Here is a 144,179-nt window from a genome sequence, read left to right on the forward strand (position 1 = left end):
CAAACATTGCGCATCTTTTGATCAAAAAAATTTGACCGGGTCATGTCAGGTCACGGAGTTATGACGTCACAAAGGGAACAGCCTCCGGCCGGATTTTCACAAACTGAGTGCCAACGCCCGAGGTTTCCTGCCGGTGGTACGGACATCGGTTGATGGATCGTGATGAAACTTCCCATGCATGTTGGGGCAAGTATTGGCTATCATATGATATAAGAAACTTGACCGGGTCAGGTCAGGTCACGGAGCTATGACGTCACAAGAGGAACAGCGTCCGGTACTATTTTTGAAAAGCGCCCGAACCACTATTTTGCTAATTTTTGTCACCTCAATGGGAATATGCAGCAATATTAGCTTCTATAGGGAGCAAATGGACCTTCCAAATCCAAAAATACAATCAGATTTCAAAAATTTAAATTTTGATTTTTCGAATTTCTGCCGCCGACTGTGACCTTGCCGACTTCCGGCGCTCCCAACGCGCCATTTTTAGAGCTAGGGAAACGAAATACATACCAAACGATAGAGAATTGATCAAGGAACACGATAGTGAAGGTTTCAAGTCGATATCTCCCACCGTTTTGCCGCAATCGCCGCGGAAAGTTGAAAAAAGTCTATTTTTCCGAAAATTTGACCTTTGACCGGTCAAAAGTAGGTCAAATGTTGACCTAGGACCAAAAAATATACCACCAATCGCGAGATCTCGTTGAGAGCAATCCGTTGGTTTTTTCCGCTAAGCTCTACAACGCTCCGTTTTCAAACGCCAAGGGGGGGTCGCACCAACCCCCCCCCCCCCTGCATGGGCGAAGGTGGCAGATCGCCGTTTACGGGCGAGGGTTAATAACGAAATTAAAATCACCACCAAGCAAGACGTGATCAAACCAGGGTTGTATACCAATCAAGTCGATTGAATTGATTGATTTGAATTAACGCGTATTTTGAGTTGATTGGATTGAGTCGATTGACTTTTCGAGATGACTGGTTGACTGACTCGTTTGACTTTAGCAACTGGTTGACTGATTTGATTCCCAAAAATTAGAATGACTCGTATGATTGAGTCGATTGGATGGAAAGTTGAAATAAGTTTTAGTTGACGAAAAATAATGACACCAATTGATGACATCAAAGATCACAAAACTACACTGAAAACTGCTTGTCATCACAACTGCAATATGGGGTAGATGGCCAAATAAAGAACAGGGCCTAAACATGAACAGCCAACTTTGACTTTCAACTGCAATAACTGCTCCATTTCTGTGATAGAACCTGGCGATGCACGCCACCTACCTACGTTTCTGCACTCAGCAGGAAACTTTTTTTTTAATCCAGATGATAAAGTGCAAGGCCCTATATACTAATAAAGTGTGATTAATTACTAATTCACATCTCCACATCTCCTCAGAAACAACCCACTGAACTCTATAAATAACCCCTACAAAAATAACTGAAACAAAAGCGCCGTTTTCGTCTCGCTAATTACGTTTACATTAATAGCTAATTTGCTGCATTGTTTCAAATATGTCAAGGTCAAATATGGTCAGGTCAAATATGTCAAGAGCTCGATGAGAACGGTTCCCTACAGGTCAAGTGGCCTCTAAATTCCGATCAGGTAAGGTAAGGTAAGGTAAGGTTTAATTTGCAGCAGAACGTTTGTTGATCATTTTCTCCTGAGAGCCTAGGCATAACATATTTAATATATTTCATTTTCCTTAAAATATTTTACCGAATATTATTAAGTGGTTTTATTTCAAATGAAATAATAATTAAAACGAAATTGGTGTTGTACAACCGATTTATTTTATGATGATCTACCATACTACAGTACATGATAACCAATGACGTCATCTTACCAAAAAATCAAAAGACGTAGAATAAGGATTTATAAAAGCTTAGCATACTTCTTGGCAAAACGTTTTCTTTGTTTTTTCGCAGTCGCACCAACGGCATTTAATTTTCCTTGTTCTTCTTCCTTTGTCCTTAACTTATCCTGTGGTTCCAGAGTCCCTGTTCTTTCCATTTCCTTTTAATATTTTTAATGCTCATCCCTATCCCCCAGTCCTAACAGTTTCAAATTGTATTGCAATAAAATGTTTTGAATTCTTCACATATAACTAACCTATCTACCTTCGTTGGTACTGTTGGTAGCCAGTGACACATCTAGGCAGGTAAGTAGGTACCTACCTTGACCTGCTTTCCTGCTGTCTTCATAAAGCATACCTGATGAAGTTGTCAAATTTGTAGCACATTTTCAACGCTTTCATATCAATATGGTGTCATTGTGGCATGTAACCTAGCTAGTTTCATTATGTTCAGGGTTCAATTCAGAAGAGCTCCGCATAACTCACATAAGAGACAGACGGGGGCTTTACATGGGGTAGATGGCCTGATGACTTAGCTGGAATATGACCAAAATTAAATTGACAACTTTTAGGTGAAAGGTTGTGATTTGGGTTAAGGGGCGTTTGTTGAAGTCAACTACTGGGTTATTTTGCACCCATTAAATGAAACTTCTGCTCCAATTCTACCCATTGAACCTCAATATCATGATCCACCTGTCCATCACTAGGTATCCTTCCTTATTACATAGAAACTTTGAATGGCATGGCAATTTATAATTTTAAATGACAATATTTTTGTTTCTTCTGTAGGTAGGTAGGTAGGTAGGTACACCAGACTGCTATGGACACTTTTCCAAGTTGGTGGGGCAAAAAAACCTAATGTATGTCTTGGTTTGAGTCGTTTGATTGAGTTGATTGATTCCTTTCATTGTCGCGTTTGAGTCGATTGAATCAATTCCCGAAAACTGCTCTGACTTGATTGATTTGATTGGTTTCCCAAATTTGTCGTGATTGAATTGATTGCTATTGATTGAGTCGTATACAACCCCGGATCAAACTCCGAGTTGTCTAGAATTTCCTCAAGTTGTTGATAGAACTGAGGTTCGTCCTTGTTGGGGCCGTATATGCTACCCAGCAAGTATGTTTCGGTCGCGATTCTGCTGCTACATCCTGGTGGTGATGGACTATTTCACCAAGTGGCCTGAGGCTTTCGCGATCCCTAACCAGGAAGCAACGACAGTGGCACGGGTACTGGTCGACGAATTCTTCTCCCGTTTCGGTGTTCCCAACTTCCCTTTGAGCTCCACTCCGACCAAGGTCGTAACTTCGAGAGCAGCGTCTTCAAGGAGTGCTGTAAGATGCTCGGGATACACAAAACAAGAACCACACCAATGCATCCCGAGTCGGATGGAGTGGTGGAAAGATTCAGCCGGACTCTGGGACAGGAGCTAGCTAAGCGATGCAAACATGACCAGGAAGACTGGGACAAGCATCTGCCGATGCTCCTCATGGCGTATCGTTCAGCGGAGCACGAAACCACCGGATACAGCCCAGCGCAGCTCATGATGGGAAGAGATATCCGTCTTCCAATTGATCTTATGATGGAAACCCCGCCTGATGCTGACGTTTGTCCAACTGTCACCGATTTCGCCCGCGATATCCGCCAAAGGCTAGTGTCGACACACGCGCACGTCCGTGAAAATCTCAAGGTGTCGTCAGAAGCGATGAAACTCCGGGCAGACGCACGAGCATCCAATGTACTTCTTGAACATGGTGAACAAGTGTGGCTCTACAACCCCAGGCGAAGGAAAGGTCTCAGTCCAAAGCTGATGTCGCCCTGGGAAGGCCCATACACCATCATGGATCGTTTGTCTGATGTAACTTATCGTATCCAGCGTGCCGGTGGTGGCCCAATGAAAGTCGTTCACTTCAACAGGTTGTGGAAGCATTAAGGGGGTCCTCACTTCTCCTGGAACGACGTTTCCAGTGTTCCGACAGTAGAGCCCAGTGAAGGAGACGTGTCGTCGACTTGCACAGTGTTTGAGGGCGCTAGTGACACGTCCCCTGGGGAGGGCGGGGTCGGTCCAGACCTGGAAAGAGAGGTAGATGCCCCTCGATCTAGGCGTCATGAACTGAGAAGTGACACGTCCCCTGGGGAGGGCGGGGTCGGTCCAGACCTGGAAGGAGAGGTAGATGCCCCTCGATCTAGGCGTCATGAACTGCAAAGAGACCGTCGACCGCCATCCCGATTCGCTGACTTTATCACTTTCATTTGCCATGCGTGAACATGCGGCGGGGCCCGCCCTCCCTCTTGTATGTGTGTATTGCTGTGTGTACTCCTTGCCTGTACGTGAACATCAACATACGTATAGCATTTATCAACATAGCATAAAAGGACAGGGGGGCGATGTGGGGTCTGTAAGGACCCACATTAGCCTCTAAGGGCCCCCGCACTGGATTCTGAAGACCCAATGCCGGCCGCTCAGGGCCCGCATCGGCGTCTGAGGGCCCATCTTGGCCTTTGAGGGCCCTCCGCTGGCCTCTGGGGTCCAACGCCGGCCCATACCGGTCTTTTAGGGCCCCACATTGACCCGAGGGCCCCATGCTCGCCTGTAAGGACACACATTAGCCTCTATGGGCCCCGCACTGGATTCTGAAGACCCGATGCCGGCCTCTAAGGGTTCGCATCGGACTCTGAGGGCCCATCTTGGCCTTTGAGGGCCCTCTGCTGGCCTCTGGGGTCCAACGCCGGCCAATGCCAGTCTTTTAGGGTCCCATTCTGACCTTTGAGGGCCCCATGCTGGCCTGTAAAGGCCCACATTAGCCTCTGAGGGCCCCCACACTGGAATCTGAAGACCCGATGCCGGCCTCTAAGGGTCAGCATCGGCTGCTGAGGGCCCATATTGGCCTTTGAGGGCCTTCTGTTGGCCTCTGGAGTCCAACGCCGGCCCATGCCGATCTTTTATGGTCCCACGCTAAGCTCTGAGGGCTCCATGCTGGCCTGTATAGACCCACATTAGATTAGCCTCTGAGTGCCCAATTCGGTCTCTGATGGTCTCAAACTGCCCTTTGGAGGCCCTGTACTGGTCTTTGAGGGCCCTAAACTGGCCCCTAATGGCCCAAACCAGCCTCTAAAGGTCCCACGCCGGCCTCTGATGGTCCCATTTCTGTCTCTGGGACCCAAACTGACCCTTATGTGCCTCTGAGGGCCCCGTACTGGCTTCTGAAGGATCGATGCCGGTTTCTGAGGACCAATACATGGTGTGTCAAAAGTGGAAATAGCCGCCCGGCTTTAGTTCGCCAGCCTTGTCAATAGATGGCAGTACCACAATATGGGCAGCGGATCGTGCAATTGACGTCAAATTTTCGTTATCTGCTAAGAATTGAATGGCGGATCTTTTCATGCAAGAATCAAGTAAATCGGTCCACAACTTTTCTAGCAACAGAGATATGAAGTCAAACACCCTGTCAGAGCGGCGCGGCGGCGCGGCGGCCGGCGGCGGCCGTTACGCGCCGCCTGGGAGACTGGCGGCGCTGAACGGTTCCGACTTGGCACTGCACTAAAACCTGTTAACCCATTAGAGCCGAAAACTTTTTTTGTCGACTTTCACTGCGATTTTAACATATATTTGTCAGGCACCCTTTAGGAGAATACATGTGCATTTTTAGCCAGATCACGAAACCGGAAGTGTAAGTTTCCGGTCTGGCAGCTTTTGCTGCCAAGCGTATCTTACATAGTCAAAAATGGAGTGGTTTGTCACATTTCAAAGCACAAACATATCAAAACCGCGAGGAAATGATCTTTCGATACCAACAACCTTTGCCACAGAATGTCTCCTGTTGGTGCATGTGCAATTTTCACGAACTATTTTACTTACGTACCAGATATGATCTTGAATATGTGTAATTGTTCGGATTTCCATTCGATCGTAGCCTGCAAATAACGACCGTAGCCAATAATTCTCAAGAATAATGAACTCAAAATCCAGACCTCAGCTAACAGTTCAGCTCGTTCTGAGAGATCATGTTCTTTCTCTCATTATTTCAGCTCACACGCGCTTCCCCTCCCCACAAAATCTTATATAGGATGCGACGAAGGTTTTGATGACATCCGTCGACCGTTTATTTAAAGCAACTTGGCGTGTTTCCAATGTCCTCCTAAATATCGTGTTCCTTTCAACGAATTGTGTCCCTGAGTCTTTCTCTGAAGCGGAGATTATCTGAAAAGCTGACCTTTACCAATGGGGGTCACTGGCATGGGTAATTTTTTAACCATTGAACGGCGCATTTACTACTTTACAGTTGAGAGGTTCGTAGTTGCGCTGTTGGCATGCTCCAAGCTGGCAAGTGGCAACACATGGAAAATAATGATCACTCGGATAATGTTTTCCATTGATAAGGGAGGAACGCCCTTGGACTGAAGGCGCTAGACTATTGGTGCGGCCAAAATAACGAAAATCAGCAAGCCCAGAGCTCTCAGATTTGCACGAAACGGAGAATCTGGCCGATAGAAGAGTGGAAACGGAGTAGGTATGTAGAAGCGGGTCTAGTTCGGCGACGAGTCTCCGTTTCAATGGTTTCACCACACGGACCCCCAAAACGAGCATGGGCTGAAAATGCGGCCCAAGTTCCGACAGACTTCTGCGAAAAATTCTCGCCGCAATGGTATGTCGAACGATCACGATGTCCTAGCAGGGCCTGAGCTGAACCAGCTGGACGTGAGCTAGCAAAAGATGAAGTCGATCCCGACTACTACCTAGAAAACATACTGAAAAAGCGTGCATTTGGCATTAAAAGACCACTACCCCGTGCTCCAACGGCGCATGGTGTCCCGCAGGTCGGACAGCATTTTCATGCTGGACGGTACTCCATCTCGTCGGTCTTCCGGAACTAGGTGGTGCCAGGACCATCTGTCCGATATCTAGGGGAAGGACACTTGGCTAGGGAACAGTCCTGGCCTAAATCCAATCGAATTATTTTGGAGGAGCAGCAGGAGCTGGACATATACAAACTTTCCGGCGACCTCGGACAGCTCGGAAGGGCGCTCAAGTCCCAGGCGCCCCTTTTTCACATGGAGGACGTCCCTTTAAGCTTTATAGGCACCCCTCTTTCCCATGTAAGCGCACATTTGGTCATCAAAGGCACCCCTATAGGTCTCAGAGGCGCCCCTCCTTCTTGTGCAATGCGCCTCTTTTTCATATGCAATGCGCCCCTCTTTCGCATAAAGGTGCCCTATGGACATTACATGCAAACCCTATAGACCTTACAGGTGCCCTCTTTCTCGTAGAGGCGCCCCATTGGGCATCATAGGCGCCCCTCTTCGGCATGCAGGCGCCCCTCTTCGGCATGCAGGCGCCCCTCTTTCGTGCAGATGCGCCATTATGGCCATGACCTTCGTAGGCGCCCCTCTTTTGCATGGGGGGCGGGAGCGGGGCGGGGGCGGGGGCGACCCCATAGTTAGGCCTCAAAGGCACCCCAACAGGCCTAGCACGCGCCCCTCTTCCCGTTCATCTATAGAGCCACGGCACCACCTTCCCTTAGGCGTCGGCGCGCCCCTTGAGGGATGGCGCCTCTGATGACAGTTTGTCCGCACCACTCCGTTCAACGTCCCTTCTTCAGCAATGGCGGAATACATTACACGCCTGGTAGTGTGTTGGTATGCAATGCTCTGCAGACAAGAATAAATAGCAGAAACCCCGGTAATGACCATTTTTGGAAAGGCAAAGAACTGGGGCATTACACTATGAGCCATAAAGCCAGACATTGTTGCTCACTTACGAATGGCATAGCAAAAAGGACGTAACGGCTCCATTTTTGACTACGTAAGATACGGTTGGCAGCTTTTGCTGCCACTTAAATATAACGCATGATTGGCGATACTTAGAGAAATTCTTGTCGCACCTAAGCTCTTTCCATTGATAATCATACATTTCCTTACAATAATCAATAATAAAAAGGTAACATTTATTCACACCACCTTCGCAACTGACTTCTTTGGTGTCCGCCGCACGGCCGCCATCGCGCGCCCCTTGCACCCCCGCGATAAATTGTTTATTTCTCAGCACATTCGCTTTCTCGATCAATAATTCGGAGCGCACATGACGTGCATTGTTTTGGTCTTCCGTTCGGGTGAGAACTTTGAAAGTTCACCGCAACGTTTAGGAATGCGGCGCTATTTTGTCCTGTGGCAGCAAAAGCTGCCAAGCGTAGCTAATGGGTTAACTGCTTGGAATAGTTATTATAGCAAAATTTTCATTCAAGTGAGGAATAACCAAGGGCAGGAAGTATGCATGCTTGTGTGCGTACTGTGTAAGCCAAGAAACTGCATTAGCAGATACTCGCCAATATTAGATCCAGCCAAGTCCAAACGCATTCCAGGAGATGTGTTTCTGATGGGTCAACAATATCTAACGTTCGAGGGCGGATACAGTGTTAACAATACAAAAAATATTTTTGCACAGCTCTATTCCTTGAATAATTCTCTTCAACGCCTCATTCCTAGTTAAGCGAATTAGCCCACCATGTTTGAATAAATAAGGCGATTTCGCCACAAGGTCGCGGAAAACCGACCGAAAACGGCCGCGCTCAACGTTAATTTGGGCATGCAGACTCTTAAAAACTCGCATTGGGCGGGTAGGGTTTCCCAGGTATTGGCCCCAAAACACCGTATTCGGCTCCCGAATACATCCAAGTGACCCGCCTCGTTCCTAGTTAAGCTCTAATTAGATCAAGTGACTCATAAGGAGCGAAAAAGCGACAAAAAGCATGAATTTCCCTATGGCGGCGGGCTGCCGGGTTGCCAGACGGCGCACCGGCTATTTCAACTTTTGACACACCATGAACGGTCTTTAACCCTCGCCCATGTAGGGGGGGGGGTTGGTGCAAACCCCCCCCCCTGAGGCTTTTCGGAAATAGTGCAAAAACGGCGGCGCGCAGCGCCGCCAAATTTTGGGTACCTTATGGGGCAAACCTTGCGCATCTTTTGATAAAAAAAATTGACCGGGTCATGTCAGGTCACGGAGTTATGACGTCACAAAGGGAACAGCCTCCGGCCGGATTTTCACAAACTGAGTGCCAACGCCCGAGGTTTCCTGCCGGTGGTACGGACATCGGTTGATGGATCGTGATGAAACTTCCCATGCATGTTGGGGCAAGTATTGGCTATCATATGGTATAAGAAACTTGACCGGGTCAGGTCAGGTCACGGAGCTATGACGTCACAAGAGGAACAGCGTCCGGTACTATTTTTGAAAAGCGCCCGAACCACTATTTTGCTAATTCTTGTCACCTCAATGGGAATATGCAGCAATATTAGCTTCTATAGGGAGCAAATGGACCTCCCAAATCAAAAAATACAATCAGATTTCAAAAATTTAAATTTTGATTTTTCGAATTTCTGCCGCCGACTGTGACCTTGCCGACTTCCAGCGCTCCCAACGCGCCATTTTTAGAGCTAGGGAAACGAAATACATACCAAACAATAGAGAATTGATCAAGGAACACGATAGTGAAGGTTTCAATTCGATATCTCCCACCGTTTTGCCGCAATCGCCGCGGAAAGTTGAAAAAGTCTATTTTTTTCCGAAAATTTGACCTTTGACCGGTCAAAAGTAGGTCAAATGTTGACCTAGGACCAAAAAATATACCACCAATCGCGAGATCTCGGCGAGAGCAATCCGTTGGTCTTTTCCGCTAAGCTCTACGACGCTCCGTTTTCAAACGCCAAGGGGGGGGTCGCACCAACCCCCCCCCCTGCATGGGCGAAGGTGGCAGATCGCCGTTTACGGGCGAGGGTTAAGTGCCTCATACTGACACCTGATGCCCCACACTAGCCTCTGAGGGGGCCCAAAACTGGCCTATTGGGTCTCTGCACCGGCCACTGATGGCCCTATTATGTTCTCTGGGGGCTCAAGCCTTACCTTTGGACGTCACGCACTTGCCTCTGAAGGCCCACATCAGCCTCTGGGGCCCTACCTGGGGCCTTTGAGGCCCTTCGCTGACCCTTGGATCCAACGCCGGCCTCTGGGGGTCTGACACCGTACTATAAGGGCCCCATTGCAGCCTCTAGGCGATAGGTATCGCTGAAGCGCTATCGATGGGCCGATAAGTGTAGGAACCATGGGTGCAGTGGGCGCAGTTGCACCAACAATAATTCTGCATAGGGTGCAGACAATGTATTCTGCATCCACAATAATCTGGAACAAACCCCCTTTTCTCAGCAACACTACTTTCCATGCAGCACGACAAATTTAGGATATTTTGCCCACTATCCATCTTTCGAAGCATTTGCTACTGTAATGGTCTTCAAAACTTACATTTGTGCTCAAGTACCTAAAAAACAAAAATGAAAGGGAACACGTGTGATTGAACAGTGAACAGATACCGATGACCCACTGTCAAAAGTTTTAGCACGATGATCTCAGAAAATGGCAAAGTTAGCCGTCTTTACTTTTGCGGTAGTCCATTCACACATTTGCGTGAGTTATTGGCATTATCAATGCTTTAAAATGCACTTATCGGTACCTTTTCGACATGGAACATCCTCAAAGCTCGAAATGAGCCTCCGCTCGGGTGCCGCTCCCTACCCCCCCCCCCCGCTTCAACGGCCATGGCCTGGATTTCTGCACCCGTGCACTACGCCCGTGGGCCCCTTTAACCCGCGCCCTGCTGGGGGGGGGGTGTTTGAACACCCCCCCCTGTGGTTTTTCGCGGATATCTCAAAAACGGCGGCGCGGAGCGCCGCCGTTTTTAGTACACCTTATCATACATCAATTCTACACATGTTGTGAAAATTTCAGACCTAGGTCATTCAAGGTCAGGTCACCAGGTCACTTGAAGTGACCTCACCTCATAAAACGTTTCAATGTCTGCCATAGCTACACCGAGTGACCGATCGCTTTGAAACTTTCAGCGATTAATAAGAGCAATAGCATGTACAAAATGTATATCTCAGAATTTTGATATCGATGACCTAAGGTCAGGTCAATTTTGCGACCTCCCCATTATAAGTCAATGGGAGAAAATTGAAATGCGCCTCTTTTGGACGAAAAGCATTATAAACACTCCCAAACACTGAATTACAAGTGGTTTAGACACACTGAACATGAAAATGGTGTCCGTGACCCCTGGTTATGCCCCTGAGGTCATCTTAGGTCACGAATGGTATCTAACAGTTTTTCGCAAATAACTTTTGATAGAGGCATGCTAGAGCGATGGAAACGCCTTAGATGTGTTCAGCTCGACGATACGGATCGACTGATATGCAACATGACCATTTCCGGTCAGGTCATGACCTTGACCTGAGGTCAAATTTTGAAGTTGACCTTTAAAGGTCAAGTTATAGTTCATTCGATGCGTCTTGACGAGAGGAACACGATGCTGGTAAAAGTAAGCTCGCACAAGGTTTGGGTCAAAAGTTATTGCTGAAAAACTGTTTCCGAAAAAAATCGGCTATTTTTGCAGTTTTTACCCCCTGCAGGCAAAACCGTTGACGCTAGGTCAAATCTGAGAGAATCACTCAGAAAGAGCGTTAATAGGGCTATCGAATGCGCTTTTCCGCAGCGCTGTAGCTCTATTGGTTCCCGAGTTATGCGTTGGCTTCTTGGAAATTGTCGACATTCGACCTGGAAATCGGCGAAATTTTGCCTTCAATGACCTCTGGTGACCTGACCTTTGACCTGACCAAAAAATTGACCGAAGTGATTTCGTCATTATTTTTGACGCTCTTTCGGACGCCGCCTTCCGCGTATCGCTACGTGGCCCAGGAGCCGAGTTAGAAGGGGGGGTGTTTGAACACCCCCCCCCCCCAGCAGGGCGTGGAAATCCAGGACCCCCAGCAGGGCGCGGGTTAAGCTAGCACCGGGCCCCCCGGGTCAGCGCAGGGGCCCTTTTGCCAAGTTGGCCCCCCCAAACTCCAAGTCTGCGACCGCCCCTGAAGGGTTGGTAGTCAGCGGATTGTACCCAGAGAATGGCAATGCCTATCTGTCGTCTGACACCAGACTACGTCCCCATTATTCAGTACATAGTAGATCCAATTTCCAAAGCACCTAGTTATCTCTCAGCTCCGTTAGCACGCCGACCGTTTGATGCAGGTCCTTTTCCTACCATGCGATTTTCAGATGCACGAAAACCCATTGCTTAGCCCGGCCGGGCCCGGGGGTAATCCCAACCACCGCAGCCCGGGGGGGGGGGGGCGTTTTTCGCCCCCCCCCCTGTCTAACTCCGTAAATAAGGGAGCTACGGAAACAAAAGCGATACCAAACGAAAGGTCCTTACGAGACGATTCTAAAGCACCTACAATTTTTGACCTCAGGTCAATTTTCAAGGTCAGAGGTCAAGGTCAAAGGCAAAAACCGGCACATGTGTAGTGATCTCAAAGTAAGCGTTCTAGACGACGGCAGGATGCATAAAACCGGCAAAATTGGGTGTCAAATGAAAGAAGAGTATCTGAGCATTCCGAAAATGTGCTCAAACTCAAAGTTCAAGGTCAAGGTCATGCTTAAAATTGACCTCAAACTTTGCACTTTTTCGTACATTTTGCATTCTAACTTCAAAGATGTTTTGAAATGTTTTGAGGCTTATCAGGTCCCAATTTGTGGTTCATCTTACGATACAAGGCTGCTCAAAGGTCAAGGTCACAGAAGAGTATCCTTGCTAGAGGCTATTTCACTGATTCAAGTTGGTAATAATAAATAAGACAATTTTGCCATCCAGAGGCTCTAAATGAAGGCTTAGAGGAAAATAGATGCCAGATTCGTGATCAGCGGGTACGAATCCATCATAAATGACCTTTCATGTGTCAAGGTCAACCAAAGGTCATTCGAGGTCACATGAGGTCAACATAAAACTTGACCTTTTCCAAACAAAATATATATCATTCGACGCGGCTTGACAAGGCGAATACGATGGTACCACTGCCGTAGCTCTAGGACCATTTTGTCGAAGTTATTTGCGAAAAACTAAAACCACAGCTCGGGGTCGTTGACCTGACCTGTGACCTCAGATCACCGAAACTATTTTTCTATTTTTCTCTAGGTCAAACGCTACACAACCGTGCTCGTAATTTGTCTTTATCTCTAAAACTCTATTTTTGGCAGCTATTTGAAGTTCGCGTCTGTGACGCCGAAGATTGCCATGCAGGGGTCTAGAAAAATCGACCCTGTGACGTCATCAATAGGACTAGGTACAAATTTTTTACTTCAGAAGATGTCAAATTGATGGGAGAAAAGGTACTGAAAGTTTCGCTTTCCGAGAAAAGGTACTGAAAGTTTCGCTTTCCTATCCCTAAGCGTTCGGGAGCTATTGCAAATATTCGCCAGGGGGGCGAAAAACGCCCCCCCCCCCCGGGCCCGCGAGGGTTAGTGAACAGCCCGATAATCTGCGAGAGAAAAAGAAATGAGTGTTTGTAGCCGTTTAAGTGAGTACCTAAATGTGAAACGTTTCGCAACATTCACGTGCAAATGCACCTTGCACTTTACATACCTACACGTCCCTCATGACTACAAAACAGAGAGGAAGAGTTGGGGGAACGAGGAAGAGAGGAAGATGGGGTAAAGAAAGAAACCAAAGCGTATCACGAGTGCAAGTCTATTGTATAACTATTCTATTTGCGTCGGTTTGCGGGTTTTTTGAAGTGCTCAGTTTTTGCAGCGAGCTTTTTCTCTTAGGGCCTGCGAGATACCCCCGCACCAACATATCTCTTAAGCATTGGCTTCAGACACAGGAATGCGGCTGATTCACGCGCGATTGTGAGTGAGGTACCCCCAGTTTTAAGATTCGGCTGTAGAATATGTAGTTTTAAATACGTAGTTTGACGTATATCTCAGAAAAGTGAGATACGGCCAGAAATGAGCGTGGGAACCTCCGTTCTAAAGATTCTGATCGGCGCCGATTGAAATAATTCGCCGTGCATATCTTGGCTTATTGACGACCGATTGTGACACGGGACAAACACCGATCGATACCAAATGGCTGTGGGGGGAGAGGGGGGGTACGGGAGTAGAGTGGCAAGTTTTTCTACCCAACGAACCCGGAATTATCCCAAAGGAGGGGGAAGTTTTTTATACCGAGGGGCGTCGGGAGTAGAGCCGGGTGGGGAACTGGGGGGGGGGGGGTGCTGTGTGTGTGTGTGGGAGGGGGGGCGGGAGAAGAGTGACAAGTTTTCCTACCCGACAAACTTAGAAATATCCCGATGGGGGGGGGGGGCGGGAGTGCAGTCGGGTGTGGAACTGGGTGGGGGGGAGTAGAGTGGCAAGTTTTCCTACCCGACGAACCCGGAATTATGCCGAAGGTGGAGCGGGGGGAGAGTGGCAAGTTTCCCTACACGACAAACCCGGAATTATCCCAAAGGAGGGAATAGAGTGGCAAGTTTTGCAAGTACCGACTACTTTTGCAAGTACCAAGCAAGTACCAAGTACTATTACAAGTACCAAACAAGTACCAAGTACTTTTGCAAATACCAAGCAAGTACCAAGTACTTATGCAAATACCAAGCAAGTACCAAGTACTTTGGCAAGTACCGAGTACTTTTGCAAGTACCAAGCAAGTACCAAGTACTTTTGCAAGTTCAAGAAGTTTTTCGCGAATATCGAAGCTTCTAGACGTCCGATCATCACGGGACGAACACCAATCGGTCCCAATTTTTCTCCTTAATTATTTTATGGCCAACGCGACGCGTAGCGAGCCAAGATATCTTGTTGATATCTCTATTTCCACTGCACTGCCAATGTGCCCCTCGTTGCGTTTTCGCAACACCCCTGTCTTTCCGATGTGTCCTTCGTTGCGTTACCGCAACGGGACCGTAGTCATATTTGAAAATAGTCACAAACCCTTTTAGCAGCATGATTTGTTAACAAAATGCATATTTTAGCTATGGTAGGGACTATGCAGAATATGTTTACACATTAATCATTACAACATAATTAACCCGCGCCCCACTAGGGGGGGGGCTATTTATAGCCCCCCTCTCGTTTTTCTGCAATATCTTCTAAACCGCTCAACGTATCGACACGAAACTTTCAGTACCTTCGCCTGCATTAATTTGACATCTTGTGTCAAAATTAAAACTTTCTAGCTACCATAGATCGGCCGGAAATGACGTAAGAGTGACGTCATGTTCCGCCGATTTTAATGCAAAACATTGAACTACGGCAACCGCTCTCAAGAGCTCAGTTTTTAAGATAGATCCGATTTCTTTGCATGAAAGGACTCAGAATAAACAGGGCTATCAAACTGCTATCTCGGATTTTCAAAATTTTGAAATTATTGAAAATTGTACATATAAACTATCAAAATTTATATATTCAATTTTTTTCAAAAAAGTTTTTGCTTTTTCGAAAAAAAAAAAACGGAATATATGTGATAGAACACATACCGGTCACCTACTCTAGGAAGTTTTGGCCCGATATCTTTAAAACTAGCAAAGTTATACGCTTTATAGTAAAAATATCCGTCATTATCAAATTTTTAAATCAATTTTACGGTACGTTTTTGACATCGTACACCAAAATAAATAACACCATCGTGTTCCTGAGCTCAAACTGCATCTGATAAACACCTTTTTTGTTGAAAAATTTTAACTTCAAAATTTGACCTTTTTTGACCTGAAAATGAACTGACCTCAGCTTTTCTCAGCTGAAAATGGCCTGATATGACACAGAAGACACTGATTTTGAAATATATGGTCTAAATGGACCATAAAACATGTGTCACATGACCGATTAAATATAATATTTCCGTGACCTAAGATGACCTGTCCGTGACCTGAAAAATTCGAAGTACAATTTTGGTACCCTCAGGGTATCTTAGGCATGTATTTATGAGTGTGTAAACCAAAAATGAGCCTGATCCGACTTTTGAGCCGGCGGCCAGAGCTCAAATAGTTAAGAAGCTAAAACGTCGATAATTTTTACTTTGACCTGTCCTGTGACGTCATCAGTGACCTCGAGGTCAACAAAATTAGGTTTCGCTCGACAGTTTTCCAGGGCTATCAGACGCCGTTTGAATTTTGACAATCGGCCCAGTAGTTTCGGAGTTAGGAGGAGGGCTATAAATAGCCCCCCCCCCCCTAGTGGGGCGCGTTATAAAAAGACCCCAGTGTGGCGCGGGTTAATCACTTAGTCTACTTATTTTAGTTTTCGTGACGTCATCACTGACGGGACCTTCCACTTCCCTCTGGGAGCTCTGCACTGAAAACAATTTTACCCGAAGCTGGCGAATTAAGCGTTGCTCTGCGGGTGGTATATGTGTATTAACTCGCCATGTCCAGATTCTAGCTAGAGGGTAAGCAGACTTGCCTGCCTTATTACTCGTAAATATGCACCGTACCCACAGTCTGCAGTAAGGTAGCTACCCAGCACCGGATATTGTCCCCGCGGGTGTCGAGTCATTGGCATAGCCCTCACTGAAAGAGTTGGAACTACTCGAGATATCGTAAACGCGTATCCGTGGATGGCGAACCTTTACATAACCTGCCCTGAAGGAGTTGGATCTACTGTTACAACTAGATGGCGTTGTCTCATACAGTTTTGAATTACAACAATTTTTTAACTTTTTTTTGAACCAATGATATGTTGGCACATTGTTTGGCGGTTTCCAAGTGGGGGCGAAAGTACAATTGCTAGGGTGCATCTTTAAAACCTCTGCAATATTCATCACGGGACGACTGACGACGCTTTTTCTTCCGAAACTACCAAGTGAAACCATTTTGATTGTAATATAGGTCACGAAAGCAGTCGCGAGACATCTTCTTAATCTCGGGCGGTCTGTATGACTGCCGGTGACTGGGTCATGTCGAATTTTCTATGGGAATTCGATTTGACCTTTCCCACCGATGTTTTCTAGGTGTGAGATTGCTATAATATAGATATTTTCCCGCAAATATGGTCAAGCGTGGGAGTTTTTTTTACCCTCGTGACTTGGTCGGCGAAGGGTAGGCGCGGAGGGTAACCCCATCTCCTAGGGGTTTGTGGGGCGCTGCTGCCAGGTAGGCGTCAATGAATACCTTTCGATGGAGGGGTCGCGAGCCACTGGTGCGCGAATAGTCGTGGAGGGTTACTACTCTCCAGAGTGAATTGCTAAAGTGTTTTGTCCTAAATTGACTCTTGGGAGGGTGGTTAAAAAATGGTTGCGGATAGGGGCACCCGCGAGACACCGGTTTATTCGCCAGTTTTGGGTTAAATTGTTTTCAGTGTACCAACAAAATACCAAATAAATTAGCCTTATTATAATAATATTATATTAATAATATTATTATTATAATAATAAATAAATTAACCGGTTTACTCGCCGGCCTTGGCTTAAATTGTTTTCAGTGTGGATGGTAACTTACCGGCCGCACAGACATGTAACGGCGTAGCATCATGCGCACAACCATGCTAAACGCGCTGAAACTTGTTTCATCGGTGAGTCGCCATTACACAATTCTCAAGATTTGATCACGTCGACGCTTGCTTGTGTTGCGGAAACGCAACGAAGTGCGTAAATTATTCGTAAAAAACTGTCTTCACATCCAGAGCAGCTATTTTGACTATTTTTTACCCCTGTGACCCCTGAATCAACCTCCAAAATGCGGCAAATGCGTCGTAGGACACACGTCATTTCTGAACCTGAAGCTGAATCGCCATATATAACAGAAAAGTCCGACCTCAAACTAACACCGGCCAAATTGTCCCACACCCCGGCCAAATGACCCTGCTAGTGGGTCAATTTGGCCGCCTTGCAGACCTTTGAAATACGTCACAGTTTCAATATAAGTAGTTACTCTAACAGTATAACGCCTTTTGGGGCGACTAACGGAGCGAGCGAGTGGGTGGGCCTTGCACGTGCGAAATTGCGAGGGGTACCTCCAATGATTTGTGCACGGCACCCTACTAACCGGTCTCTAGCGATGTGCCAAATTTGAGCGCAATCGGCCTAGCCGTTCTCGAGATCTGGAAGCGTCACCCTGCACGTGCGCGCGTGCGAAATGGGTCCCAACTGACTTGTGCACGGCACCCTTCTAACCGATCCCTAACTATATACCAAATTTCAGCGCAATCGGTTCAGACATTCTCGAGATCTGGAATCAACCCCTGCACGTGCGCACGTTCAGCAGCACCCCAACTGTGGCATATGGATATGCATGGCCTGGTGGGTGCCTACCTACATGCCAACTTTCAGAGCAATCGGTCCAGTAGTTAACGAGATATTGCAACTGTTTCAAAAGTGAGATCTCTTCGTTTTGCACGTGGCACGTGCATAAGGGGTCGACGACATGCATCGGGAATAGTCGAATACTTGGTAAAAGGAATGAAGCTACCTTACAAAAATTACCGCGTGTAAATTGGTCAAGTGGTTGCTGAGATATAAGCCTCGCACAAGCGTCCGCACGGCCGGCCGCTCATACTCAGAAATTCTCGTTTCTAAGGAAAGACTACGCTCGCTTCGCTCGCTCCGTAATCATTTCAGGTTTACTGTCCAGTAAAGTAAAAAGAATGCGACACCTGCCAGCGTTGATAAAATGCAGAAATACGTCGTCAATTTTAAGTTACATCGTTTTCTAAAAAAAAACGGCCAAATTACCCCATTCTCCACTACGTCTGTTATGTGATTTTACAATATTTTTCGAACATATGCTGTTTTTGATCAGAACCTCAGAAATCAAGACATGATTTAAAGTTTAAACCCCTATATCTGAAATATTTTTCAGGTGATTTGCTTTGAAATTTTATCAAAATATACTTCAATCAATTCTCTACAGGTACCCGAAATTTGGCGCGGCTGCGGCACGCCGTTTTTATGCTACAGTGCGGCGACAAAAGTGGGGCGTTAACCTTCGCCCCAGTGGGGGGGGGGTATATGTTACCACCCTGTCGCGTTTTTCGCGTGTGAATAAAAAACCGCGGCGCGTAGCGCCGCGCCACTAGGGGTAGCTTTTGGTACATCAATTTTGGACAATGTGTGAAATTTTTGACCCCAGGTCATGTCAGGTCAGGTCACCAGGTCAAGTTAACTGACCAAGCCTTAAAAAAAGTTTGCAATCATGTCCAGCCTGCAGTGTTTGTCAGAAAGGTTTTAAACTTGGTGGATTGCATGCTGTTATGGGAGCCTACAATTTGTATATCTCGGATTTTTTTTATATCCGTGACCTAAGGTCAGGTCAGTGGCATGACCTTTCCATTACAAGTCAATGGATAAAAATGAAAATGCCTCTAGATCCGTGTGTACGCATAGGAACAGTCCAAATATTTCTGAATCACAATGATTTAGTCCACTCGTGATGACCAAGGTGTCATTTTTGCTGATAGCCTCTAGAAAGGTCATCCGAGGTCATTTGAGGCTACAAACAGTTTTTTTTGTCAATAACTCGCGATTGGAAAGAGATAGAACGCTGGGGATGGTCTCATTGTGTTTGTCTTGTTGAGACGCATCGACTGATATGCAACATGACCTTTTCCGGTCAGGTCATGACCTTGACCTGAGGTCAAATTTTTAAGTTGACCTTTCAAGGTCAAATTATAGTTCATTCGACGCGTCTCGGTGAGGGGAACACGATTCTGGCGATAGAAATTTCGTGTTTTTTGTAGTCGAAAGTTATTGTCGAAAAACACTTTTCGTAAAAACAGCTATTTTTGGAGTTTTTGCCCTCTGGAGGCTAAACCGTTGACCTGAGGACAATATTGATAATGACCTTTTCAAAAGAAGAGTTAAAAAGCTATCGATTGCTATTCCATGCGTTTTTCTAGCTACCATACTTCCTGAGATAGCGGCATGTTTTCTGAAAAATATAATGACAATAGGCAAATTTTGATATTTGATGACCTCTGGTGACCCCAATATTGCTCTAAGGTGAAAAATGACCGAAATACTTTCAAACGTACGTATTAAGAGCTATCGACTGCTTTTTACCGCGTCTTTCTAGCCCTCTTAGTTTTTGAGTTAGAGGTGGGTGGTAACATATGCCCCCCCCCCTCACTAGGGCGAAGTTGGCCGAGACCGCCACTGGGGCGCGGGTTAACCCGCGCCCGGCTGGGGGTCCTGGATTTCCACGCCCTGCTGGGGGGGGGGGTTTTGAACACCCCCTTGTAACTCGGCTCCTGGGCCACGTAGTGATACGCGGAAGGCGGCGTTCGAAAGAGCGCAAAAAATAATGACGAAATCACTTCAGTCAATTTTTTGGTCAGGTCAAAGGTCAGGTCACCAGAGGTCATTGAAGGCAAAATTTCGCCGATTTCCAGGTCGAATGTCGAAAATTTCCAAGAAGCCAACGCATAACTCGGGAACCAATAGAGTTATAGCGCCGCGGAAAAGTGCATTCGATAGCCCTATTAACGCCCTTTCTGAGCAATTCTCTCAGATTTGACCTAACGTCAACAGTTTTGCCTGCAGGGGGCAAAAACTGCAAAAATAGCCGATTTTTTCGGAAACAGTTTTTCTGCAATAACTTTTGACCCAGGCCTTGCACGAGCTTACTTTTACCGGCATCGTGTTCCTCTCGTCAAGACGCATCGAATGGACTATAACTTGACCTTGAAAGGTCAACTTGAAAATTTGACCTCAGGTCAAGGTCATGACCTGACCGGAAAGGGTCATGTTGCATATCAGTCGATCCGTATCGTCGAGCTGAACACATATAAGGCGTTTTCATCGCTCTAGCATGCCTCTATCAAAAGTTATTTACGAAAAACTGTTAGATACCATTCGTGACCTAAGATGACCTCAGGGCACAGCCAAGGGTCACGGACACCATTTTCATGTTCAGTGTGTCTAAGCCACTTGTAATTCGGTGTTTGGGAGTGTTTATAATGTCTTTGGTCCAAAAGAGGCGCATTTCAATTTTCTCCCATTGACTTATAATGGGGAGGTCGCAAAATTGACCTGACCTTAGGTCATCGATATCAAAATTCTGAGATATACATTTTGTACATGCTATTGCTCTTAGCAATCGCTGAAAGTTGTAAAGCGATCGGTCACTCGGTGTAGCTATGACAGACATTGAAACTTTTTATGAGGTGGGGTCACTTTAAGTGACCTGGTGACCTGACCTTGAATGATCTTGGTCTGAAATTTTCACAACATGTGTAGAATTGATGTATGATAAGGTGTACCAAAAACGGCGGCGCTCCGCGCCGCCGTTTTTGAGATATTCGCGAAAAACCACAAGGGGGGGTGTTCAAACACCCCCCCCCCCAGCAGGGCGCGGGTTAAACGCCTCTGCCCATGGCAATTCGCGGCTTAGGCTACTACTTACGGATGTCCCGGTCGTGCAACCATTCAAGTCCAATAGATGAACCTCGGAGAATGGTCATTTCCTCAACATCTGAGAAATGCTTCGTTTTCTTCACGTAGTCTTCCACTGTACCGACTGCCAGCTCCATTGCGATATAGTAGAAATGTGGTGACATTTCCACGTGATAGTACCTTGAAAATGAAAAAGAACATAAGGTTAACAACAGCCACAGAAAACAGCGGCTCCCCGTGCCGCCCGTTTTTTTTTTTCTTTTAGACATCCGCGAAAACCGAAGGGAATGTCAAAACACCCCCCGGCGCGAGTCAAGAATTACGTTCGCCCGAAAGAGGAGAGGCCATGTAATTGTTTCCAAGCGCCACTTTCAGTGTCTAATGCGTCATTTTTTACATTTGTTTGCAGCTCGGCATCTCCGCACTTGCTTAACCCGCGCCAGGCTGGGGGTCCTGGATTTCCACGCCCTGCTGGGGGGGGGGGTGTTTGAACACCCCCCCTCCCACCTAACTCGGCTCCTGGGCCACGTAGCGATACGCGGAAGGCAGCGTTCGAAAGAGCGCCAAAAATAATGACGAAATCACTTCCGTCACGTTTTGGGTCAGGTCAAAGGTCACCAGAGGTCTTTGAAGGCAAAATTTCGCCGATTTCCAGGTCGAATGTCGACAATTTCCAAGAAGCCAACACATAACTCGGGAACCAATAGAGCTACAGCGCCGCGGAAAAGCGCATAGATGACAGGTATGTGTAGTGTGTACTTACCTACAAGGAAATTAGAGCGGTAATTGGAGGCATGGAAGGATCACCGGATTTGAAAATAGGGAACACCGGGGAGTGTTTCCAGGTTTGGGGAAGTCACAAGAGATGAGGCATGTGTTGATAATGTGGATAAAGATGGGGCTTTCGGCGTCGAAACAAAGGAGCACGGTGCGAATGCAGATGCCATCAGACCCACATGCAACGGACAGACACATGAAAACATAACTTCCCGCAAGCCGGCAAGAGTCGTGCCCGCCACCCGAAACCCACACGCACCCAGGCGGAGCAGACGGCACGGGACATGAGGCGGCGGACCGAGCCCAGCCAGGCTAGCGGCTACACGGGGGACCGCACTCACAAAATGAATCGTTCATTTCATCCGTTCATTTCATCCGGCGCGGAGACTGTGCGTATGAGTTCACTCGTATGAACTCATTTATGGCATGTGTTCCCAGTTTATATTTTTATGATTTTTATTTATTCCGGACATTCGATCTTATTACCTGATGACATTCGCGTTATCTTCAAGTTTTTTGAGGCAGTTGATTTCCTTTTCAATTCGCCGTTGTTCCTCTTCTGTGCGGTACTGAACGCGTTTTACCGCCACATCTTTCTTATTCCAACGTCCCCTGTGTGCATCCATAAACATCGTCATTATCTACAAGCAAAGGGGTCACGCTTAATCTCATTACTGATGAAGGGGCAGGGAAAGGCGATAAAGCCCTGAGCATGAGACAATACGGTGATTTTTCTAATAATTCATCGGCAGAAATGTATCTGCTCATTGTACATATGTTTGTTTAATTTATGTTTATGAACCACCGCAGCGTTTGTCAAAATACTCCTATACACACATACTCGTACATGCACAAAAAAGTATTGCACTGAGTCACAGTTAGTACAGGTCGGCTTGACATATACGTGCCACCTCGACTCGCGAAAGTTCGAACTCCAGTCAAGAAGGAGTAGTGAGTAGAGGTGAAAAAGTCAGCAGATGGACAGGATCTGAGAAAGGAGTTGGTATGTGCCGGTACTCGGGAGAGAAGGCTACGAAGGACAGTGTTGACCCTGGCAAAATGTGTGGCCCAGAGAAAAAGATTGCGAGTTGATCGGGATGGCACGGACAGGCCAAACATCGATACAAGATCGGGGCAGTCAATGCGGCTGTGATGCACGTTGTACAAAAACATATTGTCATGCTTGATAAATCTAGCTTTGACCCGCGCCCCGCTGGGGGGGGGGCAGAATCTGCCCCTCCCCTCCCGTTTTTCGCCAATACCTTATCCCTCGCCCTGGCAGGGCATTTTTCATAACACGGCCTGGCAGGGGGGGGGGGGGGGGTCGATGCGACCCCCCCCTCGCGATTGGCTCCTATGGCACCTAGAAACACCAAATTTGGTAGGTAGGTGGGCCTCCTGGAGTTCTCGCCCCTGTGCAAATTTGATTGCTCTAGGTCAATATTTAGGGGGGTTTTGGGGGGAATAAATGTAAAAATTTCGCTAAAAACAGGTCAAAAGTTTTTCGCTTATAACTTTTGATCTAATTAAGATAGAGCAAAAAGAAAAGCACCAGTGAACTCAGCACGTCAAGGCGCGTCGAATGATATACTTTTTAGCTTGCTTAAGTGTACTTAAAGTTTTTCTTAATTTTTAAGTAAACTTTAATTAATCAATTAAGTTCAAGTTAACCAAATTGCATCATGTCCCATATCATTCGATTCGGCTGATCAGCAGGAACACAATGATACCGTTTTTTAAGCTCTAGCGTCATTATGTGCCAAGTTATTGGCAAAAACGTCATTTGACCTCAGTTGACCTCATTTGACCTGACCCATGTATAAGTACACCAAACAAAGAAGCACCAAGTGACCTGCTGTTAAGTACTGTGGTTTCAAAGCACAAAAGTGATAGAACGAAGCGGATATCTCCAGTATTTTCCGAATTTAGTATTTCCCCATAGGCTTAACATTACGACGTAATGACCTCTAACTGACCTCAGGTCAGTGACCTCAAAAAACCCGAACTATATGTTATACAACTCGGTGAACTTAGCACATTCTGAAAGTTTGAAGGAAATCAGTCAAAAACTGTGAGTTGGACAGGTGCAAAAAGAAAATTGAAATTTGACCATGACCTTGTACCGGTTTTTCTGACCTGGTGACCTGACCCAAGGTCACCCGGACCTGAAATTTTCAGGTTATATGTAAAAAGGTTGCCCCATAGGCTGTGCCAAATTTGGCGGCGCTGCGCGCCGGCGTTTTTACGCTATTTTCGAAAAACCTTAGGGGGGGTCGCATCGACCCCCCCCCTGCCAGGGCGAGGGTTATAAACGCGTCACGCCAGCGACGTTTAACTTTTAGGACCTTATCATACATCAATTTCACACGTTCCCTGAAAATTTGAGCGAAATCCGTCAGAAATGTTTTAGAAATGACGTTTTAGTGACGTCATGTTTGCCATTTTCGCCTCAAAAACGGCAAAATTTCAAACGCCGCTAACATCTTTATTTTTAGAGGAATCAAGACGTAACAAAAAGGTTATTCGTGATTCTACTTTTTCTATCAAATGGCCATCTCCGTTTTTTGAAAATTTTGGATTTTGACCCAATTTTTTTCTAAAAAAAAACTGACTTTTTGGGGAAAATAATTATAAAATCCAAAATTTTGGGTGTATAGAAAAACCGGAATATATGTCAGAAGTGGTCTATGTGCACCTACATACAAATTTTCAGAAGAATCGATTCAAAAATGTGGGAGTTATTCAAAGTTTTATGACGTCACGACACACAAAATTAAAAAAAAATTGAAGTTCTAGACCTCGTACGGAAACAAAAATAGCACCATTCGATTCGCCGTAAAAAACTGCATCAGATAGACACCTTTTTTGGCCTTAACAACCAACTTCAAAATTTGACCTCACTTGACCTGACCTTGACCTGACCTCGACCTGAAATTCATCCAGAGGTGGTCCATATCACTTATTGAGTGTGCACTGTGCTTATTGAATTATATGAATAAAGTGACCCATAAGACATGTGTCGCACATGCCCTTTTCTATAGTTTGTTTTTGGTGACCTAACCTGACCTGACCTGACCTGACCTTGACCTTGACCTATGCATGATATTGTATGCAACGAATATTGTCCTGGTAGCCTAAGAACACGTTTTGGGCAATCATTCTCAGTCCATTCTTCGGCAACTTTGGTGCAAGGCCGATAATGTAGAAACTTGCATTTTGTACCCTTGACCTGACCTTGACCTGACCTCTGACCTTCTTAAGCAAAAATATTTGGGCTTTTTAGATCCGCCTTGTTGAGAGCTTTCTATTGCCGTTTTCCCCGTCTTTCTACGACCATCGGTTCGGAAGTTCGACAGGGGGGGGGCAGAATCTGACCCCCCCTCCCCCCCAGCAGGGCGCGTATGGCTGAATAGCCCAACGGGGCGCGGGTTAACTGAGCACATGTTAACCCGGCAGTTGCTGGGGTATTTCGCCACCCACCGTTTGCTGGGGGGGGGGGGCGTTAAAAGCCCCCAGCCGATAACTCGAGAACCAATAGGCGCAGCGAAACGCACGAGGCGGCAAACGAAAGAGCGCGACGAGACGCTTCAGATGAGTACTTTAAAGTTGAATTTTGAGGTCACAGGTCGGGTCAAGGTCAGGTCAAACACCTGAAATCGGGCTTTCAGTAACATGGACTTCAGGACTTCGCAATGGGCGCCTCTCGCCATAAACTCTGTCAAAACGGTGCACAATCCATCTTATAAGGCCTACAAGAGTGTCAGCTTCATATAGGGGTCAGTCAAGCATAGGTCAGGGTCAAGGTCAGGTCAACCGGGTAGGCACATATCCCCGAAAATCAAAACTGATATTCGCAGCCTGTGACACATGTTTTATAGGTAATTTGGGGCGTAGAACACGATGGTGACATTCATTTTATCATATGTGTACGTGTTTGGCTCAAAAAGTTCAATTTAAGAAATTCATGTATCATGGTCGTGAAGTAGTCACGAGAAATTGCCAAGATTCAGTTCAAGAATTTGGAAAATGCGGAACGATAATCAATAAACGAAGATAGCCATTTGATTGATAATGGTATTTGCAGTCTAATGGCGTTTAAGGCATGTATGTATGTCTATTCTGTGATTTTATATGATTTTTTGAACATATGCCGTTTTTGGTCGAAAACTCAGAAATCATGACGTCACTAAAACCTCGATATCTCCAAAATTTTCCGACCGATTTTTTTGAAACTTTGTCACAATAAACTTCAATCAATTTTCTACAGGTATCCAAAATTTGGCGCGCCTGCGGCGCGCCGTTTTTATGCTGTGGCCCGGCGAAAAAAGTGGGGGCGTTTAACGCCCCCCCCCCCCAGCAACTCGCGGGTTAAATTGAGCTAAAAGCGCCCCGTAACTCAGGTCAACGCTGGGCCGGTCCGATCGGAACGCCAGCCACGTGAGGAACCTATGCTGGACTCGCTTGAGACGTTTCAGATGGGTATCAGCAGTGCCTGACCATACTACGCTGCCGTACTCCAGCAGAGACCGAACGTGTGCGCTGTACGCGCAGATAAGGGCCCCGTGGTCTAAGCGTGAGCTACGCCGAAGTCTCGGCAGCTGCATACTGCGGATGAGAAGGCTTAACCCGGCAGTTGCTGGGGTATTTCGCCACCCACCGTTTGCTGGGGGGGGGGGGCGTTAAACGCCCCCAGCCGATAACTCGAGAACCAATAGGCGCAGCGAAACGCACGAGGCGGCAAACGAAAGAACGCGACGAGACGCTTCAGTAAGTACTTCAGGGCCTCGTCTAACATGTTAACTGGGGGGGGGGGGGCAATTGCCTCCCCAGTCGAGCGGATTGCCCCCCCCCCCAGTGGCCAACATTTGCCCCCCCCAGTCAAAACGTGAACTTTTCACAAAATTACCTTCTCTGCAATACGTTTTTGTTAGGAGTCTTACATGGATTTACCGAGAAACATTAAATAATTTGTTCAAAAACTGTTCATGGCTACGGGAAAAGCCAGAGTTTTGTAATTTTCAGAGTTGAAAGAGCCAAGTAGCAAATTGTCAATTGGCAGCTGGCCAGTGACCCAACTCGTGTTTGCCTACCCCACACTCAATCAAACGCCCAACACGGATAAGTATGTTTATCACTGTCTGGTGGGGCAATGTGAGGGGGTAACACACTAATCTTAAGCTATGAACCCATCTCACCACACGAAAGTGGCAGAAATGACGATGATCAGCTGACGCATTTTTCTTGGCCGAAGTCAGAGCCAGGGTTGGACAAATGTGCTGAGTTGGGGTAGCACGGGCGCAGCAAATCCGCCGCCGCCCTAGCGGTGACCTTGACCTCCGCCGTCTGTTACGGCCCTAAAGCCAAGCCGGCGTGGAATTGGGAAAGCTCGTGCTACCCCAACTCGGCACAATTATCCACCCCTGGTCAGAGCGCGTCAGACCACCGCACCACAAAGTATGAGCAGAAGCCACATAGCAGGCGTGTTCAAAACCGTAGGAGATGATGATGAACGGGTTTATCGAAACTTGATTGGATGAGCTTATCGGTAATAGCGATTTTAGTGTGTGCATTTATTGTTCATAGTGGTGTGAAATGTGGTTGGGGTACGACCGACAACCCGTCAGGGCGTATTTCGCACTGGGGTACTCAAAATTTGAAGAATTTAAAACGTTTCCATGAGTTTTAAAGGTATGGATAAGTTCTAAAAATCCGGTTATCCTTATCCTGGTCATTAACCCGCGCACCGACGGGGGGGGCGGATATCCGCCCCCCTGAGGTTTTTCGCGAATAGCGGGAAAACCACGGCGCGTAGCGCCGCGAAATTTGGTATGACTATAACCTCATCAATTTTACACATGGTGTGCAAGTTTGAACCTCCTTCCTTTTAAGGTCAGGTCACCAGGTCACTTTGAATGACCCAACCTCAAGTCACTTTTTTGCAACTTTGTCACCGTGCCAGAGCTACAGTAGATGTCGGAGGCCTTTGAAAGTCGCAGGATATTATTAGATCATTAGTAGCTACAATTTGTATATCTCGGAATTTTGATATCGGTGACCTAAGGTCAGGTCAATTTCGCGACCTCCCCATTATAAGTCAATGGGGGAAAAATCAACTCCCTGTTTTTACCACTAAAACGGGTCGGAATGGCCCCATATACCATACATGACTTCTTATACGATCAACCTTCACTACCTTGAGGTCTGTTTTGCTGTTGGGCAGCTGTGAGGTCATGTGACGTCATCAAAGGTCACCAAAGGTTTTTGGCCAATAACTCCGTACAGGAACAAGATACAGACGCGTGGATGGTCTCATTGTGTTCAGCTCGTCAAGACGCATCGAATGATATACATGATGACCTCGAGGTCACGTGACCTGAGGTCAACCTTTGACCTTGACCTTTCGAGGTCAACATATATATCATTCGATGCGGATTGACGAGAGGATCACGATGATGCCCTTAGTTTGTTCCTATATTGACTAATTCGAAAGTTATTCGAGAAAAACTCTCCATATCCAGCGCCGCCATTTGGACTTTTTCGACCCCTGTGACGTCATCTTTGACCTGACCTGAAAATGACCTTTGTAAAAATTGTAGATCTTGGCCGTGCGTATCCGATGCCGTTTACCGCTTGTCGCTATCTTGCTTCGTTCTCGAGATCTCAGGGGGGGCGGTCATCCGCCCCCCCGTCGGTGCGAAGTTGGTGCAGACCCCCGTCGGTGCGCGGGTTAACTCCATATGGTCCAGGAAAGCTGGCACACTACCTTTAACCCTCGCCGGCACAGGCCATTTTGAGTCCTTCGACGGCACAAGGGGGGGGGGTGGTAGACCCCCCTCGCGTTTGGCCCCTGATCGAGCTAGAGCTTCGCGGAAAAACGAGCGTGCTGCCCGTCACGAGAGGAAGCCGATGATACCCAATTTTAAGGTCCTAGGTCATCGGGTGACCTTCCAGGTCAGGTCAATGACCCGAAAACCGGGAAAATCGGGACCTGTTAGAAAGTCGTAAAATGTGGCTGCTATGTGGTTTTCCGGGGTGCTGATCACGAATATCGCGTTAGTTTTGATCATAGATGTTGTCTTTCAGCATTTAAACCAGGTCGGGTCAGGTCAGGTCAGGTCAACCGGTAGGGGTTGTGACGGGTATTCGTAATGCGTGTCAACTGCCTCGGACAGCTTCGTAACATGTTACGAAGGCACCAAAACTACTTCGTAAATATTCAAATGGTTGCTAAATTCGAATTCAGCTCCAAAAACTAGCCTAGAAACATGTAAAACTCGAAAAAGTGAACCGAGGTCACCCGAGGTCACCAAAGGTCAATGACCTGACCTGACCTTCAGGTGACCTTGACACCCACCCTAATGCATAAGAGCAACATCAACTCACATGTTTGAACGTTTGAAACCACGAAAAGCTTGCAAACGCGCGGCTAATGCGAGCAGACATGCGCCGAACCGCGATTTCGGCCAAACATGGTCACAAAAAAGAGGTCACAGGTCAAAGGTCATTGGGGTCAGGGTCATGAAATTTTCAGGGTAGATGTAGAATTGATCAATGCGAGGGTACTGAAAGTTTCGTCGCGATCTGCCGCTTTTTACGCGAGTTATTCGCGAAAAACCTTAGGGGGGGTGCATCAACCCCCCCCCTGTGCCGGCGAGGGTTAAGTTTTCCCAGTGTGCTTCTCCTCTTCAAAGGAATCGCCAGACTATCACGGAATGCACTGTGCAGTCACACTCACCACGCGAGCACCTCAACCGGAAATGGCGACGTGCACGTCGCCGCGTGATCATGACGTCTCAAGGGAGCCTGGCTCCTTTGCCGGCAACGGCGCAGAGGCGGATCGAGACGTGGTGATCGAGACAAAATATAATAAATTATCACAAAAAGAGGTCTCATGGGCTCTGAAATGCATAGTTTTACAGTGAACCCGACTAAAATAAGTGAGACCGCCAACAAAGTCAAACCTGGAAACGCCTATGCTTCACATACCAATTAGCGGGTCCACTGATACCTTCAAGGGAGTCAGCAACATCCGTCGCATATACGCTTGAAGGGAGCCCGATACCATTACGTCACGAACAGGGAGTTGGTTGCCCTGAAACTAGTGTCCCACTATCTTCAGGACACCCTGAAGGGAGCCAGACTCTCGAAAAAGGGTGCTAGGACTCCCTTGATTAAATGACGTCACAGTGCAGGGGTGTCTGGAAACCCCCGGCCTCCCATCTTCAAAGGAGCCAGGTAGGTACAGATTTCGGTGTCGGGCACCTTTTTTGGTATTTAACCCTCGCCCCATGGGGGCCATTTTGCCCCCCCCCTGTGGTTTTTCCTGAATAGCAAGATAACGGCGGCGCGCAGCGCCGCCAAATTTTCAGTACCTTCCCGGGCATCAATTTGACACCTTCACACAAAATTTCAAGTCTTAGGTCACCTTAGGTCAGGAGTTATTGAGGTCAAACTGAGGTCATGTTCGAGCAAAAATGAGCAAAAAACATGCAATATTGAAACGCTCACCAAATCTACAGTTATCAAGCAATTTCAAAGCTCTTTATATGTTCTAGTAGACAAAAACCAGCGCTACAAAACTGCTATCTCGGATTTTCAAAATTTTGGGTTTTTGACCCAAAAAAAAAATTAAAAAAATGATTTTTTTTTAGAAAAACTAAAAAAATCCAAAAATTTTCTGAAATTAAAAAAACGAAATATATGTGATATTCCCTGCGCCTTTCTATATACATACAAAATTTCAGATCGATATCTCGTTTTTTGGCCAAGTTATAGCGAAAAAACTGTTCAAAAATGATGACGTCAAATTTTTGAACTCAATTTTTAGCAATTCTAGACTACGTACGGAATAACAAAGACCACCATTGAACTCCCCGTGACGAGCTGCATCGATTCGATACCCATTTTATGCAAAAATATCAACTTTGTAATTTGACCTAATTTGACCTGACCTTGACCTGACCTTGACCTGACCTTGACCAAAACGTGACCTAAGCTGGCCCCAAAGGCTGCCTGACCCACATAATCGCATTTGTCATGTAAAATGGACCATAAAACATGTATCACACGACACTTTCATATTGTGACCCCCCAGTGACCTGACCTCTGTGACCTGACCTGGTATCAGTGACCTCAAATAGCAAAATATGTGTTTGAAGAACATTTCCCCATCGATGATTTTCAATGAAATGCATTTTACTCGATTTTACAACGCATTTCTTGAAATGCCTGTAAACGGTGAAAATTGGACCTTTGACCTGACCTGTGACGTCATCGGTTTGACCTAGGTCAATAAAATTGGGTCACAAGGTAGTTCCCTGATAGGGCTATCCAACACCGTTTGCCGCTTGTCGCTAGGTTGCGTGGTTCTCGAGATCTTAGGGGGGGGGCCAAAATGGCCCCCCTTCCCAACGGGGCGCGTTGCTCGGTAGAGCCCAACGGGGCGCGGGTTAAATCGCATTTCAAGGGTCCATGGCACCCCCGTCACGTGACATTTCGAACCTAATATGGGTGCCAGGGACCCAATTATGGGAGCCTTCAAACCCCATTGTGGCAGCGCGACTCCTTAAATTGGTGCCGGTGTGTCAATATTTGACATGGGGTGCTATGGGGGCCTCTGGTCGCAATGGGATCCCTGATCGCCTGGGGCCCCTAGTCGCCAAGGGGGCCCCTGGTAGCGGGGGCCTTGTCGCATGGGGCCCCTGGTTGCCTGGACCCCTGAGGGCCCCTGGACCCCTGAGGGCCCCTGGTTGCCTGGGGGCCCCTGGTTGCCTGGGGGCCCCTGGTCGCCTGGGCGGCCTGGGGGCCCCCGGGTGACCTAAGGGTCCCTTCGGAAGCAGGTGGCCCCCTCTTGGGTGAAATCCTGGGTACGTGCCTGGTCACAAATAACGTGACGTTGCATATCAGTCGATTTGCATCGTTGAGCTAAACGCAGCCATGGTGATTTCAGCGCTCTTGCATGTTTTTATCTTAACTAATTGTCAACAACAACAACAATAATAACAACAACAACAACAACAACAACAACAACAACAACAACAACAACAACAACAACAAAACTGTTTGATACGTTTCATGACCTGAGATGACTCAGACCGATAGTTGGTGTCAAAGCCGCAGAGAAGAAAATGTGGCTCAAATAACCCGCGCCCCAGTGGCGGTCTCAGCCAACATCGCCCTAGTGCACTATGGTTGGAAACGGCCTCACGGATGGCCGGGGGTCAACGCGAAAAAATGTTTTGCCCATAACTTGTTAATGCGTAGACCGACTGCGATGAAACTTTGCATAGGTATACCAGTGTCTTTCGTGCATCATACAGTAACTCAGAAATGACGAGGTCACGTCACGTCACGCATGTGTGACGTCATCATTGCAAGTATGTTATAAGTCGCCTATGTCTTTCGTTATGTTATCGATATCGCGAGGCATTTTGAACATGTTTTGAATACTGCTATTACTGAATGGATATTGTGGTTATGCTTTAGGGCGAGAAATATCAACGTAGTGACGCACAGTGTCTTACTATTGGTCATAAAGGATCAAAAATTTGGAGAAAGAGTATTTATGATTTTTTTTAGATTGGGCAAAAAAGTAAGAAATAAAATGACGATCAAATGACAAAACATGCGTCAGATTAACCCGGCAGTTGCTGGGGTATTTCCCCATCCGCCGTTTGCCGGGGGGGGGGGGGCGTTCAACGCCCCCAGCCGATAACTCGCGAACAAATAGGCGCAGCGAAACGCACGAAGCGCGGCAAACGAAAGAAGAACGCGACGAGACGAAAGCTGAATTTCGAGGTCACAGGTCGGGTCAAAGTCAGGTCAAACACTTGAAATCGGGCTTTCAGTAGCATGGACTTTAGAACCTCGCAATCGGTGCCTCGCGTTTCGCGTTTCGATTATATCGTCATCAGTTGGTCCTAAGTAAATTCAGTCATCAGTTGGTCCTAAACAATCTGTCACAACTGTCACAACTGTCACAACCCTTCATATAAGTGCTAAAAGAGTGTCAGATCAATGAAGGGGTCAGTCAAACATAGGCCACTGGCCAGGGTCAAAGTCAGGTCAATCAGGTAAGAACATAACCCCGAAAATTAAAACTGGTACCTATTCGCAGCCCATGCATGACACATGTTTTATGGGTACTTTTGGGCGTAGAACACGATGGTGACATTCATTTTATCATACGAGTACCTGGCTGGTTGAAAAAAGATCAATTTCAGAAATGCATGCGTCATGGTCGTGAAGTAGTCACGAGACATTGCCAACATTCAGTTCAAGATTTTGGAAAATGTAGAACGATGATCAAAAACCATAGATAGCCATTTGATTTGCCATGGTATTGGCAGTGTAATGGCGTTTACAGCATGTCTGTATGTCTGCTCTGTCGGTGGATATCCATATCCATACTCCAGGATATCCATACACGTTTGCACGATATCCATACTCCAGGTGCAGGGGCGAGCAGTTACTTCTTACGAGGGGTGCGGAGTCGAAGTCAGAGTCGGAGTCAGAGTCGGAGTCGGAGTCAGAGTCGCCCAGAGTCGTGGCAACGAGCCAGGAGTCGGAGTCGGAGTCGGGGTCGGTCAGGAGCCCGCAGTGGAAGTCGGAGTCGGTCCGAATCGGAACAGCTCCATCACGACTCCGAAACACTGGCAGGGGTCCGGAGTCGGAGACAGAGTCGGCCGGAGTCATGGCAACGAGTCAGGAGTCGGAGTCGTAGTCGGAGTCGGATTTGGCGCCACCACGACTCCGCAACCCTGCTTCTTACCATCATTTATAAGGATAAGCGATTGCAAGACTGACGAGCCGACCTGGTGCTAACGAAGCGACGGGTAGGTACGCCTCGGGAGATGAAGCTTCACGGACGATTTTGCGCACAAGTGCGCAGTCTGCTTTTACGTTCCCCTTACGCAGAATTGAACAGAGATTCATTCTGCCAAAAAGCTCAATGGAGGTCGATGGAGAACTTTTTGTATGTCCAATGAAACATAAACGTAATTTTGCAAATATTGCTGTGGTGACACTGCAAACAGAATGCAATGCCGTTCCTGATTTTGAACACGCATGGGAAAAAGAGTCACTCCACTCGATAGCCAACATAACAAGGATTATTTTGATATATAATAATCCAGTTTTACAACGTCATGGAGGTACTCCACATGCTATCAACAGCGCGGTTGTTTAAACCTTTGACGGCGCACCAAAAAAGTCACTATCAGAAACTCCCGATTCCACGTACAATAATGGAGAATAAATGCGCATCTTAATAATTTTTGCTGCTTAATTCAAAACATTTCATCAATTTCCAACAGAATGACACCCCAAATATACATATATTCCGAAATTGCCCACGGCCATCCGTGAGGCCGTTTCCAACCATAGTGTAGTGGGGGGGGGGGGGGGCATATGTTACCACCCACCTCTAACTCAAAAACTAAGAGGGCTAGAAAGACGCGGTAAAAAGCAGTCGATAGCTCTCGATGCGTCATTTTTGAAAGTATTTCAGTGATTTTTCATCTTAGAGCAACATTGGGGTCACCAGAGGTCATCAAAGGTCAAAATTTGCGAATTGTCATTTATATATTTTTCAGAAAACATCCCATTATCTCAGGAACTATGAAAGCTAAAAAAAAACGCTGGAAAAAGCAATCGATAGCTTTTGAACTCTTCTTTTGATAAGGTTATCATCACAAATGACCTCAGGTCAACGGTTTAGCCTCCAGAGGGCAAAAACTCAAAAAATAGCTGTTTTTACGAGAAGTGTTTTTTTGACGCTAAGGTAACGTTCGCCTCGCACGTGGATTCGAGAGTGTCCAAGGCTAACCGGATATTAACCCGCGCCCTGCTGGGGGTCCTGGATTTCCACGCCCTGCTGGGGGGGGGGTGTTTGAACACCCCCCCTTCTAACTCGGCTCCTGGGCCACGTAGCGATACGCGGAAGGCGGCGTTCGAAAGAGCGCCAAAAATAATGACGAAATCACTTCGGTCAATTTTTTGGTCAGGTCAAAGGTCAGGTCACCAGAGGTCATTGAAGGCAAAATTTCGCCGATTTCCAGGTCGAATGTCGACAATTTCCAAGAAGCCAACGCATAACTCGGGAACCAATAGAGCTACAGCGCCGCGGAAAAGCGCATTCGATAGCCCTATTAACGCCCTTTCTGAGTAATGCTCTCAGATTTGACCTAACGTCAACGGTTTTGCCTGCAGGGGGCAAAAACTGCAAAAATAGCCAATTTTTTCGGAAACAGTTTTTCTGCAATAACTTTTGACCCAAGCCTTGTACGAGCTTACTTTTACCGGCATCGTGTTCCTCTCGTCAAGATGCATCGAATGAACTATAAATTGACCTTGAAAGGTCAACTTGAAAATTTGACCTCAGGTCAAGGTCATGACCTGACCGGAAAGGGTCATGTTGCATATCAGTCGATCCGTATCGTTGAGCTGAACACATCTAAGGCGTTTTCATCGCTCTAGCATGCCTCTATCAAAAGTTATTTGCGAAAAACTGTTAGATACCATTCGTGACCTAAGATGACCTCAGGGCATAAACAGGGGTCACGGACACCATTTTCATATACAGTGTGTCTAAACCACTTGTAATTCAGTGTTTGGGAGTGTTTATAATGTCTTTCGTCCAAAAGAGGCGCATTTCAATTTTCTCCCATTGACTTATAATGGGGAGGTCGCAAAATTGACCTGACCTTAGGTCATCGATATCAAAATTCTGAGATATACATTTTGTACATGCTATTGCCCTTAGCAATCGCTGAAAGTTTCAAAGCGATCGGTCACTCGGTGTAGCTATGACAGACATTGAAACTTTTTATGAGGTGAGGTCACTTCAAGTGACCTGGTGACCTGACCTTGAATGACCTTGGTCTGAAATTTTCACAACATGTGTAGAATTGATGTATGATAAGGTGTACCAAAAACGGCGGCGCTCCGCGCCGCCGTTTTTGAGATATTCGCGAAAAACCACAAGGGGGGGTGTTCAAACACCCCCCCCCAGCAGGGCGCGGGTTAACCCACGCCCTGCTGGGGGGTGTTTGAACCAGGGCTGCGGAGTCGATGGATTTTCGGCGACTCCGACTCCGACTCCCACTCCGGCTTTCAAAAACCAGCTCCGACTCCGACTCCGACTCCGGGCAGAATTGTCGACTCCGACCGACTCCAACTCCCGACTCCGACTCCGCAGACCTAGCAGGGCTGCGGAGTCGACAGATTTTCGGTGACTCCGACTCCGACTCCGGCTCGGGTTTCTAAAATCGACTCCGACTCCGACTCCGACTCCGGTCACAACTGTCGACTCCGACCGACTCCGACTCCGACTCCGACTCCGACTCCGCAGCCCTGGTTTGAACACCCCCTTGTGGTTTTTCGCGAATATCTCAAAAACGGCGGCGCTCCGCGCCGCCGTTTTTGGTACACCTTATTATACATCAATTCTACACATGTTGTGAAAATTTCAGACCAAAGTCATTCAAGGTCAGGTCACCAGGTCACTTGAAGTGACCTCACCTCATAAAAAGTTTCAATGTATGTCATAGCTACACCGAGTGACCGATCGCTTTGAAACTTTCAGCGATTGCTAAGAGCAATAGCATGTACAAAATGTATATCTCAGAATTTTGATATCGATGACCTAAGGTCAGGTCAATTTTGCGACCTCCCCAAGTCTGGGGCGTTCCACGACAAATCGACAAATAAAAAATTAAATTTGCACCCTCATATTTTATTCTTCATTGAAAACTGGTGCAAGGGGTTGTGATGGGCGGGAAAGCCAGCTGTGGCAAGGATTTTTTTCTTCGAACAACGGTTTCCGAGATATAGCCTCGGGCAATTCCTTGAGTTCGCGCTGCAGGCCTATGTTTGGCGGCCTATAACTCAGAAACTGTTGTTTTTTACGATAAAAACTTTATATGGTTCAACACACAATCAACCAACAAACATTTTGGCTATCTCGGATTTTCAATTTTTGAAAATTTTGATCACGTGACTTTTTGTCCTATTTTTCGAAGAGTGACCTTGATATTTTCCCCACTGAAAGTTGCAATTTTGTCTGATGACGATTAAAGCCTTATCAAGTGTCATTCATATGCGATAATAAAAAAGTGGTTATCGCCCTGCGTTGACCTCAGGTCAGGTGATTTTTATGACCTGTCCATTATTACGAGCGGGAGCGACAGCGAGATCTCGAGAATAAAGCAAGATAGCGACAAGTGGTAAACGGTAAAGGGTACACACGGATAAGGTCTATAATTTTTACTGAGGTTATTTTCAGGTCAGGTCAAAGATGACGTCACAGGAGCTAAAAGGAAGTCAAAATAGCGGCACTATACATATATATGAAGTTTTTCTCGAATAACTTTCCAGGTATCCCAGCTAGGAACAAACTAATAGCACCATCGTGATCCTCTCGTCGATCCGCATCGAAATATATGTATTTTGACCTCGAAAGGTCAAAAGGTCAAAAGTTTACCTTAGGTCACGTACTACTGTTATCTGTGACATCCTATATATGTGGACCTATACCTAGATTAGTAAGATGGGAAAGAAATTGATCATTAACATGGCACAAATGTATTATTTTAGCAATTGAAAAGACCGAAATACAGAATGAGCTTTCGCCGCTAAGGCATCATCAGATTCTAAGTATTTTTTGGAACACTGAATCAACATCAATCATGTAAATCACAATACACGTGCACAATGGCCGACAAGGCTTTCTTCGAAAGCACATCGCATAAGTTGAAGTTTAAACATGCGTACAACAAGAACAAGACAAAAACCAATCTGCGAATAAGTGTGAAAATGAACACACATACGCATACGAATGAACCGAAAGTGTGAGTCAATGAATCAGTGTGTAAGAGGCCAGGAGCTACGCATGGTGTTGAGACTCGGTCTACAGTCTCTGATATGTATCGACTCCTTGATTTTAACCTCGGCACAGTCCTTGCCTACGTCTAGAATGTCTAAACGGAATGAGTTGTTGATGTCACTGTTGGAAAGATGTGTATGACTATGTAGGATGTGCTCACCCAGTGGTGTGTCCAGCTTGCGTAATCGAGCGTCACTCAGATGTTCATTGCACCTGTATCGAATGGGTCTGGTACATTCACCTATATAGCAAACGTTCAGGTGATCTGCTTCACATAGTTTGCAAGTGATTTTATAAATGGTGTTTTTGGTGTGACATTTGTTTTAAAGTCCGTTAGAACAGGTATGACAATGTTTGTTGCCTGATGGGTAAGGAGGTCTGGCGGGGGCTGAAGAAATAAGTCTTTTTTGTAGCGAATTGTTGTTGATCCAGACGGGCTTAATCGTGGCCTTTGAGCCACGGAGGATGCCATTAACGCGTCGAACAATTGTCTCATTGACGTATGGTAGCCGCATGTATATCTGCGCGTTTTGCTGTGTCGTGTCACGCTTTCTTTTCCGAGACTGAGTTTGAGTGTGAGTGTGAGTGTGAGTGTTGAATTTATACCGGTTAGTCCTAATGGTCCGCTCTATAGCTTGTTCTGGGTAGCCATTTTGTCTAAATAGTGCCCTGATAGTGTTGAGACTGCGTTCTAACGTCACTTGGTCAGAAGAGATACGCATGGCCCGTTGGATTTCTGAATTGAGGACGGCCCTTTTAGTCGACATAGGGTGCGCGGAGGTGTAGTTGAGGATGATTGGAGCGGCCATAGGCTTGAGCACAACCTCATGGTACTGTCCGTTTATACACACTGTGAGTTGCATGGGATCTAAACTAGAGTTGCAAAGTTTTCCTCAAAGGCTGCTACCGGCACCGCCCCGCCCCACAAAAATTTTCTGGGATACCGGCATGCTACCACGCCCCAAGCAAAAAAAACCGCCAAATTACCGGCATACTAAAAAAACTGCATTCTTGATTCTAGCTTACCCCTGCAAGAGATGCCACATTTTGGCAGTTTCAGTAGGTACCCCTCCCACCCAACAGCCATCCATTGTCCAACCACAAATACCAGCAGGCTGATTTTGGCTGAGTTGGCCCCACAAATACCCACAATTTTGAAACTCATTCCAGTCTTTAACTGTTAAAATATCACCTGTAATCAAAGAAGTATTGCCTACAAAAAAACTATAACATTCATCAAAAAGGTGAGGACAAAAAGGACTTGAATTACTGAAATGTGTTTTTAAGACTGGACAGTGAGCAGTAATCACATTTACATTTCACAGGTGTTCTACTTTTCCATATTCTCCTAAAATGTTGCAGGCACCAGCCAAATGTTTAAAATCTAGATGGTCAAAACATAGGTAAACAAGTACAGATTCGGCCATCTTCCTAACTGAGGAAGCGAGATCAACATCTACTTTTTCCTATCCACAATGGCTTGCTGGTTCGTGAATAAGATACGAATCATGTAAAAAATGTGTTAATAACTCACTGGTCCTGAGAATAGTCACCAAATAATATGTATACCTAAAAACGATATCTTCCATCCTCTCCAACCTCAAGCGGGAACTAACACAAGGTTATCGATTTCGAAACAGATGCGCCATAACTGAGGCTTTTAACCAGCTGATTAAAACGCTGCAAAAAAAAATCTAACGACTGCAAGCCACTGCCTCGTGAATGATGATATTCATAAAAATTATAATTATCCAACACAATATTAAATTATAATGAAATCAACATTGTAGTATAATTAACTACAAAGAAATTCATTTCTCTTCAGTTATTCAACCAAAAGGGTATATGAATAAATATTACGTCATCAGATTACATCCATTCATTAGGGGAGAGAGAATCTTAAAAGTAAATCCTTGGTTGTCTGCGCCACTTTGTGTCAATTTTGCCTGCATGATGTGTTTTCTTGTAAAGATAAGACAAAATGCCAGTTCAAATCCATTTTCGTTTAATTATGGGACCAAAGTCAGGCTCAGGGCTACCTAACACCTGCCTTTTCAGCTGGATTTTCAGTGTCAAATTCTTAATAGAGTTTCTCAGACCACATCTCATGATCTCAGGACTCAAGGCCAGTTTCCAAACATTGTGTTTTTTGGTGTTTTGATTCTGCCTTTTCCCCTAGGGAATGTTGTCATGATTTATCATGAACATTTATTTATTTTATTGTGCTATACGTATTACCTACCATAAGACTTACTAGTTTATCGTGCTTTTGCAACATGAATGAGTATTCTTCCTTATATAGACCACAGTAGATTCTTGACAATTCTAATTATAAGTTACAACCAAGCCTGTGAATTGTGTGAAATGCTGAGGTCCATGTGTTACCCCTACATTTAGCAATGGAACTTCTACCACAAAATGTATCTTGCAGTGGCTAATATTGCTGTTACTACAATTTGAGAGCCTCTTAGTGTCCAAAGTTTGAATCATTTGCTGATAATTTTTTTTGCACAAAATCAAAAATACCGGCATGCTACCGGCAAGGCATGCCAGATACCACGAATAAACCTGCGGTAGTGAAAAATTACCGGCATGCCGGTAGTGCGGTAGGGAAATTTTGCAACTCTAATCTAAACCTATATATTTCCTTGACTAGATGGCCATGTTTGCGTGATAACTGTATGGTATTTAATTGATTTTACGGGTTCTGTAGTGTGTACCAAATTTGAGAGAAATTGGCCCAGCCGTTTATGAGATAGGAAACTGCTCCTTTCCAGGTGTGCACGTGCATTAGCATTTGGCACACTACATATGGTAATGTGTCGTTCGATATGTGCCCGTTGACAGTCCCAAAATTCAGCACAATCGGTCTAGTAGCGGCTGAGGTATTGCAAGAATAAATTTATTTTATTTACTGGCGAATTCCCCTGGCGAGAGGTGCCTTCCGGTACCGTTTGTTGTCAATGGTTCAATGGCCTGCCTGCCGAAGCCACCGATCCGATTTCGTGCGAAGCAGGGGCGGCGGATTCGGGGGGGGGGGCAGGGGGGGCAGCTGCCCCCCTGGCAAACTCGTGGGGGGGCAAAAGTATCTTTTTGCCCCCCCCCCATAATTTTTGACCAAACTTAGACAAGAAGCATATACATGATTATTCTGTTCGATCATCTGAAGATGTAACCAGATGCCCATGGCATATACTTTATCATACGTTGCCTTTCTTAAATGACAAGTGTTCGCGTTCAATTCAAGTTTTCCTCTCTTCAACCTAGTTTTGGAGACATTATAAGCGTCAAAGTGACGCAGCGGCAACCCAGGCCTTCAGTGACCGCTTACAGGGGCGACAGATACGGAGCGGCAGAGGAGGCATCGTTCCCTAAGAAACTTTTGGAGGAGGGGCAAACGTATATTCTTGCCCCTCCATAATTTGTGCCCTAAACATGAGGAAAATTTACATAGCCTGATATTGCAGCTATGCGCTCCTACAGTTTGTCCAACGGTGCCTTTTCAATATGTGTAAATGCTAACCATTTCCGCTTTATAGCATTTTTTGTCTTTTCAGATTCGATTTAGAGATATTTTAAGTGTGCAAGAGACGCAACTCACACCCTCAGTGGTCGTTTGCCGCTATTTTGTACCTACATGAATGCCAAATCGCAAGCGAGCGGAGACGAAAGAGCTAGCCATTCGCTTGCGGGTAGTTAGGAGGTTAGGACTGATGAGTGCTCGTGACCCGCGACCTGGTGGGGGGGGGGCTATTTTTTGCCCCCCCCCCCTCCAGACTTTTCGATATATCTCCAGAACCGCTGCGCCGATCGTCACCAAACTTTCAGTACCCTCCCGGACATCAATTTTACATATGGTGACCAAAATTTTTTCCAAAGGCTATGATAGGTTGGCCGGAAATGACGTCAGAGTGACGTCATGTTCTGCCGTTTTCGACCCAAAAAAGGGTTTCGCGGGAAGAGCTGTCAGGCCTATAGCTTTGCAAATACAGAAAAATGATAAGTACATAAAAGCTGTAGAATTGACAGGGCTACAAAACTGCTATCTCGGATTTTTGAAATTTTTGGATTTTGACCCCCAAAAACCAAAAAATATTTTTTTTTGGATATAATGATCGAAAAAAACAAAAACTTTTTTGAATTTCGCAAAAACCGGAATATATGTGATAGTCCTTACCGCCTTCCATCCACATACCAAATTTGAGATTGATAGCTCTTTTTTTGGCGAAGTTATAGCGAAAAACTGTTCAAAATTGATGACGTCAAATTTTCAAACTCAATTTTTAGCACTTCTAGACCCCGTAGCGCAAAACAAAGACCACCATTAGACTCCCCGTGACAAGCTGCATCAAATCAATACCCATTATATGCAAAACTATCAACTTTATAATTTGACCTTTTTTGGCCTGAGCTTGACCTGACCTTGACCTGAATTTCACCAGAAAGTGACCTAAGCCGTACCTGATAGTCTTATAACCAACACCATTGAGTTGGAAATGAAAAATTGGCCATAAAACATGCATCATACAACCTTAGTAAAGTTGGGCTCATATGACCTGACCTGTGACCCTTGGTGACCTGACCTGTGACGTGACCTGGTATTGTCAGTGACCTCTAATAGCAACATATCTACTAGGCAACTGACGCCCTATCGCTGATTCTCGACAAAATGCGTTTTCCTCGGTGTTATAGCGCATTCCCTAGAAGACCCGTGAACGGTGAAACATTTCATCTTTGACCTGATCTGTGACGTCATCGGTGACCCCGAGGTCAATGAAATTTGGTTTCCCTTGACAAATTTGACAGGCCTTTCGAACGCCGTTTGAATTTTGCGGATCCGTCCAGTAGTTTCGGAGATACAAGTGGGGGGGGGGCAAAAAATAGCCCCTCCCCCCACCAGGTCGCGTTATAAACAGACCCCACCAGGGCGCGGGGTAATAAGCCACTCCCCTGATTTTTTCGAACGCAACAGTTTCCAGTGCAAGTAAAATGGTAAACGCCGAGGTCGTACACATTGACCACATTGACCAATGCACGGTATGACACCCAAAGGCCAGTCATCAGAGATCTGCTTTGGGCATTCGGAGGCTTGTGTGGGGCCAGTGTAAAAACTGGATGTTCACTGAACTAGTTCAGTATCCGCTTTATTTCAGTATTCACTATTAAATAAGTAAAAATTAACGTTGGAAACTTTTGAGGGTTAGGGCACTGATCATTAGTGGGGCCCCCTCTGGCTAAAGGCTGGCTATAGAAAACAGAGCATCGAACACGAAAGCAAAATCTAAGGCATTTTGGAAAAATGAGTATGCCCCGCAGCGTCCGATAACTACCACCTTCCAGTGGGTCAAGCCAACGGGGTCCAAGTCTATAATGGCACTTAACGATAGCACTAACCTTGTCTCACTTTTCGTTGAAGTCTGTTCCGAATAGTTTCGGCGACAGACTGTCTGCACTGAGGTCGTTTGGTATGTGCAACTGTAATGAAAGCCACCTGAGGCGCCCACACTAGGCTGAAGCTGGGTTGGAAATGCTTCGTCTTTGCAGATATCACTGGCCGCTGATTCTCGAGTGCCTGAACCGGTAGATGTCGTGGCAAAACCTTGCCGCAGTCAGCGCAACCTTAAGTCCTAATAATGAAACGCTCCTCCCCCCCCCGAGCTTCTGCATCCAGTCCAACGAATTCCTTCACCCTAGTCCACCGCTCGACTCCCTCACCTCAGCCCTCCGTTCCCAGCTTGACGAGCGTTTGGGCCTTAGTTAAGCCTTGCTGTGGGCTTACTGTAGGATAAACCCATCGAGACAGCCCGTCTCGATGAGCTTAATTGGCGAACTACTGCCTTGGGGTGGGTTTCTGGCGGATTGCTGTCCCAATAGGTTTAGATGCGACCGACTGTCTCTGAATGTTTGAGCGGTCTCCTCCTGCTGTTAGCTAGTTTCAGTTGATATCTGTCTCAGAAATACTTTTTAAAGGAAGGTTAAACGGAAATCGAACGTAAAGTGAACAGAGGAAAAGTGGTAACGAGTTACCTCATTGAAGAATAGCGCTCGCCTACTTCAAAAGGTTTGGCACCGTTCTTCAAATCTGATTTGCGATCGGGTTATGGGCTATGGCACAATTTTTCCCATTGGAGCTTTTTTCTAATACAGCAATACGGAAATCGTTATATCGTCCACTGGCAGATCCAGGGAGCGGGCATATAAAGCAAATATTTACTCCCCTCCCCTTGCATCGCCCGAAATAGACAAAACATACCTTATGTTTCCTAATAATAAAACTTTTATCAGAATGTTGTTTGCTTTATACTGTTCAGCAGTAAAGGAATCGAAATCCGAGGAGTTTTTGGATTTTGGACACTTGGGGGGGGGGGTATGTCCCCTACAGCGTCGAAAACGCCTTTCTGGATCCGCCTATGACATCATCTCGACTGGGATCTTGCCCCCCCACGCCAAAATCGAATCCGCCGCCACTGGTGCGAAGCAACAGGTGGCGCGGCGGGAGGCCGCTGCCAGGTCCCTCTCGGAGAGGGCACGGTTGGAGCCCGTTTGGTGGCCGCGTTCCGGCTGCAGACCGGGCGCGGCGGGCCTGACGGCCCCCCACCTCCCACCGGCCCCCACTGCCAAAAGCTGAGGAAGAAGGTCCGCCCACGCACCGCGCAGCTGCGTCAGCTGTCCGGACGCTCCTGGAGCCTCGAGGAGGACCTGCTCCGGACAGTAGCCAGTGGCTATGTCCGAGGAGCCCTGGAGCATGCCGCAGCAGCCTGGCTTCCTGCCACGCCGCCCTCCCATGTGGAACTTCTGGGCCCAATCTCACCAAGTGGGGTAGAGTCAATTTGGGGTAAAATACCAAACTACCCCACTCCGTAACTACAAAAATACTACCCCGAAATTAGTTAAACTAGCTTGGTGAGGTTGGGCCAAGTGCCAAACCTCACCAAGCTAGTTTAACTAATTTCGGGGTAGTATTTTTGTAGTTACGGAGTGGGGTAGTTTGGTATTTTACCCCAAATTGAGTTTACCCCACTTGGTGAGATTGGGCCCTGGAGAGGGAAATGAGAGCAGCGGCGAGAGTCGTCACGAGGTGCACTCGCAGCACTCCGTCGGACGCGCTCATGGCGGAAGCGGGCCTTCTCCCGGTATCGGTGAGGAGAAGGACACTGGCTGCGCGTTTCCTGGCCAAGGCGACTGCGCTCCCCCCGGAGGAGCCGCTCCATCGAGTGGCCGCGTCGGACGCCCCGGCCCGTCTACGATCCGTGACGGGCTGGAGAACCCTGGGACGAGAGATGTGGGAGGCGGCCGGTGTCGGCCCCCCTATCGACCCAGTATCGCAGGCGAGCGTCCCCCCGTGGGAAGTGAAGAGCGGGGTCACCATCAGCCTGGACGTGGGACCACTACCACTGAATGCCACTTCCACACAGAAGAGAGACGCGGCGACCTGTCACCTTGGTAGCCTGCCACAGTGCGCGACTTGGGTTTGGTCCGACGGCTCGGTAGAGGGAGGCATCACAAACGGCGGCGCTGGCGTTTTCATCGAGGACCCGGACGGCCAGCAGCACCTACTCACGGTGCCGGCGGGGAACGTCTTAACCCGCAGAGGAGTCGCCGGACTGACCGGTTTTTATTTGGTCGGTCCGCGCACACCTCTTGCGCGCAAATCCACATACAATGCCACTTCTAGTGATATAATGTAACGTAATCAAAAGGAAGGGCTTTTTACTGTGTACTTTGGCTGAACGCACAGGTTTTTGCCCTCTTGGATAGGCACCAGGTTTTTTTCTAGTTAGGACTTTTCCTGGTAAAAGTTCACCCCACAACAACAGCACACACACCAAACAACAGCACACAAATCAGCAGCAAGTCTCAGCAGCAAGCTCTATGTAAGTAACCAAATTTATCGGTCTCGCCTATCTGGCACCTTTTCGGCCTTCCCTTTGTTTTGCAACCCACCGGACGCCACATGAGCCGGTCTAACGTAAAATTTGTCTTTGCTTTGCCTCTTGGGCCGGAATAAAATAGCCGGCAATTAACCTAACGTAAAACAAAAGATCTGGCAAATTGCCAGCAAGTAACTTCCCTTCCCCTGCTATAGCCTTGTGCTAGGGGGGATGCAAAATTAAAAAAAAAGGGAACGTCTGCTCCAGCTACCGTGCTGAAATGGTAGCCCTCAGAGAAGCGCTGAAGTTCCTGCTGGACCGACAAACCCTCCCTCCTGAGCCGATCGTGATATGCACGGACTCCCAGTCAGCACTGGCGGCACTCCGTGGTGGCCCCTCTACCCAAACAACACTCATAGGAGGAGAAATCTGGGCGGCGCTTCAACAGCTGTCGGCCCGCGGCAGGAGTACCCACCTGCAGTGGGTACCTTCCCACTGCGGCCTGCCCGGGAACGAGAGAGCGGACGAGCTGGCGAAGCAAGCTTCAGCACTGGACCAAGAGGAAGTCCCCATCGACGCCATGACGGTGTACCGCGCGTTGGCAAGGACGGCGCGGGACCAGTGGGTCAGCGACTGGCCGCGCGGTTGGTACCGCAGCCTCATGGGAGCGAAGCTGCCGGGACCAGTCAGACACCTGGATCGAACAGCGGCGGTGGATGTGCACCAGTTGCAGTTGCCTGACCGGTGGATGTGCACCACTGGTCAGGCTCCGCCCAGTACCTCCACCGAATCGGCCGGAACCCGTCGCGACACTGCCCGCAGTGCGAAGACGTGGACTGCCAGGGTGCCCGCTGCCCCCTGTGCAGAGAGACGGCGGATACAACGTACCACGTCCTGGTCGAGTGCCCGGCCCTGATGGGCGCCAGGCTGCGACTCACCGGGACAATCAGACCCAACAGGGAAGAGGTGCGGAGCGACGGAGTTGTCGCGGCACTGGCGGCCGCGTTCAGGGCCCTGCAGAGCCGTCAGGCTACAGTCGACTGAGGTCGACCTGGAGGGAACAAACAACAACAACATCCGATTTCGTGGGAAAATACATGTAACGTTAACAAAACGCGGTCGTATGATGGAGTTATTTTCACAAAAGTTTATTGACTTTTCGATAATATTTTCGGTGGATATTGGTCAGAAAAGAATGCGCTTTCCGAATATGTAGGTTTCATAGCCATTGATCAGCGTTTTCAATACGTTTTGATATTGTAAAGGACATCGCGCTCCGCGCGAATCAAATTTTCGAATTAATTTTTCATTATTAAAGAAATGGTACGGACCATCACTTTTTATTTGCTTTTTTATCATTACACGTACATTTGTCTGCAAAATGATACAACACCGATTTTATTCCGTCAAGCCGTTTTCCAGCGGCATCGGTTTTCTTTCCACAATGCACGAAATCGGTCATTTTTCACAACCGGGGGTGCTGTCTTGCACGTGGCGCGTGCTATACTATGACATCATATCAATACGCTAGTTCCATTTGTCCTCTATCCAGTGGTGGCAACCCCATCTCGCTGCGGCCCCACGTTGCAGAGTTATTAGGGCGGGGAGCAAGCAGTGTCGGCCCGATTTCGTCCGATGTCCGTTTTTGCCGTTTCTTGTGTTAACCCTATGGCGCACGCGAGCGCGTGCTGACGGCGCATCCCTGGTCTGATCACCCCCAAATTTTAATACAGAGTAACCCCACGCCCACAGATTCGGCATGCAAAATTTCACGCCGATAAGCGGCGCAATAAGACACCTAAGTCTGACGGAGGTGAACACGCACGGACATCTTATAATTCATAATATAGACTAGGTGTCTAGTAGAGATGCCCCAAATTTGCAATTTCATTACCCGCCCCGCCCCGCAGCTACCCCTTGCCCAACCACAACTACCCGCAAGCTGATTTTGTCTGAGCCGAACCCGCAAAAAACCCGCAATCTTAAAAACATACTTTTGCAAGAAAAAAATACAGCTGAGTCAATGCTAGAGCTATATAAACCTTACTTGCTTCATTGCTGTGCAGAAAAAGACAGCCAAACAAATAGTAAGGACTTGAAATTGCTATGCTAAGTCCTCAGGAAGTGCACACTGGATAGTGGAAAATGAATAATGCATCAATACATTTGAAATTCCTTTCTGAAGAGTTCAGTAAAATCTTTCTCTCACCTTACCCTTCAGCATTGGCTGAGGATCAAAATTTCACTCTGGCTCCCTCTCAATGTTAGGCCTCTGGAATGATATTGTTATCAAAATGAATGTTGATATAAAAAGATATGCGATTTCCAGTTAAAAATAAATAGTGACACAGTGAATAATGAGTATCCAGTCGATCTACACATAAAACAAATCATGCAAAATCCCAGCAAAAACCAACTATAATAACATATATGGCCTTGCAACTAACCACCAATGAACCACGCATTTCTGGAAACATGCGTCAGAAGCGTCACCAACAGCTGATGAAGGAATGTTACAGCGACTAAATTATTGCGGCCGTAGTTAGTCGAACTTGTTGCGAAAACACTGTTGTATAATGCATATTCATGTGCCATTCTGATTAAATTATTTTACACAACAGCTAAAGTTTTACAATTTAGAGGTTAATCACCGGTTTAGAAATAAAGAGACAGTAAATACTAAATTAAATGTAATGATTTTATAGATGGTCTTGGTAATGCTCTCCGGCTGGTCATCTGTCGGCATACAAATGATAAGGACGTAAAAAGACAAAAGAAATAAATGCGACCAGCTACGTGGTTTTGTAACATGTATAACTGCTATTTTGAGGCATTCAAAAACCAAGACAGAAAAACTGATTGAAAATTATTGCGTCATCAATGACAGCTTTCCTTCACCTCAGAGACCAAAATTGACGCAGTCAAATGCCCATCCTTGTCAGAATGTCGGAAGTGCGCCAGTATTGTATTGCGTTATGTTTGGGCCGGCCAGTCTATATTTTGATTTTTTGTAAGGGTGATTGGTGTGTTATTTTCGTAATATAGGGTGGAACAGAACATAGAGTAGGATAGGTAATCAATGAATTTGCATCAAATTTTGTTTAGCTGATAGCTCTTTTTTATGCCGACCAGACGCAAGTAAAGTAACATGTGGCATTTGCTCTGATTTTCAACATCTCATTTAAAACCCTCGCATGTGTGCGGCGTTTGCCAGCTTCTAATGTGTAGGGGGGGGGGTCGGTTGGACCCCCCCCTTGCCGTTTGGCCCCTGATCGAGCTAGAGCTTCGCGGAAAAAACGAGCGTGTTGCCCGTGACGAGAGGAAGCCGATGATACCCAATTTTAAGGTCCTAGGTCATTGGTTGACCTTCCAGGTCAGGTCAATGACCCAAAGTCGGGAAAATCGGGACCTGTTAGAAAGTCGTAAAGTGTGGCTGCTAAGGGGTTTTTCGGGGTGCTGATCACGAATATCGTGTTAGTTTTGATCACAGATGATGTCTTGAAGCATTTAGACCAGGTCGGGTCAGGTCAGGTCAGGTCAACCAGTAGGCGTCGTGACGGGTATTCGTAGTACGTGTCAACCGCCTCTGACAGCTTCGTAACATGTTACGAAGTCACCAAAACTACTTCGTAAATGTTCAAATGGTTGCTAAATTCGAATTCAGCTCCAAAAACTAGCCTAGAAACATGTAAAACTCGAAAAAGTGACCCGAGGTCATCCGAGGTCACCAAAGGTCAATGACCTGACCTGACCTTCAGGTGACCTTGACACACACGGGAGTAACATCAAATCACATGTTTGAACGTTTGAAACCACGAAAAGCTTGCAAACACGCGGCTAGTGCGAGCCGACATACGCGAAATCGCGATTCCGGCCAAACATGGTCTCGGAAAAGAGGTCACAGGTCAAAGGTCATTTGGGTCAGGGTCATGAAATTTTCAGGTTCTTCCATAATGTATATCTAGTGCACACTGCACAGTGCACATAGACTTCAGTTCAGCTTCCTATAAGTTTGCTTTCAGGGTCTTTTATGTTTTATGGAATGCTTTCATCAGCATTTATTTATGCTTAGTAGTTTATTGCTTGTACCCTGGTTTGGTCATTGCCAGACTGTGGATGCTATTGCTGGTTGTTTTCAGTTTTGCATTTGAAATGAACTTCCTTGATATATTTTTATATTTGGTTCTGTTTTAAAAGTTGTTTTGATGAATGTTGTATTGTTAACCTGAGCAAATGCACTTGGCATTGTGTTTTGCATCTAAAAAAAAAAATAAAAAAAAATTATAGGTTCTTAAGTCTGACCGCCAAATACCCGCCACACGACAAGTTTTGCTTCTCAAACCCGCCAAAAACCCTGCGGGTTTTGAAAACCCGCAGAAAGCGGGTTCGCGGGTTCAAAAAGGGCATCTCTAGTGTCTAGCATTACGCGCAGCGCCTTATAAATCAATTTTCATTAAAATCAGCCCAGTAGCGGCCGAATAATTGCAAGAATAAATTTGGTGACTCCTCTTGGCCGGCGGTGCCCTGTTCCGGTATTCATTGCCAAAGGTCAGTGACCTTCCGGCTCTGATTTCGCTCAGTTTTGCAAGCGAAGAAACTGAGCCTACGGCACTGGCGGTCCCAGGGGGGGGGGGCACGGGGGCCATGGCCCCCCCCCCTTTGGTGCTGAAAGGTGAGGCCATACTATCTTTTGGCCCCACCTTTCAGATCGAACAAAAGTCCTAGAAAAGCTTTTCGTATGTTTCATTTTCTTTCTTGCGCCATCAAAGGACGTAAATTTCACTCATGAGTGGGCTCAGTTTCGCATTCTGTCAATTTGGCGGTCAGCGTCGCTGGCACCGGTTCACGAGTATGGCCGGATCTTATATGGAATATCAGCGTGGGTTTACTTGAGGCTCTCGTAGGCCCAGCAATGGCTGGCATGAGACCCTCTTCGGCAGTGGTGGGTGGGCCCTGGCTAAAGGAGATTGGCTCTAAGACACTAAAGTAAGACCTCATGGGTTGGTGCTGTGCACCTCAGAAGCCCGGTGGTGACGCCGTATGCCGGCTTGGTTTCTTAAGGATTAGCGTGGGAACTCCGGGGCCTGCATAGAGTTTGCATGAGCTAGTATGTAATCTGAGGCATGTGTGTAATGTGTACACAATGGCGGTCGCGGAGGGGGGGGCATCAGGGCCATGCCCCCCCCCCCAAGGTCAATAAAGGGGGCCATCATATCATTTGCCCCCCCCCCCTCAAACAACCAATGGGCCCTCACATAGGTGTATGGGGCCCTGGCAATTATTCAATCGTCACGAGGCTAAAAAAACCACGCCCAGCTATTAAAATAGCTCCCAGATCGGTCTTCGAGCGTCCTACACTGACCTCTGAGGGAACTTCAGTGGCAGTCAAGCGCCCACGTTGACCGCTAAGAGCCTACATCAACCTCTGAGACCCCACATCTGGCCTATGAGGGCCCCTAACCGGCCTCAGGGGTCCCAACCGGCGTCTGAGGGTCTCACACCGGTCTCTGGTGGCCTTATTTCTGTCTGTGGTGTCCCAAGACGAACCTTTAGGTGCCAATGAGGGCCCCGCACTGGCTGCTGAAGACCCGATGCCGGCCTCTGAGGGCCTGCATTGGCCTCTGACGAGGGCCCATCTTGGCCTTTGAGGGCCCTCTGCTGGCCTCTGGGATCCAACGACGGCTCATGCCGCTCTTTTAGGGCTCCACGCTGACCTCTGAGGGCCCATGTTGTCCTGTAATGGCCCACATTAGCCTCTGAGAGCCCAACTCGGTCACTGATTGTCTCAAACTACTGGCATTTGTAGTTTGCAGGCACTGTACTGGTCTCTGAGGGCCCTAAATTGGCCTCTACGTGAAAACATACATGGGTGGGTTTCTGAAGATCAGAGGGCTCACGCAGTCTCCGGCACAGCCTTACGTTGGTCCTGATCGAGATTACTTTACGTCCTGATGGTCCCGCGCAGATTCCCTCATATTTCGACGTCGGGACCCCATGAGCCGATGTGGGTCCTGGGGCTGGCAGAGACTGATGAAGTCCTTATGGCTCAGGGCCAGTCTTTTTAGCAGTAAGACTAGGCAGGTTGAGTGAGCCCCAATAGAGCCGTTGCGAAGCCCCGCAGGAGTCGCGCGCGGCCCTCAGATGCCAATTTTGAAAGCTCGGAACCTGTGGGGGGTCTCCAGAGGTCGTTGCACCTATTCTCTCCCGCCGCCACACAACTAGGCATGTTACCTATATGGGTAAATGTCATAGTCTGAAAATGCTCTCTGGGTTTCACATGCTTGTTTAAAGCAAGAGGTATCTGTACTTTTCCGAATTGTTTTATAGTGGTAAGGTCATGAATCCGCGTGCCTGACCTTCCAGTATACCTATGCTACACCGATCCGTCGTCATGGTGCAGTGGCCCGACCCGTGGAAACACCGTGGGACGGGAAATGGAACTGGTGATTTTGCCTTAACCCTCGCCCGCACATGCCATTTTCCCATCCTAGAACGCACATGGGGGGGGGGGGGTTGCCACCCTGTTGGAGATAGAGCTTAGCAGTAAAGACCAAAAAGATTCTTTGGGAAGAGACGAATCCAATGATACCCAGTTTTACCTTCTCAGGTCAGTCATTGACCTTCCAGGTCAGGTCAAACTAAAAAATGTTGCTGTTTTGGGTCACCGTTGGATATCAAGTGCGCTGCTTATCAAATACCGATGACGATGCTGTTTTCTGGTGCCAAGCCAGCTAGAACCTCTTTGTCACACTATCCGACCAGAATTTTGCTGCTGAGGTCATTTCAGGTCAAGTTAGGTCAAGGTCAATTATATGTGTTTGTATGTCTGTGTGTGTCTGTGTGTGTACTGATGTGTGCACCGATTGTTTTTGGGTCCATATCACATGAAATCATGATCTGAGAAGCTTTTACCAAAAATGCAGTAAAAAAACTTCACAAAAAGTAAATTCAGCTTGCCTAAAACGCAGTTATCTTAGATGACCTAGGTTGACCTTGACCCTGACCTTGACCCCTGTACATCGTCGAACAACATGTTCCATGATAGGTGGGAGGTAAGACTGGCAAAAAAGGCCGAAATCAGGGTGTCAAAAGCTCACAAGGCCCATGGCAAACGCAAGATGTTGAGAATTGGCCATTTGGGTCATGACATGACCTGAAAAACAAGGTCATATCTCCGAAACCAAAAATCACAGAAACTTGAAATTTTCAGTGGACATCAAGAAAGGATAGACGAGCAGCTATACAAACAATCAGCCTTCTAGCTCTAAAAATGTTGAGTGCAGAGCAGAAAGACTGCCTGGGGGGGTGGCAACCACCCCCCCCCCCACCCCCCATGTGCGGGCGAGGGTTAAATTGAGCTTAAAGATTTCACGCAAGAATCAGATGGATGAAGCATAAGTAATGTCAACTGCGCGGCACCTCGTGGACGTAAAAAATTAGCCGATCACCCCCCCCGTCCCGGTGACGGATAAATGTTATGTCCCGCGAGTATGATTTTGGCCCCCCCCTTTTGCTAGCGGCTGCGACCGCCAGTGGCCTACGGCACGTGCTAACTGCTCGGCGCCGGCCGCGGCCCAAAATGCTGCAAAGATGCGCCCGCCACGTGCACACCGCTGCACGCACCCCCTCGAAAAGTTGATACGACAAACAGATGCACGCGTCCGACTTACGTTCAAAATTTCACCCCCGTAGCCCGCACCGTTCCGGAGCAATAGCCCGCCAAGCGTGTCTGACGCGTCACATACATACGGACGTTTTGATTTTTATAAAGCCGGGTTCACACCGGTTTTCCGGTCCGGAAAAATTCCGTCTGCCTGGCCGGCACCAAAATGTTGAAATTGTCGCTAGATGTCAAAAAAGTCGCTAGAACCGGAAGACCGGAAAGTCGAGCCGGAAATGTCATTCTAAGTACGATAAGTAGGTACACTGAAAATAAATTTACACTCGCGTGCCGGTGACACGAAAATAAGCACCAATGAGAGGCGTTTTGGTAGGGTGTAACACAACTCAACTGTGTAACTGTGGGGTGTAACGCCGAAGAATGGTGCAATTACTCGGTGTTCAAAATCAACACCGACAATTAACACCAATGCCACCTCAGACCAACCAACGCTACGGATAAATAACACCACCATTTGGTGTCAACACCCCGTGACAGAGACGTTATATCGCAAACGCCACACAATGGTGTAGCTCCCAGTTCATTGGTCTCTAAACGGTGTTACTAGCACCGTTACCATGGATCAGATATGGCCTTGGATTCAAGGTCAGCCGGCCGCCGGCCAGCGCGAGCGGTTGCGCGTGCACATGCGTAAATTCAAATGAACGGCGGCGCGGCGTGTTGATTCGCGCTTCAGTTTGAAACGAGTGATGCGGGGATGTGTGGAGGCTGGAGGTGGTGTGAGATGAAGATGGAGCCTGCCGCGGGATCATCACAGGTATGATTTTGTGATATTAAGTTAGTGTCTGATTACTTCGTTAATTGCTGTGCCGAATTGATGTTATATTGTTTTAAGTCAGAATTCTGGAATCGCTGCCTGGTATGTTGAAGCCTCGATACTAAGTAGGTGCAATGCGATACGTTTGTATTCTAAAATATGAATTAATTCAACCATGCTCATGATCCCAGTAGCATAGAATGTGCATCATAGTCGTGAGATAGGTACTTGAAGGTGCAGAGATAGTATATTGAAGTACCGATCCCAACGTACGTACACCCCCCTGCACGCTGCGTGGTAGGATGAAGGTATGTAGTTATTTTCACTTATATCGACCAAACGTCTTGGATAAACATCCTACAAACGTGAAATCGGTACCGACTTCACGTTTGTAGGATGTTCATCCGCAGAGGCATTATGCATATTTCTTTTGCTTCGCACGTTTCAAAAGCATTTATTTTTAATCGTATAGCCAAAATTAAACCGCAGAAGTATCAAAATGCAAAAGTAAATTCCCGACATTTTGCAGCAATGCGTGAAAGGGACAAAAGGGTAAAAGAAACGTGGCCTGAATCGAAATCTAACTAAAATGCATGAAATTTTTATCACCTTGGATCAGCATCCACTACATAGTTTCGATGTTTAACCTTCACCCCAGTGGGGGAGGGGGGCATATGTTACCACCCTGTCGCGTTTTTTTTTTTTTTGCGTGTGAATAGAAAACCGTGGGCCGCACCGCTTAAAGTAGCTTTCTGTACATCAATTCTGGACAATGTGTAAAATTTTGGGCCCCAGGTCATGTCAGGTCAGGTCACCAGGTCAAGTAAACTGACCAAGCCTAAAAACAAGTTTGCAATCATGTCCAGCCTGCAGTGTTTGGCAGAGATGTTTTAAACTTGGTGGATTGCATGATGTTATAGGCGCCTATAATGTGTATATCTCGGATTTTTTATATCCGTGACCTAAGGTCAGGCCAGTGGCGTGACCTTACCATTATAAGTCAATGGAGACAAATGAAAATGCCTCTAGATCCGTGTGTACGCGTAGCAACAGTTTAAATATTTCAGAATCACAATGATTTGGACCACCCGTGACGACCAAGGTGTCCTTTTTGCTGATACCCTCTAGAAAGGTCATCCGAGATCAATTGAGGCTACAAACAGATTTTTGCCAATAACTCTCGATTGGAAAGAGATTGAACGTTGGGGATGGCCTTATTGTGTTTGTCTTGTTGAGACGCATCGACTGATATGCAACATGACCTTTCCCGGTCAGGTCATGACCTTGACCTGGGGTCAAATTTTCAAGTTGACCTTTTAAGGTCAAATTATAGTTCATTCGACGCGTCTCGGCGAGAGGAGCATAATCCTGGCAATAGAAATGTCGTGGCTTTTTTAAGTCAAAAGTTATTGTCGAAAAAAAAACACTTTTCGTAAAAACAGCTATTTTTCGAGTTTTTGCCCTCTGGAGGCTAAAATGTTGACCTGAGGTCAATTTTGATGATGACCTTATCAAAAGAAAAGTTCAAAAGCTATCGATTGCTTTTCCATGCGTTTTTGTAGTATCATAGTTCCTGGGATAACGGCATGTTTTCTAAAAGATGACAATGGCAAATTTTGAGTTTTGATGACCTCTGGTGACCCCTGTATTGCTCTAAGATGAAAAATGACTGAAATACTTTCAAACGTACGCATTGAGCGCTATCGACTGCTTTTTACCGCGTCTTTCTAGCCCTCTTAGTTTCTGAGTTAGAGGTGGGTGGTAACATATGCCCCCCCCCCACTATGCGAAGTTGGCTGAGACCGCCACTGGGGCGCGGGTTAAAAGATATGTGTTGAAACATCCACTCTTTTTTATATTTTGTTTATCATATTTTTCTTCAGTGCCAGCCCCAGGGGTGGTTTGAGATAGGTAGTAATAGTGTAATATCAACGCTTGCACTCAGTGAAGCTTAGGCACTGTCTCCTCAGCTTATTTCAAGGGTAATAATCTTCGTTACCCACATTTGAAAATGAACCTGCTGATCTTCGTGCAGTAAATCACTGAAACATGTACTCGCACCTTAAACTATCATTATGCCTTACTGTGAGTTTACTTGAAGTTGCAACATACACCATTTTAGTAAATGTGCACTATCTGTTGCAGATGTGGAAAGAGTTCGGTAGACTGACAGGCTGGGAAGGAGATGTCAAAGCCGACTGCGCACAGCGTCTCCGAGACGTGTTGGACCGCGTGAAGTTGGAGACCGGCTGTGGAGGTGAGTTCATTCTACACGTTTCTCAAAGCGATAAGGTACTGACTGCTGAATGTTGAAAAATATTTTTTGCGGAGCGCAAGCTAAGTCAGTGCATTTCCCTTGCAGATGATACTGTGTCAGCTCTGCTGTCGCTGCTGGGTGAGGACGACGCGGTGTTCCCAACAAACATGGAGGCGTGGCCTTGTATTGTGGGCGAGAACCTGTGTGTGGAAAAAAACGGAGGCCGTGAAGACGAACGGGCTAAGCAGCCAGGACAAACTGCTCCTGTGGGGAATCGTTTTCTCCGTCCTGTCACAGAAAATGACATTCACGGCATGCCAGTGTACGGCCACCCTCATGAACGTTCATGTGCTGAGGGCGGATGAGATAGGCTCCATGCCAAAGAGGAGCTCCGAGCTGCCTGGAGTAGGCTGACTGCTCCAACTAAGTAGGTGACAAAAAGATGACGTTCAGTTGAGTTCATGAGCCTGCTTTCCTGTTCATTGTGACTTGTGAGTTAGGGCTCCAGGCGGCGCGGAGTCTCTTTACCATAGTGCTTTGGTTATCATACCAAGATTGTTTAGAAAAAACATAGTCCGGTGACCACCCGTGCACTTGAGAAAGCGCCACTCACAGTTGCCGCAATTTTTGTTAATAACATTTGTTTATTGCTCGTCTCGGACGCTACAAAATAAATTGTCTTTATTTAAGGAATGCTTTGCTTTGTATGGGGTCTATGGCAAGCGACAGTATACGCATATGGACTTGTCACATATGTTCACACAGACGCATGCACACGTATAAGTATATATATATACATATATATATATATATATATATATATATATATATATATATATATATATATATATATATATATATATATATATATATATATATATATATATATATATATATATATATATATATATATATATATATATATATATATATATATATATATAGATATATTAACCCGCGCCCAGATGGGGTCTGCCGAGCAACGCGGTCTGATGGGGGGGGGGGGCCATTTGCCCCCCCCCCCCTCAGATCTCGAGAACCACGCAACATAGCGACAAGCGGTAAACGGTGTTGGATAGCCCCAACGGGGAACTACCTTGTGACCCAATTTCATTGACCTCGGTCAAACCGATGACGTCACAGGTCAGGTCAAAGGTCGAATTTTCACCGTTTACAGGCATTTCAAGAAATGCGTTGTAAAATCGTGTAAAATGCATTTTATTGAAAATCATCGATGGGGAAATGTTCTTCAAACACATATTTTGCTATTTGAGGTCACTGATACCAGGTCAGGTCACAGAGGTCAGGTCACTGGGGGGTCACAATATGAAAAAGTCGTGTGATGCATGTTTTATGGTCCATTTTACATGACAAATGCGATTATGTGGGTCAGACAGACTTTAGGGCCAGCTTAGGTCACGTTTTGGTCAAGGTCAGGTCAAGGTCAGGTCAAGGTCAGGTCAAATTAGGTCAACTTTCAAAGTTGATATTTTTGCATAAAATGGGTATCGATTCGATGCAGCTCGTCACGGGGAGTTCAATGGTGGTCTCCGTTTTGCGCTACGAGGTCTAGAATTGCTAAAAATTGAGTTCAAAAATTTGACGTCATCAATTTTTAACAATTTTTTCGCTATAACTTGGCCAAAAAAAGAGGTATCGATCTAAAATTTGGTATGTATATCAAAGAGCGCAGGGACTATCACATATATTCCGTTTTTTTCGAAATTCGAAAAATTTTTGGAAATTTTTTGAGTTTTTCTAAAAAAATCAATTTTTTTGATTTTTGGGGGTCAAAATCCAAAAATTTCGAAAATCCGAGATAGCAGTTTTGTAGCGCCGTCTTTTTTCTACACAACCACATAAAGAACTTTAAAATTGCTTGTTAACTGTAAAATTGGTGAGCGTTTCAAGATGTCATGTTTTTTGCTCATTTTTACTCGAACATGACCTCAGTTTGACCTCAATAACTCCTGACCTGAGGTGACCTGTGACTTGAAATTTTGTGTGAAGGTGTCAAATTGATGTCCGGTAAGGTACCCAAAATTTGGCGGCGCTGCGCGCCGCCGTTTTCTCGCTATTTAAGAAAAACCACAGGGGGGGCCAAAATGGCCCCCCCCATCAGGGCGCGGGTTAATTCATCGAGATGCAGCTACACCAAACACCGGTGTATCTCCTTCACAACACCGGAAGGGGTGTACCAAATTGGCTGCTAACACCACACATTGGTGTAAAGGTATTTGTTTTGTACCCGTAAAGAAGGTGCAAATTAATGGTGTAGCACCTTTTTATGGTGTAAAGACGTGGTGTAGCACCACAAACTGGTGTACTTACAGTGATTTAACACCATACGCCAGTGTATGTACCTGGTGTTACACCTGGATTCAGTGTATGCTTACACCAAAACTTGGTGTTGAAACTACACCGGTGCAGGTGCTCAAAAACGGTGGGGTGTAAACATTTCCTAAAAAGGTGTAAACACCAGGAGCGGGTGTGAATTTATTTTCAGTGTACCAAGCAATCTCGCGAATTATTTGGAAATCTAACATACTTGTGTGACGGCTTTATAAGTCCCTGATGCAGTTCCATCCAACCGAAAATCATCCATCCTTCACTGGTAGGTATATTAGCAACATTAATACAATTTAACATTTACAGCATGCGGGCTAGGTATCGACTAAAAGACACTGATTTATTTCAATCGCGCTTTGGCTGTTGTTGGCTTAAAAAGACTTGTGAACAAAGAGGAATTGAGTGCTGGGCAAGGCGCATTAGAGACGACGAGCTTGATATTACGCTTGGTTATGTAGATGACTGGGTCTCAAAATCGGTCATCTGACTGTCACTGACTCTACCGCCATAACCCGCGCCCCGCTGGGGGTCCTAAATTTCCACGCCTTGCTGGGGGGTGTTTAACACCCCCCCCCCTCTAACTCGGCTCCTGGGCCACGTAGCGATACGGGGAAGGCGGCGTTCGAAAAAGTTCAAAAATAATGACGAAATTAATTCGGTCACTTTTTTGGTCAAATCAAAGGTCAGGTCACAAGAGGTCATGGAAAGCCGAATTTCACCGATTTTCAGGTCGAATGTCGACGATTTACAACAAGCCAACGCATAACTTGGCATCGATTTTCTCCCATTGACTTATAATGGGGAGGTCACAAAATTGACCTGACCTTAGGTTACCGATATCAAAATTCCGAGATAGTTATTTATCTAAATTGTGTACATATTGTTGCCCTTATCGATCGCTGAAAGTTTCAAAGAGGTCGGTCGCTCGATGTAGCTATGGAAGACGTTGGAACTTTGTATGAGGTGAGGTCACTTGAAGTGACCTGGGGACCTGACCTTAAGTGACCTTGGTCTACAATTTTTACAACATGTGCAGAAAAGATGCATGATAAGAGGCCTCTTGCACCAAAATACCTAGCTAGGTAGAATCGGCAAAATACCTACCTAGTAAAACTACCTACGGCGGTAGCTTCTCTTGCACCATCCTACCTACTAGGTAAATTTGACAGCTCGCGTTTTTAGGATTTGTTTTGATTGGCTGTTTGGCGACGAATTATTTGTGGGCGCAAACAAATGTAACTTAAGAAAACAATTAAATGGATATTGTTTTTATTAACCCGCGCCCCACTGGGGGGGGGGGGGGGGCTATTTATAGCCTCCCTCCCGTTTTTCTGCAATAACTTCCAAACCGCTTGACGTATCAACGCCAAACTTTCAGTACCTTCGGCTGCATCAATTTCACACCTTGTGTCAAAATTTTAACCCGCGCACCGACGGGGGTCTGCGCCAACTTAGTACCGACGGGGGGGGCGGATGACCGCCCCCCCCCCTGAGATCTCGAGAAAGAAGCAAGATAGCGACAAGCGGTAATCGGCATCGGATACGCACGGACAAGGTCTACAATTTTTACTGAGGTCATTTTCAGGTCAGGTCAAAGATGACGTCACAGGGGTCGAAAAAGTCAAAATGGCGGCGCTAGATATGGAGAGGGTTTTTCTCGAATAACTTTCGAAGTAGTCAAGATAGGAACAAACTAAGGGCATCATCGTGATCCTCTCGTCAATCCGCATCGAATGATATATATGTTGACCTCGAAAGGTCAAGGTCAAAGGTTGACCTCAGGTCACGTGACCTCGAGGTCATCATGTATATCATTCGATGCGTCTTGACGAGCTGAACACAATGAGACCATCCGCGCGGCTGTATCTTGTTCCTGTAAGGAGTTATTGGCAAAAAACCTTTGGTGACCTTTGATGACGTCACATGACCTTACAGCTGCCCAACAGCAAAACAGACCTCAAGGTAGTGAAGGTTGATCGTATGTGAAGTCATGTATGGTATATGGGGCCATTCCGACCCGTTTTAGTGGTAAAAACAGGGAGTTGGTTTTTCCCCCATTGACTTATAATGGGGAGGTCGCGAAATTGACCTGACCTTAGGTCACCGACATCACAATTCCGAGATATACAAATTGTAGCTACTAATGACCTAATAACATCCTGCGACTTTCAAAGGCCTCCGACATCTAATGTAGCTCTGGCACGGTGACAAAGTTGCAAAAAAGTGACTTGAGGTTGGGTCATTCAAAGTGACATGGTGACCTGAGCGCTATTGCATAAAACTTACGACACCGGATATTTTACGAATTGTCTTAGAATCGTACTTATTCTACGCCAATCTGTTTCACAAAGGTCTTGAAAATAATACGGAGAGCAAGGAATTTACTCCAGCACGTGACGTAACTTTTGGGGGTTTCTGTTGCATATAAGTTAAGATTTAAGAAAAAGTAGTTCGCCGAAACGTGCAGAAAATGTCGCAGATGCGCCAAATGTGTAAAAATCGTAAAATATTCTACGGAGGGGGTGGGCTTCTTAGATTTTAGCCGAAAGTCGGCTATTGCAGCTGTTTGACGCCGAATTCCAACTTTTTGAGTCCTTATACAGTTATGAATGCATATGAAGGTAACCCAGTAAACATGACGACGTCGGCCCGACGTCGGGCCGAGGCTCGGCCCGACGTCGGCCAAACGTCGGTCCAACCTCGGCCCGACATCGGCTGGACGTCGGATATGCCCGCATGTTCCGACGTCCAGCCGAAGTCCAGCCGACGTCGAGCCGACGTCGGGCCGAGATCGTTTGCCGAGGTTGACGAGATCGTTTGCCGTTGGACCGACGGGGCCGACGTCGGCATGTTTACTGGGACAACGCGCCAAAAGTATCAACCGGCGGCGGGATTCGAGCCCCCCAGTCGCCGACGTCGGCATGTTTACTGGGACAACACGCCAAAAGCATCAGCCGGCGATGGGATTCGAACCCCGTGTCATTCGAACGCGACGTTAGTGCGGTAACCACTACACCACGCAGCCAGCTAACGAATTTGGTTTGTTTTGTTGGCTTATGCCCTTTCGGTCTGACAAGACCATTTCAGAGCCGGAAGGATCATAGGATGGAGACATTGGTCTTCTTGGCGAGCACCCTGGGTCCAGTTCATATAGAGTCCCTGGTCCCATTGCTGTTACGTGACACTTATTGGAAAGGGCGACCCCACAATGGATTCATATAGCCACTCTTACACACCTGCACCAACGTTTCCCAAAGTGTCCCTTTGATAAGTGGCACTTTGGCAAAGTGACACTTGCCGACTGGCCTTTCTATATGAACTGGGCCCGGCCCTGGTGAGTTGCCGGGGCTGAGCCTGACCAAAGGATAGGCCGAGCCGAGCAGCCCCCAAGTACTCACCGCTCCCGGCTACGGGCGAGCTCGGCTTTCGGGCAATCCCAAATGGGATAAAGTTTCCCGTCCAGTCCGGATCAGGGGGTTGCGGCGTGGAGGAAGATTTGAGTTTCCTGAGGATATTTTGAATACAGAAGCTCTTTTATGAAGCATGAAACATGGATTTTATATTATTTTAACGGTCAAAACAGCGGCCGATGTCGGTCCGACGTCGCCCCGACGTCGGCCCGACGTCGGCTGGACCTCAGCAATTGATCTCGGTCCGACGTCGGCCCGACGTCGGCTGGGCCTCGGCTGGACGTCGGAACATGCGGGCATATCCGACATCCAGCCGACGTCGTGCCGAGGTTGGACCGACGTCGGGCCGACGTCGGCATGCCGATGCCGAGTTGCCGACGTCACCCCGACGTCGGCCGACGTCGGGCCGACGTCGGCATGTTTACTGGGAACTCCTTAACACACTGATGCTTTCTTATCCTCGAACAATTTATAGAAAGACTGCAACCGCACCTCTCATTTCTCAACCAATGCGATAGCATGATATAAGCATATGGTCGTACCCGACAATTGTACTACGACGGTGGTGACTGACGTTAAACCACGCTCGTAGCTCGTTTGAGGAACTGCAGACGCATTGGTCATCAAACATATCAGCCGTGTCGATGTTTATTTCTGGTTCCCACATTTCGTTGACGATTTTAGTGAACATCCAAACACACTCGCCTCAGATTCTAGCACGTATGTAGGTACTAGAGCACTTCACGGATAGGCTTTTTAGGATCCGGCCCGGCCCATATCCGGCAAGTCATATCCAGATCCGCCCATTATCCGCCTTTCTTTGAATATCAGAATCCGGCCCACCCATGGCCCGTATTGCAGCCAAACTTCCAAAAAATATCCGTAATAATCCGTTTCACCAATAACTGGTTTCACCCAAAACTGGACTAACAAATTCAATCTAAGGGACCAGACAGCCATACAAGTCTTGTGACAAGTGAGTGTCAAAAAATGATGCCTATTACTTTAATCAAACCTCTGCTGCCGCTTAACACATTAGGTTAATTTTTAACTTCAATGTTGAATGTTAAAATTTTGATCCGTTTTGATCCGGGTTCAACCTTCAATTCCCAAATCCGGCCCGCCCATATCCGTTCTTTTTTAACAAATTTAGAATCCAATCCTATCCGGTCCGCGGATTTATCCGTGGATAACGGATTTATCCGGCCCATGAAGTGCTCTAGTAGGTACCATACGTATTCAGAGAACGTCTGTGCACCAATACGGCCGCGATTCAAGTTGAGCTAGAGACCCACGTAAACTTGACATGTCACTGTAATCGTAACACGCAGAGCGCTTCTTAAAAAAGGGAACAAATGATGCTGAGCTTGCACAGCCTCACTTTTCCCGAGTACGCCAACACCGGGATAAGACGCTGCTGATAGGACTAGAGGTGGCAAAATGTGGACCCGAGGACCCGGTCCAAAGAACCAGTCTGGACCCATATGGGTCCAGACCGGTTCCTGGAAATTTTCTGACGGGTCCAACCGGGTCCTACCATAAACTATACATCTTGCACACTGCACATTATTGCAAAATATGAAGTGAATTAAGTGAATGTTTCTTTGCACACAGTAGCTCATGAGTATTCCCAATTGGAAATGGCTGTTTTACGTGATGCAACTAATGATATCTACAAGTAGTTGAGTATAAATTGACTTTTGGGGAACGGGTCCAACTGGTTCCGATTCCAACTAAGACCGGGTCTGACTGGTTCCAGAAATGTCCAGCCGGGTCTGGTTCGAGTCTGGTTCCCAAAATTTTCATCTTTTGCCACCTCTAGATAGGACGATTTCAACGAAGGTAGTGACTCTTGGCGTAGCAGCCGCCATCTATCGGCGATTTATCAGAGCCCTCTGTCGGCTGAACCCAGCGGGATTCTTCAACCTTCATGTAGAACAGCCGAATGCCGTGGTCAGAAGACTCCTCCACGAAGTCGAATAGAAATTCCTGAAACAGAAATAAAGATGTCGGTAAGTATCAGAAAGACTAGAACGAATGGATTGAGAGGAGATCATTTTCGAAGGCAAAGTGGCTGACAGAGCATGAAATAGGAGAGAGGACTGAGGGAATCAGGAAAGAGGCGATACATATAGACAGGGGCGGAAAAAGTAAATCGAGCGAATAATGAACTTTTTAGGACACCATGTATCTCCTCGCTCTCAGCCTTCTTTGAATGCAAGCATAAAGGTCTGTGACTGTGCCCTGCTATACTGGTAAAGTTGACTTTTTAAAGCCAATTTTAGCCAGTGCATTTAATTAAATTTAATTAGCCAATTTTAGCCAGTGCCATTTAATTAAATTTAATTAGCAATGTCATTTAATTAAAGCCTGTGAATTGAAAGTAATAAGCAATTCACTGGCAGCTTCAGAATAGTCCAGTAGGTATCTAGATGCTATGCTGATATGCCCTTAATGCTTACGTTTGAAACTGAAAAATATCACGCAAGCCCAGAGACGAATACGTAGGTATTCATCTTGTAATACCTAGCTTAAATGCATTCTGTTTTGTGCCTACTAATTCAACGCGCGAAAGCATGTTGCTTGCAAATATATAATATTAAACGTAATTTTGTGGATATTTAAATGATTTTAATGATAAGACACCTGACACCATATCAATATGATATGGCATTTCAACATACCTACACTGAAAGAAAAAATGACACCCTGTACGGGGTATTGACGGTCATGTCAAAAATAACACCCGAGTGGGGTGTTTTGAGGGGAGTCGCTGAGCTATTATAAATGGGGTGTTTGGCGTACACCCCAGGAGGGTTTCGACGCATAGTGGGGAGTCGCAGCCGCTAAAGGGGGGTCAGCGCCGGCCCACATGGGGTTCCGTTAGACTGCAGGTGACACCCCTCAAATATCAGCCGAGCACCCCTTTTTGGTCCCTAAGCACCCGACAGGGTGTCAAACTCCCAAATTAGGGTGTAAAATATAGCAGCTCAACTCCCCTATTTTTCTGATATAACTCCCCATATTGTTCCTGACCCCCACGCGGGGAACCGCGCGCCTTCAGCAGGGAATCTCTCAGGGAAATTTCACTCCCCTATACTTCCGAAAAACTCCCGGCGAGGATTAAATGTCCTTCGGAACTTATTTGTTTTGTTTTGTTGGGTTAGGCCCTTTCGGTCGACAAGACCATTGCAGAGCCGGAAGGATGATAGGAATTAGGGGGAGACAATGGTCTGGGCAGGCACCCCAGTGAGTCGCCGGGGCCGAGCCCGTCCAGAGGACAGACCACCCAGCCCCAAGGCACTCACTGCACCCGGCTACGGGATCTCCTTCGGCACGAGAATCTCAGACTATATTTATAAGCGGGTGAGGAGTTACTCTTTCCGTTCGCGGCCTTGCGGCGCCCTGTAGTGTGCACGACCAACGTATGACACGGTAATCAGTCTAGATATCATCATGATATAGTTGGCCACTCTACGCTATGCACGCTTTTGCCTTAGCTCCAAACATGCACCAGCCATTCGTGAAAAACAGGTCCCGATTTTACCAACTTTAGTTTGCGCCATCTATCGGTAGGATTTGAAGCAGAAAACACGGGGTGTCACTCCAGGATAATGACACCCCAGAGGGGTTTCAACGGGGGTGTCTCAGCGACACTCCAATTTTTTGGCCTGCAATTTTTGGGGAGTTCGCTAGCCGAACCTCTCCCAAGGGGGTCATGTACATTTTTGCGGCGTCAAAAGGTAATGGGGCTCCCGTGTCGGGTGTCACAACACCCATGACATCCTAAAATCATGAAAACGGAGCCTAATTTAGGAGTATTTTGGAGTATGTGGCGTCAGATTGTAAGAAATGGGGTTCCCCGATTTTTTTTTCAGTGTAATTGTAGATAATGGTGAAGAAAAAAGCGACAGAACATTGGAATGTTGCGAGTAATTGAGGGCTGAGGCTAATAAACACGATGCCAAATTCAAAATACACCAAAAGAAAATATAGATCAGGAATTGTAGCGGCATTAGCTTTAACCATTAACTATTGAAAAAGCTCACGAATGGTCTGAAGGCAAAAGGGCTGAGCAGTGAGTAGTGTGCTGCCAATGAACCGACAATTTGAATTGTTCACTAACCATTCGCTATAATAGAAAACTTACTTGTTAGTCTGGGCCCTGGTTATCTTAATTCTTCATTTTCAGCCACCAAATGATGATCTTGTTCGATCTTGCAAGCCAAGCTGTTGTCTTGAAATTCTTCTTTGGAATGTTGTTTACTTTCGTGTCCTACCTAGCAACCACCGGACGGCGAGTGTACAAATCTCAGCTTACTTCAAGGCCCTATATAGAAGGTATGCTCATTAGGCCAAAGCAGCGATTTCCGTGACGTCACAGGTACGAAGCGTCGGACGGCTGTAATGCAATTCTATGGAAAATGACCCAACTTTAGGGCTCTCCCACATAGCTGCCAGACTCGACACTAAGGTAAAAATCATATCATATTAAAGCTCAAATCAAGACAAACAAGAAACCTATCTGACGTTTTTACGTATTACTAACGGCTTAGACACTATTCAAGTATATTCAGAGCTCTGCATTAACTCACTTTTTTCTGCCGTCAATGCCACTACAAATGCCTCTAGTCGGCGCACGTGCGCTTGTCGAGCGGGGACCACCAGTCGGGCGATTCGGAGCTGCCGCCCAATCAGAACGCCGCAATGCCGTGACGTCATTGGTCGCACACGACACGTTACGGAGATAGGGATGAGACAGCCCTGAGCTTACTTAATTGGCGAAAGGTGGCAGTAGCAGCTACGGCACTGTTCAAGACGGATGCAGTGCACTCAGTTCTATGCAAATTTATGTAGAATATCGACTGAAACCCATAGTGAGGGCAAATTATCTATGATCTTAGAATATCCCACACTCCCAAGATGCCACGATCGATGTTGTTTACCAAGCCGACCGCCGCTTGATGTGGGAGGGCGCATGAATATTGAAAAGTACGAAAGGTTTTCTAAAGTCGCTATCAATTCAAGGTGATTTGAACCACTTATCCAGACAACGTGATTCACACATTTCAGTACACTGGAACTTTAATCGCTTTCATTATTGTCACCATTCTTCTGCATTTCGTGCTGACATCCGGCACTATTTTCATTCATGTATGACGTCATACCTAGATTTTCCAAATATTTACGAAGTAGGTCACGGCCTTTATGCAACAGGTTTTACGGTGTTTCGTAGAGTATGGCCGTTTCGTAAAAAAGTTAAGATCTACTCCGGTGGCGTAAATCTTATGTTTATGCAATAGCGCTCTGACCTTAAAAGTTAGGAGGTTCAAACTTGCACACCATGTGTAAAATTGATAAGAGAATGGTCATACCAAATTTCGCGGCGCTACGCGCCGCGGTTTTCCCGCTATCCGCGAAAAACCTCAGGGGGGGGGGGGGCGGATATCCGCCCTCCCCGTCGGTGCGCGGGTTAACTTCGTAGCTACCATAGGTCGGCCTGCAATGACGTCAGAGTGACGTCATGTTCGGCCGATTTCGACGCAAAACATTGAACCACGGCAATCGCTCCCAAGAGCTCAGTTTTTAAGCTAGGTCCAATTTCTTTGCATGAGAGAACTTACAATAGACTGCGCTATCAAACTGCTATCTCGGATTTTCGAAATTTTGAAAATTTCGAAAATTTGATATCATAGAATCCAAAATTTATATTTTTACATTTTTTTCAAAAAGTTTTTGACTTTTCGAAAAAAAACGGAATATATGTGATAGAACGCATTATTATGACTAACTCTAGCAAGTTTTAGCTTAATAACTTCAAAAATGGCCAAGTTTTACGCATTATTGCAAAAAATTCACAATTATTAATTATTCAAATCAATTTTTCAGCACGCATTTGACATCGTACGCCAATATACATAGCACCATCGTGTTCCTCAGCTCAAACTGCATCCAATAGACACCTTTTTTGTTGAAAAATTTTAACTTTAAATTTGACCTTTTTTGACCTGAAAGTGACCTGACCTGAGTAAAATTCGACTCAAAATGACCTCAAATGACACAGACGACATCAAATTCGAAATCTCTGGCCTAAATGGACCATAAAACATGTGTCACGTGACCGACGCATGATATAATATTTTCGTGACCTGTGATGACCTGACCTTGACCTGAAAATCTGAGTACAAATTTGGTACCCTCGGGGTATCTAGAGCATCTGTTCACGAGTGTGTGATCCAAAAATGAGCCTGATCTGACTTGTAAGACGGCGGCCAGAGCCCAAAACGTGAACAAGCAAAATGCTAATAATTTTTACTTTGACCTGACCTGTGACGTCATCGGTGACCTCGAGGTCAATGAAATTAGGTTTCGCTCGACAGTTTTTCCGGGGCTATCAGACGCCGTTTGAATTTTGACGATCGGCCCAGTAGTTTCGGAGTTAGGAGGGGGGGCTATGAATAGCCCCCCCCCCCCCCCAGTAGGGCGTGTTATACGCAGACCCCAGTGGGGCGCCGGTTAATATACATTTTGGTATTATGATATCATTTTTCATTTACGTAAATACCGATAGAAGTTACTTTGATATTAACCCGGCAGTTGCTGGGGTATTTCGCCACCCACCGTTTGCTGGGGGGGGGGGGGGCGTTAAACGCCCCCAGCCGATAACTCGAGAACCAATAGGCGCAGCGAAACGCACGAGGCGGCAAACGAAAGAGCGCGACGAGACGCTTCAGATGAGTACTTTAAAGTTGAATTTTGAGGTCACAGGTCGGGTCAAGGTCAGGTCAAACACCTGAAATCGGGCTTTCAGTAGCATGGACTTCAGGACTTCGCAATGGGCGCCTCTCGCCATAAACTCTGTCAAAACGGTGCACAATCCATCTTATAAGGCCTACAAGAGTGTCAGCTCCATGTAGGGGTCAGTCAAGCATAGGTCAGGGTCAAGGTCAGGTCAACCGGGTAGGCACATATCCCCGAAAATCAAAACTGATATTCGCAGCCTGTGACACATGTTTTATAGGTAATTTGGGGCGTAAAACACGATGGTGACATTCATTTTATCATATGAGTACGTGTTTGGCTCCAAAAATTCAATTTAAGAAATTCATGTATCATGGTTGTGAAGAAGTCACGAAAAATTGCCAAGATTCAGTTCAAGATTATGGAAAATGCGGAACGATAATCAATAATCGAAGATAGCCATTTGATTGACCATGGTATTTGCAGTCGAATGGCGTTTACGGCATGTCTGTATGTCTATTCTGTGATTTTATATGATTTTTTGAACATATGCCGTTTTTGGTCGAAAACTCAGAAATCATAACGTCACTAAAACCTCGATATCTCAAAAATTTTCTGACCGATTTTTTCGAAACTTTGTCACAATAAACTTCAATCAATTCCCTACAGGTACCTAAAATTTGGCGCGCCTGCGGCGCGCCGTTTTTATGCTATGGCCCGGCGAAAAAAGTGGGGGCGTTTAACGCCCCCCCCCAGCAACTCGGGGGTTAAATTACTTGAACAAATAAGATTCGTTTCCATGGCAACGAGTGAGTCTTCAACCTGGCTGTTCTGCTACGGAGGTTTATCGCCTTGGTACGGAGAAGCACCTCTGTGAACCCATGGAGCATTTGGTCATTTTTATTATTATTCACTCGTAAAACATTGATTTATCATTGTCTTAACATTTTGTAATGCCTAATTTACATAAAAGTACCCGTGGATGATCATGTATTGTGCCTATTGTTACTAATTGAATCATTCTACCTAAGGTTTTGCTAGTTATTTTGGAAGCCCGCGTTTACCGTCAAACCGTCAAAAATTCCTCCGCGAGTACTTCTTTCCGGCTTTCGGTGCAAAAGGAAAACAGCCGGTCGGACTTTAACAATTGGTAAGCTCTTATGCCGCTCGGTAGAATTTCTAGGTAAATTTTCACGGTAGCGTTTTTTGGTAGGTAGTTTGGTGCAAGAGAATCTAGGTAAAATCTGAATTTACCTAGGTAGGTAGTTTGGTGCAAGAGGCCTAAGGTGTGCCAAAAACAGCCGCCATTTTTGAGATATTCGCGAAAAACCACAGGGAGGGTTCAATCAAGTACCCCCCGGTCCCCACCCCCACCCCCAGCAGGGCGCGGGATAATATCCTTGGCATTCAGTACCATCGCATTTCCTGAATCTTCTACTTGCGATTGAATGGCAAAAATGCCTCCACCCTCCCGAGCTGCTATGTGCTTGTGTAGGAGGGCATCGAGGGCAGAGAAGTGTTGTCAGCGCGTCTTGTAGAATGTAGATTTCAGAATCTGCTCGGCTGGCTCCACTTCGAAGACGACGAAAGTTAAGCAATAAGCTATACGTACATTGCGCTACCTGTCCTGCGGCCGGCTCCAGCGCTTGCTAATCTCTTCTGCAGATACTGGCTCCGCTCCTTCTACAACCAGCGCGTCCGCAATGTTGTTCCACAAATTTGCCCTTTTCACCGCTTCCGTATAATATTCATCTTTTTTATTATAAAGTCATGGGTATTTTCCAACCGATCATGTGAAATACCAAAACAGAAGTGTAGCTATCACTCCGTTTGACATAGGCGCGGGAGCCGGGGGGGCAGTGGGGGCAGCTTGCCCCCCCAACTCTGGGGCCGTGGGGGCGGTGCCCCCACAGCTTTGAGACGGAATACCACACTTTTTTTGCAAATGTTTTCTTTTTTTGTTGAAAAAGCCGAGGGGTGAAAAATAAGTGGCCTAAAACCGGTGAGAAAACTAGATTTGGGGGTACCCTAGGTTAATCTCTATTATGGTGTGCCCCCCCAGTCGGAAAGTAGTTCCCGCGCCCCTGCCGTTTGAGTTGCAAATGTTTTGAAATAAAAATGAAACGCCGTCAAATTTACGCTTGAATTTTATATTCTCGTGAAAAATCGCGAGACTAATAGGGCACCGCTGGTTAAATTGGGCCTGTAGCGCTGAAACATAGGATTATTTCCCTTGTGCCTTAATTTCATATCACAAACGGTAGCTATCCGGCAAGGCAAAAGTTGAGATGATTTTAACTTCTTGCCGGACCGGAAAATCTGGCTCTCCGGCCTGCCGGACCGGTCAAAAGAAGTTGCCAGATTTGCCGGTTCACACCAGTTTTCAATTTTCCGGCACGGAATTGGCAATTTTTCCGGCCCGGCAGAGGGAATTTTGCCGGCCCGGAATCCGGCGTGAACCCGGCATAAGAGGAATTTCGTCGGATAATTTCTTTCCACTGCACAGTGGGTATTTTTCCGATTTAGTACGTCTTTATTCGTAGAGGGCAAACCATAGGTAGCATTGTAGCCAGATTGTGCACAGATGTTGGCTGGTGTGTCCTGGTGAGAATTTTACCTGTAAATGTGCATAATCAACATAGTATAGGGGGTTCAATTGGACCCCGGCTCAGCCGTTTGGCCCCTGATCAAGCTAGAGCTTCGCGGAAAAATCAAGCGTGCTGCCTATGACGAAATGAGGCCGAATATATCCAATTTCAAAGTCCAAGGTCATTAGTTGACTTTCCAAGTCAGTTTAATGACCCAACTAAAGTTGGGAAATCGAGACCTCTTGAAACTTCGCAAAGTTAGGGTGTTACGGGGTACTTTGGGGTGCTGATCACGAATTTCATGTTAGTTTTGATCACAGACGATGTCTTTATGTATTTAGGCCAGGTCGGGTCAGGTCAGGTTAGATCAACCAGTAGGCGTCCAGGTCCTGCCGGCCATTCATAGTAGGTGTCACCTACTGCTGATAGCTTCGTAACATGGTACGAAGGCACCAGAACTACTTCGTAAATATCCAAATGGCTGCTAAATTCGAAATCAGCACCAAGAACTACCCTAGAAACAAGTAAAAATCGAAAAAGTAAACCAAGGTCATCAAAAGGTCAATGACCTTGACTTGACCTTCACGTGACCTTAACACCCACCATAATGCATGGCACCAACATCATTTCACATATTTGAACGTTTAAAACCACAAAAAGACTGGAAACCGCGGATAATGTGAGCTGGCATACACCGAATCGCGATTCCGGCCAAACATGGTCTCGAGAAATATGCCACAGGTCAAAGGTCAGTTGGGTCAGAGTCATGACATTTTTGGGTTAGATGCAAAATTGATGATCTCGAGGGCACCGAAAGCTTCGTCGCGATCGGCCGCTTTTTGCGCGAGTGATTTGCGGAAAACCATGGGGTTTTATCCGACCCCTTCCCCCTCCCCCTCCCCACAAGTGCGATGGTTAACCCGCGCCCGGCTGGGGGTCCTGGATTTCCACGCCCTGCTGGGGGGGGGGGAGTGTTTGAACACCCCCCCTTGTAACTCGGCTCCTGGGCCACGTAGCGATACGCAGAAGGCGGCGTTCGAAAGAGCGTAAAAAATAATGACGAAAACACTTCAGTCAATTTTTTGGTCAGGTCAAAGGTCAGGTCACTAGAGGTCATTGAAGGCAAAATTTCGCCGATTTCCAGGTCGAATGTCAAAAATTTCCAAGAAGCCAACGCATAACTCGGGAACCAATAGAGCTACAGCGCCGCGGAAAAGCGCATTCGATAGCCCTATTAACGCCCTTTCTGAGTAATACTCTCAGATTTGACCTAACGTCAACGGTTTTGCCTGCAGGGGGCAAAAACTGCAAAAATAGCCGATTTTTTCGGAAACAGTTTTTCTGCATTAACTTTTGACCCAAGCCTTGTACGAGCTTACTTTCACCGGCATCGTGTTCCTCTCGTCAAGACGCATCGAATGAACTATAACTTGACCTTGAAAGGTCAACTTGAAAATTTGACCTCAGGTCAAGGTCATGACCTGACCGGAAAGGGTCATGTTGCATATCAGTCGATCCGTATCGTCGAGCTGAACACATCTAAGGCGTTTTCATCGCTCTAGCATGCCTCTATCAAAAGTTATTTGCGAAAAACTATTAGATACCATTCGTGACCTAAGATGACCTCAGGGCATAAACAAGGGTCACGGACACCATTTTCATGTTCAGTGTGTCTAAACCACTTGTAATTCGGTGTTTGGGAGTGATTATAATGTTTTTCATCCAAAAGAGGCGCATTTCAATTTTCTCCCATTGACTTATAATGGGGAGGTCGCAAAATTGACCTGACCTTAGGTCATCGATATCAAAATTCTGAGATATACATTTTGTACATGCTATTGCTCTTAGCAATCGCTGAAAGTTTCAAAGCAATCGGTCACTCGGTGTAGCTATGACAGACATTGAAACTTTTTATGAGGTGAGGTCACTTCAAGTGACCTGGTGATCTGACCTTGAATGACCTTGGTCTGAAATTTTTACAACATGTGTAGAATTGATGTATGATAAGGTGTACCAAAAACGGCGGCGCTCTGCGCCGCCGTTTTTGAGATATTCGCCAAAAACCACAAGGGGGGGTGTTCAAACACCCCCCCCCCCCAGCAGGGCGCGGGTTAATAAGGTTACGGTATGTATAATTTACGCTTGTCATCCTATTCTTAATGAATGTGTCTCAGGAAATATGCATCATATAAATTACGAAATAAAATTATTCGTCTATGTCCGGAACATACCTATATCATGCTGTTTTCCCTAGCGCTCCTAGAGTGGGGTGTTAAGATACTCTAATGTGAATATTCCGTGTTCAGGCAAGTTTCGGCAGCCAAACTAGGCGTTGTCTTGTGCAGGAGAAAGTGGCAAATTCGATAGGATATATTTCGGAGTGGAAAAGTGTGGAGAACATTGTTGACTTCCTACATTTATTTAGAATACCATTACTTCAATATGGTGTCTGTAAGGGTTTTTTTTTTGTAAATTGCATTTTTGTGACCTTAGTAAGGTTGTGGCATGCTTTCTGTTTGCCATTCCATTCCTAATAAAGTTGCCTTTCAGACCACGTTTTCATGGACATCACTGATCCGGATCAGCAAATTTAAATCGTATTTTATTTCTCGAGCTCTTCACTACAGGGTAGAATTCAAAGTGGATTAGGCTTATATAATCAGTCAATCCCTTATTGTGATTGTCATATGGTGTCTAACTATACTGGATTAGCTAATCCATTTTCACTGGTCCGGATCAGTGATGCCCATGGAAATGTGGTGTCAGAAGATATGAAAGTTTAAGACCTCGAAAGATTAAAACCAACAGGACAGGACAATGAAATTGAACTATACTTTCGGGCCTTGCTGAGCCCATTGAGTAATCACGCATGAGTGTGAACTTTGGGCGCATTTTTCCTAGTTTTGCTGTGGACATACATATAAAACAATGCCATATATGAAAAATTCAGACATTTTTAGCCCCACTGACACAAAAAAATAAACAAAAATCCAAAAAAGATTTTTGGAATTAGTAGGCGCTAGATCGGAAAAATCCCCACTGTGCACTGTGCTGGTATAGCACTTAAAACACTCTGGATTGTGAGCAAATTTTATGTTGTACTTGGATATGCTCTCCTTACTTCGTCTATGTTCATTTTATTACCATAGCTACCAACTATATCGTCAACAATTTTTATTCCCGCGGCATACATGTCCCTGAAAAATACTGGCTTTTTATCTTTCAATGTCGCTTCATTGAACCAGATACTTTGAGCACGAATTTCTGATGTATACTTAATTTTTGTTCGATGACGAATGTTCTAATAATCTTTTAAAACATTCTTGTAAAATTACAGGTACTTTCAATCTTTCCAGATAGGTTTTACATTTACTGATTCTGAGAACAGCTTAGATATCTATACTCCCTACCCTTGATTGCAGTACGACTCGCCATGCTGATTCCTTGCAATTCATTATTCTAGTAATCCACGTTAACAATGTGTGTTTTTAATGTCATTGTTTGACCCATGTAAGTAAATTAAGTGATGTTTTCACGGCTTTCAACTGGGTAATATATAAAAATTGTTATTCTGTATATTTCGGCATATTTTGCTATACATTTTACAACAGAAACGAGTTACATTTCAAAATGACGAATAAGTTTGCCCAATCGACCCAATCCTATCGACTGATAGTACCTACGATCGATTGGCACAGCGACCTATATTTGCAGCTTGTTTTCTGAATGCCAGGTCTTCTCAGCTTGGCTGATGCGTATATATGTCATGTTTCTTTCGTGATGCTTCGCTGTTCCTCTTTTCTTGATGTGATAATGGCTTCGAATTCCGCATCCTCTTGTGATAAGTGTGTTGGGAATATCTGCGCGATTTTAACATTTTCTTATACCAATTTTGGCGCTACGCAAACTTATTCGTCATTTTGAAATATAACTCGTTTCTGTTGTAAAAGGTATAGCAAAATATGCCGAAATATACAGAATAGCAATTTTTAGCCGTTTTCACGACGGAACTTTCGCAGAGGAACCTATTTGATACCTGAAAAGTACCTACTCTTTGAGGCCTTAACATCCCTCAAACTGAAATATTTTATGTTCAAAATAAATTTAGAAGTTTAAATCCGGGCATTCTTTGCCCTCAAATCACTTATTTATTTACAAACACAGCAATTTTCGGTTCTAGTAGCCCACCTTTCGACTATGAGGTATCAAATCAGCGTGGCAACTTGCTCCCTCTTTGCTCCCTCGGGTATCTAATTCCGGAATTCTTAAAAACAATGAAAGTATATATCGAGTTCTCTTTTATACCTATTCAGTTATGTTTTAATGGTGATTAAAATATGGCAAATTTTTTAATTACGTTTCATATAAGAAAAACACGCAAAACAATGAAACAAAAATAACTACGGCAGATAATTACCTTCAGGTATCTAATTCCGACCAATCAGCACCTCAGTAGGATATGACGTCATACAAGAATGGTGGTGAAGGCCGTTTGCAGTCCCGGCCGGTAGGTCACGTGACCGCCGGGCGCCTCGGGTCACGCGGCGGTCGGGAGTCGGACGCGGGACGTGGTGGCGGGCGGACGCGCGGGGCATCATGCTTTGCTTTGCTTGCTTTGTCAACTTAATATAAATTACGATCGCATACGTGTGAAACCCAAACACTGCTCAGGGCCCTTAGAAATTGAGCTTTGGAAAGCTCAAGTCCCTATAGCTCCTCAGGTCGGCAACAGTTGAAGCCTCATCTGAACCCATGTGAAAAAAGCGAGGGTAAGGAACCTTGTGTTGCTTTTTCTTTTACCGTCATAATTATCTCAAACCATCACAATCTTGAGTTGCCACATGGTCTGGTTCACTACATTCGTGTAAAACTTGGGTGAAGGCTGGTGGCTCAAAGAAAGGTGAAGATATTTCTTTAAGTGCCTTATCCGTGAAATATCCCGGCTTTACAAATCTACACTTTTCATTTTCTCCACGATACATTTTTTAAAATTGTTAAAATTTAATCTACATTTGTTAAAATCGGGGCTTTGGTTTTGTGTAAACTAGATCATAAAGTTTACTATAGCTTTGTGTAAAACCTGATGGCTGAAGAAAACAGTAATTTTGCTAAAATGATGTGCGGAAATTTGTTGCTTTCCAAATCAAATTACTGATACCTATATTTCACTCAAAATAAGGAGGCATTATTACTGTTTTTTTTCTTGTAACATGAACTGAGCTTGGGTACGGTGCTCCGGAAACGTTGTGGAACTTTAACACGCGCAGTGGAAGGGTTGCGAGTACTACGCCCAATGGAAGGGGGGCGGATGTCGCCCCCCCCTAATATCTCAGCTCCCACTGGAGCTAGAAAGACGAAATTTAGAGGGTAGGTGGGGGCCATGGGGAACTCTGTTGTGTGTGAATTTCATGACCCTAGGTCAATATCTTCAAGGTCAAATGAGGTCAAATATGGTCAAATCTGCCATATTAGCGACTTTTTTGCGTTTGCACGCCGATAACTCAAAAAGTTACCGGCCGATTTGTTTAATATTTCACTATACGAAAGAGCAAACATTTTTGAGTATGTATGGTGAATTTCTAGATAATCCAACAATAAATATGGTAGTTAGAAGCCTGCTAAGGGTAAGATGTCGCCGGCTGAAGCGGCATCGGCCGACGCGGGAAACGCGGCAATCACAATTTTGTGTTTACATACACACTCATAACTCAAGTTGTTACCGGCCGATTTTCAAAATTCTTTGACCATATGATTGCCTGTACATTTCTTAGTCTTCTCACCGAATTTGACGCGAATCTAATATAATCAGCGGTAAGGAGCGCGATGTAAAGACGGAACTATCCCGCCCCGGCACAGTCTACAATTCAGGCGGTGCGTAACGGCTAGCGCCGGCCGCCGCGCCGCCGCGCCGCGGCGGCGGCAGGATGTTTGACTTTACACCGCTATTACGAGAAAAGTTGTGAACCGATTTTCTTACTTCTTGCACGAGAAGATCCGCAATTCAATTCTGGACAGGTAGCCGAAATTTCACATTGATATTATGCTTGCGGCGCGAGTTATTGGCGAAAAACAGGAGGGGTGGGCGAAATCCGCCCCCCCCTTCCACTGCGCGTGTTAACCCACGAGCCGCTGGGGGGGCATAAAGTTGCCCCCCTTTACGTTTTGTGAAATATCTCTGAAACCTGATGAGCTACGAACGTGAAACTTGGCATAGCTTCTAATGAATACCTAGGCAATGTTTGAGGAAAGTTTGGTGGTTGTAGCACCTAAGATGACGTCACAATGACGTCATAAAGTTTTGTCGTTTTCCGATATGGACCGTTTCTGATGACGCTAAGCATGAAACTCGACTGCAAATGAACTAGACAGCACCTGCTGTCATCCTAAAACATCTTACTACACTTCCATCTAGTTTCTGACCAATAATCGGCCCTTTATATTCGGTCCCATATATGTGATGTATCGTGAGGAATATGAGAGTCGCAAATCTATAATTTCACTTATGACGTCACTGTGACGTCATTTCAAATGGGATCGACACCAAATTTGGACACAACCTCGGCTAGGTATTCAGGAAGATGTGTGGAAAGTTTCGCTTCTCTATCTCTTCGCGTTGCGACGATATCGTCGCAGAAGTAAAGGGGGGGGCAACTTTATGCCCCCCCCCCCAGCGGCCGGCGGGTGGCGCGGAGGCCCAGCGGCCGCCGGGTTAAGCTAGCTAGAGCAGTTTCCATAAAAATTGTTTAGATAGTTGACATGGCTTGTTGACAACTCTTTTGCTGTTTCTAAAAAAGTGAAAAAAAAAATAGTTTCCTGCATTAAGCAGACAAGGCATGTTATTCTCATAATCTATCGAATGTGTGTGCGTGTGTGTGTGTGTTTTTTTAAGCTGTCAATTGTAACTTCAGTTACTTCATTTTAGAACACATTGCCCAGAATGCGTCACTAATCATGGGCTGGTATATCATATCATATGTAGCAAATACATAAATGAGAATAGTGTGACATGAATTTTTGTGCATGCTTCTGGATCATCTGTAATTACATCAAAGGCTCGGCTCAAGAGTGTCCTGCCGACCAGCTTATGCCCAACCCTTTCTGTCCGCAGAACGTCTTCCGTCGCCTGCGACTCCCGCACGCCGTTTGCCCAGGCCGTCCGTACCGGTCTTCGCGCTGCGAGCCGCGCTGCTGGAGTTCGCGGCGGCGTCGTGGAGCTCCCATCGGGACGGCGTGTGATGCCCGCGTCGAGCTTATAAGCCGTGAGCTTCGATTGGCGGCTCACGCGGTCACCAGCTGTATGTACAGCCTCGGCCCCAACGACCCCGCTAATGGCCGAGACCGGCATATACCCCCGGCATGGGTCCGCTGTCCGGCGCAGCGCTGGCCGCCCGCATGTTACGTTTGGCTGTATCGCTGCCCAGCGGGAGCGCGCTCCACGCTGCGGTAGAGGTACACGTTGCGACCCGACTGAGGACCGCAACCGGATGGTGAGACGTCGGCCTCTGCGCCCTGGCCGGGGTAGGCGTGACCGACGTCACAGTGGAGGAACGCCCAAACAAGACCAGCCCACCGTCGGAGCAGCATGGAAATATCATGTTCTGCCTGATCGTCGGAACCGGCGGCCGCAGAGCACCTGCACACGTGCGGAGAGGGGCGCTGGAGGCGCGGCTTCTGCCATCCCGCGGCGCGGCTGCTGGCAATACCTGACAACGGCGGCAATGGAGGCGGTTGGGAACAGCTGCAGCAATGGTGATGGCGGTGATGGCGACATGGCGGTTTGGGACTTCATCTCGGCGCGGCCGCCGCCCAGGCGCCGCTCGGCGCCCGGCTGCTCAGCCACCTACCGGATGGCGGGGTGGCCCTTACGGCCCTCACGCCCGTTCGGTCTGCGGCCACGTTCTGGGGTGGCGGTCGCGGGGTTAGCGGCGTTGGACCTCGTCCTTTATCCAGACTGCACCGTACCATCTGAACGGATGGATCTGCCAAGAAAGATGACATCCAAGGCGGCTATGAGGCGATCACAAAGCTTCAACAAGAGCTTCTCCTTCATGGGGCCGGCCGGCCGTTAAGTCGCAACACCGGCTGTCGAGTGCCAACAGCTGCGTGCGCTGGCACCGACGCGTTGTGGGCCGCGCTGCTGACGCCCAAGCTGCGATATCAACCATCTATGAATAAGTGGCAGCGGTGGCGGCTTGTCAGTTGTTAACGTGCCTTTGCAGACGTTGTGAATAGCCCGCGTTGGAATCGCATGGTTGGCAACACCACGCAAGCTAAAATGGGCTTACTTGATGAACCTACTTTTTAAGCATTGTAGCCTTTGTAATTTGGATGTTTTGCTGTAGTTATTATTTTCTACATATATACTATATAGGCACTCACGTGCTTTGAATCGCGCAATGCAATTGAACCATGGTAAAGACAATGATAAATGAACTGAGAGCTGACATGCCCCATGCTTTGTGTGTGTGTGTGTGTGTGTTTTTTTTTTGGCGAGTCGATAAAAGTGGTTTTGGACACTGGACGAGTTTTTAGGGGTGTGGTGAGGGGGGATGTAATTCCACAGACCTTTTGTCAGATTCACCAATGCAGTAGGTCTGTGCGGTATGTAGATATCAGAGCATTCTTTGAAAGTCGTGAATAGAGCAACTGAGTACCTATAGCCGTGATATCCCCCCCACAAAAGCTTCTTTTAAATAACCGGGGAAAGGTACATAGGCAGAGTAAATGCTATTACGAACACCTATCACAATGCTGAGCGAATAGGGAAATCTATAGATGGAGAACTGTGCCGCGTTACGGGTGCCGGGCGCAGCCAATCCACCGTTACCCCAGCGGTGACCTTGACCCGCATCGTCTGTCTCGGCTCCAAAGCCAAACCGGCGTGGAATTGGGAGCGCTCGAGCACTCATGGTCCAGCGCAATTCTCCACCTAAATCCATTCCTGATACACATTTGCTTGCTCATAGTCATGTAACCCCGCTTACCCCGGTAAATTCATCTAACTTTCATATTGGTCGCTCCATAGACAGATGGCCAGGCGTATTTGGAAATTCCGACCTCGACGAGCATCTGTGGTAGAAAACCACCCCTTTGGTAGGGGAAACTACTGCTGTCTGCTACCATTTGCACTACATGTGTCGCTATAGCTGCGACATCTATGCATATTAAATCACGACGTGTGTGTGCGGTGGCCGGTGATTCTTGGGTGATTCTAGTTAGCGATTAGCTAGGGCAGCAGGGTGGATCCAGACTTTCAGTTTGAGGGTGGGCGGACTCTTGGCCGGCCTGATCCCCGGCAGTCAAAGTTGCTGAGCGGGGGCCCGGGGGGGGGGAAGGAAGGTCCAATATAATGACCCAAAAGACATGCCTATTGCCCATAGGTATACATACACGTATGTATTGAATGGTATCAGCACTCAGCAGTGTGCCTCCTGAGATGTTAGTGATTTTTATCGATTCATCAAGTTGACGATTTTTTTGTGGATATCTTAAAAACGGCAGCGCTCCGCGTCGGTGTTTTTTAACTTATTTAATAACCTTTAGCTTTAACTTTACCACTACCAATACAAACCATTACCAATACATACTATATATGCCTATAGGCAATAGGTGTGGCATATCATATTGGACCTTTCTCCCCCCCCCCCGTTCAGCAACCGCGGACTGCCAGGGATCGGGCCGGCCATGAGTTACCCCACGCCCACCCTTAACCAGGGATGCGGAGTCGTGGACATTTCAGACGGTTCCGACTCCGGCTCCGGCTCCGGGTGAAATGCCATGGCGGCTCCGGCTCCGGCTCCGGCTCCGAGTAAAATGGTCCGGCGGCTCCGGCTCCAATACTCAGTACATTTTAAATACCTACGGGTGGCAGAAAAAGAAGATGGGATTGGTGCACGCTGCTTCTGCATTTGCATAACTTAAGGCTATTTTCATATTTTGAATACCGTATTTCTTACTGCCTGGAACTGAAGTTCAAGGCAGTTCGGTTTGACAAACCGAACTAGGTCAATATTTGTTTCCTCTTCAAAAAAGGAGCCGGAGTCGCCCCCTTTTTTGACAGCTCCGGCTCTGGCTCCGGCTCCGAACTATATTATTTCACAGCTTCGGCTCCGGCTCCGGCTCCGCACCCCGGCCCTGCCTCAAACCGAAAGTCTGGATCCACCCTGGTGCCCTAGCTAATCGCTTACTAGAATCAGCGCACACAGATGTCGTGGTTTACATGTATTTGCATAGATGTTGCAGCGATAGCGACACATGCAGTGCAAATGGTAGCAGACAGCAGTAGTTTCCCCTACCAAAGTGGTGGTTTTCTACCACAGACGCTCGTCAAGGTCGGAAATTCCAAATACGCGATGGCCAGAGATATCAACTTAAAAGGCCATTGTTGCATTCATTTAGTGGAGATCATTAAAGAGCCGTGATAGGCCACAAGTCGCGTGACATCATACGCGTAACAACCAATGACGTCGGCCTGCAAAACCCAATGGAAGCGGCTAGCAGCGTGCAATAAAACAGGGCGCTGCTTTCTAAATGTCTGTCGTGCGCCATAATTGAATATATTCTTTGTAGCGTGGCAACTCAGTATCTTTGTTAACTATTGTACTAGTATTTAATAACTTCATGATTTTATAATTGTGCTTACGCTTTATGTTGATATTAGTGATAAATCCTTAGATGAAGTAAACCGATGTGATATTTAATAGAAAGATAGCAAACTAACGCACCATTCATTCGAAAGCTGGGAAATCTACAAAAAAGAACTACTAAAATTCCTGAGGAACCAAAGGATCAAATTGGTATCAAATAGATGCCTGCTATTCCGTCGTGAAAACGGCCTTTATATATTACCCAGTTGAAAGCCGTGAAAACATCATTTAATCCACGTTTATTTTAACCCGCGCGGGGCTGGGGTCTCCAGCCGAACGCGCGGGGCTGGGGGGGGTAAATTTTACCCCCCCCCTGTTATCTCCCGAACTAATGGTCCGATTTGGAAAATTCAAAACGCCAATAGAAAGATTGGCACGAACAATTAAAAACATGTACTTAATTTAAAGTTTGAGGTCAAGGTCAAGGTCAAGTCAAGGGTACAAATTGCAAGTTCCTACAGTATCGGCCTTGCACCGTAGTTGCCGAAGAATGGAGTCATGGACTGAGACTGATTGCCCAAAACGTGTTCTTAGGCTACCAAGACAATATTCGTTGCATTCAATATCATTCAGAGGTCAAGGTCAAGGTCAGGTCAAGGTCAGGTCAGGTCAGGTGAGGTCAGGTCACCAAAAACAAAATATAGAAAAGGGCATGTGCGACACATGTTTTATGGGTCATTTTACTCATAGAATTCAATAGGCACACTCAATGAGTGATATGGACCACCTCTGGATGAATTTCAGGTCGAGGTCAGGTCAAGTAAGGTCAAATTTTGAAGTTGGTTGTTAAGGCCTAAAAAGGTGTCTATCTGATGCAGTTTTTCACGGCGAATCGAATGGTGCTATTTTTGTTTCCGTACAAGGTCTAGAACTTCCAAAAAAAATCATTTTTCATTTTTTTTTGTGTGTCGTAAAGTCATAAAATGTTTAATAACTCCCACATTTTTTAACCGATTCTTCTAAAAATTGGTATGTAGGTGCACATAGACCACTTCTCTGACATATATTCCGTTTTTTTTCGATACACTCAAAAGTTTGGATTTTATAATTATTTTTCCAAAAAAAGTCAGTTTTTTTAGAAAAATGTGGGCCAAAATCCAAAATTTTCAAAAAACCGAGATAGCCATTTGATAGACAAAGTAGAATTACGTATAAACTTTTTTGTTACGTCTTGATTCCCCTAAAAATGAAGATGTTAGCGGCGTTTGAAATTTTGCCGTTTTTGAGGCGAAAATGGCGAACATGACGTCACTAAAACGTCAATTTCTCAAATATATTCTGACGGATTTCGCTCAAATTTTCAGGGAACGTGTCAAATTAATGTAAGAAAAGGTACTAAAAGTTTGGCGGCGCTGCGCGCCGCCGTTTTGGAGATATTGCAAAAATTCTCAAGGGGGGGGGGAAAATTCACCACCCCCCACCCCCGCGCGGGTTAAGGCTGTATAAAACTGAGCAACGTTTACTGCACCCAATCCACCGTCTCTTACATTTTGGCATAAAACCTTTTGTGCTACTTTAAGGGGGGGTCCTTTTGTGCTGCTTATAACGAGCTACATATTGCTTTTTCAGGGTCCTTCTAGTTTCCCTACTTTCCGAGATAACCTGGTGTGGCCACAAATACATCATTGCAAAGTTGCCTGAGAGGACCAACCAGGCGGGGGTTAACCTTGCCCTGCTGGGGGGTGTTTGAACACCCCCCTTGTGGTTTTTCGCGAATGTCTCAAAAACGACGGCGCGGAGCGCCGCCGTTTTTGGTACACCTTACAATACAACAATTCTACACATGTTGTGGAAATTTCAGACCAAGGTCATTCAAGGTCAGGTCACCAGGTCACTTGAAGTAACCTCACCTCATAAAAAGTTTCAATGTCTGTCATAGCTACACCGAGTGACCGATCGCTTTGAAACTTTCAGCGATTGCTAAGAGAAATACCATATACAAAATGTTTATCTCAGAATTTTGATATCGATGACCTAAGGTCAGGTCAATTTTGCGACCTCCCCATTATAAGTCAATGGGAGAAAATTGAAATGCGCCTCTTTTGGACGAAAGACATTATAAACACTCCCAAACACTGAATTACAAGTTGTTTAGACACACTGAGCATGGAAATGGTGTCCGTGACCCCTGTTTATGCCCTGACGTCATCTTAGGTCACGAATGGTATCTAACAGTTTTCCGCAAATAAATTTTGATAGAGGCATGCTAGAGCGATGAAAACGCCTTAGATGTGTTCAGCTCGACGATACGGATCGACTGATATGCAACTTGACCCCTTCCGGTCAGGTAATGACCTTGACCTGAGGTCAAATTTTTAAGTTGACCTTTTAAGGTCAAGTTATAGTTCATTCGATGCGTCTTGACGAGAGGAACACGATGCCGGTAAAAATAAGCTTGTACAAGGCTTGGGTCAAAAGTTATTGCAGAAAAAACTGTTTCCGAAAAAAATCGGCCATTTTTGCAGTTTTTGCCCCCTGCAGGCAAAACCGTTGACGTTAGGCCAAATCTGAGAAAATTATTCAGAAAGGGCGTTAATGGCGCTATCGAATGCGTTTTTTCCGCGGCGCTGTAGCTCTATTGGTTCCCGAGTTATGCGTTGGCTTCTTGGAAATTGTCGACATTCGACCTGGAAATCGCCCAGTTCGACCCAGATCCGAACTGGGCGATGGAGCGGCTCCGCCCAGTTCCTCCACGAGATAGGGAGGAACCCGTCCGTGGACTGCCCACAGTGCCGCAGTCTCGGCTGTATCGCGGCCCGCTGCAGGCTCTGTGGAGAGGAAGCCGACACACCGAGACACATCCTCATGACATGCCCGGGGATGATGGGGGTCCGCCTCCGGACCCAGGCCATCGGCAACATACTGCCGACCCCAGAGGAGGTTCGGCGCAGCGATGCGGTGGCGGCCCTGGTGGCCGCCTTCAGGGCCCTCCAGAGCCACTAGGCTACACCGCCGCGGCTGCGGGGACCGACAACAACAACAACACCTGGAAATCGGCGAAATTTTGCCTTCAATGACCTCTGGTGACCTGACCTTTGACCTGACCAAAAAATTGACCGAAGTAATTTCCTCATTATTTTTGACGCTCTTTCGAACGCCGCCTTCCGCGTATCGCTACGTGGCCCAGGAGCCGAGTTAGAAGGGGGGTGTTCAAACACACCCCCCCCCCCAGCAGGGCGTGGAAATCCAGGACCCCCAGCCGGGCGCGGGTTAATCCCAGGTGTATGTATTTCTGACTTATCGCACTAATTTGGCTTTGACACTGTCAAGGATCTCCAATTACTTACTGATATACACCGCTCGCACCGCCTCCCAATCCCAAGGCTTGCTCCTTTTTGTACTTGATATCACCGACAGAGCTGAATCCTCCTTTCTGAACCTGAAGAAAAAGTATTGAAAATATGAGATCGATTTTTTTACAGCGCACACCAATTTAACCCTCGTCCGGCGAGGGGGGGGGGGTGATGCAACCCCCTTAAGATTTTTCGCAAATAACGTAAAAACGGCGGCGCATAGCCCACTGTGATAACCTTTTCGCACCTATCCTTAAAATTTGAAGTCCCAGTCTTTTCAGGTCAGGTCACCAGGTCACAAAAACCGGTACAAGGTCAGGGGAAAATTGGACTAGCTTAGCGGTAACTGAATTCTAGAGTTTACTTAACCCGCGCCCCGTAGGGCTATCGGCGGACCATACCACCCGTAGGGGGGGGGGGCGTTTCGCCCCCCTAAGATCTCGGAAATTTAACGCTCATTTTCAAAATTCAAACGGCGTTCGATAGCCCCACCGGAGAACTACCTTGTGACCAAATTTAATTGACCTAGGTCAAACCGATGACGTCACAGGTCAGGTCAAATGTCGGATTTTCACCGTTCACAGGCATTTCAAGAAATGTGTTGTGAAATTGAGTAAATTGGTAGGTTATTGAAAACCATCGATAGTACATTGTTCGTCAAACACATACCTACTTTGCTATCTGAGGTCACTGATACCAGGTCAAGTCACAGAGGTCAGGTTACTGGGAGTCACAATATGAAAGTGTCGTGTGATACATGTTTTATGCTCCATTTTGTATGACATATGCGATTATGTGGGTCAGACAGTCTTTGGGGCCAGCTTAGGTCACGTTTTGGTGAAGGTCAGGTCAAGGTGAGGTCAAATTAGGTCAAATTACAAAGTTGCTATTTTTGCATTACCCCCGCGCCCCAGTGGCGGTCTCAGCCAACTTCGCCCTAGTAGGGGGGGGGGGGGGCATATGTTACCACCCACCTCTAACTAAAAAACTAAGAGGGCTATAAAGACGCAGTAAAAAGCAGTCGATAGCTCTTAATGTGTACGTTTGAAAGTATTTCGGTCATTTTTGACCTTAGAGCAATATTGGGTTCACCAGAGGTCATCAAAGGTCAAAATTTGCCATTGTCATTATATTTTTCAGAAAACATGCCGCTATCTCAGGAACTATGGTAGCTAGAATAACGCATGGAAGAGCAATCGATAGCTTTTGAACTCTTCTTTTGAAAAAGTTATTATCAATATTGACCTCAGGTCAACGGTTTAGCCTCCAGAGGGCAAAAACTCCAAAAATAGCTGTTTTTACGAAAAGTGTTTTACGACAATAACTTTCGACTACAAAAAGCCACGACATTTCTATTGCCAGAATCGTGTTCCCCTCGCCGAGACGCGTCGAATGAACTTTAATTTGACCTTGAAAGGTCAACTTGAGAATTTGACCTCAGGTCAAGGTCATGACCTCACCGGAAAAAGGTCATGTTGCATATCAGTCGATGTGTCTCAACAAGGCAAACACAATGAGACCATTCCCAGCGTTCTATCTCTCTCCAATCGCGAGTTATTGGCAAAAAACTGTCTGTGGCCTCAAGTGACCTCGGATGATCTGTCTAGCGGCTATCAGCAAAAATGACACCTTGGTCATCACGAGTGGACTAAATCATTATGATTCTGAAATATTTGGACTGTTCCGATGCGTACACACGGATCTAGAGGCATTTTCATTTTTCTCCATTGACTTGTAATGGAAAGGTAACGCCACTGATCTGACCTTAGGTCACGGATATAAAAAATCCGAGATATACAAATTGTAGGCGCCCATAACAGCATGCAATCCACCAAGTTTAAATTCTTTTTGACAAACACTGCAGGCTGGACATGATTGCAAACTTTTTTTAGGCTTGGTCAGTTAACTTGACCTAGTGACCTGACCTTACATGACCTGGGGTCAAAAATTTCACACATTGTCCAAAATTAATGTACCAAAAGCTACCCGAAGCGGCGCGGCGCTACGCGCGGCGGTTTTTTATTCACACGCAAAAAAAAACGCGACAGGGTGGTAACATATGCCCCCCCCCCCCCACACTGGGGCGAAGGTTAACCCGCGCCCGGCTGGGGGTCCTGGATTTCCACGCCCTGCTGGGGGGTGTCTGAACACCCCCACCCCCCTTCTAACTCGGCTCCTGGGCCATGTAGCGATACGGGAAAGGCGGCGTTCGAAAGAGCGTCAAAAATAACGAGGAAATCACTTCGGTCAATTTTTTGGTCAGGTCAAAGGTCAGGTCACCAGAGGTCATTGAAGGCAAAATTTCGCCGATTTCCAGGTCGAATGTTGATAATTTCCAAGATGCCAACGCATAACTTGGGAACCAATAGAGCTACAGCGCCGCGGAAAAGCGCATTCGATAGCCCTATTAACGCCCTTTCTGAGCAATCCCCTCAGATTCGACCTAACGTCAACGGTTTTGCCTGCAGGGGGCAAAAACTGCAAAAATAGCCGATTTTTTCGGAAACAGTTTTTCTGTAATAACTTTTGACCCAAGCATTGCACGAGCTTACTTTTACCGGCATCGTGTTCCTTTCGTCAAGACGCATCGAATGAACTATAACTTGACCTTGAAAGATCAACTTGAAAATTTGACCTCAGGTCAAGGTCATGACCTGACCGGAAAGGGTCATGTTGCATATCAGTCGATCCGTATCGTCGAGCTGAACACATCTAATACGTTTTCATCGCTCTAGCATGCCTTTATCAAAAGTTATTTGCGAAAAACTGTTAGATACCTTTCGTGACCTAAGATGACCTCAGGGCATAAACAGGGGTCACGGACACCATTTTCATGTTCAGTGTGTCTAAACCACTTGTAATACAGTGTTTGGGAGTGTTTATAATGTCTTTCGTCCAAAAGAGGCGCATTTCAATTTTCTCCCATTGACTTATGTCGCGAATTACTTTGACATTTCCGATGATACGAACGAGTACGTTACGTTAGATCGTTTAAATCGATGTGTCAAAACGAGCGAATCGAAACGTATTTACCGGATCACTTCATAATGTATTCACACTCGCCAAATTCTATCGACCTCATTTTCGAAACTATCATTTCTACGCACATTCGTTGACCTCGGCACGTGACCTATAACAAATTCTGGCATAGGCTCGTGCGCCCATTTTCGGGGAGCCACAGAGTCGGCGACATCCTCCCCCCTCACTGCGGAAACGGTCGTTAACTACAAGCGCGCCGGCTACAAAATACAAAACATAGCACTAATCGCATGAGCGCATTCTACTAACACTGCGTTCGAACGTTGACCTTTGGACATCCTATTCCTCATCCGAGGCATCCAATACGCACAGTTTGACTACCGGTCGCACGTATGTGCCGCTCTTAGTCTTCAGCTCCACCGTTCTAACGCGACCGTCGGAACCGGGGAAGACCTTCACCACTCGTGCTAGCGGCCATCTTCCACGCGGCAGGTTGTTGTCGGTGACTAGCACAACGTCACCCACCTGAACTCGTCGGCTCTCTCGCGACCATTTGGTCCTCTTCATCAGGGTTGGCAGATACCAGGGTATATTGAGTGAAGGGTAGGACGAACTTTGGTAGGAATTTCTAGTATAACTACTAGAAAACCTACTATATGTGGTCGGGACTAGCAAAAACTTAGTTCAAACTAGAATATGGTAGCGCTTATGGTTGGCAGTCGTGACGCGCACGTGACATTCATTTATTAAATTTCTTAAACAACAGGCTTTAGAGGCCGATTAGTGGGCAGATACATTCAATTAGCTATTAATAATTGATTATGCAAACATTCAAGAATCTACATCATTCAATTCTAGCCGAAATCACGCGGCGCTCCCAGGATTCGAACTCACGACCCTCGGATCCGTAGCCCGATACGCTACCGACTGCGCTACCGAGGACCGCGCGCCGACGATCGGAGAGCCGGATCGCGGGTGCTGGCGTGCAGAGAAATCTTTACCCTGTACGCCGTAGAAGATCGGCTGGGTTTCGTGAAAAATGGTAGAGGAATTGTCGAAAGAAAATTCATCGATCTATCAATTGAGACTAATAACCATTGATTCCTTCAAAAGTTGACCGAGATATCGCTCGCCGAAAACAGGCCATTTAACATGTAAACCCTATGGGCTGGTAGGAAATGTACGCCGTGGAGCAGCAGTGCTACCAACTAACTTCGGCGGGGGCCGGGCAGATACTCTTTGTGCCAGCGTTTCCAAAAGTGCTCTGCAAGCTGCTGAGCATGACGCCATCGTCTCCGGAAACTCAGTTGTTCCCCAGAAAACATGCCTGGAGCGAGACTGGGAGAGTCGCGACCGAGAATCAAATGGTTCGAAGTCAAGGCCTCTGGATCATCTGCATCGGTGCTCACATACGTGAGCGGCCGACTGTTCAACATGAACTCGACCTCCATGAGAACAGTGCTGAGAACTTCATCTGTGACGAGCTGGTTGCCCAGGACGACGCGTAGTGCTCTTTTCACTGAAGACACCAGTCTCTCCCAGCATCCACCCATGTGAGGACTGCCAGGCGGGTTGAAGCTCCACTTGATGTTCTTCTGTGCCATCATGTTGCTTATTTGTTCGTTGTTCCAGTTTCTGAGAGCATCACGAAGCTCCTTATCGGCTCTCTTGAAACTTTTCCAGTTGTCACTGAATATCTGAGCTGGTTTCCCGCGCCGAGCGATAAAACGGCGGAGTGCTAGCAGGAAACTATCAGTGTCGAGAGACGGGGTGGTCTCCAAATGTAGCGCTCTTGACGCCAGACAGGTGATAAGCAAGACGTACCGACGCTCCGTTCTGCGGCCTACACGCACTTGGAGAGGACCGAAAAAATCCAGTCCGACTGAGCTGAAAGCGTGCTGAGAATCAAATCTCGCTTCAGGCAGGTCTCCCATCAGAGGGGCCTGGGGGCGGCTGCGCAGTTTCTTGCAAACGGCGCATCCTCGTAGGTATGACTTGATGGTGCTCCTCGCCTTCGGAATCCAATACACCTGCCGAAGCTCATTCAGCGTGTGGTCGACTCCCGAGTGAAGCACTTGACGGTGAACTGAAGTCACTATGAGCCGAGTAACCTCGTGTCGTCTTGGTAGGAGAGCCGGGTGCTTGGCTGAGAATGGAAGTTGACTTGCTTGCAGCCGGCCCCCGCCGAAGTTAGTTGGTAGCACTGCTGCTCCACGGCGTACATTTCCTACCAGCCCATAGGGTTTACATGTTAAATGGCCTGTTTTCAGCGAGCGATATCTCGGTCAACCTTTGAAGGAATCAATGGTTCTTAGTCTCAAATGATAGATCGATGAATTTTCTTTCGACAATTCCTCTACCATTTTTCACGAAACCCAGCCGATCTTCTACGGCGTACAGGGTAAAGATTTCTATGCACGCCAGCACCCGCGATCCGCCTCTCCGATCGTCGGCGCGCGGTCCTCGGTAGCGCAGTCGGTAGCGTATCAGGCTACGGATCCGAGGGTCGTGAGTTCGAATCCTGGGAGCGCCGCGTGATTTCGGCTAGAATCGAATGATGTAGATTCTTGAATGTTTGCATAATCAATTATGAATAGCTAATAGAATGTATCTGCCCACTAATCGGCCCCTAAAACCTGTTAATTTAGAAATTTAAGAAATGAATGTCACGTGCGCGTCACAACTGCCGACCATAAGCGCTACCATATTCTACTTTGAACTAACTTTTTGCTAGTCCCGACCACATATAGTAGGTTTTCTAGTAGATATACTAGAAATGCCTACCAAAGTTCGTCCTACCCGTCACTCAATATACCCTGGCTTGCAGCCGTCCTCCAACTCGAATGACTCCGCTTGAATCCAGCAGCGGCGTAAGCTGAAGCAGAGTGCTACTGACAGACACCGACTTCCCACGAGAGAGCAGGTCGATTTCCGACTTGAATGCGTCCTGCTGAGTTGCTTTGAGGATGTGGATTTCAGCGAGTCGCAGCTCCTCTGCAGACAGTGGTCCGTTGTTGCCACAGTCTCGATACTGAGCTGAGTGTCTGGCGATGAAGTTGCAGGCGAAGCGCAATACCCAGGCGGTAACACGCCTATAGCGGGTCCACGACGAGTGGCGAGCCGGGTCGACCAGCAGTGTCGGAACTGACTGTCCAACGGTCACGGAGCCCACCGTTTTGACTTCAGGATCGCTAGCACTTGGTTGGGCCGTTTTGGGAGCAGAAGGCCATTCAATTTCCGGTCTGTAGAGAAAGTTTGGACCCCGGAACCACCGGCTGTCAGAGTCGATCTCGGAAAGCGGCTGGCCTCTGGAGCATTCGTCTGCTGGGTTCAGGGAACCAGGGACATGCCTCCACTGATATGGTTCCGATCGGCTTCTGATCTCGGCTACTCTGTTTGCGACGAAGGTCTGGAACCGTCGAGCCTCATTGTTGATATAGCCGAGAACTACTTCACTGTCGGTCCAGTAGAACGTCTGGTTCACTTGAATCGTGAGGGCCGACTGTATGCTGTCATGCAGTCGTGCGACCAAAACCGCGCCCTGCAGCTCTAACCGCACAATGGTCAGCATTTTCAGCGGTGCCACTCTTGTCCGACTCATCACCAGCGAGCAGGCGATTGTGCCGGTCGAGTCGATCTGCCTGAGGTAGCCGACGGCACCGAATGCCGCTTCCGACGCGTCGCTGAAGATATGGAGCTCTCTTCGAACGACTTCACTCTCCGGCGTAGCAAAACAGCGGGGGATCCTCAGTCGGGAGAGCTGCTCAGCTTCCATCTTCCATGCCGTCCATCGATGTGTATCGTTTTCATTCAGCTCAGAGTCCCATGACAGCTGCTGTTTCCAGACATCTTGCATGAGAAGTTTCGCTCGAAGGGTGAACGGTGCGACCAGGCCGAGTGGGTCAAAGATCGATGCCGTGGTGGCTAGAACTCCGCGTTTGGTAGGCGGGGCAGTGCGTTTTTCTGGTCGATGAACACCGATCATGTCTGTCTCTGGATCCCAGGCTATACCAAGGACACGCTCGGACGGCAGCGGCGTGGACATATCTGTTTTGGCATGAGCCCTGTCTTCAGGTGCTACTGACTCCATCACCTCTCGTGAATTGCTGACCCACTTCCGAAGCTTGAATCCACCTTCAGCGACCAGTTTGACGACAGTATGGAGCATCACTTTAGCCGTCTCCACGGAGTTCTCTGATGTAACGAAATCGTCCATATAGAACTGTCTTGCCACTGCAGCGGCCTCATCACGAGAGAGCGTAAGCTCAGAGCCGTTCTTGATGACTAGTTGCAGTGCAAAACTGGCGATTGCTGGTGAGCATTTGGCTCCGAATATCGCTTTGTTCATTTCATACGTGTCAGGAGGTCTGTTCCGCTCCATGTCCCTCCACAAGAAGCTGAGGGCTGGTCGGTCACGCTGTAGAATTTGCACCTGGTGGAACATCTGGTCGATGTCTCCTGCGATTGCGACTGGCCGCTCACGAAACCGAATGAGCAGCCCAGGTAGGTCCTGCAGGAGATCGGGTCCAGTCAACAGGTGGTCGTTCAGGGACGTGCCACTGAACTTGGCGGCCGCGTCGAATACGACCCGTATTTTGTCCGGCTTGTTTGGATTGCGAACCGCATGATGCGGCAGGTACCAGCGTTTTGAGCTCGGTTTCAACACTTCCGATTCTTCGAGCTTTCGGGCGTGACCGAGTTGCACGTAGCTTTCGATAGTTTCTTGGTATTTCTTTCTTGTCTCTGGACTTCTATGGAGAGATTTCTCGGTTCGCTCGAGTCGACGGAGCGCACCGAGACGGTTATCCGGCAGCGAGACGTCATCGTCTTTCCACAGCAGTGGGGCTTCAAGACGCCCGTCCACCAGCTCGACCGTTTCTTCAAGGATTTTCAGAGCTCTTTGGTCTTCATGCGATGTAGGCTTCACCTTGGAGTGTGTTGTTCCAAAAGTCTCCATGTCCCACCACTTCTGAACCAGGTTGGTCAGATCGAGGTCCTGTGCTGGGCTCCGATGAACATGCATCACGTGATGTTCTGACGATGGAACGAGGTTTGTTATTGTTCCGGTCAAAGCCCATCCAAAGTTCGTCTTTATGGCCACAGGCTGGCCAGGCTCTCCGATTCGAACCTCGCGCTGGATGATTCCTTCGATAATGTTTGCTCCAAGAAGGACCTCCACCTGCTCTGGCCTCGGAAGCGCGACGTCAAGCCCCTCCACATGACGCCACTGCGAACGTGCTGAGCTGCTGATGTATGGCACGGGAATATTCAGCCTCGGTACTGTCCACACTTCATTTGCCATGACTTCTGTTTCTTCCGATTCCCGAGCCAGGGGGGTGATTTTCATGGACGTTCTCAGAGCGATTCTCTGTGGCCCGGCTCCTTCGATACTGTTAAGACGGAGCGACTCCGATTCACCCGTCAGTTTGAGCCTTTTCGCCAGATTTTCCGTGCACAGCGAGGTCTGTGCACCGGAATCGAGAGCGGCGAATGTGTCGATGTAGCTGTGTTCGCCATGTACACGCACAGGTACTATTTGTAGCAGTGTCGTCCCTCCGAGACCTGAGGCTGCTGCCACTGTTCTGTTTGAACGTTCCTCAGTGCCGGCTGCACGAGAGAAGATTCTTTCGCTGCCGTGGAGCAGGTGATGGTGCCTTCCCTGGCACCTGTTCTCTCCGCATTTTTGCGTGGATCGGCACTGTCGAGACCGATGATCGGGCTGAAGACAGAGGAAGCAGCGCCCGCTTTCAGCGACAAACTTAGCGCGGTCATTTGGCGATTTTTGCAGGAAGGACGGACAAACGGCGAGATCGTGTCGCTCCCCACAGCAGCAGGGCTGCTCGTTGTGACTGACTTGCTGTCGACGTGTTGCGCTCTTGTCGCTGACCTCAGGAGTCGTCGTTACAGCAACCGATGTCGAGTGAGTGCGGGGCGCGCGCCTGAAGTCAGAACTGGGGCGTGCCATGTTGCGATCTTGCGGCTGAGCAGGAACGGCCATTGCGATTCGAACTTGCAGTCCCAGCCAGCTATCAAAGTGTGTCATGTTTGGGCGCTCCGGCTCCATTTTGATGACCTCACGTCCCCACTCTCTTTTCAAGTCATTCGGAAGTTTGAAAATGATGCGACGTAGGTTCTCAGTACTGTTAAGGTCTCCGTGGAAACCCATGGCGTTCAGCACTGTGACCGCGGAGCGAACGGCGGCGTGTAGCTTTTCCAGCATGACCGGGTCCACATTTTTCATTGGAGACGTGTTGAAGACGGCACTGAGGCTTGCGCTCACGATATCGTCTTTTCTCCCGAATCGTTTCATCAGAGCTTGTAGAGCGGAAGGATACAGCGCTGCATCGAACATCATTCCTTCAACAGCCTGCTTAGCCAGACCAGTTACGGATGCCTGGAGATGGGCGAGTTTTTCAGCGTCCGATAGGCCTGGCTGGTCGTGGATGAGCGATTTAAAAAGGCCAATCCACTGGGGCCACTCAGTGGCCTTACCGCTAAACTTTGGGAGCTGAATCTGCGGGACACTCCGATAGCCCGAGTGACAATTTCTCGGCGGTTCTATGTCTTGTGGCCTGTTCGCAGCTTCCAATATCCATGATGTAGCTGTCTGACCCCGAGTCAGCTCCGGCGCCGGCCGATTACCAGTTTCCGTTTGAGACTTATCAGCCACAGGGGTGTCAGCTTCGATTGCAAGTCCTTCTTCTGCTGTTCCAACTCGTTCTTGTTCTTGAGAAGGTCCAGCGAGTTCGTTTTCGCCGTCAAAATCGTGCCGCCGTTCCCACTGAAGTTCATTTTCTGCTGCCTTACGCAGCTCCGCTTCTCTTGCTGCGAGATGTGCAGCATCTCTGGCTTCGGCGATTCGTGCCTCTCGATCTATCTCTCGTCTCTGCCTCTCTAAGTTCTCTTTCAGCTCGTCTCTTTTTCTTTCTTCTTCTATCCGTAGTTCGAGCTGACTGAGCTCCATTCGTTTCAGGGATGCTCCGATTTCGGCTTCCTTTGCGGCCGCAGATCGACTTGACCGACTGGAGACAGCAGACTGTGACTGAAGTTGTTTTGCTTGTTCCTGACTCTGACGACGCTAATTCCCCACGGGATCTTAAGTGTTCACGAATGCGTTCACAAATCTTCTGATGTGCTTCTTCGACGTCTGTCATGTATTCTTCGGTCTGATCCTTTTCACGGTCGTCATCTTTCAGGCTGTCCGTGTAGCTGTCATTCACTTCACTTACAGCGTCTAGAGCCTCATCAAGCTCTTTAAGTAAGCCTTCGATTTGGCTTCGGCTTCCCGATGTGTCGACCAAAGTATCAGCCCGTTTACACAGTCTTGTAAACTGAGCCTTCTTTCGACTTCTCAGTTTTCTTAACGAAGCACTATCCATTGTCGGAAAAACAATTACAAAAACAGACTGTGCAAAAGGCTTACGTTACAGCTCAAGAAGGGCATGCCTCATGCTCATTACGTTAAACGTCAGAGACATGCAAAATCGAGCGCAAGTATTTCACGATATCGAACGTTAAGCGATTCGGCCCGGAGGACCAAAAAATGTCGCGAATTACTTTGACATTTCCGATGATACGAACGAGTACGTTACGTTAGATCGTTTAAATCGATGTGTCAAAACGAGCGAATCGAAACGTATTTACCGGATCACTTCATAATGTATTCACACTCGCCAAATTCTATCGACCTCATTTTCGAAACTATCATTTCTACGCACATTCGTTGACCTCGGCACGTGACCTATAACAAATTCTGGCATAGGCTCGTGCGCCCATTTTCGGGGAGCCACAGAGTCGGCGACAGACTAATAATGGGGAGGTCGCAAAATTGACCTGACCTTAGGTCACCGATATCAAAATTCTGAGATATACATTTTGTACGTGCCTTTGCTCTTAGCAATCTCTGAAAGTTTCAAAGCGATCGGTCACTCGGTGTAGCTATGACAGACATTGAAATTTTTATGAGGTGAGGTCACTTCAAGTGACCTGGTGACCTGACCTTGAATGACCTTGGTCTGAAATTTTCACAACATGTATAGAATTGATGTTGATAAGGTGTACCAAAAACGGCAACGCTTTTTCGCTACACCTTGGTTAAAAAACGAGATGTCGATCTGAAATTTTGTAAGTAGAAAGAAGACAGCTGGAACTATCACATATATTCCGTTTTTTTCGAAATTCAAAAAAAAAACTTTTTGGGGATTTTTTGGCTAATATATAAAAAACATATTTTTGGGGGTTAAAACTCAAAATTCAAAAAATCGGAGATAGCAGATTTGTAGCCCTGTCAATTCTACACCTTTTATGTTATAATCGTTTTTTCTGTATCTTCAAAGCTGTAGGCCTGACAGCTCTTCTCGCGAAGATCTTTTTTTGGTCGAAAATGGCAGAACATGACGTCATTCTGACGTCATTTGTGGCCAATCTATCATAGCCTCTGGGAAATAAGTTTTGGTCACAATGTGTAGAATTGATGCTCGGAGGGACCCTGAAAGTTTGGTGGCGATATCTCCAGCCGTTTAGGAGATATCGACGGAAAAGGACAGAGGGGCCGAACGTTTCGACCCCCCTCCCTATGGGGCGCGGGTTAAATTGGTAACAAAGTATATCATTCGATGCGCACGGACGTCCTGACTTCACTGGTGCTTTTATTTTTGCTCTATCTTTACTAGGTAAAAAGTTATAGACGAAAAACCTTTGATATGTTTAAGCAAAATTTTTGCATTCATATCCCCCAAAACCCCCATAAATGTTGACTTAGTCACGTCACCAAAATTTCATAGGGGCGAGGTCTCTAGATCTACTCCTATGGACCCACCTACCTTGTAAATTTAGCGTTTAGCGTTAATTTAGCGTTAGCGTAAGTGCCATAGGAACCAATCGTCGGGGGGGGGTCTTACCAACCCCCGTCGCCGTCTGTGTTATGGAAAAGGCCCTCGCCTGGCGAGGGTTAACCTTCCATGCTGTGGGGGGGGGGGGGCATTTTTTGCCCCCTTTAGTTTTTTTCGATATATCTCCAGAACCGCTGCGCCGATCGTCACTAAACTTTCAGTACCCACCCGTGAATAGCTATTGCACATTGTGACAATTTTTTCCAAGGGCTATGATAGGTTGGACGTTAATGACGTCAGAGTGACGTCATTTCTGCCATTTTCGACCCCAAAAAAGGTTTCGCGAGAAGAGCTGTCAGGCCTACAGCTTTAGAGACACAGAAAAATGTTTCCAAAATGAAAGGTGTAAAATTTTAAGTGCTACAAAACCGCTATCTCGGATTTTTGCAATTTTTTTTATTTTGACCCCCCCCCAAAAAAAATGATTTTTTGAATATAATAGCCGAAAAATCCAAAAACAAATTTTGAACTTCGAAAAAAAACGGAAGATATGTGATAGTACCTACCGCCTTCTATCTACATACCAAATTTGAGATCGATACCTCTTTTTTTGGCCAAGTTATAGCGAAAAAATGTTAAAAATTTATTACGTCAAATTTTCACTCAATTTTTAGGAATTCAAGACCTCGTAGCGCAAAATAAAGACCACCATTAGACTCCTTGTGGCCGTTTTCACGACGGAACTTTCGCAGAGGAACTTATTTAATACCTAAAAAGTACCTACCCTTTGAGGCCTTAACATCCCTCAAACTGAAATATTTTATGTTCAAAATAATTTTAGAAGTTTAAATCCGGGCATTTTTTGCCCTCAAATCACTTATTTATTTACAAACACAGCAATTTTTGGTTCTAGTAGCCCACCTTTCGACTATGAGGTATCAAATCAGCGTGGCAACTTTACTCCCTCGGGTATCTAATTCCGGAATTCTTAAAAACAAGGAAAGTATATATCGAGCTTTCTTTTATGCCTATTGAGTTATGTTTTAATGGTGATTAAAATATGGCAAATTTTTTAATTACATTTCACATAAGAAAAACACGCAAAACAATGAAACAAAAATAACTACGGTGGAAATAACCAATCAGCACCTCAGTAGGATATGACGTCATACAAGAATGGTGTTGAAGGCCGTTTGCAGTCCCGGCCGGTAGGTCACGTGACCGCCGGGAGCCTCGGGTCACGCGGCGGTCGGGAGTCGGACGCGGGACGTGGTCGCGGGTGGACGCGCGGGGCATCATGCTTTGCTTTGCTTGCTTTGTCAACTTAATATAACTTACGATCGCATACGTGTGAAACCCAAACACTGCTCAGTGCCCTTAGAAATTGAGTTTTGGAAAGCTCAAGTCCCTATAGCTCCTCAGGTCGGCAACAGTTGAAGCCTCATCTGGACTAGTGAAAAAAGCGAGGGTAAGGAACCTTGTGTTGCTTTTTCTTTTACCGTTATAATTATCTCAAACCATCACAATTTTGAGTTGCCACATTGTCTGGTTCACTACATTCGTGTAAAACTTGGTGAAGGCTGGTGGCTCAAAGAAAGGTGAAGATATTTCTTTAAGTGCCTAATCCGTGAAATATCCCGGCTTTACAAATCTACACTTTTCATTTTTTCCACGATACATTTTTTAAAATTGTTAAAATTTATTCAACATTTGTTAAAAGGGGCTTTGGTTTGGTGTAAACTAGATCATAAAGTTTACTATAGTTTTGTGCAAAACCTGGTGGCTGAAGAAAATAGTAATTTTGCTAAAATGATGTGCGGAAATTTGTTGCTTTCCAATTTCCAAATCAAATTACTCATACCTATATTTCATTCAAAATTAGGAGGCATTATTACTGTTTTTTCTTGCAACATGAACTGAGTTTGGGTGCAGTGCTCCGGAAACGTTGTGGAACTTTAAGCTAGCTAGAGCAGTTTCCATAAAAATTGTTTAGATAGTTGACATGGCATGTTGACAACGGTTTTGCTGTTTCTAAAAAAGTGAAAAATATTTTCCTGCATTAAACAGACAAGGCATGTTATTCTCATAAGCTATGGAATGTGTGTGCGTGTGTGTGTTTTTTTAAGCTGTCAATTGTAACTTCAGTTACTTCACTTTAGAACATATTGCCCAGAATGCGTCACTGATCATGAGCTGGTATATCATATCATATGTAGCAAATACATAAATGGGAATAGTGTGTCATGAATTTTTGTGCATGCTTCTGGATCATCTGTAATTACATCAAAGGCTCGGCTCAAGAGTGTCCTGCCGACCAGCTTATGCCCAACCCTTTCTGTCCGCAGAACGTCTTCCGTCGCCTGCGACTCCCGCACGCCGTTTGCGCCCCGGCCGTCCGTACCGGTCTTCGCGCTGCGAGCCGCGCTGTTGGAGTTCGCGGCGGCGTCGTGGAGCTCCCATCGGGACAACGTGTGATGCCCGCGTCGAGCTTATAAGCCGTGAGCTTCGATTGGCGGCTCACGCGGTCACCAGCTGTATGTACAGCCTCGGCCCCGACGACCCCGCTAATGGCCGAGACCGGCATACCCCCTGCATGGGTCCGCTGTCCGGCGCAGCGCTGGCCGCCCGCATTTTACGTTTGGCTGAATCGCTGCCCAGCGGGAGCGCGCTCCACGCTGCGGTAGAGGCACACGTTGCGACCCGACTGAGGACCGCAACCGGATGGTGAGACGTCGGCCTCTGCGCCCTGGCCGGGGTAGGCGTGACCGACGTCACAGTGGAGGAACACCCAAACAAGACCAGCCCACCGTCGGAGCAGCATGGAAATATCATGTTCTGCCTGGACGTCGGACCCGGCGGCCGCAGAGCACCTGCACACGTGCGGAGAGGGGCGCTGGAGGCGCGGCTTCTGACATCCCGCGGCGCGGCTGCTGGCAATACCTGACAACGGCGGCAATGGAGGCGGTTGGGAACAGCTGCAGCAATGGTGATGGCGGTGATGGCGACATGGCGGTTTGGGACTTCATCTCAGCGCGGCCGCCGCCCAGGCGCCGCTGCGCCCGGCTGCTCAGCCACCTACCGGATGGCGGGGTGGCCCTTACGGCCCTCACGCCCGTTCGGTCTGCGGCCACGTTCTGGGGTGGCCGTCGCGGGGTTAGCGGCGTTGGACTTCGTCCTTTATCCAGACTTCACCGTACCATCTGAACGGATGGATCTGCCAAGAAAGATGACATCCAAGGCGGCTATGAGGCGATTACAAAGCTTCAGCAAGAGCTTCTCCTTCATGGGGCCGGCCGGCCGTTAAGTCGCAACACCGGCTGCCGAGTGCCAACAGCTGCGTGCGCTGGCGCCGACGCGTTGTGGGCCGCGCTGCTGACGCTCAAGCTGCGATATCAACCATCTATGAATAAGTGGCAGCGGTGGCGGCTTGTCAGTTGTTAACGTGCCTTTGCAGACGTTGTGAATAGCCCGCGTTGGAATCGCATGGTTGGCAACACCACGCAAGCTAAAATGGGCTTCCTTGATGAACCTACTTTTTAAGCACTGTAGCCTTTGTAATTTTTGATGTTTTGCTGTAGGTATTATTTTCTACATATATACTATATAGGCACTCACGTGCTTTGAATCGCGCAATGCAATTGAACCATGGTAAAGACAATGATAAATGAACTGAGAGCTGACATGCCCCATGCTTTGTGTGAGTGTGTGTGTGTGTTTTTTTTTTTTTTGGCGAGTCGATAAAAGTGGTTTTGGACACTGGATGAGTTTTTAGGGGTGTGGTGAGGGGGAATGTAATTCCACAGACCTTTTGTCAGATTCACCAATGCAGTAGGTCTGTGCGGTATTTAGATATCGGAGCATTCTTTGAAAGTCGTGAATAGGGCAACTGAGAACCTACCTATAGCCGTGATATCCCCTCACAAAAACTTCTTTTAAATAACCGGGGATAAGTACATAAGCAGAGTAATTGCTATTACGAACACCTAGGTATCACAATGCTGAGCGAATAGGAAAATCTATAGATGGAGAATTGTGCCGCGTTACGGGTGCTCGGGCGCAGCCAATCCAGCGTTACCCCAGCGGTGACCTTGACCCGCATCGTCTGTCTCGGCTCCAAAGCCAAACCGGCGTGGAATTGGGAGCGCTCGAGCACTCATGGTCCAGCGCAATTCTCCACCTGAATCCATTCCTGATACACATTTGCTTGCTCATAGTCATGTAACCCCGGTAAATTCATCTAACTTTCATATTGGTCGCTCCATAGACAGATGGCCACAGATATCAACTTAAAAGGCCATTGTTGCATTCATTTAGTGGAGATCATTAAAGAGCCGTGATAGGCCACAAGTCGCGTGACATCATACGTGTAACAACCAATGACGTCGGCCTGCAAAACCCAATGGAAGCGGCTAGCAGCGTGCAATAAAACAGGGCGCTGCTTTCTAAATGTCTGTCGTGCGCCATAAATGAATATATCTTTTGTAGTGTGGCAACTCAGTATCTTTTTTTAACTATTGTACTAGTATTTAATAATTTCATAATTTTATAATTGTGCTTACGCTTTATGTTGATGTTAGTGATAAATCCTTAGATAAAGTAAATCGATGTGATATTTAATAGAAAAATAGCAAACTAACGCGCCATTCATTCGAAAGCTGGTAAACCTACTAAAAAGAACTACTAAAATTCCTGAGGAACCAAAGGATTATATTGGTATCAAATAGATGCCTGCTATTCCGTCGTGAAAACGGCCTGTGACGAGCTGCATCGAATCAGTACCCATGTTATGCAAAAATATCAACTTTGAATTTTGACCTTTTTGACCTGACCTTGACCTGACCTCCACCAGAAATTGACCTAAACCGTACCTGATGGTTTTATAACCAACACCATTGAGTTGGAAATGAAAAACTGGCCATAAAACATGCATCGCACAACCTTAGTAAAGTTGGGTTCATGTGGTGACCCTTGGTGACCTTTGGTGACCTGACCTGTGACCTGACCTGGTATGACCACTAATAGCAAAATATGTACTAGACAACTGACGCCCTATCGCTAATTTTCGACAAAATGCGTTTTACTCGGTGTTATAGTGCTTTCCCTAGAAACCCCGTGAACGGTGAAACATTTTATCTTTGACCTGACCTGTGACGTCATCGGTGACCCCGAGGTCAATGAAATTTGATTTCGCACGAAAAATTTGACAGGGCTATCCAATGCCGTTTGAATTTTCCGGATCCGTCCAGTAGTTTCGGAGATACGGGGTGGGGGGGGGCAAAAATGCCCCCCCCCCCCACCGCGCGGAAGGTGGCCGGGTGGCCCACCGCCTGCCGGGTTAACTTTGCTGCATTGCTTTTTCCCCGAAATAATAGCTTGCTGGGTATTGCATTGCATATGCACTTATTATGCAGTGTTCAATATTGCATTTTGTATTGCATTAGTATTGCATTTAGTATTGCATTTGCTGACGTGAGTCTCCAAACGTGCCTATCATCGCAAAAACAGAGCTTACTTACCTCCTTCACAACTCGTAGCTCTGCAGAAGTCTGGGCACCCATTGCCAAGCCGTAGGTTGTCCAGTCAAACCATCTGTCTGAAAATAGGACAGCGTGATTTGCTAGTTCAACTTTGGAGATGTGGCGTGGCGGGGCGTTGTAATGTGAATATCTTTTTATTTTTGTTCTATGATTCGAGTGGATCCCATACAAACAACCTGTGAGATCATTTTTCAAGGTGGCTACTGGCTCCATGTCCATATATGCCACGAAACTATGCCCGTAAAGCTAGCGTAAGCAACAGCAACAGATCGGACATCGGATACACAATCACTTCAAAACCACTAAATGAGGTAAATTATATGGGACGGGAGTGTATTGTTTTGTATTGTGAACACATTGTATAGCGATTCACATTTTCATATTGCGTGGCAGTTATACTGCTCAGAATCCCTATCCGCACCGCGGTTACTAATCTAAACACTACATTCGCACATTCACTCACGTCAAATCACCGGAGAAAAAAACACTTCCCTAAAACTATTTACGCAAAAAGCGGCCAATCACGACGAAACTTTCAGTACACTCGAATTATTCAATTTTACACCTACCCTAAGCATTGCATGACCTTAACAAAAGACCTTTGACCTGTAACCTGTTTCTCGATACCATGTTTTGCTGGATTCGCGATTTAGCGTACGTCGGCTTTGGATAACAGGCGTTGAACACCAGTAATGTGTATATAAACTCGGTAGCTTTCGGGGGCTACTGTCTCCTTCATTAGCTGTGCTAAATAAAGTTCCTTAACCCGCGACCGCCTGGGGGGTCGGATCCGACCCCCATCCTTCAGTTTTTCACGAATAACTCCCGAACCGCTTACGCTATCAACTTACAACTTTTTATACCTTCTCCCTTATCAATTTGACGTCTTTTGTAAAATTTGTATGCAAATTTTTCAAAAACTTCTTGAGATACATCGATTTTATTGATGTGACTACATGGCTTTTTTTGTCCAAAAATGGTAAATGTATAAAAAAATCGCTAAAAATCAAGGGTTTGGGCAAATTGCAAATTAAAGACATGAAAAGACGCAGCTCAATGATTTCTTTAAACCGCGCCTAACTGGGGTCTGTGTACGGTATGTCTAAAAAGAATGTCCCTCGCCACCACGCGGCGCTGGTGTCGCGAGCCGGTAGTTGGCTGAATCCGGACCAAACCACGCATTCCCATGCGCTGGGCGACAGCTACGCAATGGCTGATAGTAGCGTAATCCCGAACCTTCGTGACACGACCTCGGGAAGGAGGGAGGGGTGTGGGCGGGGAGCGCGTGGTGCGCTCCCCCGCCCGCTAAGAAGGGGTGCGCCGCGCGGCGCGCGGTATAGGCTGGCGGCTGTCTCGGCCAAAGGGCAGGGGTCACACACCAAGCCAACGAGTGCTGATGAGGGTTCGTAGGGACTGTGAAGTTTTGCCACGTTTGACACGTTTGCTACGTGTGCCACGTTTAGCGACGTGTCTGAGCCAAAAGGGAGCGTTGAAGAAAAACATCTGGTTAACCACATCGTGGTAATAGAGTGTGCCAATGCAGGCCTTCATGGCCATAAACAGCTTTTCTAAGTTGGCAGAGGCCACCATTGAACAACAATATACGGATCGAAGTTAACGATGCCGAGCTACTATCGCTGCAAAAACACTCCTGGAAATTTATGAAAGAAAAATAAACTCGTCATTTTTGTTTTTGCTTTTTTAATGTTTTCCTTTAATTGATCAGAAAGAAAAACAAAATTGAAATTAAAAGGAAATTTTACATTATTTTCATAAAGTGAGAACTTTGGATAGTTCATCTTTGGTAGACACCTAATAAACAATAGTGTTCGCCGAGGAAACTTATAACGCGTTAACCAGGTCAGGGTCAGGTAATATGGCCAAAGGCAAGAAATCGGTTTTTGATAAATAACCGCAAAAATGGCCGCAGAGCCGCGGTTTTTGCATAATCGTTTATTTCGCCTCGCTCAGAGGTGTCGAATGGTAGGCATACGTTTTGTTCGGTTGAGGTCAACATCAAGGTCAGGTCAGAGTCCCAGGTCACGAAGCTGGTTAAAGGAGGTGATATCGCATATCACTTGATTCGACAGGTCTTCCACTGCATTGGTGAATGGTGGTTTTCCCGACTCGCTAGCCCAATTTGATCGGGAGCTATTGACGAAAAACTTATGGCCTCAATGACGTCATAAATGACGTTACGCAAGGTCAGCAATGCAAAATTTGCAAAACATCAAGCCATGTAAGAAGTGCATGAAATCACGATTCCCTGTGATTGAGATAATTCGAGATCGTTCCCGGAGACAAAATAGCCATTTTTCCTTTTAACTAATGGTTTGGTCACGTGACCGTCTTAAAAATCCCAGATACATTTACAAGTCGTGAGACCTCCTTGGGATGCTAGGAGCAGGTCCTGAAGGTTTCAACTCCCTGTGAAAGCTGCTCTGGCACTGAGGGCGTTGCCAACTTGCAACATCTGAGGACCATGCACAGAGGTTCACCAATGACGTCATTGGTCATTGACAAAAACCTGAAAATGCGGTTAGTGTCACAAAATCTAGCTTGAGTCAAAGGACAGATATGCCAGGTTCCAGCTCTCTCTCTCTCTCTCTCTCTCTCTCTCTCTCTCTCTCTCTCTCTCTCTCTCTCTCTCTCTCTCTCTCTCTCTCTCTCTCTCTCTCTCTCTCTCTCTCTCTCTCTCTCTCTCTCTCTCTCTCTCTCCTCTCTCTCTCTCTCTCTCTCTCTCTCTCTCCTCTCTCTCTCTCTCTCTCTCTCTCTCTCTCTGTCTCTCTGTCTCTCTCTGTCTCTCTGTCTCTCTGTCTCTCTGTCTCTCTGTCTCTCTGTCTCTCTGTCTCTCTGTCTCTCTGTCTCTCTGTCTCTCTGTCTCTCTCTCTCTGTCTCTCTCTCTCTCTCTCTCTCTCTCTCTCTCTCTCTCTCTCTCTCTCTCTCTCTCTCTCTCTCACACACACACACACACACTAGGATAATACGCTCTATAAACAAACAGACTTCCTCGTGGGTTGCTGGGACCAATCTTATAAACGCCGGGGAATGGATGTGATGTCACTTACGGCTACTATTACGGCTAAGTGCAAAATTGTTTTCACGCATTGAAGTCCATCGTATATTGACGGAATCCCAGCGCCCGATTTCATAAAGTTCGGTAGTGTCTTTGTTTGCAGCAGCGCGAATCTTACGCCCTAAGAAATTACACCCTCCATAGAAGTGGGTGACTGTTGGAATGGGAGAGCATATTATGAAGCAATTGTGTGCTTGATGCTTCCGTTTGTTTTGGACTGTATGTTTACACATCCACTGCTGAGTGCTGGTTATCACTATAAAGATTACCTACTGTTAACGCTAGACCCCTTGAGACCCTAATTTTTCGCGATTACTTTTAAATGCGTGAAGGAATTTCAACCAAGCTCAGGACATGGCCGTTTCAAGACAGGCCAGGGGGATGTCGTCCCGGTTCTTCCCATGTATTATTCGCCAATCAGCTTAACACTACCGGTGACGTCACTGGAGGACCGCCAATCGGGGCCGGTGCGGCCGGCCGGCCGGCCGGGTCCGTAGAACGCCAAACGCAGACGTTTTCAGAAAAGCGTAAGCCGTATAGATACAGTCGTGGGTGGATTTTTGCTGTGATTCGGCTCTCCAAGAGTGCGTCAGGGTACCAGGACCCGGACAAAGGTCATGGTGAACCGGCATCTGATAAAATCCGCTCACCACTTAGCAGCCGACTTCGACCCTTCACTATCGTAAAACACAAAAGCTTGCCGGTCATCAATCCACCTGCATCTCTGCATCTGCTTACTACCTATATCGACTAGTTACTGCAGCCGTTTTGGAGCGGCTCACGGCCGATAACACACCGGACGTGCGCTAGCCGTCGGTGCTAAGCGCTAACCATTGAGTCAAGGCCATATATAGTAGGTAGCGACACTGAGCGATTTGTTTACAGCCAGCTTCGATCCCGATGACGCAAATGTGTCGTCACGAGACAAAACAATATGGCCACCTCTAATGAGAACCAAGTGCAATAAGTTCCCGGATGTAGACAGCACTGACGTCACCGGGAACGAAACCGACGATATCAGTACTGGACCTATGGCGAAGCAAAGTAGTGACATCCCCCTGCATTGAGTGCGCGTGGCCGACTGCCGCCCCGATGGCGCTGGCCCCCGGCACCGGCGCGGCGCTGCTGACCCATGGGGGGGGGGGGACTGCTAATAAGTCGAGCCGGAATTGGGATAGAAGCCGGTATGGGATTGGGATAGAAGCTCAGCGCGAGACTAAGGGATTGTGTGATGCCTTCGGTAGGCCCCTCAAAATCTCAAAAAGTGTAGGGCCCTCAGGGCCGCCGGTTATGAAGCCTTTGGAGGCACTGGTGTGGGCCCTCACAGGTACCGGTGTGAGGCTCTCAGATGCATTGGTGCGGGGTCCCCAGAGTTGCCACTGTGGGCCCTTAGAGGCGCCGGTGAGGGTCCTCACAGTTGCCGTTGTTGGCCCTCAGAGACACTGCAGTGTGGGGTTGTCACAGTCGGGTGCGGGACCCTTAGAGCTGCTGGCTCGAACCCTTTACAGGCCGACAAGGGCTCTCAAGAGGTCTGCAGTGCCTTCGGGAGCCCTGTGGAGTCCTTAGAGACCAGCAAGATACATTCAAACGCCAGTGGGGCCCTCAGAGTCGTCAGTGTGGGGCCTTCAAAAGTCACCGGTGAGTGGCCGTCCGATGCGCAGGTCCCGTCTGAGGCCGTCAGAGGCTCCGGCGTTGAGCCCCCAGAGCCGCCGATAAGAAGCACTGGTTTCGGGACCTCATTCAAGGGTGCCGGTCGCACTCAGAGGTGGCAGTGTGGGGCCCTCAGCTAGGCACCGGTGTGAGGCCTTCACAGCCGCCGGTGAGGGCCCTCGCAGGCGCCGTTGTGGGGGCCTTCAACCATTGGTTTAGGGGGTCATCGCAGGCGTTTGTGGAACCCTTAGAGCTGCTGGTCCCTGATAGGCCGGTAAGGACCCTCAGAGGCCGGCAAGTAGCCCTCAGAGGTCGCCAATAGGCCTTGAGAAGCCGGCAAGGGGCCCTCAAAGGCCGACAAGGGACACTAAAAAGCAGGTGTGGGGCTCTTATGGATAGAAGTGTGGCTCTTCGGAGCACATAAGGTGTTCTTCAGAGCCCTGTGGGGCCCTTCTGAGTCGAAAGATGCCAGCGTAGACCCTCAGCCGCCAATTGGCGTCGCAAGGCCCCTCGGGCCCGAGAGGCCCCCTGATCCAATAGGGGCACGTGCCCCCTGCTCCCCCCGATGCAGATAGAGAATGCAATCGGCGGTGCGGGCACAACAATTGCAATTGTTCCTTCTCCCGTCGCGAGGTCGCCCATCCGACCCATATCCCACGATTGTCAACCCTGGGGCTCGGGTCGGCAATGTACCGGCAAGGAAATCAGCTTTAGTTGAGTAAAAAAGTTATTAAGAGTCATTAGTTGTCATTACGTTCAGTAATAACAACTATACGGTGCCAAATGTACCCGACGTACAGCTTGGAGCCGGGCGCCGCCCGGTCTCCACCAGTGACGTCACGCTAATGCTTAGCGACCGGTCCATTGGAAATCGCGGGATGATTCTACCTCTCTTATACGGCCTTGGACAGGCGGAAACTTTTACAATTTAGATATTTTATCGCCATTTCAATAATTCAGGCACTTGTCATTGACTCGTAATGTTAAATTTCGAGCAAGATTTTCATCCGGTGTGTAGAGGCTATCACCAGTCAGTCTGTGATACGTTATGACGTCACAGCTAAGCCCCGCCTCTGTGGTCTTGGCCTGCGGCGGTTTCGGGCCGGCGCGCGGTCACTCTCGCTGTGGCGGGGAGCGGGGACGGGCGACGGTCGAGCGGTGCCGAAAGCCGGCGGAGTTGTGCGTAGCGTCTTGGCTGACAGTGCCCAGAGAGCGACATGATGACTAAGGAGTCATAAATGCTCAATGCGCATTGCTTCTACAATGCTGATATGTTCGCTGATATTTTTTTTCATAAGCTGCATATGACGGGCAGATGGCATATAACTGACATAAGGTTAGGAAATATTCACCTGTATTTAAAGCCTATGGCGTTGCAGATAATGCGATAATGGGATGTCGGATGTCACCAAGTAGCTGCCGATTTGTACATCGCTATGCAACCATCGAACAACGCAATAATAAGTTAATTGCCTGAGCTTCACATCATACGGCTCGCTCGTATTTCAAACAGATACCCTACATCGAAAATCGTATTTGTTAGGAATCGTTAACGTTTGTTCGAAGCACGACTGAGTAGTAGGTTGAGGAGTGATGGTCCTCTTGGTCCTATATACCTACAAGAGTCAACAAGAGCCAAACATTTACTTGACCGTCTGCTGCAATTGACTCATAGCACGTGAAGCGTCAGCGAAATTCATAGTCCTTCACAGATGGCAGGGGTGTCGTTTGTACAGAGGTCGCTGATGGGCACGGGTCAATGCCGCAGTCGTGGACGGAGCCTAATGTCATATGACGTAGAAAGCCTCTATCCAGGATGGAAAAACAGTTAACATTACGAGTCAATGACAAGTGCCTGAAATATTGAAATGGCGATAAAATATCTAAATTGTAAAAGTTTCGGCCTGTCTTGAAACGGCCATGTCCTGAGCTTGGTTGAAATTCCTCCACGCATTTAAAAATAATCGCAAAAAATTAGGGTCTCAAGGGGTCTGGCGTTAACGTACAGTATATCTAAAAAGTATGTCCCCTGGTTTGGCTCTCCCACAGGAGGCGAATCGGTAACTTGGCTGAATCCCAATTGCGGCACCCGGCCGCCAGGGTCGCTGCCGCGCGAGCGGCCTTGACCGCTCGCATGTCATTGGCAGTTCGGTCCCTCCCCATCTATACCGAGGTGGGGAGGGGAGAAGAGGGGAAGAGAGGGAAGGGAGCGGCTTTCGTTCGGCACTTGGCGATACCTGGCTGACCCCGCGCTCCCTCCTGCCCTCAGGCGAAGACCGACTTCCTGGCCTGTAGCGGCCCAGCGGAAAACCGAGCTCGCGGGGCGCGACTCCATTGGCCCAATCTTATAAATGAAATGCTGTCGTATTCACGGCATTAGATAATATTAATAGTGATACCAGCAGTGGATGTGGTAAAATACAGTCCAAAATAAACGAAAGCACACGATTCGTGCATAATGCGCCCTCCCATTCAAATAAGCCCGCCCACTTCGATAGATGGTGTAGTTTCTTAGGGCGTAAAAGATGCAAAACACTACCGATTTTTTTTAAGCTCGGCCACTGGGACCGACAATATACAATTGACTGAATGCATGAAACCATTTTGCATTTAGGTAATAGCCGTTTTCTGCACCCAAACTTTAGCCAGTGACACCCTGTCCATTCTAAAGCGTTTATAAGATTGGTCCCAGCACCCGATTTTATATGAGTAAGTCGTGTAGCCAGGAGCCTGCCACTAATAGGGTTAAAAAGCATCTTATTTCTAACGAATTTATCATTATGGCCACTTTTACAGGACGTCTATAGAGCTTTGACTTTCACATTTCTTCCTCGTTCAGGAGAAACGTTTTAACCCTCACCGGACCTTCAGGTTTTCTGAATACCGAGGGGATGTTGGGGGTTGGAAGTGAGGAAACAACCCCCTTCGCCGATTCGCCCCTAATTGAGCTAGAGCCTCACGAAAGAAACGATCGTGTGCGTCGTTACGAAATGCAGCGATTGGTCTCCGATTTAAAGGGACCCTCCCACCTTAACATTAGATTTGAGTTGAGATAGCCAAAATGGGGTCCCTAGCTCACAATTACCGGTTTCGGCACTCACAACATCGAGAAATGCCTTAAATCGGAAATATTGAATTTCAAAATTGCAGCATTTTGATTCAGAGGGGCTAATGCTTAGGAATACCCCTCTGAATGTGTGACGTCAGCGCAAATATCTAACGATTTTTAAATGTTTGACTAAAACGTTTTGTAGCACGCGGTGGTATATGCTCCTTGCGCGCAACATCTGCCGCAAACGCCGCACTTCTAAAATAAAGTCGCTAGAAACAGCGGAGATCCCAAAAAATGTAAACAAAAGTAAAAGTCTAATATCTTGAAAACCGGTGAATATTTTTCGGTGAAATTTGGTAGATGTTCGTTTTCGCTCTTTCTGAACCGAGCGACATCACTTTCATGCCAATTCATAAACTTTTTTAAAGGTGGGAGGGTCCCTTTAAGGACCAGGGTCAGCCGATGACTTCGGAGGTCAGGTCAAGTGGCCCAAGGCACAGGTTCGGTTTTTGGTAAATAACTTCGCTAAAAATGATCGCAGATCCGCGATTTTAGCAGCATCGTGTTTGTCTAGCTCAGGCGTGTCGAATGGTATGCTTTTTCTTCGAGTGAGATCAACTTAACCCTCGCCCGTATAAAGGGAAGGGGGTCGAACGGACCCCCTCCCTCGGTTTTTCGCGAATAACTCGCGTAAAAAGCGGCCGATCGCGACGAAACTTTCAGTACCCTCGCGTTAATCAATTTTACACCCACCCTGAAATTGTCATGACCCTGACCTTAATGACCTTTGACCTGCGACCTACTTTTCGAGACCATGTTTGGCCGGAATCGCGATTCGGCGTATGTCGGCTCGCATTAGCGGCGCGTTTGCAGTCTTTTCGTGGTTTTAAGCGTTCAAACATGGGATATGATCTTGCTTCCATGCATTAGGGTGGGTGTCAAGGTCACCGGAAAGTCAGGTCAGGTCATTGACATATGAACATTTACGAAGTAGTTTTGGTGCCCTCGTAACATGTTGCGAAGCCGTCAGAGGCGGTTGCCACCTACTACGAATACCCTTACTGGTTGACCTGACCTGACCTGACCCGACCTGGCCTAAATGCATGAAGACATCATCTGTGATCAAAACTAACATGATATTCGTGATCAGCACCCCGAAAACCCCATAGCAGCCACGCTTTACGACTTTCTAACAGGTCCCGATTTCCCCGACTTTTGGGTCATTGACCTGGCCTGGAAAGTCAACCGATGACCTAGGACCTTAAAATTGGGTATCATCGACTTCCTCTCGTCACGGCCAACACGCTCGTTTTTTTCCGCGAAGCTCTAGCTCGATCAGGGGCGAAACGGCAAGGGGGGGGGGGTCCAACGGACCCTTATACGTTTGAGGCTGGAAAAAACACCAATACGGGCGAGAGTTAGGTGTTAACCTCGGGTCAAGGTCAGGTCACAGCCCGTCAGGTCACGAAGCTGGTCAAAGGAGGTCATATTGCATATCAATCGATTCGGCAGGTCTTTTCATGTCCATTAGTGGCTTTATCGACTCGGTAGCTTTATTTGATCGGGAGTTATTGACGAAAAACTGATAGCCTTAGTTACGTGATAAATGACGTCACGCAAGATCAACAAAGCAAAATTGAAGCATCAGACCCTGCAAGGAGCGCATGAAATCACGATTCCGTGTGCTTGAGAATTTGAGATAGTTGTATATCATTTCCGGACCAAACTAGCAATTTCCATATTCCCCTGACTTTTAATGGTGAGAGACTGACCTGATCTCAGGCGACCCTTCAGAAAATCCTAGATATACATTATACATTTATACAAGTTGTGAGACCTCTCGATCATACTATAAGATCCTGTAAGTTTCATCTCCCTATGAAAGCTCTGCACTGAGGGTGTTGCGAAGTTGGAACATTTTAGCATAGTCCTAAAATGTTCATTTTAGGACAGTTTAGGACAGTTTCACACAGTTCATTTTAGGACTGCTCATTTATGACGTCATAGATCAGTGACCTGACTTGACTTAAAAATGCGGTTGGCGTAAAAAAAAATCGACTTATCAAATCCCGACTTAAAAAAATCGACTTATAATCCGGTTAATCAAATCCCGACCATGTTTTTACCTGGCCATTAATGTTCTAGCCTTACAGGTGATTGTTTGAACGCGGAAGATGCTGAATCTTGGTTAACCCCATACTTATCGTATGATAAAGAACGTCAGTGTTAGAAAGTTAATTAACAATTTTATTTAGGATAGTTTAATTCAAGTGGGTATAATCCGACTTGACAATTTACTAGGAGGGTTTTGCAGCGCTATTAGTTCGGCATTTAATTATAAATCATTGCTAATTTCGATCCGGATATCGTTATTCAATGCTGGCCTTTGCGTCCTCAGAAAAGTTGTTTATACCTAGTCATGAAGGCTTGCATTGCCATTGACCCATACTTTCCACTTTTCAGCACCATTATTCGCCGTAGTTGACCAGGTGTTTTTCTTCAGCTCTCCCCTGAATCCTTTGGCTTAGACCTGGCGTATCACCCGTGCATCGCAAGACGCATCTACCACACACAAGTTCATGATCCCCACGAACCCACATCAGCGTCCGTTCGCTTGGTGTGTGACCCCTTGACCTTTGGCCGCGACAACTGCCAGCTTGCCGGAGCACCCCTCCCTACACGCGCTGCCCCGCACGCTCCCCTCCCTCTCCCCCCCCCCCCGGGTCGTGTCACGAAGGTTCGGGCTTACGCTACTACCGGCCGCTGCGCAGCTGTCACCTAGCGCTTGGGAATGTGTGGTCTGGTGCGGATTCAGCCAACTACCGGCTCGCGACACCAGCGCCACGTAGTGGCGACGGTACATTCTTTTTAGACACACTGTACAACACGCCCTACTGGGAGGAGGGGGGGGCTATTCATAGCCCCCCTCCTAACTCCGAAGTCCGAAACTACTGGGCCGATCGTCAAAATTCAAACGGCATCTGATAGCCCCGGAAAACTGTCGAGCAAAACCAAATTTAATTGACCTCGAGGTCACCGATGACTTCACAGGTCAGGTCAGAGTAAAAATTATCGATATTTGGCTTGTTCACCTTTTGGGCTCTGGCTGCCGTCTTACAAGTTACAAGTCAGACCAGGCTGATTTTTGGTTTACACACTCGTCAACAGATGCTTTAGATACCCTGATGGTACCAAACTTGTACTTTGATTTTCAGGTCAGGGTCAGGTCATCATAGGTCACGGAAATCTTATGTCATAATTCGGTCACGTGACATATGTTTTATGGTCCATTTAGGCCATAGATTTCGAATTCGGTGTCGCTTGTGTCATTTGAGGCCGTTTTCATCTGAATGTAGCTGAGGTCAGGTCACTTTCAGGTAAAAAAAGGTCAAATTTCAAAGTTGAAAATGTAAACATGGGTATCGGATGCAGTTTGAGCTTAGGAACACGATGGTGCTACTTATATTGCTGTACGATGTCAAATTTGTACAGAAAAATTGATGGGAAAAATTTGAAATTTTAAAATTTTGGTATAATGCCTACAACTTGACCATTTTTTAACCCGCGCATGACTGGGGTATTTTCCATAACGAGAGTGACTGGGGGGGGGGCTCTCCAGAGCCCCCCTCCTATCCCAGAAACTACTGGGCCGATCGTAAAAATTCAAAGGGCGTCTGATAGCCCTGGAAAAACTGTCGAGCGAAACCCATTTTCATTTACCTCGAGGTCACTAATGACGTCACAGGTCTTGATTGAGCAGATTGGTGTCTATTGTTTCGCACGGCAATCGTCCAGAGACGTGGGAACTGGGGGTTATAAGTAGTGCCGCAGCCAACGCCCCAATTTAAAGCGATTATTACTGCTGCTCTAATATGTGGTCGCAGCCCCCAATAGCAAACCGTTCCAACTAGGAGCCAAAAAGTCGGCCACTCAGGGGGGTTCGAACCGGGCTTCTCCCACCGGCCATTTCACGACACGAGCGCTCATCCACTGAGCTATCGAGATTGATCCTCGTCTGCACAAAACAAAATGACATTCACCCGCTGACCGCCAATGACAGTATTGTGACATTTGATCGCGTTTGACCGCGGCGGGTGGTCGCTGGTTTCGGCAGCTCAGTGGATACACGCTAGCATCGTAGGGTGACCGGTTGGAGAAACCCGGTTCGAACAGTCCCAGCTGCGCGACTTATTTGTTCCTAGATGGAACGGTTTGCTATTGGTGGCTGCGACCACATATTAGAGGAACAGTAAGAGTTGCTTAAGCTTCCAGGCGGTGGGGGGAATTTCTTTGCCCCCCCCCGCCTTTAGTTTTTTCGATATATCTCGAGAACCGCTGCGCCGATCGTCACCAAACTTTCAGTACCCTCCCGGGTAGCTAGCACACATGGTGACTAAACATTTTTCCAAAGGCTATGATAGGTTGGCCGCTAATGACGTCAGAGTGACGTCATTTCTGCCATTTTCGACCAAAAAAAAGGTTTCGCGGGAAGAGCTGTCAGGCCTACAGCTTTAGAGATACATAAAAATGTTTCAGACATAAAAGGTGTGGAATCAAAAGAGCTACAAAACTGCTATTTCGGTTTTCGAATTTTTTGGATTTTGATCCCCAAAAATAATTTTTTTTTGATATAATAGCCAAAAAGTCCAAAAAGTTTCTTGAATTTCGAAAAAAACGGAATATATGTAATAGCCCCTACCGCCTTCTATCTACATACCAAATTTGAGATCGATACCTCTTTTTTGGCCAAGTTATAGCGAAAAAAACTGTTCAACATTGATGACTTCAAATTTTCAAACTCAATTTTTAGCAATTCTAGACCTGGAAGCGCAAAACAAAGACCACCATTAGACTCCCCGTGTTGAGCTGCATCGAATCAATACCCATTTTATGCAAAAAATATAAACTTTGAAATTTGACCTTTTTTACCTGACTTTGACCTTACCTCCACCAGAAAGTGACCTAAACCGTACCTGATGGTCTTATAACCAACACCACTGAGTTGGAAATGAAAAAAAACCTGGCCATAAAACATGCATCACGCATCCTTAGTAAAGTTGGGTTCATGTGGTGACCCTTGGTGACCTTTGGTGACCTGACCTGTGACCTGACCTGGTATGACCAGTGACCTATAATAACAACATATGTACTAGACAATTGACGCCTTATCGCTGATTTTCGACAAAATGCGTTTTACTCGGTGTTATAGCGCTTTCCCTAGAGGCCCCGTGAGGCGTGAACGGTGAAACATTTTAACTTTGACCTTACCTGTGACGTCATCGGTGACCCGGAAGTCAATGAAATTTGGTTTCTTTCGACAAATTTGACAGGGCTATCGAACGCCGTTTGAATTGTCCGGATCCGTCCAGTAGTTTCGGAGATACGGGGGGGGGGGGAAATGCCCCCCCCCCCACCGCGCGGAAGGTGGCCGGGAGGCCCACCCCCTGCCGGGTTAAAGTTGGGACGCCGCGCTATCCAAAAACCACAGTTCCCACGTCTCTGGACGATTATTGCTGTGCGAAATAATGACACCAATGAGCTCAATCAAGGCCTTATACTTATCTTTAAAACAATGTAGCTCAGCAACTCGATGCACGTGTGATGTAAATTCTATCGGCTGTCCCAATTTGGTCCCAATGCCACGTTTAAGTGTGTCGTAATGTGCATGGCAAGTATGATGATAGGTGCTGTCTTGGGGACATTTTTACAACTGCTTTAGCACAATTGTTAGGTAGAATAATTGGCGCCTTGAGACGCGAAAGTTAACTACAATCGCTCAGCCGCGCGATGGTCCGTACTCCCACCCCACCTCACTCCCCAGCCCTCGCCAGCCGCCGCGCCGCGCCGACCCGAGCCATGCCTCCGGGCTCGGCCCTCACCGCTGCACTGACGTCACAGGCGGCCCACATCACCTTCCAGCCACCGACCCAGACCGGTGTCATACGGGTGGGTAGGCTGTGCCGCTTGACAAGTAAGTGAAGCGGCACACTACCGGTACCAGGCGGCTGCTGCCAATGCTGAGCCCAGGGAGGCGACGCGGCTATTCGCGCAATGTATTCATTTATGGGCCGCGCGGGGCCTCGCGATGACGCGGCTGGAGGCAACTGCTCAGCGCGCTAGGATATTTCTGGCGGGGCCGGGCGCTGAACGGTGTGAAAATGAATGGGTTATGGTCGGGCAGACAGAGATGAGGTATTGAATTTGAATTGACATCAGCAATCGGGTGGGGAAGGAGAACGTTTCTAATCGAGCTTGGGATGGGGAAAGCCGAAAATATCACGATCGGCTCATAGCTCCGACAGGGCCGGGTGCCGTACCATGTCTAGTATATTTAGGCGGGCAGACAGAGATGAGTTATTGTATTTAAATTCACCTTACCCTCAGTTTCTGGTGGGGTTTGAAGACGTTTTTAGTCAAGCTCGGAGTTGGGCAATGCACTGGCGGATCCAGGGGAAGGCATTTGGGGCAAATGTCTTCCCCCACAACCAGGGCAGCGCCCGAAATCGCTTTTCGAGAGTAAAAGAAATCTTCACAACTTTTCTGAGGAAATGTTGGTTACTCACACTGCACAGCAGTGCGCAAGGAATCGAAATCCGAGTTTTTTAAATTAATTCCGAGAAACCTTTTTGGGGTAAGCCCCGCAGTGTCCAAGACCGCTTCTTGGATCCGCCAGTTGTGAATAAGTCACGGTCGATACCGAGCTTCGGCGGGACCAGGCGCTGTATACGTTGTTCTTTCAATGAAGAGGTGGACAGACACCTAGCCCCACATCCTACTGCTGTGCCCGTGCTTCTGTGGGTGAAGCACTAAAGCGTCACGGAATCCCACAGAACCTGCGAGTCGACGAGATGGCCGCTTTGGCCGCCGGGTACTGCAGCTCCCTGGAGTTGCCTGGGACCGATGGCAAAACAACAGCTCCGGCGGTACGCCCCTATCGGCCGTAGTAATTAGTGAATTCCCATTTCCCGTGATGTAGAGATCATATCCTCAATGATCTCCATTATCATTTTATATTCCTAAACAGTATGACAGACCAATTATGCTTGCCTACGTTCAGGCATTACCCCTGATGGTCATACGCCCAGTACAACATGTGTTGTCTGTCAAACAACAATCGACGACGGACGGGATCCCTTCTCATCATCTCTTACGCCATCGGTTGTCAATTCACCCACCGTTTCCCTATAAATAGACGGTCAGATTCGGCCTGGGTCCTTACCACCCCTCTAGATTCGCCAGAGACGGGATCGGATCGCCGTTATTGCACCCGTCTTAGTGTCTTCAATACTATGACAGCTTCGACCACGGACGTCGGACGGGGTGATCGTTCCATGAATGTACGCATCATCCAGGCCTAGGATGCATCGAAGTTTAACCCGCGCACCGACGGGGGGGGGGCGGATATCCGCCCCCCCCCCTGAGGTTTTTCGCGAATAGCGGGAAAACCGCGGCGCGTAGCGCCGCGAAATTTGGTATGACTATTTCCTTATCAATTTTACACATGGTGTGCAAGTTTGAACCTCCTACCTTTTAAGGTCAGGTCACCAGGTCACTTTGAATGACCCAACCTCAAGTCACTTTTTTGCAACTTTGTCACCGTGCCAGAGCTACAGTAGATGTCGGAGGCCTTTGAAAGTCGCAGGATGTTATTAGGTCATTAGTAGCTACAATTTGTATATCTCGGAATTTTGATATCGGTGACCTAAGGTCAGGTCAATTTCGCGACCTCCCCATTATAAGTCAATGGGGGAAAAATCAACTCCCTGTTTTTACCACTAAAACGGGTCGGAATGGCCCCATATACCATACATGACTTCATATACGATCAACCTTCACTACCTTGAGGTGGGGCATTCCATGTCAACCGGGACAGCCAAAATCGGCCACCTCTGCGATTTTGTTCAAACTTGGTATACTTATTGGCTATTGGGTGAAACCTCCGAGGGTGAAAGGATTTTGTCATATGCCCTCGGGCTACAGAGATACAAGTCGCTAAACTTCTGCTTTTTTAGCAGAATTGGACGTGTATTGCAATCTTGAAAGATCTATAGCTTCAACATTTTTGAAGCTATTAATTTCAAACAAACTGAAACGTGTACATAAGGAGTTATGCTAGTAAAATTTGACAATTTTTACATTTTTTGGTGATTTTGAATTTATATTATTTAGAATTTATTTCTTAAAATGTAATTTGTGAAAAATGGGTACCCTTCGATTTTGCTCAAATTTAGATATTGTCTTCCACTAGACGTAAGGCACACGTGCTGAGAAAATTAGAGTGGGCCAACGATAACTTTGGATGATATAGCAACAAGTAGTGCAACGTAGCACGGGCGGTGGAAGGGGCCGATTTCGCCAACTCCACCTGTTTATCGCCAATAACTCACGCCATAATTATTATATTAACGTCAAACTTTACGTATCTGTCCAGAATCGAATTGCAAATCCTCCCGTGCAAGAAATAGGTAAATCGGTCCACAACTTTTCTAGTAATAGCGGTGTAAAGTCAAACATTCCTGCCGGAGCGGCTCGGCGGCCGGCGCCGGCCGTTGCCGCCTGAATGGTAGACTGTGCCGGAGCGGGACGGTTCCATCTTTGCACCGCGCTTCTTACCGCTGATTATGATCGATTCGTGTCAAATTTTGTGTGAAGGCTTAAAAATGTACAGGCAATCTAATGTTAAAATAGATACGAAAATCAACTGGTAAAATTAAATTTTTAGGGTGCAAACACAATATGTGACCGATTGTGACTATGACGTTTCTCGCGTCGGCCGATCCCCGCCTCTGCCGGCGACATCTTACTCTTAGCAAGCCACTAATTGCCAAATTTATGGTAAGATTAACTTGAGATTGTCATAACACTACAAATGTCATATAAAGGAAGATATAGGAAAATCGGCCAGTATCTCTTAGAGCTATAGGCTTATAAACGCAAAATAGTCACTATAGCAAATTTGATCACGACCTCATTTGATCTTGAATATATTGATCTAGGGCATGAAATTGGCACACGATAAAGTTCCCCACCGCCCCATCTACAATTCAAATTCCGTTTTTTCATACCTTTTTTGGCTAAACCGGGCTTTTCTCCCCTAGCGCTGGGAGAGTCAGGCGTATTTTCTTTTTGCAACCAAAGAGAGGCGCTGCCCGGAGAATGCCCAATTTCATCATTAAAAAACTGGCTTACGATGACCAGCTATCTTCGTGGCTTAGTAGTAAGTGTGCCGAGTGTACCCACCTCGAAATCTAATAAAGGTCGCTGACTCGCAGCGGGTCAGCCTGAAGTGTTTAACACGCATTTGTTTTTTAAGTAGCATCTGGCCAGCCGGCAACTGTCGTGAGGGATAATGTTCGTATCTAGGTATAGCATTTGGAAATTGGACAGTCGGCAACTGCCGTGAGGGCGTTACATATTTACGCGTGTTAGATTAGGTCAGGTCTCGTCAGGTCAGGTTAGGTTTGTTTGCTTTGGTTTGGGGTAGAAAGAAGCATCTCCGGGTAGCGCCTCTCCTTGGTTGCTAAAACGAAATACGCGAGTGCCAGACATTACGAAGTCCAAAAGACAGTTACGTAGACGTCGGCCCATTTTGGATTTTTTATATGATGTAGCTAATGTATAGGAGAATAAAATATGTAAAAATCAGCAAAATCGAAGGGTACCCATTTTTTGGAAAATCAAAATCTATTTTTTGAATTTTAATTAGGTTCACTAATTAGTTAATTACATCAATATTGTTATCCTCAAATTAAAGCCTGACCTATTCCCTCCATTTCACACTTTGTCTCGTGGTGATATGTCTAAAACTTCAATGGTTATGACGCTTTAAAGATGATAATGTGCCTTGCTTAAGTCAATGTTTGATGACGTATATCTCGGAAACGTGACGTCATATTTTGACAAAAATATGTCTCCTTTCTTTTCACATATAGATGAGTAGTTTCACAAAGTTTCGCAAAAATCGGAGGAGGTGAGGTTCAAAATGATCATTTTTTGTCCCACTTGACGTGGAATGCCCCAGGTCTGTTTTGCTGTTGGGCAGCTGTGAGGTCATGTGACGTCATCAAAGGTCACCAAAGGTTTTTGGCCAATAACTCCGTACAGGAACAAGATACAGACGCGTGGAAGGTCTCATTGTGTTCAGCTCGTCAAGACGCATCGAATGATATACATGATGACCTCGAGGTCACGTGACCTGAGGTCAACCTTTGACCTTGACCTTTCGAGGTCAACATATATATCATTCGATGCGGATTGACGAGAGGATCACGATGATGCCCTTAGTTTGTTCCTATCTTGACTAATTCGAAAGTTATTCGAGAAAAACTCTCTCCATATTTAGCGCCGCCATTTTGACTTTTTCGACCCCTGTGACGTCATCTTTGACCTGACCTGAAAATGACCTTAGTAAAAATTGTAGATCTTGACCGTGCGTATCCGATGCCGTTTACCGCTTGTCGCTATCTTGCTTCGTTCTCGAGATCTCAGGGGGGGGGGCGGTCATCCGCCCCCCCCGTCGGTACTAAGTTGGCGCAGACCCCCGTCGGTGCGCGGGTTAAAAGAATGCAGTCTATAGATCAATCAACATAACAATGGTGGTATGCAACCACATTAAAATATCTCCCCGGCTCCCGCAACGTTCCAACGCCCCTCCGTTATGCATTCGCCTTGTGTGTCCGCCGAGCCGGCTTGCCTCCAATGACGTCATCGGCCGGCCGGCGGCGTTCAAGGTCAAACGGCTGGTGTCCTTACCTGGAGTTCTATAGCCTTGGCTGAGCCATAGGAACCCGGTGGATAAAGAGTTGTAGAACATCAATCTGCCCCCGAGTGTACCACCGATCGCCGAGCACGCGCTAAAAGGTGTAGAATTGACAGGGCTACGAAACTTTTCCCTCATAATTTTTTAATTTTTGATTTTGACCCTCAAAATAAAAAAAGTATTTTTTTAATAATAGCAAAAAATTCACCACAGTTTTTCGTATTTCGAAAAAACGGTATATACAGGGTGTCTCAAAAGTTCGTTGACACATTTCCCATGCCAATAAAGCATATAAGAACCAGCCAAAAAGCTAAGATTTTGATGCCTATGTGTACACTAGACAAATCTACATGCTTTGACAGCTAATTCGGAGTGTTTGAAACCAAACCCTTTGCTGTAGCTCCCAAAATACTTGCCCATACCGATTTTCGTCGCTCCGTCAGCTGCCGGAGGCTGATAAAAGGTGGCCTGCCTTCAATGTCTTGCAGGGGAATCCCTTGCAGTTTCTGGGTCGGATTTAGGTTTGACGAGCTCCTCGTCAACATCTGCTTCTCCCTGAAAGCTGACAGCCAGCATCGACATCATTCATGAGTATTTTATAGGTATTCTCTGGGGCCAACTCCTTCACGAAGACTGGCACCGACCTCCAAAGCACCATTTTCCTTTTCAAAACAACCCCATTCCTGAACAAATGGGAAGTGCCAGGGGCAAATTTTTCGCAGCATATCGTAGAAAAATGTGTCGGCCATCTGTTTCTTTGACACGTTGTGCAAATTTTGCAAATCCCAAACGCTCTTCATTCCCCATGACAAGATCTTCACTGGGTTCTCCCTGGGTTCTCCCTGAAAGCTGACAGCCAGCATCGACATCATTCATGAGTATTTTATAGGTATTCTCTGGGGCCAACTCCTTCACGAAGACTGGCACCGACCTCCAAAGTCCAAAGCACCATTTTCCTTTTCAAAATGACACCATTTCTATACAAACGGGAAGTGCCAGGGGTAAGTTGTTCGCATCATATCCCGCGCACCGACGGGGGTCTGCGCCAACTTCGCACCGACGGGGGGGGGGGCGGATGACCGCCCCCCCCTGAGATCTCGAGAACGAAGCAAGATAGCGACAAGCGGTAAACGGCATCGGATACGCACGGTCAAGATCTACAATTTTTACAAAGGTCATTTTCAGGTCAGGTCAAAGATGACGTCACAGGGGTCGAAAAAGTCAAAATGGCGGCGCTAGATATGGAGAGAGTTTTTCTCGAATAACTTTCGAATTAGTCAAGATAGGAACAAACTAAGGGCATCATCGTGATTCTTTCGTCAATCCGCATCGAATGATATATATGTTGACCTCGAAAGGTCAAGGTCAAAGGTTGACCTCAGGTCACGTGACCTCGAGGTCATCATGTATATCATTCGATGCGTCTTGACGAGTTGAACACAATGAGACCATCCACACGTCTGTATCTTGTTCCTGTACGGAGTTATTGGCCAAACACCTTTGGTGACCTTTGATGACGTCACATGACCTCACAGCTGCCCAACAGCAAAACAGACCTCAAGGTAGTGAAGGTTGATCGTATATGAAGTCATGTATGGTATATGGGGCCATTCCGACCCGTTTTAGTGGTAAAAACAGGGAGTTGATTTTTCCCCCATTGACTTATAGGTAATGGGGAGGTCGCGAAATTGACCTGACCTTAGGTCACCGATATCAAAATTCCGAGATAAACAAATTGTGGCTACTAATGACCTAATGATATCCTGCGACTTTCAAAGGCCTCCGACATCTACTGTAGCTCTGGCACGGTGACAAAGTTGCAAAAAATTGACTTGAGGTTGGGTCATTCAAAGTGACCTGGTGACCTGACCTTAAAAGGTAGGAGGTTCAAACTTGCACAACATGTGTAAAATTGATGAGGTTATAGTCATACCAAATTTCGCGGCGCTACGCGCCGCGGTCTTCCCGCTATTCGCGAAAAACCTCAGGGGGGCGGATATCCGCCCCCCCCCCCGTCGGTGCGTGGGATATAGTAGCAAAATATGTTGGCCGTTTGTTTCTGAGACACACTGCGCAAATTTTGAAAATCCCAAACGCTCGTCATTCCTCATGCCTTAACCCTCGCCCGTATAGGGGGGGGGGGGTCGAACGGACCCCCCCCATGGTTTTTCGCGAATAACTCGCGTAAAAAGCGGCCGATCGTGACGAAACTTTCAGTACCCTCGCGTTCATCAATTTTACACCTACCCTGAAAATTTCATGACCCTGACCCAAATGACCTTTGACCTGTGACCTACTTTTCGAGACCATGTTTGGCCGGAATCGCGATTCGGCGTATGTCGGCTCGCATTAGCCGCGCGTTTGCAATCTTTTCGTGGTTTCAAGCGTTCAAACATGTGATATGATGTTGCCCCCATGCATTAGGGTGGGTGTCAAGGTCACCTGAAGGTCAGGTCAGGTCATTGACCTTTGATGACCTCGGTTCACTTTTTCGAGTTTTACATGTTTCTAGGCCAGTTTTTAGAGCTGAATTCGAATTTAGCAACCATATGAACATTTACGGAGTAGTTTTGGTGCCTTCGTAACATGTTACGAAGCTGTCAGAGGCGGTTGCCACCTACTACGAACACCCTTACTGGTTGACCTGACCTGACCTGACCCGACCCGGCCTAAATGCATGAAGACATCATCTGTGATCAAAACTAACATGATATTCGTGATCAGCATCCCGAAAAACCCCATAGCAGCCACACTTTACGACGTTCTAACAGGTCCCGATTTTCCCGACTTTTGGGTCATTGACCTGACCTGCAAGGTCAACCAATGACCTAGGACCTTAGAATTGGGTATCATCGGCTTCCTCTCGTCACGGGCAACACGCTCGTTTTTTCCGCGAAGCTCTAGCTCGATCAGGGGCGAAACGGCAAGGGGGGGGGTCCAACGGACCCCCCCCCCCCTTATACGTTCGCGGCTGGAAAAACACCAATACGGGCGAGGGTTAACCCTCGCCGGAGCTATTGGTTTTCTACATACGCGCCGGCCGAGGGGGGGGGGGGCGGATACGACCCCCCCTCGCCGTTTCGCCCATGGTAGAGCTAGCGCGTCGCGGAAAAAACGAGCGTGTGCGCCGTTTCAAGACGCAGAGATCGATACCCGATTTTAAGGTCCTAGGTCAACCGGTAACCTCTGAGGTCAGGTCAAGTGCCCCAAGGTACGGTTCGGTTTTTGGTGAATAACTTCGCAAAAAAACGGCCGCAGAGCCGCGATTTTGGCAGCATCGTGTTCGCCTTGCTCAGGCGCGTCGAATGATATACTTTTTGTTTGGGTGAGGTCAACTGAGGGTGTTGACCTCGGGTCACGGTCAGGTCAGCGCCCCCAGGTCACGAAGTTTGTCGAAGGAGGTCATATCGCATATCATTCAATTTGGCAGGTCCTTCTGAGTCCATTGATGGCTTTTCCGACTCGCTAGCTCAATTTGGTCGGGAGTTATTGACGAAAAACTAATATGACCTTGATGACGTCATAAATGACGTCACGCAAGGTCAACATAGCAAAAGTGACGCATGAAACCTTGCAATGAGTGCCTGAAATCATGATTATGTGTGCTTGAGATAGTTGTGGATCGTTCCCGGCGCCAGAATAGCAGTTTTCATTTTTCACCGTTGACTTAAAATGGTGAGGTCGAGAAAATGACCTGACCTCATATGACCTTTAGGAAAAATCCGAGATATACAAGTTGTGAGACTCTTAATGGATACTAGGTCCTGCAAGTTTCATTTCCCTGTGACACCTACTCTGGCAGTGAAGGCGTTGCGAAGTTGCGACAACTGAAGACCGTGCAGAGGTTCACTTATGGCGTCATAGGTCAGTGACCTGACCTGACCCGAAAATGCGGTTGGTGTCAAAAGATCCGGCTTGAATCAAAGGTCAGGTATGCCAAGTTTCAGCTCTCTATCGCCGGCGTGTTCGGAGCTATCGCGAAAAAACCCTATGGGGAGGGCGGCACCCGCCCCCTCGGCCGGCGAGGGTTAACATTCGCTGGGCTGCGGAGTGTTTTCCTCGGGAGAGTTTCTGCTTTGTTAAAGGTCCAAACCTGTCTATCATTTGGTTTTGTCGGGATCTTGAGTCTGAAAGAAAGCTATTCGTTCCAGATCTGCCTCTTGAAACCTCCTAAGATCAATCTCTGCATAAATTGACGTTTTTTGGGGGGCCAATTTTCCTTGACATTGACGATTTTCGTGTTATTTTCCCGAAAATTTTAGAATTATAGATATCATAAAAATGTCAAACGATGTTTTGCCCTTATTTTGCGATAAACTGATATTCTTTGAACTTTGGTTGCCTTTGGTTGTCAGCTTCTTGCTAGTTTTCAATAGTTATGACCATATTTTCAGCTGCTTTCCGGCATACGAGTCTGCTGTCGTACGATGGTCGTTCAAAACGCTGTAAGTCTCGCATGATTTCGTCCTTCAAAAATTTTAGCCAACATTTTTTTTTTTTTAGATGATCATCATGTTGTACCCATCCTCGCCGACACTTTGCCATGTGTCCGTTCCGACTTGACCATTTCCCATTACTCCTGAAACAGAGAGTTTCACAACATACCCGATTTTGCGACCTCCATTTTCATGCCTGAACCCCTTTTGTGTGCTCATAAAGGGTCGAATACATTTGAAAACGATGGCACTGCTTGAGGACGGTTGTTACCAATGTCCATGCAAAATTCTGATATTGAATTTCTTGTTGATTCAGAATTATTGACGAAAACGCATGGCAGATACCTGTCAACGAACTTTTGAGACACCCTGTATATATAATAGGCCATACCGTCTTCTATCCACATACCAAAGTTCAGATCGAAAACTCTTTTTTGGCCAAGTTATAGCAAAAAAAAAATGATGACGTCAATTTTTCTTTAACTTAAATTTTAGCAATTATAGACCACGTAGCGTAAAACAAAGACAACCATTAGACTCCCCGTGACGAGTTGCATCGAATCGATACCCGTTTTATGCAAAAATATCAACTTTAAATTTTGACCTAATATGACCTGACCTTGACCTAACCATCACCAGAACATGACCTTCACTGGCCCCAAAGGTTGCCTTACCCACATAATCGCATTTGTCATGTAAAATGGACCATAAAACATGCATCACAAGAAACTTTCGTATTGTGACCCTCAGTGACCTGACCTCTGTGACCTGACCTGGTATCAATGACCTCAAATAGCAAAATATGTGTTTTCGGGCAATTCCACTATCGATGATTTTCAATAACATGCATTTAACTCAATTTTACAACGCATTTCTTGAAATGCCTGTAAACGGTGAAAATTCGACCTTTGGCCTGACATGTGACGTCATCGGTTGGACTGAGGTAAAGTAAAGGGGGGCAACTATATGCCCTCCAGCGGCTGGCGGGTGGCGCGGAGGCGGTGGGCCTCCTGGCCACCTCCCGCGCGGTGGGGGGGGGGACATTTTCCCCCCGTATCTCCGAAACTACTAGACGGATCCGGAAAATTGAAACGGCGTTCGATAGCCCTGTCAAATTTGTTGTGAAAACCAAATTTCATTGACCTCGGAGTCACCGATGACGTCACAGGTCAGGTCAAAGATAAAATGTTTCACCGTTCACGGGGTTTCTAGGGAAAGCAGTATAACACCGAGTAAAACGCATTTTGTCGAAAATTAGCGATAGGGCGTCAGTTGTCTAGTACATATTTTGCTATTAGTGGTCATACCAGGTCAGGTCACAGGTCAGGTCACCAAAGGTCACCAAGGGCCACCACATGAACCCAACTTTACTAAGGTTGTGCGATGCATGTTTTATGGCCAGTTTTTCATTTCCAACTCAATGGTGTTGGTTATAAAACCATCAGGTACGGTTTAGGTCAATTTCTGGTGGAGGTCAGGTCAAGGTCAGGTCAAAAAGGTCAAAATTCAAAGTTGATATTTTTGCATAACATGGGTACTGATTCGATGCAGCTCGTCACAAGGAGTCTAATGGTGGTCTTTGTTTTGCGCTACGATTTCTAGAATTGGCTAAAATTGAGTTTTGAAAATTTGACGTCATCAATTTTGATTTTTTTTTTGCTATAACTTGGCCAAAAAAGAGGTATCGATCTCAAATTTTGTATGTAGATGGAGGGCGGTAGGGACTATCACATAACTTCCGTTTTTTTTTCGAAATTCAAAAAACTTTTTGGCTTTTTCGGCTATTATATTAAAAAAACTATTTTTGATTTTGGGGTTCAAAACCAAAAAATGTCAAAAATCTGAGATAGCAGTTTTTTTAGCCCTCTACACCTTTTATGTCTGAAACATTTTTCTGTATCTCTAAAACTGTAGGCCTGACAGCTCTTCTCGCGAAACCTTTTTTTGGGTTGAAAATGGCAGAAATGACGTCACTCTGACGTCATTAGCGTTCAACCTATCACAGACTTTGGAAAAATTTCTGGTCACAATGTGCAATAGCTATTCACGGGAGGGTACTGAAAGTTTGGTGACGATCGGCGCAGCGGTTCTCAAGATATGTCGAAAAAATCTAAAGGGGGGGGGGGTGCAAAAAAATGCCCCCCCCCCCCCACCGCATGGAAGGTTAATGCAGGGTGTCCCAGAAGTCTTGAAGCTTTTTTATTTTTGTCGTGTGACCTTGCTATGCCACTGATTAAGGCAAATGATGCCTCAAACGAAAGAGAATGAACTGAAGTTTTGTATTTTCTTGCGTAGAGCACCACTTTAGTCATGTGGCCCCCGCTGTGAGTCGCACAAGAACGAGCACGAGAGATCACGTTCTTCGCTGCCACCAAGATCTCCCGATTTTGCGAAACACCGGTGTCGCCATGCCCGTTTCTGGTCAGCTTCAGAGCCTTATAACTTATTCCATGAAGCGAGCCAAGAAACATAGTATTGCATACCCGAGAAAACATTAGCAACATAATGATTTACTGATCAGAAAGTCTCCTGACATGTTTGCACGCATCCATTACGAAAATAAGGCTCAGCTGCTTGAGCGCGCTAAGCAACAGCCCGTTGTAATCCTTTGCTTCGTCGCATTATGGGGCTGAGACAAATATCAACCTGTCGCAAATATATGTCGCTAATATTAGGTCGCTCGCTCCAGGGAATAAGACTCTGAAGCTGACAAGAAACGGGCATGGCGACACCGGTGTTTCGGCAAACCGGGAGATCTTGGCGGCAGCGAAGAACGTGATCTCTCGCGCTCGTTCCTGTGCGACTCACAACGGGGGCCACCTGACTAAAGTGGTGCTCTACGCATGAAAATACAAAATTTCAGTTCATTCTCACTCGTTTGAGGTATGATTCGCCTTAATCGGTGGCATAGCAAGGTCACACGACAAAAATAAAAAAGCTTCAAGACTTCTGGGACACCCTGTATAATTAGTCCAAAAAACTACTCCAGGTGACCAAAAATAACTGTAATCAGACCCAAAGATGGGGTATCGCAGACCTCGGAAACTGACGCGGAGTAAGAGGTTTCCTGGAACTGGATATTCAGAGTCTTAACCCGCGCCCTGCTGGGGGTCCTGGATTTCCACGCCCTGCTGGGGGGGGGGGGTGTTTGAACACCCCCCCTTGTAACTCGGCTCCTGGGCCACGTAGCGATACGCGGAAGGCGGCGTTCGAAAGAGCGTAAAAAATAATGACGAAATCACTTCGGTCAATTTTTTGGTCAGGTCAAAGGTCAGGTCACCAGAGGTCATTGAAGGCAAAATTTCGCCGATTTCCAGGTCGAATGTCGAAAATTTCCAAGAAGCCAACGCATAACTCGGGAACCAATAGAGCTACAGCGCCGCGGAAAAGCGCATTCGATAGCCCTATTAACGCCCTTTCTGAGTAATTCTCTCAGATTTGACCTAACGTCAACGGTTTTGCCTGCAGGGGGCAAAAACTGCAAAAATAGCCGATTTTTTCGAAAACAGTTTTTCTGCAATAACTTTTGACCCAAGCCTTGTACGAGCTTACTTTTACCGGCATCGTGTTCCTCTCGTCAAGACGCATCGAATGAACTATGTCTTGACCTTGAAAGGTCAACTTGAAAATTTGACCTCAGGTCAAGGTCATGACCTGACCGGAAAGGGTCATGTTGCATATCAGTCGATCCGTATCGTCGAGCTGAACACATCTAAGGCGTTTTCATCGCTCTAGCATGCCTCATTCAAAAGTTATTTGCGAAAAACTGTTAGATACCATTCGTGACCTAAGATGACCTCAGGGCATAAACAAGGGTCACGGACACCATTTTCAAGTTCAGTGTGTCTAAACCACTTGTAATTCGGTGTTTGGGAGTGTTTATAATGTCTTTCATCCAAAAGAGGCGCATTTCAATTTTCTCCCATTGACTTATAATGGGGAGGTCGCAAAATTGACCTGACCTTAGGTCATCGATATCAAAATTCTGAGATATACATTTTGTACATGCTATTGCTCTTAGCAATCGCTGAAAGTTTCAAAGCGATCGGTCACTCGGTGTAGCTATGACAGACATTGAAAGTTTTTATGAGGTGAGGTCACTTCAAGTGACCTGGTGACCTGACCTTGAGTGACCTTGGTCTGAAATTTTCACAACATGTGTAGAATTGATGTATGGTAAGGTGTACCAAAAACGGCGGCGCTCCGCGCCGCCGTTTTTGAGATATTCGCGAAAAACCACAGGGGGGGTGTTCAAACACCCCCCCCCCAGCAGGGCGCGGGTTAATATCATTTCATTGTATCATGAGCATAAGGTCATTTTCTACCATCATAATATTCATAATTATGCTCAAACTAGCCATAGCTCACCTCCAACAAATATTTCATGTATATTACATTTGTTGAAGTAAAATACTGCCGGCTATTTCAAAACCAGAAAAGGAAACTATATTGTGGCATTATTCACATGCTCAGCTATCAGTATCAAATAATAAATTAATTTAAAATTTGGCATATTCTATAAAACACATTCATAGAATATTCTACTTAACGTCACAAGGACACACAATCTTTCTGTTGGGTGTTTGATTGACGCATTAACTAAATTTGTCTTAGGTTTTATTATTGCAAAAAAATTCATATTGAAAAAAAAGACATTGAAAGTTTTTATGAGGTGAGGTCACTTCAAGTGACCTGGTGACCTGACCTTGAGTGACCTTGGTCTGAAATTTTCACAACATGTGTAGAATTGATGTATGATAAGGTGTACCAAAAACGGCGGCGCTCCGAGCCGCCGTTTTTGAGATATTCGCGAAAAACCACAAGGGGGGGTGTTCAAACACCCCCCCAGCAGGGCGCGGGTTAAAACCCGCGCCCTGATGGGGGGGGGGGGCATTTTAGCCCTCCCTTTGGTTTTTCTTGAATAGCGAGACAACGGCGGCGCGCAGCGCCGCCAAATTTTCAGTACCTTCCCGGGCATCAATTTGACACCTTCACACAAAATTTCAAGTCACAGGTCACCTTGGGTCAGGAGTTATTGAGGTCAAACTGAGGTCATGTTCGAGCAAAAATGAGCAAAAAACATGACATCTTGAAACGCTCACCAAATCTACATTTTACAAGCAATTTTAAAGTTCTTTATTTGGTCGTGTAGAGAAAAGACGGCGCTACAAAACTACAAACTCGGATTTTCAAAATTTTTGGATTTTGACCCCCAAAAAATCAAAGAAATTGATTTTTTTAGAAAAAAACTCAAAAATTTCCCAATTTCTTTTTGAATTTCGGAAAAACCGGAACATACATGATAGTTTCTGTGCTCTTCTATCTACATACATACCGAATTTCAGATCGATACCTCATTTTTTGGCCAAGTTATAGCGAAAAAACTGTTCAAAATTGATTACGTCAAATTTTCAAACTCAATTTTTAGCAACTCTAGAACACGTAGCGCAAAACAAAGAACACCATTAGACTCCCCGTGAGGAGCTGCATCGAATCGTACCGAATTTCAGATCGATACCTCATTTTTTGGCCAAGTTATAGCGAAAAAACTGTTCAAAATTGATTACGTCAAATTTTCAAACTCAATTTTTAGCAATTCTAGAACACGTAGCGCAAAACAAAGACCATCATTAGACTCCCCGTGAGGAGCTGCATCGAATCGATACCAATTTATATGCAAAAATATCAAGTTTAAAATTTGACCTTATTTGACCTGACCTTGACCTGACCTTCACCAGAACATAACCTAAACAGGCCCTAAAGGCTGCCTGACCCACATAATCGAATTTAGACGCCTCGCGGAAAAAAACGAGCGTGTGCGCCGTTACAAGACGCAACGATTACAACCCCATTTTCATCCGCGCACCGACGCGCCAAATTCGCACCGACGCGACGGGGGGAGGGGGCGGATGAACGCCCCCTCCCCCTAAGATCTCGAAAACGGAGCTAGTTCGCGACAAGGGGTACACGGTATGGGATACAGATGGACAAGGTCCACAATTTTTACTGAGGTCATTTTCAGGTCAGGTCAAAAATGAAGTCAGAGGGGTAAAATGTCAAAATAAAAGTGCTGGAGTTAAATACAGTTTTTTTTTTCGCGAATGGCCATTAACCCGCGCCCTGCTGGGGAGGAGAGGTGTTTAAACACCACCCCTGCGGGTTTTCGCGAATATCTCAAAAAGTCAGGTCACAAGGTCAGGTCAAGTGACCTCACTACATAAAAAGTTTCAATGTCTGCTAAAGCTACACCGAGTGACCGATCGCTTTAAAACTTTCAGATATTGATAAGAGCAGCAATATGTACAAAATGTATATCTTGAAATTTTGATATCGATGGCCTAAGGTCAGATCAGTTTTGCGACCTCCCCATTATAAGTCAATGGGAGAAAATTGGAAGTCGCGTTTTTTAGACGGCAGTATTATAAACACTGTAAATCACTGAATTACCAGTATCTTTGACACACTAAACATGAAAATGGCACCCGTGGCCCCTTTTTATGCCCCTGAGGTCATTTCAGGTCACCAACGGTATCTGACTGTTTTTTTTCGCGAATAGCTTTTGATAGATGCATGCTAGAGCGATGAAAACACCATAGTTGTGTTTGGCTCGACGATACGGATCGACTGATATGCAACTTGACCCTTATCGGTCAGGTCATGACCTTGACCCGAGGTCAAATTTTCAACTTGACCTTTCAAGGTCAAGTGATAGTCCATTCTCGTCTTGACGAGAGGCACACTAAGCTGGTAAAAGAAGTTTGTGCAAGGTTTGAGTCAAAAGTTATTGCAGAAAAACGGTTTCCGAAAAAAATCGGCTATTTTGGCAGTTTTTGCCCCTGCAGGCAAAACCGTTGACGGTAGGTTAAATCTGAGAGAAGATTCAGAAAGAGCGTTAACAGGGCTATCAAATGCGTTTTTCAGCGGCGCTGTAGCTAGACAGTAAGTTCCTGTGTCTTTGTGAGTCTTCGTGAGTTCTGGCCCACATAACTCACAGTTGTGCGCTTCCAGCGTTACTACTGCCAGCGTAGCTTTCTTTTGCACGGCCCAGAAGAGCCAGCAGGGGCGTCGCCGACGGGGGGTCGGGGGGGTCGTGACCCCCCACTCTTGAAAACTGGGGGTGTCGACCCCCCCACTTTTTGCGATGCTGAGTATGCTTTTTAGCTTCTATGTCAGTGAAGCAGGCGTCAGCAACACCAACAAATACATCAGATTCAGAATCGCTTCAAGAGCTCCCTAAAGCCAATTAGCCAATTACCTAAAGTTCAATTAGCTGTGGGCGGGGAACACCAGCACAACAATACTTTTAAGTAGCCACCATTCTTGTACCTTTTTATCCCTCAAAGGTTTGAACGCGCCAAAACTGCCCCGAGCGTTCGTCTGATCGTTAAAAAAAAATGGTCGCAGTCGATTCGTCGGATCAGTACCTAACTACAAAACTACAAACTAGCCTCAGCCCCATGGCTACCGTCACAACTAGCTGTACAGTGCACATGTGGGGGGAAAGGGAGTCAGATGAAACCCTCTCGGGCTTTTGCAAAGAAGTCGCGCAAAAAGGAGCCGATTGCAACGAAGCTTCCGGTGCGCTCGAGTTAATCACCTACTTAAAAATAAATCGATATCCCTGATTCAAATAAAGATGACCTTGGCTCACTTTTTCATAACATGCTTTTAATTTAGGTAAAGGATAGTTTTTGGAGCTGATTTTGAACTTGGCGCCCATCTGAACATTTAAGAAGTAGTTGTGTTGCTTATACAAATAACATGTTAGGAAGCAATCGGTGGGGGCAGGGCTGCGGAGTCGGAGTCGGAGTCGGAGTCGGAGTCGGTCGGAGTCGACAGTTGTGACCGGAGTCGGAGTCGGAGTCGGAGTCGATTTTAGAAACCCGAGCCGGAGTCGGAGTCGGAGTCACCGAAAATCTGTCGACTCCGCAGCCCTGCTAGGTCTGCGGAGTCGGAGTCGGGAGTTGGAGTCGGTCGGAGTCGACAATTCTGCCCGGAGTCGGAGTCGGAGTCGGAGCTGGTTTTTGAAAGCCGGAGTCGGAGTCGGAGTCGGAGTCGCCGAAAATCCATCGACTCCGCAGCCCTGGGTGGTGGTCATCCACTATTAGGTACTGGTCGATCTGACCTGACCTGATCTACCCCAAATGCATGGAGTCATCATCTTCGTTCAAAACTAAGATAACATTCGTAATCAGAACCTCGAAAAATCATCACAACTTACATTCACAAAGTTCTAGCAGGTCCCGAGTTTCCCTACTTATTGGTGATGACCTGAGTCCTGAGATGACCCGAAACCTTGTAAATAATTGGGTATCATCGGCTTTCTCTCGTCACGGGCAGCATGCTCTTTTTTTTCGCAAACCTCTAGATCGATCAGGGGTCGAAAGCATACCTCAGCGTTACTTTAGTATACGTTAACGTTAGCGACTGGGAACCCACCAATAGAAGGGCTACAGTGAAGCAGAAAGCATATTCGATAGCTCTTTCAACGCTCTTTCGCTAGCTTCGCGTCAGATTTCATCTCAGGTCTATGTTTTGCCCATAGAAGGCAAACAGCTAACTGGACAGATTCTGCCGAAACATTTGCTTTGCAATAACTTAAGATTCCGTGAATTTGTGTGGTATTTACATATGTTGTCTTGTCACCACCGTGTTTATCTCTTTGAGTCGAGACGCGTCACATGAGTTAAAATTTGACCATTCAGAATTAACGTTAAAACGACCTCAGGTCAACGTTATGTCCTGATCGAAAAAGGACCTCCTGCTGCATATGAATGGATCCGTGTTGTTGAGCTGAACAGTGAACACCTTCCAGGTGCTGTCATCGCTCTACCGCGTCTTCGTCAAAAGTTGTAGCAAAAAAATGCTGGTGGCCATCGATGGCCATTTCCACTAATGACCTTTCGAGTCATCACTCGCCATAAGTTGCACCCTGTCCCTGGCAATGATGAGCTGATTTGTCATGGCCCCAAAGATATTTTGCGTTTCTGACGAACTTTTTCAAAGCAGGAGGCATTCGTGCTTTTTCTAATTTCTCATTATTTTCTAATGATGAGGTCACGTATTTGACCTGCCTCCAGATCGATGTAAATCCTCAGAATCATGAATTGCTGACACGTACCTATAACCCCCTACATTAGGTATACAGTGTACCAAATTTCGAAGTTATGGGAGAAAAGTTACAAGAATGGCGAGAGGGGAAAATTTGATAGAGGTATACCGTATAACTGAACTTGACATGGCGACCTGACCTTAGTGACCAGTGATAATTTTTTACGCAAGTGATGTAGGTAGGTATACCTACCTAATAGGTTATACCAAATTTCGCGGCGCTGCGCGCCGATTTGTTACACGCGCACACATACATACGCACGCACAAAACTTGGAAGTGTGACAAAAAAAAACACCCCTACCCATCGGGTGAAGACTAGAAACCCGACCCCCCCACTCGAAAATCCGTGGCGACGCCCCTGGCGATATGAGCTGACAAGTGTGGGGTTCGCTTTGACTGAGTGAGCTGTCGGACTTGCTAGAAAAGAGTACCTGACTGATCATCGAGTCATTTTCAAACACACAGATCACAGCAAATCTGAAAATGAAGACAACCGAAACGAGCCGCGGATGGTGGGCTCCTAGCTCATTCATGCGGTAGCAGAGGAGCGGGCCGTGAATGAAGGGGCCGTAATGGTCGTGATGGGGTTAGCTGAGTCGGTTGCCACCGAGAAGCAGAGGCACGGCTGTATATCAGTTGAAGCCGCCTATCATATCGACAGTTCCGGGCAAGAACATCTTTAGTGTCAAATTTTTCGAAGTTGATATTTTTATACCATTCGACTTACCTCCACGAGCTGAGTCGAACGTTATCTATAAACATCTCAATTTCGAGAAAAATATTGACGCTTTGGATGTTCTTGCTCGGAACTGTCGATATGTGGACAAAAAGTATCAACGTGTGAGAGATGTCAGTCGGTCACCAGTGGTGAATTTGACTACACTGTTTGAGTTAGTACATTCTGAAGCAATCACTTATAACTCGCAAATGCTGTCCCTGAAATATGTCGTATGCGTGAGGTGTTTATTGAATAAATACTCCAACTATCCGAAACATCAGATGATCGCATCGCATGGGTGTGGGACGATTTTGATTGGCTGAAAACATATTGGTTAACCCGCGCCCCGTAGGGGCCGAAACGGCCCCTCCCCCTGTCCTTTTCCTTCGATATCTTCTAAACGGCTGCATATATCGCCACCATAACTTTCAGCATCCCTCCGGGCATCAATTTTACGCATTGTGAACATTTTTTTTCCAGAGGTCATGATACAAACATGACCTCTGGAAACAACGCCAGAATGACGTCATGTTCTGACATTTTCGACCGAAAAAAGACTTTCGCGAGAACAGCTGTCAGGCCTACAGCTCTGAAGATAAAGAAAAAATGATTAAGACATAAAAGGTGTAAAATTGACAGAGGTACAAAACTGCTTTCTCGGATTTTTGATTTTTTTAGTCTAAACCCTCAAAAATCAAAAATGCAACTTTTTGGATATTTTAGCCACAAAATAAAAAAATCCGAATTTCGAAAAAAAGGAATACATGTGATAGTCCCTGCGCTCTTCTACATACATACCAATTATAGATCGATATCTCGTTTTTTTGGCCAAGTTATAGCGAAAAAACTGTTCAAAAATGATGACGTCAAATTTTTTAACTCAATTTTTAGCGATTCTAGACCACATAGGGCAAAACAAGGAACCACTATTGAACTCCCCGTGACGAGCTGCATCGAATCGATACCCATTTTATGCAAAAATATCAACTTTGAAATTTGACCTTATTTGACCTGACCATGACCTCACCTTGACCTGACCTTGACCTGACCTTAACCAAAACGTGACCTAAGCTGGCACCAAAGGCTGCCTGACCCACATAATCGCATTTGTCATGTAAATTGGACCATAAAACATGTATCACACAACACTTTCATATTGTGACCCCCAGTGACCTGACCTCTGTGATCTGACCTGGTATCAGGGACCTCAAATAGCAAAATATGTGTTTGAAGAACATTTCCCCATCGATGATTTTCAATGAAATGCATTTTACTTGATTTTACAGCGCATTTCTTGAAATGCCTGTAAACGGTGAAAATTCGACCTTTGACCTGACCTGTGACGTCATCTGTTTGACCTAGGTCAATAAAATTGGGTCACAAGGTAGTTCCCTGATAGGGCTATCCAACACCGTTTGCCGCTTGTCGCTAGGCTGCGTTGTTCTCGAGATCTTTAGGGGGGGGGGGGGGCAAATTGGCCCCACCAGCAGGGCGCGTTGCTCGACAGAGCCCAACGGGGCGCGGGTTAAAGCTCAATATGTCTCTTTTGTGGTGCTAGTGTTGGGATATTGTGACTGCGGACCGGCCGTGTGGGGCCGTGGAACAGGATGGGTCGGCGGACCGGCCGTCCGGCCGGCGAGCCGCCTGACCGCCGCGCGGTCACCGCGCATGCGCTCTGTGCCGTGGTTATATAAGGGCGCGACCGTGACCGGACTGGGTCAGTCGGCGGGTCGCCGTGTCCGTGCTTGGTCGTCGGTCGCTGGAAGCACAATACACAGTGTCGTGGTATATGCAGCTTTACTTGGCCCTAACATATTTTGGCGCGGTCGGTAGGACCAATAACGTAAATGGGCTGCATATGAGTTTTTAAGAAAGATGATTGCTGTGTGAGAGTTCTGTGACGGCCTGCGCAAGCTCACGGTGGAAAAGTGGACGGAGCCGGTGAGTAGGGACTTTGGGTGATGAGAGGTTCTCTCCAGTAGAGTTCAGTATAACAAACTATGGATTTATCTACTATTTTCCTTTCCAGAGCCTCGAAATTTAGTGGAAAGTCGGGGGAAGTGTGGCAGAAATGGTTCCGCCGATTCGAAGCTCAGACGGCGAGCATGAAAGCCGGGGACCGGCTGGCGGCTATGGTGGGTCTTTTGGACGGAGTCGCACTGGACACATTCGCGTCACTCACCGAAGAGTCACGGAAGGACTACGGCAGGGTGGTTGAAGCACTGAAAAGTCGGTTCGGTCGGCAAATAAGCACGTTGCAGGCTCATGCCGAACTCAACCGAGTTTGCCAGTCACCTTCGGAGTCTGTTGAAGACTTCTCAGCCAGGATCAGAGAGCTGAGTGGGCTAGCCCAAGCAGGGTATATAGAACAACGGGTACACCAACGACGCGGAAAGCGCCCATTTTACCTGAATGAGTTACATGGAAGGTGATATATTTTTTGAATATGGAATAAATAGAGTATTCCATTCTGACGAGTAAAGCCAAATTTATAAAGCAGTTATTTTTAAATTATATGAACCAGAAATAACATACTAACCATAGTTTAAAACTTAGCATAAAGTTAGTTGAAAAGCCTATAGTTGATACTAAGATGGAAGGAATCTATGGAAGGCGGAAATGGCGCAGCTGTTTCATTCTTAAAATGTGTTCGCAAACAGGATTTACGTGATGCTAGCGACATCTATTAATGTAATCGGGGACGCTCATTGGCTGATCGAGTCCGTGAGCAGTATCGCTGACTTACGCTAGTACAGGGTTGAGGCAATGTGCGCATGCGCAGGAACTAGTGCTCTCATGGAGGGGCTTTTGGTACCTCGGGCAGCGCCCAATGCTTTTTGGACCTGTTATGGCCTCCGCATCGAAAAACGCTAGATAAAAAGGTTGTAGAGAAAGCTTTAGGCTACCTTTCCCCACAATAATATTGGCAATTTATCTTTTAGCTTACGTGTGGGGCTCGCTTGAAAAAGGTCGATTTAACATGCAAACCCTATGGGGTAGTAGTTTTTGAGCGCCCATTTGGCCTAATGCTACCAACTGTTACTGGCTACCCCTGAGCCCAAGGCCCTAAAACATAAGGTTGGACGAAGTTTTCTACCAAAAATGTACTAGAATAGCGTACGAGTCAAAGCTATTTCCGTTGTTTCTTTACAAATATGTCGCAAACAAGCTTTTTTCTGTAATAAATCATTATTTCGATGTTAAGCAACCAGTTACTATAAATTCGATAAGCAAACACTTAATTTTTTTATAAAAGCCCAGCTTATATAGTCCAATTCTAGTTGAATAATCAAGTAGCTACTAAATTTTCCAGATGTGACACATATTGCGCACTTCAGACAAATGCGTTGCTAAGGCGTTGCTAAGGACTCTTTCGCATGTTTTGCTGCGTGGTTTGTGTTTTTGTTATGAAGTGAGGGGAGTGAGATGGACAGGCTGTTTGATATTTTTTTCTGGTTTTCTAGGACCGTCGCAATTACTTAACTTGACATACTTTTCTTGCTTTTTTATCCGAGGCTTTTTCAATAATTGGTAGATTCTATCGTGGAAATAAAAGGGCCAGCAGGCCACAGGGGTAAATGCAAGTCGACTGATAGTGAAATAAAAGGTAGAAGTGTCTGTTCCATTATAAATTTAATGTGATATGCTGGAACATGAAGCAACAGGATCAGACGCAAGAACCACCAATGAAGAGCCCAGAACCAGCAAGCGCCATGCCATCAAGAGCAGCCATGATAACGTTTGGTTAGCTTTCAAAAAACCTTGAAACTATACGCCAGACGGTGAGCAATCAAGAGATCTTACAAGACCAGTAGTTACTTGAAAACGAGAGCCGCCAGGAAAATCAGCAGATTCTTCAATGGCAACACATTTCAACATCTATCTAGCAATTATTTGCACCAGCGAGGTGGCTATCATTGTGTTTTGTGTCTGTATCCCTAACTGCTCAAAAATATTTGTCAATAAATAAACAAACAAATAATGCGTCTTTTTCTACTGAAAGTAAGTTCTCCAAGTGGCAAGGGATGAATAATAGCAGGTACCTAATTAATTGCCATCTATTCATTCAATTCATAAATCATAGGCAATTTAGGGCATCGATCGGCAGCGCCCTTACTGCATGGTACTGCGGATCGTCCATGGATTTCTTGATGACTCCGACTCTGACTCAGACTTTCAAAAATAAACTCTGACTTTGATTTCAAATGTCGGCTCTGACCGACTCCGACTCCACAGCCCTAGCAGGTCTGCAGAGGCAATGATTTTTTGGTGACTCCGACTCCGACTCTGGCTTTCAAAATCGACTCTGACTCTGACTCTGGTCAGAACTGTCGACTCCGACCGACTACAACTCCGACTACGGAACCCTGAAAGGTCTGCGGAGGGGATCGAATTTCGGTGACTGACTCAGACTCCAGCTTTTAAAATCGACTCTGACTCCGACTCGACGACTCAGGTCAGAACTGTCAACTCCGACCGACTTCATGACTCCGACTCCGGAGCCCTACTGGCAGCTATCACGCCAGGGAGCTGCAAATCATATGTTCCGTGGCGGTTTATGGCATTAAAGTCGATAATGCGGCTGAATCGCACTATGAAACACCCTTATTGGCTGCAAGAACCACGAAAGTTAGCGCATCACCACTGGAAAACGTGACAAGATATCGATTAATTGGCCCTGGATTTGGATAAATAACATGTTGATGATCATATCGGCACACATTTACATTATCATCTATCTCAAGGTTGCCCTCCAGGCGGCTCTAAACTATGGCAATTTCCCTATCTTCAACATGTAAATGCCCTCGGGCGTCCTCGTGGTGACGTAGGCATGGGAGTGCCAGGTTGGTAGGAACTAGACTTCGACGCCCCCTGGGCTAGCCCAGCCGGCTCTGCCCAGCGATCACAGCGCTATGGAGGGATTCCAGTGCGGCCGATTCATCTGTGGCCTCCGTGACACGCAATTGCAAGAGAGGTTAATCAGCCAAAACGTATCCACACTGACTGACGCGGTACGCGTTAGTAAAGAATTCGAGGAGACGAGGAAGACGATCAAGGCAGTGCGAAATCATGAGATCGACGTCATCGGGGCGGTCCGCCCGGTCGGGGGTGAAGCAGCCGTGGGTCAAGCAGAAAAGACTGTGACGGACAACAACCGGCTCACAGCCATCGAAGATCACATTCGCGGGCTACACGAGTCGATATCGGCCATCACAATGGCGCCGAAGACGACAACTGATGCGAGTAAGTCTCGCCGAGTTCCCCGGTGCTACCGCTGCGAGCAGCCGGGTCATTTTCAGCGAGACTGCCCCGAGCGTAGCCGTGGTTCACCTAGCGTCAGATGCTTCGGCTGTGGAGAATTGGGTCACCTGAAGCGACACTGCCCCATTTCATTGCCGTCGACAAGGGACGGGCGCGCGCTGCCGCTCTGCTTATGCTGTGGGCAGCAGGGCCACTGGATGGCGGGGTGCCAATACTTCCAGGGTGGCAGCACTGGCGGAGGCCACTCCGAGACAAGAGCTGCTGATCCCCGGCGGGGCGCCGGTGCGCATCAGGAAAACTGAACCGGACTGGAGCCGTGGGACAGGTCCCAGTCCTCTCTAAGGCGTCCCCACTCACGGCGTCGGCCGTTCGGGTCGTCATTCACGGCGCTCCGACATGGGCGCTGGTGGACACTGGTGCCGACTTCACCATGATGCGAAAAGGATTTTATCCCGCGAGTTGCTGGGGGGGGGGGGGCGTTAAACGCCCCCACTTTTTTCGCCGGGCCATAGCATAAAAATGGCGCGCCGCAGGCGCGCCAAATTTTAAGTACCTGTAGGGAATTGATTGATTGAAGTTTATTGTGACAAAGTTTCAAAAAAAGTGGTCGGAAAATTTTTGAGAAATTGAGGTTTTAGTGACGTCATGATTTCTGAGTTTTCGACCAAAAACGGCATATGTTCAAAAAATCATATAAAATCACAGAATAGACATACAGACATGCTGTAAACGCCATTAGACTCAGGGGTGAAAAAAAGCTCCGACTCGCCGACGCACGCAGGTGACAGCTTATGACATTTGATGAGACAGCTGGCGGCTTGTCAAATTGATAGTTGACAACGAAAAGCTATAAACAGTCACCACGTCCGCAATCCCTCACAATTCACATTCATTCCAAAGCATAATACATATCCTAATGTGAAGTCACGTTAAAATCATACCACGCAAAAATATAGCAGACGCGTCCACCAGCTTCCGACATCCATGCTGGCCAATGAAAAAGGCCGGCCGTGTCGTGAGTATACCGGTGGGTTCGATGGGTCAGCTACAATTATGGCGCGATTCTTATAAATAGTGGCTAGTGATTTGTTGCACCACATTTTATCACAACGTAAATGACGTCATTAAATTTGTGAATTATTTTTTTTTCCATCTGTAGGAGTCCATGTAAAAGCAGTTATTTGTTACATATTTAGATTGTTTAACCCTCGCCGGCCGAGGGGGGCGGGGCCGGTGCCGCCCCCCCCCCATAGGGTTTTTTCGCGATAGCTCCGAACACGCTGGCGATAGAGAGCTGAAACTTGGCATACCTGACCTTTGATCCAAGCCGCATCTTTTGACACCAACCGCATTTTTAGGTCAGGTCAGGTCACTGACCTATGACGTCATAAGTGAACCTCTGCACGGTCTTCAGATGTCGCAACTTCGCAACGCTCTCACTGCCAGAGGAGATGTCACAGGGAAATGAAACTTGCAGGATCTAGTATCCATTATGAGTCCCACAACTTGTATATCTCGGATTTTTCCTAAAGGTCATATGAGGTCAGGTCATTTTCGTGACCTCACCATTATAAGTCAATGGGGAAAAATGAAAACTGCTATTCTGGCGCCGGGAACGATCTCCAACTATCTCAAGCACACAGAATCGTGATTTTATGCACTCCTTGCAAGGTTAGATGCGTCACTTTTGCAATGTTGACCTTGCGTGACGTCATTTATGACGTCATCAAGGTCATATTAGTTTTTCGTCAATAACTCTTGATCAAATTGAGCTAGCGAGTCGGGAAAGCCACCAATGGACTCAGGAAGACCTGCCGAATCGAATGATATGCGACATGACCTCTTTCGACCAACTTCGTGACCTGGGGGTGCTGACCTGACCTTGACCTGAGGTCAACACCCCAAGTTGACCTGACCCGGACAAAAAGTATATCATTCGACGCGCCTGAGCGAGACGAACACGATGCTGCCAAAATCGGCGCTCTGCGGACGTTTTTTGCGAAGTTATTCACCAAAAACTGAACCGTGCCTTGGGGCACTTGACCTGACCTCAGAGGTCACCGGTTGACCTAGGACCTTAAAATCGGGTACCAATCTCTGCGTCTCGTAACGGCGCACACGCTCGTTTTTTCCGCAACGCGCTAGCTCCACCAGGGGCGAAACGGCGAGGGGGGGTCGTACCCGCCCCCCCCCCCCTCGGCCGGCGCGTATGTAGAAAACCAATAGGTCCGGCGAGGGTTTTAATCCCAAAGTAATGTTTTCATGTGCTTTTTGAGCTATTTATTAAAATACCTACTCATAAGTTTTATTTGTCAACGACTCGCGTTTTTCTAGCAAGCAGACCAAGTCAACTAAAGAATGCACGCTGTTTCTAGCAAGTAGGCAGTAGCCAGTAGGTCACATTTTGCCCCAGTAGGTCACATTTTGAAGTTTATCATCCTGAAGAAATCAACTAATTCAAATGGTGAATGACCCGTGCTCACGTGAATGATCGCAGCAGATCGCAGACTCTTTGTCCTGTTTGTGTGGCGGGATTGTGGCCGTTGGCGTTTTTGGTAATTTTTGTTCCACGTGGTTGTGCTCCACTGAGTGGTGCCTCTGCGTCTGTCTTTTCTCAATCTCAGTCTGCTGCAAACATGCCATGTCAGGTAAGTCAAAGCATTTGGTTGGCTCATGGCTACCATTTTGCACGAAATCAAGCCGATCTTCTAGGGCGTACAGGGTAAATATTTCTCTGCACCCCACCAGCCACATCGCATCTCTCCGGGCCGCGCCGCTCGGGCCCATGTAGCGTAGTTGGTAGCGTCTCGGATTACGGATCCGTGGGTCGTGAGTTCGCATCTCGGAGGCGACGCATGTTTATTGTTTATGCGATGAAGTTCGAATCAGGTTTGCATTATAAAGAGGAAAAGTGTTTAACGGTGAACATATGTTATTTGTAATACCAGCTTGCTCCTGAGGTCGATAACAAGTAAAAGTGCTATCTTGTTCAGCAATATCAAACAATCAGGTTACGTTTTTTTTTAGCTAATTGTAAATTAAATTAGCGGGGTATTTGTTAACGGTGATTCTATTCCCGAAAAAAAAAAACACTACAAATGCCCGATATAGGTACTTACGATGTTATACCAATGCGTAGCGCTAGTCACAATTCCTCTGCGCAATACTCGGCCTCACAACCGACACAACGAGGTTCGATCACTAAGACTTTTCAAATTCGACTGACCAGTAGAATCTTCGGGGAGCCATCGCTGGCCCCATAAACAGTAGGGTTGTTCAAAAAAACCGAATTTTGGAAAAGTATACGGGCTCATGGCTCATGTGGTGAGGTATTCTTTTCTGAGTCCAACGATGCCCTTTTTTCCGAAAAATATTGACTGCTTCATGCTTCCCAAACGGCTTGAAGAGGACCATGTCACGCCCGGCGACCGGCCGGTGTCAATAAGGGCGAGAATTCGCCGCCG

General features: G+C 46.8%; 2 protein-coding genes and 2 long non-coding RNA genes across 4 annotated transcripts; 2 read left to right on the plus strand and 2 right to left on the minus strand.

Moving 5' to 3' along the window:
- Positions 1-21,125: 21,125 nt before the first annotated feature.
- LOC122384901 lies at positions 21,126-85,383 on the minus strand. Its single transcript, XR_006257116.1, has 3 exons — positions 85,298-85,383; positions 22,314-22,439; positions 21,126-21,230 (listed from the first exon to the last, which is right to left on the minus strand). It is a non-coding gene; the product is annotated as an uncharacterized LOC122384901 (long non-coding RNA).
- LOC122384899 lies at positions 53,937-56,840 on the plus strand. The gene is made up of 3 exons (XM_043372710.1): positions 53,937-54,019; positions 56,165-56,276; positions 56,382-56,840. The coding sequence occupies exons 1-3, from the start codon at positions 53,960-53,962 to the stop codon at positions 56,639-56,641; spliced, it is 432 nt and encodes a 143-aa protein (XP_043228645.1). The 5' UTR covers positions 53,937-53,959; the 3' UTR covers positions 56,642-56,840.
- Positions 62,677-63,373, plus strand: LOC122384900. Its single transcript, XR_006257115.1, has 2 exons — positions 62,677-62,759; positions 63,262-63,373. It is a non-coding gene; the product is annotated as an uncharacterized LOC122384900 (long non-coding RNA).
- A 5,705-nt stretch (positions 85,384-91,088) lies between the features above and the next one.
- Positions 91,089-93,305, minus strand: LOC122384898. Its single transcript, XM_043372708.1, has one exon. The coding sequence runs from the start codon at positions 93,303-93,305 to the stop codon at positions 91,089-91,091; it is 2,217 nt and encodes a 738-aa protein (XP_043228643.1).
- Between the last annotated feature and the right edge of the window lie 50,874 nt (positions 93,306-144,179).

Source organism: Amphibalanus amphitrite, unplaced genomic scaffold (genome assembly GCF_019059575.1).
Source record: "Amphibalanus amphitrite isolate SeventyFive unplaced genomic scaffold, NRLGWU_Aamphi_draft 000202F_arrow, whole genome shotgun sequence".
NCBI classification, from domain to species: Eukaryota; Metazoa; Arthropoda; class Thecostraca; order Balanomorpha; family Balanidae; genus Amphibalanus; species Amphibalanus amphitrite.

Coding starts and splice junctions, on each gene's coding strand:
- LOC122384898 (XM_043372708.1), bottom strand. CDS start 93,305: ATGCATGTTCATCGGAGCCCAGCACAGGACCTCGATCTGACCAACCTG.
- LOC122384899 (XM_043372710.1), top strand. CDS start 53,960: ATGTGTGGAGGCTGGAGGTGGTGTGAGATGAAGATGGAGCCTGCCGCG. Junction 54,020..56,164: donor CTGCCGCGGGATCATCACAG/GTATGATTTTGT, acceptor TATCTGTTGCAG/ATGTGGAAAGAGTTCGGTAG. Junction 56,277..56,381: donor GTTGGAGACCGGCTGTGGAG/GTGAGTTCATTC, acceptor TTTCCCTTGCAG/ATGATACTGTGTCAGCTCTG.